Raw genomic sequence first — 121,896 nt, 5'->3', positions numbered from 1 at the left:
GAGTTTGGTTGCATTCGCGTAGACAGAAAGTAGTTATTAATGGTACCAGCTCTGCGTGTCACTAGTGGAGTCGCACAGGGTTCAGTGTTAGGGCTGTTGCACTTCACCATCTTAAATAATTAGATGAAGGCATTGGGGAACAATCCACAAGTTTGCAGATGACATGAAGATATGTGTGGGTATAAGGATCTTAGATGAAAAAAATTGCAGGTGGATCTAGTTGTCATGGGGGAATGGGCCCATGTCCAACAGATGTCTTCAATATAGACAAGTGCAGCATGTTGCATTTAGGCAGCAGCAATCCCAGGCATGTATACGCCATGCAGAGTTGCATGCTCAAGGCTACAGTGCAGAAGAGGAACTTAGGGGGGTGTTAAAGTTCCTGAATCATTGAGGGTTCATCACTAATGTCACAAGGCTGTTGCACAAGCAAATAGGGTGGTAGGATGTATAGCCACAATTGAATACGAGTCTAGAAGTGCAATTGTTTCTTTATACAGTACATGGTCTGGTTGCATCTAGAATACTCAGTCCAGGTTGGGTCACCTCACATCATAGGAATGTTGAAGCTCTAGAAAAGATTCAGAGGTGGGCCATTTGATTGATACCGAGTTTAAGGGTCCTTAGTTATCTGAACTGGCATGGAGAACAGGGGCTTTTTCCTTTGGGAAAAGTGTAGACTCAAGTGGCATGATTGAGATCTTTAAAATAATAAAGGGTTAGATTTTGTCCATGTAGATAAGGTTATTTCAACTAGATAGGCAGGGAGAACCAAGGAATATCAGTATAAGTTACAAAAGCACAGTAAGGTTTGATGCATGGAAGTAATTATTTTCAGAGTTGGTGACTTCTGAAAGAGGTTGCCACTATGTGTCATGAGGGTGGACTTGCTGCAGTTCCTCAAAAGGTAGTTGGATGGGTTCCTGTAGCTGGAAGATATCTCGAGCTATAGAAGTCAGATGAGCTAAGAGGGACTTGTGATATCAGTCACCATTGCCTACTGGAGCTTGCTTGATTGTCATGAGGGGGCTTGGAGAGGAATTGGCCTAAGATATTTCTCTTGCTTTTTGCCACTTAGGAGTTTGTATGACTGTGTGTACAGATGGAGGCGTGTGGATGGGATAGAATTGATGGTGCGTTGGACAAACTGATCTTTTCCTGTTCTCCTTCATATATTCATATGAAATGCTATCTGCATAACATGCCTCTCTTTGCTTTAAAATCTTCAAAAAGTTTTTTGTAAAAGTAAATGTAGAAAGCATGTTTTGAAAGCAGCAGGTAACTGCACATTTATAGGGTTGAATGGGTCTGAATGTCTGAGAAGGTTGGATTGATGCTGGAATAGTGTTATCATGATTCAATGATAGGTTGGGAGGAGACCTAAACTGATAAGACTGTGCATGTGTTGATCAATTAAAATACATAATTTTTTTATAAAGTAATCATAGAAAGTTATGGCAAAGAAGGAGGCCATTCGCCTCATCGGGTCCGTGCTGGCCGAAAAAGAACTATCCAGCTTAATCCCATTTTCCAGCACTTGGTCTGTAGCCCTGTAGGTTACAGTAGTTCAAGTGCGCATCCCAGTACTTTTTAAATGAGTTGAGGGTTTCTGCCTCTACCACCCTTACAGGCAGCGAGTTCCAAACCCCCACCACCCTCTGGGTGAAAAAATTTCTCCTCAGCTCCCCACTAATCCTTCTATCAATTACTTTAAATCTATGCCCCCTGGTCACTGACCCCTCTGCTAAGGGAAATAGGTCCTCCCTATCCACTCTATCCAGACCCGTCATAAATCTATATACATCAATTAAATCTCCCCTCAGCCTCCTTCGTTCCAAAGAAAACAACCCCAGCCTTTCCAATCTTTTCTTGTAGCTAAAATTCTCCAGCCCTGGCAACATCCTCGTAAATCTCCTCTGTACCCTCTCTAGTGCAATCACATCTTTCCTGTAATGTGGTGACCAGAACTATATGCAGTACTCTAGCTGTGGCCTAACCAATGTTTTATACAGTTCTAGCATAACCTTTCTGCTCTTATATTCGATGCCTCAGCTGTATGCCTTTTGAACCACCTTATCTACCTGTCCTGCTACCTTCAGGGATCTGTGGACATGCACTCCAAGGTCCCTTTATTCCGCTACACCTCTTAGTATTCTCCCATTTATTGCGTACTCCCTTGCCTTATTTTGTCCTCCTCAAATGCATTACCTTCTCTGGATTGAATTCCATTTGCCACTTTTCTGCCCACGTGACCAGTCCATTGATATCTTCCTGCAGTCTACAGCTTTCCTCCTCACCATCAAACACACGGCTGAATTGTAGCCACAGTATTTATATGGCTGGTCCAGTTACGTTTCTGGTCAATAGTGACCCCAGGATGTTGATGGTGGGGGATTCAGCGATGGTATTGCCTTTGAATGTCAAGGGGAGGTGGTCATTGCCTGGCATTTGTCTGGCGCGAATGTTACTTGCCACTTATGAGCCCAAGCCTGGATGTTGTCCAGGTCTTGTTGCATGCGGGCTCGGACTGCTTCATTATTTGAGGGGTTGCGAATGGAACTGAACACTGTGCAATCATCAGCCAACATCCCCATTTCTGACCTTATGATGGGGGGAAGGTCATTGATGAAGCAGCTGAAGATGGTTGGGCCTAGGACACTGCCCTGAGGAACTCCTGCAGCAATGTCCTGGGGCTGAGATGATTGGCCTCCAACAACCACTACCATCTTCCTTTGTGCTAGGTATGACTCCAGCCACTGGAGAGTTTTCCCCCTGATTCCCATTAACTTCAATTTTACTAGGGCTCCTTGGTGCCACACTCTGTCAAATGCTGCTTTGATGTCAAGGGCAGTCACTCTCACCTCATCTCTGGAATTCAGCTCTTTTGTCCATGTTTGGACCAAGGCTATAATGAGGTCTGGAGCTGAGTGGTCCTGGTGGAACCCAAACTGAGCATCGGTGAGCAGGTTATTGGTGAGTAAGTGCCGCTTGATAGCCCTGTCGACGACACCTTCCATCACTTTGCTGATGATTGAGAGTAGAGTGATGGGGCGATAATTGGCGGGATTGGATTTGTCCTGCTTTTTGTGGACAGGACATACCTGGGCAATTTTCCACATTGCGGGTAGATGCCAGTGTTGTTGCTGTACTGGAACAGCTTGGCTCGAGGCACAGCTAGTTCTGGAGCACAAGTCTTCAGCACTACAGCTGGGAAGTTGTCGGGGCCCATAGCCTTTGCTGTATCCAGTACACTCAGCCGTTTCTTGATGTCACGTGGAGTGAATCGAATTGGCTGAAGACTGGCTTCTGTGCTGGTGGGGATATCGGGAGGAGGCCGAGATGGATCATTCACTCGACACTTCTGGCTGAAGATGGTTGCAAACGCTTCAGCCTTGTCTTTTGCACTCACGTGCTGGACTCTGCCATCATTGAGGATGGGGATGTTTGCAGAGCCTCCTCCTCCTGTTAGTTGTTTAATTGTCCACCACCATTCACGACTGGATGTGGCAGGACTACAGAGCTTTGATCTGATCCGTTGGTTGTGGAATCGTTTAGCTCTGTCTATAGCGTGCTGCTTCCACTGTTTAGCATGCATGTAGTCCTGTGTTGCAGCTTCAGCAGGTTGGCACCTCATTTTTAGGTTCGCCTGATGCTGTTCCTGGCATGCTTTTCTACACTCCTCATTGAACCAGGGTTGATCCCCTGGCTTGTTGGTAATGGTAGAGTAAGGAATATGCCGGGCCATGAGGTTACAAATTATGCTGGAATACAATTCTGCTGCTGCTGATGGCCCACAGCGCCTCATGGATGCCCAGTTTTGAGCTGCTAGATCTGTTCTGAATCTATCCTATCTAAGGTTTCTCTGTCTGAACACTATTCAATTCATTTGATGGCCTTGATAATGGGCAGTAGGAAAGATTATCTGTAATCACCAGGCATTGTTCTATGACTATATATGCGGTAATTTTCAATGAATCTCGACACTCACCTGACGAAGGAGAAAGCCTCCGAAAGCTTGTGATTTTCAAATAAAACTGTTGGACTATAACCTGGTGTTGTAAGATTCCTTACATTTATCCTATTTAGCATGGTGGTAGTGCCACACAACACGTTGGATGGTGTCCTCAGTGCGAAGACGGGACTTCGTCTCCACGAGGACTGTGCGGTGGTCACTCCTACCAATACTGTCACGGACAGATGCATTTGCAACAAGTAGATTGGTGAGGACGAGGTCAAGTAAGTTTTTCCCTCGTGTTGGTTCGCTCACCACCTGCCGCAGGCCCAGTCTGGCAGCTATGTCCTTCAGGACTTGGCCAGCTCGGTCAGTAGTGGTGCTACCGAGCCACTCTTGGTGGTGGACATTGAAGTCCCCCACCCAGAGTATATTTTGTGCCCTTGCTACCCTCAGTGCTTCCTCCAAGTGGTGCTCAACATGGAGGAGGACTGATTCATCAGCTGAGGGAGGACGGTAGGTGATAATTAGTAGGAGGTTTCGTTGCCCATGTTTGACCTGAGGCCATGAGATTTCATTGGGTCCAGAGTCAATGTTGAGGACTCCCAGGGCCACTCCCTCCTGACTGTATATCACTGTACCGCCACCTCCGGTGGGTCTGTCCTGCCGGTGGGACAGGACATACCCAGGGATGGTGATGGAAGAGTCTGGGACGTTGGCTGAAAGGTATGATTCTGTGAGTATGGCTATGTCAGGCTGTTGCTTGACTAGTGTGTGGGACAGCTCTCCCAATATTGGCAGAAGTCCCCAGATGTTAGTGAGGAGGACTCTGCAGGGTCGACTTGGCTTGGTTTGCCTTTGTCATGTCCGGTGCCTAATGGTCCGATGCCGGGAGGTCCGTCCGGTTTTATTCTTATTATGACTTTTTTTTAGCGAGATTTTACAACTGAGTGGCTTGTTAGGCCATTTCAGAGGGCAATTAAGAATCAACCACATTGCTGTGGGTCTGGAGTCACATATAGGCCAGACCGAGTAAGGACGGCAGGTTTCCTCCCCTAAAGGACATTAGTGAACCAGATGGGTTTTTACGACAATCCGGTAGTTTCATGGCCACCATTACTGGTGCTGGTATTTTAATTCCAGATTTTTATTTAATTAATTGAATTTTGAGCAGGTCAGAGGCTGGGTATTCTGCGGCGAGTGACTCACCTCCTGACTCCCCAAAGCCTTTCCACCATCTACAAGGCACAAGTCAGGAGTGTGATGGAATACTCTTCACCACCTTCTCAAGGGCAATTAGGGATGGGCAATAAATGCCGGCCTCGCCAGCGACGTCCACATCCCATGAACGAATAATGAAAAAATATTGATTTCTAGCTAGCAGATGCACTAACGCACCTTATAGATATATTCAATCATTATATCAAGTAGCTGTGAAGGATTATTATTTTATTTTAAATTCTAATCCATTAATATAGGAAAATGAAGTGTTGCAGTGCAAGCTCGTACCTATCAGGAATTCTTATTTGCATTGGCAGCAATTGTATCAGAAAAAAACTGGAGCTTGGGCGGTTGTTGAGGAGTGAACCAGGGAAGAATAACTACAAATCAAGAGCAAAATACTGCGGATGCTGGAAATCCAAAATAAAAACAGAAAATGCTGGAAAAGCTCAGCAAGTGAGGCAGCATCTGTGGAGAAAGAAACAGAGTTAAAGTTTCAGGTCGAAGACCTTTCATCAGAACTGGCAGATGTTGAAGGACGTTAACATGTTCCAGTTCTGATGAAAGGTCTTCAACCTGAAACTTTAACTCTGTTTCTTTCTCCACAGATGCCGCCTCATTTTCCGAGCTTTTCCAAGAATAACAACAACTTGCATTTAGATAATGCCGTTAACATGGTAAAATGTCCCAAGGTGCTTCACAGGAGCAATTTTCAATCAAATTTTGACACTGAGCCACATGAGATATTAGGACAGGTGACTAGAGATAGGCTTTAAAGAGCGTCTTAATGGAGGGTAGAGAGGCGGAGAGGTTTAGGGAGGGAATTCCAGAGCTTAGGGCCTAGGCAGCGGAAGGCACAGCCGCCAATGGTGGAGCGATTAAAATCAGGGATGTGTAAGAGGCAAGAATTGGAGGAGTGCAGAGATCTCAGAGGGTTGTCAGGGTGGAGGAGGTTACAGAGATAGGCAGGGGCGAGGCCATGGAGGGATTTGAAAACGAGGATAAGAATTTTAAAATTGAGACGTTCCCGCACCAGGAGCCAACGTAGATCAGCGAGCACAGGGGTGATGGGTGAACAGAACTTGGTGCAAGTTGGAATATGAGCAGCAGAGTTTTGGATGAGCTCAAGTTTATGGAGGGTGGAAGATGGGAAGCTGGCCAGGAAAGCATTGGAATAGTCAAGTCTGGAGGTAACAAAGACATGGATGAGGGATGGAGGAGCAGATGAGCTGAGGCAGGGGCAGAGACGGGCGACGTCACGGAGGTGGAAGTAGGCAGTCTTGGTGATGGAGCAGATACATGGTCGGAAGCTCATCTCGGTCAAATAGGACACCTAGGTTGCAAATGGTCTGGTTCAATTTGCGATGGTGGCCAAGGAGTGGGATGGAGTCAAAAACTGTTCACCAAACTATAGTCTAGTTGGTCTGTTGAATATGGATATACCCAAATGTCACATTTCCTATACATTTTAGATTAAAATTATGTCCATTGTTAAATAAGTGTTCTAAAACTAACTAGATTTCACAGTTTTATTGTAAAATGCAAAAATTTCCAGCGAGCACGTTTCAAAGCTCTGTGAGAAATGTACAGGACTTGAGCAGCATAAGGAGTGTATATAATTCTGTATTTGCTGCCTACGCTATAGCCTGGTATTGCGCATGGGGATTTTTGCAGGATTTCACGGGAAGTGTCCTGCTCCTTGTTTGAAACACTGTAACAAAGTATACATTGTCTTAGTTAACACAAGTGCTTTTCAACCATGAGGCCATTCGGGGGGAGGTGCATATGCCAAAAGATAGAACCTACTCAAGGTAAACCCACCGAAAATGCACTTATTTGCAGGCAGTCGCTATGAGAAATGTAACTTCATTTCTATATCTCTCGCTGTTCAAAAGAAAACGCCATTCATTTGGAAGAGTTCTGAATCGACATTTCAGCGCAAATAAAACCTCAGTATCCGGGTTTTGGTCATACCAATACATCCATGGTCTCGCCCTGATCACTGTCTATTTATTGTACGTGCCCAGTGCCTCTCACACCCCCCCGCTGTGATTATGCTGCTGACCGACGGCACCTTTAATATTCAACAGGACCACGTAAGCGGGCCTGCTGCACGCAGCTTCCGTGCTGGGCTCTTCCTGCCCTCCCAGTGCAGCAACAGTTGGAGAGAGAGTTGAGTGCGAGAGATGGCGGGTTTATTGAAGATTGTGCCTTGTTCAGTCAGGAGCGGATCCCAGGGTCGCTGCGCCCTCCCAGCCGTCTGCAGTGTCCAGCGAAGAGACTGTGAGTCAGCTCGAATCTCTCTCTTAACGTGAACTTGGCGCAATTCTGCCTGAAAACAGAATCAAACACAGAAACCTCACCCCACAGTTTCTATCAGCCCGCGACGTGACTGCTTGCGCGTAAAGCTCTGGCTTGAGCTGGGATCCCGGCGTTTTGTTTGCGCGGCGGAATGAGTGTAGGATCAGATTTAATACCCGCCAGGCTCCAAAAAGCCGCTTCTTTTTTGTTGCTCGGCCTGGTTTAGGATCGTTCAAAATGATCTCTTTCTCCCCCCCCCCCCCCTCTTACCAATTCCATCGTGGATCGCTGAGGACAAAGCAAACAATTCAGTTCACAAAGATGCGTTTGCCAAGTCCTGTAATGATGCCAGCAGTAGCTAGATACCCTGCGGGCAAAGAATGGAGCTTTAGCAACTTGTTTGGTGTAATGATCCATTATGGTTTCTGTCGTTTAATACAAAACTGTTCGGTTGGAGAATGCACCACATCTTTTCTTTAAAGAAACGTAGTCTGTTGTGCACTTTCTGCCTGCTCCGTTTGATTTCCTACTGTCGCGTTTTTCTCCACATTTTTTCGTGTCTTCTTTTCACCATTATAAATTCCTATGTCTACATTTATAATACGTTTTACCTATGTAAAGTTGTCATGTGGTAAATACACACTTTGGCCACTGGGTGCTTTGCGCGCGGTCTGTGAATAGGGTTGCCAACTCTGGTTGAATGTATTCCTAGAAGTTTCATCACATGATCTGCCTCCAACTCCCAGGCTCCCGCCATTGGTCGCCCAACAGGTCCATCCTTGCTGGGCAACACCTTCCCACCTCAACTGGAAAGTGAAAATAACTCTTTATTACCCAGTGGAATGATTCTTAACTGTAGGTCAATCAGCCTTTTTTTCCATCTCCAAAATTTTTATAACTAATAAACAAGTGTTCAAAGAAAATGGAAAAAAAACACTTTTTTATACCACTATGATTTTTCTCCAGGGTTGCTCGCATCGGTGGCCTGGAGATTCATCTTCAATTCCTGGAGACTCCAGGCCAACCCTTGGAGGGTTGGCAACCCTATCTGTGAACAGTTCCACTGAGTTCCTCTCTGAAATTTTTCAGCTAGTCCGTCTGCCATCTCGTTTTCTGTTGAGGTGATTTTTCTCTAAAATTGTACTTTTTACAGTTTTTTTTTACGCTTGATTTTTTTACACTTCTGTAGCACCCCCCCCCCCCCCCCCTTTCCCCGCAGAGGGAATGCTAACTGACAAATTGAGGCCCACCCTGCCTTACTCTCCCGGCCAGCATTCCAAGCAAATGCTGTTCTGTGCCTGGAATGTCCAACTGTGGAATTAGCCCTAGTGTATTTGTTAAACCAGCCTAAAAATTAACTGCCAGACACAAGGAATTATGGTCTTTAGCGCCTTAGTCACACAGCTACAGTTTATGTGGTATAATCTGAGGAAGGATGTCCTTGCCATGGAGGGAGTGCAACGAAGGTTTACCAGACTGATTCCTGGGATGGCAGGACTGACGTATGAGGAGAGATTGGGTCGACTAGGCTTATATTCACTAGAGTTTAGAAGAATGAGAGGTGATCTCATCGAAACATACAAAATTCTAACAGAACTAGACAGACTAGATGCAGGGAGGATGTTCCAGATGGCTGGGGAGGTCCAGAACCAGGGGTCACAGCCTCGGGATACGGGGTATGCCATTTAGAACTGAGATGAGGAGAAATTTCTTCTCTGAGGGTGGTGAACCTCTGGAATTCTCTACCACAGAAGGCAGTGGAGGCCAAGTCATTAGATGTATTCAAGAAGGAGATAGATATATTTCTTAATGCTAAAGGGATATGGGGAAAAAGCGGGAACAGGATACTGAGTTAGACGATCAGCCATGATCATTTTGAATGGTGGAGCAGGCACGGAGGGCTGAATGGCCTACTCTTGCTCCTATTTTCTATGTTTGTATACTTGTAAAACAGTACACCTTCTGAATAGTGCCATGGGAGATTTCTTAGTTAGAAATAAAAGAATGCATTGCCATTGCTGAAAATCTAAACTAAAAGCAGGAAATGCACAGCAACTATGAAAAGAAAGGGGATAGATCCTACCTCCGAACTGGTAACTGAAAGGTCAGCGACCCTTAATGGAGCTGACCTGACAAAGGAGGAGGCCAATGGGTAAAAGTATCAAAGCTGCTGACTGCAGTCACAGAGGGGAGTTGATGGGTTGAATGGCCAGCAAATAGGCTTTGTGAAATGTGGTGGGTGACAGTAAAGATCATCTCAGTGAGCCAACGAAAAGCCATTAAAAGAACAAAAGACATCGAAAAGACATGGAGAAAATGCGCAGAAAAAATAGGGTAGAAGTGCTAATGCATGAAATACATGAAATAAAAAAGAAAATTGCTGGACACACAATAGAGTAGCCAGCATGCAAAGTAAGAAAAGAGAGGTGAGCATCTTGAATACATGCCCCCCTCCCCCCACCAGAAATACATTCTGACAGAGTCTACAACCAAATTGCTGACCAGCCTCCTCACCCCCAGAGGTTCACTGACCCATCATGCAACCCCAGCACCTTATGCTTCCAAGAGAATGAGAGCAATAGCTACTGTCTGAAGATGCTGAAGTCAGTATTCAGAGCAGAGAACTGTAGAGTACCCAGGAGAATGATGAAGTAATTTTTCCTGAAGCTTGGAACAGTGTAGGAGGCCAAAAACAGAGGGATCAGAGTGGGAATGGGAGGGCAATTAAAGTGGTGATTCACCGATAGGTAAAAATCACACTTGCAGACAGAATGGAGTTGTTATGCAAAGCAGTCACTCAATGCAAGTTTTAATGCAATTGTTAAAGTAACTAGCAATGTAATTTGGATAATGTGTATCAGAGTAAGAAAGTGACACTGAGACTCTGACGCATGTTAATTTTTCATGGATACTCTTGCAAATTTTGATCGGAGCTGACGGGTTATAGTGTGCATGTGATGTCATACCGAATCTGATTTTTTGTAACCAATCTAATTCCATAGTGTGTCTATGACTGCCATATCCAATCTGATTCTGAACTATAGTGTGCATGTGACAGTCATGCTGAATCAGATTCCAGCTGTAGTATGTATTTGACTTGTCTTAACCAACCCATTTAAATTTTGCTTCAACAATGTAATGAAGATGAGGCAGAATAGAAATATTGAAGTGGAAATAAGAGGAGATTGCAGCAAAGCTGCGACTGAGGATGTTTGCATTGGTACCTGGAATAAAATTGAAGTTGCTCAGAAACATAGCATTCGGTAAATACTCCGTCAACGTGGCTGAAGAATGAGCTCAAACTCCACCAGAATGTAACCTCCAGTAAGTAAATGAAGCCAATTTCCACAACTGAAAGAAGCACTGATAAAGTGGTTTACCCAAATGAGAAGAAGGAACAGCCCCATCAATGATGTTTTTGTTCAGCGAAAAGGCAAGGCAGTTTGCCTAACAGCTTAGGTTTGCTGAAGACAACTTCAGAGGCAGCGCTAGCTGGCTATACAATTTCAAGAAGTGGCATGTATGTAAATGTATTCTGAGCAATCGCTGAGGGAGATGAGTTTGGCCTGTTTTACCAAATCAAGCAAGCAAATTACTTTGCTTCAGTGCTCAAGTGGGAAAAACAGTACTTTATTCCTGGCATGTGCCAGGATCTCTGATCAGAAAAAGCCTCTGATGTGTATCCACAAATCTGAGTTCAAGAATATAAGCATGCTACTAATGGTCTGCCCAAGCAACATAAAAGGTTGGATTATTACTTCCAAGTTGGTCCAAAAATTCAATGGGAACATAGTAAGTTAAGACAGAAAGAGTAACTTAATCTTGGATAATTGCTCTGCACATCTGAAAGACATTTGGCTTCTTAGAGCAGCAACAATTGTCCACCTGGCCCCAAATATAATTCAAACCATACTCCACCTGTGGATCAAGGCGTAATAACACATTTTAAGTGTCTACTGATGCCTCCTTATGAGCAATGCGAATGCATGCATAGAGAGGGAGCCAACAAGCAACCTTTATATCTAGGAGGTTGATGCAGATTAGTCAGTGCGTATGGAATGAGATGTCTGAACGCACAGTAAGATGGTTGCCAACCCACGCAGCCCCAGGACAAAGCCACTGAAGTTCCTCAGAGTAGTATCCTTGCCTCAACCATTTTCAACTGCTTCATCAATCATATTTCCTCTGTCATAAGGTCAGGAGTGGGCTGATTACTGTCGATTCCACAGTGTTCAGTTCCATGCCAGCCTATATATTTTTTTATTCGTTCATGGGATGTGGGCTTTGCTGGCGAGGCCGGCATTTATTGCCCATCCCTAATTGCCCTTGAGAAGGTGGTGGTGAGCCGCCTTCTTGAACCGCTGCAGTCCGTGTGGTACTATAGAAGGACCTGGACAATATCCGAATTTGGGCTGACAAGTGGCAGACAGCATTCACACCAAATAGGTGTCAGACAATCACTTTTTAATTCATTCTCTAGATGTGGGCATCGCTGGAAAGGCTGGCATTTATTGCCCATCCCCTAGTTGACCTAAGACGTTTGAGTGGCTTTCGGAGGACAGTTAAGAGTCAACCATGTTGGTGTGGGACTGGAGTCACATATAGGCTGAATCTGATAAGGGAGGAAAGTTTTCTTCCTTAAAGCACACTAGTGAACCAACTGGGTTTTTATGATTATCCGAAAGCTTCGTGGTCACTTTTACTGATACCAGCTTTTTATATCCAAATTTGAATTCTCAAACTACCATGATGGGACTTGAACTCGCATTCCCTGGGTCATTAGTGAGGCATTATACCAGGACACTACTGTACCCAATCTTTTTTCCAACAAGAAATGACCCTTCTACCTCCCCAATATCTTCAACAGAACCACCAACAGCCTGGGGTTTGACATTGACCAGAAGATTAACTGGGCCAGCTGTATCAACACCACAGCAACAAGAGCAGGACAGGCATTGGGTACTCCTGTAACGAGTGCCTCATCTCTTGGCTGCTCAATGCCTCTCCACTATTTACAAGGCTCAAGTTAGGAATGTTCAAGTTAGAATACTCACCTTGATGAGTGCAGCTGCAAGTATACTAAAGAAACTCGACAGCACCCAGGACAAAGCATTTTGTTTGATCGGCATCCCTGCTACTGGACTTGATATCCACCCCTTCCACTGCCAGTGCATTGTGGCTGCAGAATATACTTACCTACAGGATACACTGCAGTAACCACCAAACCTGCTTCAACAGTACCCCCACCGCCCCTAGTCCTGCAACCTCTACCACCAGGATAGACAAGAGCAGCAACATGATGGGAACACCATCACCTCCATGTCTCACACCATCCTGACTTGGACATATACTGCTGTTCCTTCATCGCCACTGGATTAAAATCCCTGAATTCCTTGCTTAACACCATCGTGGAGCACCAACTGCACAAGGACTGCAGCACTCTAGAGAGAAGACCAACCACCACAACCTCCGGCAATTAGGGATGAGCAATAAATGTGGTCTTGCAAGCATTGTCAACATCCTGAGAAATTATATTTTTTTAAAAACTGTTGTACTTACGTTTTCTGAGTGAAGCATTCTCTAGTAGAGAATGTGAAAGCTCTATGTGCCGACATTGACTTTGACATGTACATTGAAAGTGGACAATGGTAAATTATTTCTGAGCTCATAGAAGCAGAAATGATGATTACTGTCGCTGCAGAAAAGTTTGAAAGTGAGAACGAAGGGAATGATGACAGTTTGCATGAACACTCGGGCGAGACATTGTCAATGTGAAGAAACTGTCCCGATTTTCTTACATTAAATAATGATGCCATGTGCAAGCATGCCTTAACGGATCACAAATTGTGCATACAGTAATTGGACAAGAAAGAATTTGTGCCAGAAGGCAAGTAAAGACAAATGACTTTTTTGATTACCTAGAATAATACAAATATGTTGTAAATATTTAAACCTGTTTAATATGTAACTGTATACTGTTAAACACTGTTTAAAGCAGTTGCTGTTTGTTCACTGTACAATACTGAATGTTACTATACTGTACACTCTTAAATAAACTAGTTTATTTTGTTATAGACGGTATAGTGAGATCTTAATACAAAATACAACTTCTAGTTTTTGGCGGCATGAAGATATGCGTACGATATAGGACAAGTGTTCCTATAAAAGTCTCCATGGTTTCAAAATTCCAAATTCAAGGTTTTTGATATGTCAACAATTTAATGTATTGACATTATTCCCTCAGTCCTTTCAACCATGTTATATGGAAACTGCACTGCACCTACCCTAGTGTTCTCTTCACAGAACAGCCATCAATGGTATCAGAAGCGAACTACAGAGACAGAATATTGGAACTCACACTAGCAACTTGTTCTTTATATCACAGACCTTATTGCATTTCTTCCTAGTGAGGATGCCTCAATTGTCTGAGGTGACAATTGAGTCAGTCCTCACTAGAAGCTGCACCATCAGAAAGTGCCATTGATCCCTTCACCGTTTCAATTTAACATTCTGAATGTTGACGGTCTGAGAACCTGACTTCGCACCGGTGCTGCTACCAGAAAGGGAGCACAGAGGACACCATTATAGATACGTGCTCACAGGAGAAGTACGTGGTTTGTACAGGAAGAGGCCACCACAATAGGAGCATATTTCACTCATGCAAAAAATGCAATGTTTTGTTTGTTTTGGTATGTTTGCTTATAGAATCATAGAATCATAGAAGTTACAACATGGAAACAGGCCCTTCGGCCCAACATGTCCATGTCGCCCAGTTTATACCACTAAGCTAGTCCCAATTGCCTGCACTTGGCCCATATCCCTCGATACCCATCTTCCCCATGTAACTGTCCAAATGCTTTTTAAAAGACAAAATTGTACCCGCCTCTACTACTGCCTCTGGCAGCTCGTTCCAGACACTCACCACCCTTTGAGTGAAAAAATTGCCCCTCTGGATCCTTTTGTATCTCTCCCCTCTCACCTTAAATCTGTGCCCCCTCGTTATAGACTCCCCTACCTTTGGGAAAAGATTTTGACTATCGACCTTATCTATGCCCCTCATTATTTTATAGACTTCTATAAGATCACCCCTTAACCTCCTACTCTCCAGGGAATAAAGTCCCAGTCTGTCTAACCTCTCCCTGTAAGTCAAACCATCAAGTCCCGGTAGCATCCTAGTAAATCTTTTCTGCACTCTTTCTAGTTTAATAATATCCTTTCTATAATAGGGTGACCAGAACTGTACACAGTACTCCAAGTGTGGCCTCACCAATGCCCTATACAACTTCAACAAGACATCCCAACTCCTGCATTCAATGTTCTGACCAATGAAACCAAGCATGCTGAATGCCTTCTTCACCACCCTATCCACCTGTGACTCCACTTTCAAGGAGCTATGAATCTGTACTCCTAGATCTCTTTGTTCGATAACTCTCCCCAACGCCCTACCATTAACGGAGTAGGTCCTGGCCCGATTCGATCTACCAAAATGCATCACCTCACATTTATCTAAATTAAACTCCATCTGCCATTCATCGGCCCACTGGCCCAATTTATCAAGATCCCGTTGCAATCCTAGATAACCTTCTTCACTGTCCACAATGCCACCAATCTTGGTGTCATCTGCAAACTTACTAACCATGCCTCCTAAATTCTCATCCAAATCATTAATATAAATAACAAATAACAGCGGACCCAGCACCGATCCCTGAGGCACACCGCTGGACACAGGCATCCAGTTTGAAAAACAACCCTCGACAACCACCCTCTGTCTTCTGTCGTCAAGCCAATTTTGTATCCAATTGGCTACCTCACCTTGGATCCCATGAGATTTAACCTTATGTAACAACCTACCATGCGGTACCTTGTCAAATGCTTTGCTGAAGTCCATGTAGACCACGTCTACTGCACAGCCCTCATCTATCTTCTTGGTTACCCCTTCAAAAAACTCAATCAAATTCGTGAGACATGATTTTCCTCTCACAAAACCATGCTGACTGTTCCTAATTAGTCCCTGCCTCTCCAAATGCCTGTAGATCCTGTCCCTCAGAATACCCTCTAACAACTTACCCACTACAGATGTCAGGCTCACTGGTCTGTAGTTCCCAGGCTTTTCCCTGCCGCCCTTCTTAAACAAAGGCACAACATTTGCTACCCTCCAATCTTCAGGCACCTCACCTGTAGCGGTGGATGATTCAAATATCTCTGCTAGGGGACCCGCAATTTCCTCCCTAACCTCCCATAACGTCCTGGGATACATTTCATCAGGTCCCGGAGATTTATCTACCTTGATGCGCGTTAAGACTTCCAGCACCTCCCTCTCTGTAATATGTACACTCCTCAAGACATCACTATTTATTTCCCCAAGTTCCCTAACATCCATGCCTTTCTCAACCGTAAATACCGATGTGAAATATTCATTCAGGATCTCACCCATCTCTTGTGGTTCCGCACATAGATGACCTTGTTGATCCTTAAGAGGCCCTACTCTCTCCCTAGTTACCCTTTTGCCCTTTATGTATTTGTAGAAGCTCTTTGGATTCACCTTTGCCTGATCTGCCAAAGCAATCTCATATCCCCTTTTTGCCCTCCTGATTTCTCTCTTAACTCTACTCCGGCAATCTCTATACTCTTCAAGGGATCCACTTGATCCCAGCTGCCTATGCATGTCATATGCCTCCTTCTTATTTTTGACTAGTGCCTCAATCTCCCGAGTCATCCAAGGTTCCCTACTTCTACCAGCCTTGCCCTTCACTTTATAAGGAATGTGCTTACCCTGAACCCTGGTTAACACACTTTTGAAAGCCTCCCACTTACCAGACGTCCCTTTGCCTGCCAACAGACTCTCCCAATCCTTTTGTAGTATGTGTTTTTAATTTAGGCACACGTAGAGCTATATGTTTTTCACAACCTGTGCGAGCTACAGAACCTGTGAAATTGGGAAACCAAAATGGCAACTACCAAAATCGCTGACCCACAATGTGGAGGATAGTAACAGACTTCAGGAGGACATTGACTGGTGAAATGGGCAGATGAAATTTAACGCAGAGAAATGTGAAGTAATGCATTTTGGTAGAAAGAATGAGGAGAGGCAATATAAACTAAATGGTACAATTTTAAAGGGAGTGCAGGAACAGAGAGACTTGGGGGTGCACATACACAAATTTTGAAGGTGGCAGGACAAGTTGAGAAGGCTGTTTTTAAAAAAAAAATGCATATGGGATCCTGGGCTTTATTAATAGGCATAGAGTACAAAAGCAAGGAAGTTATGCTAAATTTTTATAAAACACTGTTTGCGCATCAGCTGGAGTATTGTGTTCAATTCTGAGCACCACACTTTAGAAAGGATGTCAAGGCCTTAGAGAGGGTGCAGAAGAGTATCCTCTCTAAGGCCTGGAATGGTACCGGGGATGAGGGAATTCAGTTATGTGGAGAAGCTGGGGTTATTCTTCTTCGAACAGAGAAGGTTAAGGGGAGATTTGATAGAGGTGTTCAAAATCATGAAGAGTTTTGATAAAGTAAATAAGGAGAAACTATTTCCAGTGGCAGAAACGTCGGTAACCGGAGGACACAGATTTACGGTGATCGGCAAAAGAGCCAGAGGCAACATGAGGAAACATTTTTTTAAGCAGCGAGTTGTAATGATCTGGAATGCACTGCCTGAAAGGGTGGTGGAAACAGATTCAGTAGTAACTTTAAAAAGGGAATTGTATAAATACTTGAAGGGGAAAAAAATTACAGGGCTATAGGGAAAGAACAGGGAAATGGGACTAATTGGATAGCTCTTTCACAGAGCTGGCACAGGCACGATGGGCTGAATGGCCTCCTCCTGTGCTGTACCTACTATGATATTATGTAAAGAAAGTTCAAAAAGAACACAGCTCACTGAGGTGCAGACAAATTGCTGTTGTTGGTAGCACATACGGAAAAGCCAGAACTACGGTACAGACCTAACCACAAAACCCAGCATAAGTTTTCTCCACTAAATCTACGACAAAACTCCAGGACAGCAGTAAATTTATGTAAGGTGAATGATTACTGGTGGGACGAAAGAAGAAAGACATGACTTATCGCAGGTGTGATCAACCTTTCAAAGCTCGAGAGCCAACTCAAAAACAAGTATGTGTAAGAAATTATGAAACCTGATCCATCAGTATGATTTGACATGCCTTGGTCCCAGCTATTTACCTGAAATCTGGATTGTATTTCTTTCCCTCTTCTCTCTTTTACTTCCACTCAGTGCTGCTGCTCCTCTCTGTTCCCTCTTTCACCCCTGTCTCTTATTTCTTCACCCTTTAATTTAATCATTTCTTCACCCTTTAATTTAATCATTTCTTCACCCTTTAATTTAATCATTTCTTCTACGCGATGTTTCATTCCCTTTCCTTGTCTCATTCTATTGTTCCATCTTCTCTCCCTCCTTTCCTCTCATTTTCTATTTCCTTTCTTTCCCCCTCTTTCCTGTTTCTGTTATATTCTCCTGCCTGTCTCATTCCTTTTCTTCCACACATTACCAACAGCAGCTCTTTATCTTAGGAGTCCAAGTGGGGCATCCTCTAAAGGTATTACCTTCTAGCTTATTTTCTGCTGCAGAGGCTGATCTGATGAAGGTGTGTGCTTCTGGCAGCAGTCACAGTGTCAGTTGCAGTTTGCAACCTTGCTTGACATCAGACCAGTCATTGCTTAAGAGCTCTGTATGCATTGCAGCCACCTGCACCCCCCACCTTTTTAAAAATCTAATGAATGTACCAAATATTCATAGGATGTGGTTGGCTAAGAACTGCATGAAGTTTATATAGCCAGAAGATATGTTCATCGTAAAAAGAAAGGCTTTTTTAGAAGGTAAACTGCAATTTAGGATTCCTGTTTTCTGTTGATGGCACCTGTGCCGTGTTAATATGTTGCAATTAATTCAAAGTACATAGGTTAGCCAGATCAAAATGGAATGAAGTCTGTTCTGTTGCGGCTGATTCCAACGTTTGTTATGTTGCACCTTGCATTTGGGAGCGAGTGCTGGGTTAGAGCAGCTAAACAAAGCTTCCAAACAGCTGCAATTCAGCCACAGAAGAGCCACATGTGATTTGTGAGACACCGTTGGCCACCCTTGATTTATTGTGCCTATAATTGAAGTGTCTAAATCTGTGTAATGTTTCCATACACCTAACATTTGTAAGATAGACTGGATGGACCAGTGGACCTGTCTGTCACGGTTATATGTTCGTATGTGCTTCAACTCAGAAACCTACTATTGCATCCTGGGTATTTCTGTAAACTGTCTGCTCTGAATACATAAATATAGTTGCCAACTCCCTTCAACTATTCTGGGGTGGAATATACAATCAAGCTATGCTTTTAAGACAAGCTGAGGCTTTGAAGCAAAAATGTTAATTAAACTATTAAAAGACACAAGTCAATTCAGTGAATAAATGTAATTATTATTGTGAAATGTATTTTAAGAATGGTTTAAAACCTTATTTTGGACATTAGACATTTCAGCTATTAAAGAAAATGTCAGACAAATTGTTTTCAAAAAGTATTTTGAGTGATTGGATTGATTCACTTTATTATTTTTATAAAATATGTTGTAACTCCTGAGTGGGTTCTAATTGGCAATCTTCTAGTTTCTTTTTGATGTGTACCTCTTTGGTTCAAGCAGCAAATCTGAACTGATCAGCAAACTGTTACAGCAATGGTGTGACAATAGGAAGCATGTGTCAACTACAGGAGTGCATGCTAGACACAAAACTTAATATATCATAGATTCTACTTGATCTTGGTGTGCTATTGCACACAAGTGTAGTCTTCAGATGATGCGATTAGAGGGCGGGGGATAATTGGACTGGGTGTGCAGACGTATTTCAGTCCCCATTTAAATGTCATAGATTCTGTCCTATTTTCATATATATTATTTATAGACATGGCAAAACATGGTAATTTTGGAAGCAGAGAAGCAGAACTTGTTGGAACAGAGAAGTTTCTTTGCAGTGCAGGCTGACGAGCTGGGCGATGCAAAATTGCTCCACCACTGGCAGGAGGCTATAATTACAATGTGACAAGTTTACGTCGGCATCTTCCATTATAGATGTGGACATAGAAATTTATAAATTTAAGAAGTTGACATAGGAAGTTGGCAGATGTAATATGTTTTAATATATTACAGATATATGGGAATACAACTGAAATAATACTTTTAATGCAGAATGTGTAATATGGAATGTAGTAACTTTAAAAAAGGAGCAGTCAGTCCCATTATGTGTCTGTTATTGGATTGGGTTGGATTTTGTTGGGAAAGCTTTGCGTCTTAAATCCATAATCCCGGCTTGTAAAGTGATCAACTTAACCTCGCTCTACCTGGCTGGTGTGACAATTCCTCTTAAAATGGCAGCCTTGGATTGAAAATCTGGACTGTTGATCAAGATAATTCTCTGAGTGACCAAAAACCTACCTAATTACTGAGTTGTGAAATAAATCTACTGTATCATTCATTCACATCCCCTTCTCCCCTCCCCCCACCCCCTCACCATATATGTACACACAAAACCCCTCCAGCCTGCATGTATACACATACATGCCAGTTTGCCTTCCCCTGATTTTAAAGATTTCTGTAGATGATTGACAGATTTTTTTTATATATCTGCAGATGCCAAAAAACGAATCAAAGCAGAGAATCCTGTTGTAGAAATGGATGGAGATGAAATGACCAGAGTGATATGGGGCTTCATTAAAGAAAAGGTAATGGTTATGATGGATTGAGTTTAAATGAATGAAAGTCTTTTGTGTTCTGTGGCCTATGCCTTCTCAATAGATAATTTGTTCTCACTTCAAGGATTATTTAATGCTACATTTGATTATTTCCTGCTGTTTCAAAAATCACTGAGCAGCATTAACAATAAAAGAAAATAGGAAATCAGCAGGAGCTCTACTACTAAAAAAGATCTGTGCTTTTTCAATACTAAATGAGTTCTTTTAATGGAGGTGATGAGCACTGTATTGAACCAACCCATCCAATCAGTGTCTCTGTTATATTGCCCAGTCATTGATTTGTCGACCAATTGTTGAGTCGTTGACCAATTGTTGATCATGTACCTGTTCTACCCAGGACTAATGTTGTCAACCATTTGTTGATTTGGTGTCACTTGAAAAGTCAAGATGAAATAAAGTCCTTTTTGAAAGAACACTAAAAAAAATAGTGGTATTTGTTATGATGTTAGAGCATACAGAGATGTTTCATTATTTCACAATGTCTGTATTAACAAACATGATGTAAAAAGTTCCCTCAATGGTCTGAAGCGTAATGGCACATAGTCATACAGACTAGAAGGTCTTGGGTTTGGTTTTTGGTCCATCCTGAGCTAACTGATCTCAGGCAGGACACCAGTTGTGCGCTACAATTCAGCTCATTGTCTCTTGGATTGGGGAGGGGAAAAATCAGCCAAGGTTACCACTGCTAATTGCTACCCAGTGACTCCTGCTGGAAAGTGCATTGCCTGGACCTCGGGTGAGGACAGCATCAAACTTGACTTTGATGGCCTCCAAAGTCAAATAATCTATGCTCTTGGCTCTTACATAAAGAATGGCACTTGGATGAAGTACTTGGAGGGCTTCATGTGCCCTTGCAAGTGTTGGTATCTTCAGAAAAGGAGAGATAATAAAAATGAGAATGTTGTCAAAAAAGACCAAAATAGCTTGTCATTTTTTAATCAAAATCCAAGGTTTCACGTGTTAATTTATCAGTATTTATATATATATTCTATTTATTTTGTTGAGTTTATAAAGTATCTGTCATTCTGTGTGATTTTTGGCAATGATGTTCCTGTTCCAAAGTTAATGAAAACTTAATGTACAGGGAATTAGCTTTTAGCAGTGTTACATTTTGTATAAATTTTAGTTCTACTTTAGCACAACCATTTTAAAGGACTTGCCATCTGATAAACAATGGACAAATTCACAATGGTGTAATGTCATCTTAATCAACTGATCATGTCTGTTGTTGGAATCAGTTTTTTTTTTCATTTTAACTATTAAAATGAGGTAGCAAACATATTTGAAACACACACCACTGCAAGCAGATTAGCATCCACTGAATCACAATTTTCCCTTGGTGCCAATATGACTTGAGTGGATTTTTTTTCTTGATGATGCAATTGGTTCCTGTTCTAGAAGGTAAGCCTGCCCCAAAATTCTCCAATTAAGTAACACACTCCTAAAGCTTATCTGTTGGAACAGCTGAGTTTACTCAATTGGGCTGTGTCTGGCTCAAGGTTCTGCCAAAATGTGTACTCATTTGGCGACCCTCTTCTTGGACGCAGCTCTGCAGCTCAAACTGAGCTGGACTTGGTTACATCTATCTTATGACTAGGTCAATTTTCCAAGACACAGCTTCCAGTTGGCTGCAAAATTAGAGTTTAAAGCTGGTTTTCAGTGAGGGAAACCCTTTCTTTGAAAAATTTGCTCCCACCTCAAAATAAATGGTGGGCATCAGGAGGAATTAAAAAGAAGGCAAATAACAGATTTACAACTTTAACCTGTTTGGGAACAAAAAAGTTAGGACCGATAGGTTAGATTAGATTGGAGAAAAGTAAAATTGCAGTTAAGAAAATAAAAAGAGACAGATGGAGAATTGGAAAGATCAGAAATTGGGAAATCAGAACAATAAGATAAGCAGAATCAATGGCCCTGATACTGCTAGGGAGGCGGGATGACAGCGGGGGAGGGGGGGCGACTGGGCGCGTGGGTAACCTGGCCAGTGAAATCCGTCAGTTCCCCAGGCGATCGCGGGTAAATTGAAGCCACTTAACTTGGCTTCCGGGTTTCCCATCGGAAACCTGCGCAGCGGGCGAACTGCACACCCGCATCACAGTGGTAGCTGGAGGAGCTCTACTTAAAGGGGCAATCCTCCAATGCTGCTCCTGCAGCAAAGAACCAAAATTATAGAATGGAGCAGCCTAGGGGAAAAGCTGCTCCCAGATTTACCGATGCCTCACTCCAGGTCTTACTGGATGGGGGGAGGAGGAGGAGGAGGGATATTTTCTACATGGCGGACGGGAGGAAGTTGCCTGTCTATGCCACCAAGAAGGCCTGGCTCAAGGTGGCAGAGGAGGTCACCAGCAGCAGCGTCTCCCACACATGGATCCAGTGCAGGAAGCGCTTCAATGACCTAACTAGGTCAGCCAAAGTGAGTACACTTACTCATTCTCCTACACTCCGTCTTCCACATCACCGCCCCCCACCCCACAACTCCTTCGGCACTGCCAACACTACTCTATCACATCACTCCTCACACCCATTCAAACCTCATCCTCAATTTCCCTGCACTTTCTCACCTCCCCAGTACTCATCCCACCACTACCACTTAACCCAATCCTCATACAATGTCATGGCTCTGTCTCATACTCACCCTCTGATGCATCTCTTTCACGGTCAGTCACACCCAAACCAATGCATTCAGCGGTTGGCCACGTCACCATCCCTCACTCTCACCTCTCGACTTTCTCCCCTTATAGTAGAAAAGAGCCCAGAATGCATGGGAAAGGGCGAAGACCGGAGGGGGGCCGCAACATCAGCTCGTTCTCACGGACGCGGAGCAGGAGGCTCTTTAATTGAGCCGCACCCTCGAGTGCCTGTCCGTCGGGGACGCAGAGACTGCCACCCGTCAAACGGCTGGTGACAGAACTTTAACATTCAGTACTCAATAGCAGATGATGTTAACATGCCTTGCCATCTTCAGCACCTCAACGTCTGTCGTCATGTTTAATATTGCCTTCTGTTCTCTTACAGGGCCTTCAGCGACTGCCGTGACGGCGGAGGGCGATTCCTCAGAGGACCTGCCGGCCTCTGAGGGGGCACCGTCACATCTGAGTAAGCCATCCACTAGTGCAGATACACACACCTTGGTAGGTCCCCCTCCTCAGTTAGTTGGGGTCGCACATGGTGAGTTACCACACGCATGTGAGCACAAGCAGACACTGGTGGCAGGGGCTGTTGTGGAGAGTCCGCGTCGGTGGGAGCACTCTTCTCCAGGCTCTGCTCAGCTGGACACCCTGGGGGCCTTCCTTTAAAAGGAGAATGATCGAGGGGCAGCAGCACATTTGTGAAGTGCTGGAACAGGTGCCACGCGCACTCTCCTCAATCATGCAGGCATTGGACTCCTCCATCCTCTGCGCGAGTGGAATGGTGGCACAGGTACAGGAGGGGATCTCTGAGATACTGTCACAGGGACATGAGGACATCTCTGAGATAGTGTCACAGGTAAATGCGAGAATGTCTGGGATGGAGGGAAGGCTAGCCTCCATCGAGCTTCAAGCAGGGCTCAACAATGAGGCCATTGAGGCCCTGACAAAGGCCCTTCGGTCGTAGGGTGAACAGCTTTCAACCGCCTTAAATAGGCAGGCAGATACACTTGCACTGGCCTTACAAGGCTTCACACATGTCCTCCAAACAGTCGCCCAGCAGGGTGGTAGGAGTGATGTGGGTCTGGCCCAGGAGAGTAATGATGGTGAAAGGTGACATGGAAGTGAGGACACCAGTCAAAGTGCTCCCACATCTCACCCATTGCCCCCCTCTCAACCAGTACCCGCAATGCTGCCTCCTCTCCAGGTGGTCGAGTCTGCCCCTGCACAGGTGCAAGTGGAGCAGTCTTTGGAGGGGCCCTCACTGGCACCGAAACCCAGACGGCATAGGCCCAAAGCATCTAATCAGTCAGGGCATGAACAGAGCAACCTACCACTATCTCTGCTGCAGCCACAGGGGATGCACCACCTAGGAGTAGTCGGAAGTGTAAGGCAAAGGTTTTGTGAGCACAAAGGGGATGCACAAGGGTGTTTGACGGTTTGTCATGTTTTTTATATTTGATTTTTGTTAATGGCACATTAAATATTATTATTGTCGCTGCTACTGCCACGTCTTGGCCATTCTTGACTGGCTTGTGTAATAAGTCCCTTTCATGAGGTTCACCATGAACACCCACACTTGATGCCATCCATTGGGTCACCCTACAGTGGGTGTATGTGTAGTTGTACGACTATTTTGTACAGGTGCCTGTGGCGCAGCACTGTGTTGTGGAGCTCCACGTGGCGGAGGTGGACGGCGTGCCTGGCGAGACTGGTGATGTTGCTCGTCCTCGGATGAAGTGATGAATGCAACTATGGCGCCCCCCATCCTGACGGTGTGAGTTTGAGGGGGTCCCCAAAGTAGGTAAATGTGTTTGCACAGCAGAGTTTAGGGTATAAATTAATAATTGAGTGGAAAGACAAAGGTGTTGCAGCCAAAACTTTGAAGTGACAGAGTGCCCTGCTGCAATAAATGAGGTATTCCCCCCACCTGTCAAATAATCCTTTGCATCTCCCACTGGCTGCTGACTGAAACATGTCTGCTCCAACAGGGAGTGTTTCCCACAGCACAGGAAACACACTGAGGATCCTTCAAAATTGCACCCCTGCCAAAATCTCCAGTCAATGAGGTCTGTCAAATCTCTCCAGTAACTATGTAAAGTATCATCCCGCCGGCTTTAATTGCCAGTGGGAGTCCCGCATGCGGGAGCTGCACGCGCACCCAAACGCGTCACTGGGGAACCCGGAAGTCAGCGGGTTGGAGCCGGGCTCCGAACACGCTCTGGGACTCCACCATTTTAGGAGCCCCAACGCACCCGCTCGGACATCCGAAAATCAGCCCCAATATGTCCAAATTTGTCCATTAAAACAATTTAAATTATTTTGAATATTTTTATTTATATGTGTTGTATAGGGTCATTATTAGTGATAACTATTTCTTAAGTTTAAGTATTTTATTACTGTAAAACAAATAGAATTGGTTAGTCTAGGGAAATGGGAATTTCCCTGGATCTGTCACGGCTTTGGGATTGTTAATAGCTGATACACTATAATATTATTTTAGTTTGGCAATAGAAGGCTTAAGCTTTGAGTGTGCTCATTTTTTAATTTTATGTATAAAATGTAAATGTGATTCCCAGTGCCCCTTTAACATATGCTGCTTCGAAAGTCTTGGGGGGGGGGGGGGGGGAAAGAAACTGTTGTTTTCTAAATAGTACCGTTCTTCAATTTTACCAAACACATCACAAGATTAAAAACAAGATGCAAGAGGCCATTTGGACCATCTTAGTTTATTTTTCTAAAAAGACCTTGCAGTTCCTCCCTCCACCCCCCCCCCCCCCCCACGCCAAACCAAACCACTGCTTCCAATTCAACATTTACGAATAGGTTAGATAGGTGGTTGAAGGCAAGGGGGGATAAAGGAATATGGGAACAGGGCGGGCACATCAGATTTGGACTGCAACTCCTGTAGAGGATAAACACCAACATGGACTAGTTGGGTGGCACAGCCTGTTTCTGTGTTGTAATTTCTACGTAACATTTTAAAATAATTCGTGTTTTACCTCCACTACTTTATCCAGAAGTCCATTCTATATGTTGATCACTCAGTGTGAATAAAAACATCACGATGATAACAACAACAACTTGCATTTAATGTAGTAAAACATCCCAAGGTGCTTCACAGGAGCTTTATCAAACAAAATTTCACACTGAGCCACAAAAGGAGGTATTAGGACAGTTGACCAAAAGCTTGGTCAACGAGGTGGGTTTTAAGGAGTGTCTTAAAGGAGGAGAGAGAGGCGGAGAGATATAGGGATGGAAATACAGAGCTTTGGGCCTAGGCAGCTAAAGGCCGCCAATGGTGGAGCGATTAAAATCGGGGATGTGCAAGAGGCAAGAATTGGAGGAGCGCTGAGATCTCAGAGGTTTGTAGGGCTGCAGGAGGTTACAGAGATAGGGAGGGGCAAGGCCATGGAGGGATTTGAAAACAAGGATGCGAGCTTTAAAATAGAGGTTGTCCCAGACCAGGAGCCAATGTAGGTTAGCAAGCACAGGGATGATGAGAGAACAGGACTTGGTGCGAGTTAGAATACGGACAACAGAGTTTTGGATGAACTCAAGTTTATGGAGGGTGGAAGATAGGAGGCCTGCCATGAGAGCATTGGAATAGTCCAGTCTGGAGATAACAAAGGCATGGTGAGGATTTCAGCAGCAGATAAGCTGAGGCAGGGGCGGAGACTGACGATATTACGGAGGTGAAAGTAGGTGGCCTTGGTGATGGCCTGGATATGTGGTCGGAAGCTCATCTCAGGGTCAAATAGGACGCCAAGGTTGCGAACGGTCTGGTTCAGCCCCAGACAGTGTCCATGGAGAAGGATGGAATTGGTGGCTACGGAATGGAGTTTGCAGCAGGGATCAAAGACAGTGGCTTTGGTCTTCCCAATAATTAGTTGGATGAAATTTTATGTATCATTCTTATGTTTGCCTTTTACTTTAAACCATGCATTAAACCTGTGTCCTCTTGTCTGAACTAATTTTCTGGATCTACCTTTCTCATACCATTACTACCTGTGCACCTGAATTCCCGATATGCCATTCATAAAGTACTTATCTTTCCCTACGTGCAATATTTTGCACTTGTCCATATTAAATTTTCATTTGTCATTGTTCCGCTCACCTTATCTAGCTAATTTTGTCATTCCTGAGCTGTCTCTTCGGAATCAACTCCCATCTTGGATTGGTACATGCAGATTAGTCAAATTTACAGTCATTGATTTAAACTAGAGACAGTAGGAGTTCCAACACTAAGCTCTGGAGCACTCCACTCAACACTTCCCCACCGTCCTCCACTGGCATTATTCCTCCAACATATACTCGCTGCTTCCTACCCTTAAGCCAACTTCTTATTCATTCCCAGGTTTTACCTTGAATTGCCATCACTTTGAGTTTATATGGTAGCCTTTCATGTGAAGCTTTGTTAAATTCTTTTTTGGATGTGTGGGTACATCACTTTTATAGAGCTTCCTGCAGTCCCTTGGGATGATACTTTCTTTTTTAAAAAATCATAGAAGTTGGTGTGGCAGGATCTTTCCCTTCTGAATCCTTAATAAAAACTGAATGCTGGAAATGCACAGCAAGTCAGTTAGCATATGTAAAGAGGTAAAGAGAAAAGACAAGTCCTGTTTCAGGCGTATACCAGTCATCGGAACTGATGAAGGGTACATGCCTAAAATATTAACTTCTCTTTTCAAATGCAGAATGACCTGTGTATTTCCAGTATTTTCAGTTCTTTTTTATTTCTTCAGAATCCAGGTTGGCTGCATTTTACTAGATTCTTATCATATCTATAATTCTCAGTAGAAAAAGCTTTATACAGCTCACACCCAAATTATAATAGTGATTTTTAAGGAGGCGTAATTAAAATGTGTCATATTTGTAGCAACTTCCCATAAATAACCCACAGGAACATTTCAATAAACTCACATACTCTTACCTATAACTCAGTGAAATTGTGTTCTCTATAATTATTGAGGTTACTGCACTCCAGTTAGATTGTGTAGATAAGGCAGATAGTGGCAAAGCTGCTGTTGCGAAGTATATTGTAACTTCCAATTGGTGACCTTATCTTTGTTGTTAAGTCCAAAATATAAACTACAGAATGAATAGACTGTGAAAGCCTCTCTCTGTGTGCCTCAAACTCGGCAAGTTCCAATTTAAACACAATAACCATGACTTGAGCAAGAAACACAATCTTTCAAACTTGGATTCCGAGAGAGTGCGTGGAGAGAAGCCAACTGTTTTCTTGATGATGTACTTCTCATTCTTTTTCATTATTCTATTTCCTTCTGTTTTTTTTTGTCCCCGTGTATTATTGTCGGTATGTATGATAGCCATACGGGTTCTTTTTAGAGTTTTACATTCTTGCTTTTAGAACATTAGTTTTTTTAATTTATGTTCACTTTTTTTAAGATTGTTTTGCTAATTTTTTTTGTGTTGGTGTTTCCCTTTGTCCTCATCATTTTTCTTTATTGTTTACTACGTTCCTTTTGTTGCTATGTTTTCCGCAATTTTAACTTTACTCTTATTTTCAAACTTTATTTTCAAACATTATTGCTGAGTAGATGTCTTAGCAAGGAATATCTTTATTGCTAAGGTGTCTAGGAGCCTCTTTGAATTTATTTTTACAGCCATTATTAACTTCACAGTGGAATTAAGACAAATTCAACATATCAATTTTGAAAATTAAATTTTGTCTCTGAAATTTAAATTGTTTTCTGTGCAGATATCTAATCTGTGAACTATGGCATTTATCTTAACAGATAGTGACTCACAAGCAGGGCAGTGGATCATTGCAGTAATTACACTATCTTTAACAGGGTCTCAGAAGAATCATTTGTGCTTTTAATTTAAGAGTGTGAAATTTCATTATTTTCTCCCCCATCCCCTTGATCTCTCGAGGGAACGCAAACTCTTGCAATTGGGGAGGAAGGGTAGGGGAGTGGGCAGCTTGCTCTCAGACCCCTACTTTCGACTGGTAATTCCAAACAGTTTCTGATCTATGTCTAGTTACCAGAGGGCGGCACTGAGGTGCACCTGGTCTGCACCTGGGCAGGGCCGGGACCGCTGTCCTAGGAGGAGTGTTTGCTAGTGCTGTTGGGGAGGGTTTAAACTAAAGTGGCAGGGGGTTGGGAACCTGAGCAGGGAGAGAGAGGAAAGCGTAACAGGAAGGGACAGAAGGTATGGAGTAATAGGTAAAGTGTTAAAAAAGGAAAAAGCAGGAACTAAGTGTCACAAAACAGATTTGAAAGTTCTTTATCTGAATGCACGTAGCATTCGTAATAAAATGGACGAGTTAACGGCACAAATAACTACGTATGGGTATGATCTTGTGGCCATTACAGAAACATGGCTGCAGGGTGACAACGACTGGGAATTAAATATGCCAGGGTATTTAACAATCAGGAAGGACAGGCAGGAAGGAAGGGGAGGTGGGGTGGCTATGTTAATAAAGGAAGGAATCACTGTAATACAGAGAAATGATATTGGGACAAAGCATCAAGATAATGAAACAGTTTGGGTGGAGATAAGGAATAATAAGGGAAAAAAAACATTAGTGGGCGTAGTATATAGGCCTCCTAATAGTTGCAACTCTGCTGGAAGAAGTATTAATCAGGAGATAGTCGGGGCATGTAATAAGGGAACAGCCATAATTATGGGGGATTTTAATTATCATATTAACTGGACAAATCAAATTGGGCAGAGCAGCCTTGAGGACGAGTTCATTGAGTGCATCAGGGATTGATTTCTTGAGCAGTATGTAACTGATCCTACAAGGGGGCAGGCAACCTTGGACCTGGTCCTGTGTAATGAGTCAGGATTAATTAATAATGTCCTAGTTAAGGATCCCCTTGGAACGAGCGACCACAACATGGTTGAATTCCATATCCAATTAGAGGGTGAGAAGGTTGATTCTCAAACAAGCGTACTGAGCTTGAATAAAGGAGACTATGATGGTATGAGAGCGGAATTGATTAAAGTGGACTGGGAAAATAGATTAAAGGGTAAGACGGTACATGAGCAGTGGTGTTCATTTAGGGAGTTATTTTACAACTTTCAAAATAAATATATTCCACTGAGGAAAAAAGGGTGTTAAAGAAATGACAGCCATCCGTGGCTAAGTAAAGAAATCAAGGATAGTATCCGACTAAAAACAAGGACATATAAGGTAGCCAAACTTAGTGGGAGGATAGAAGATTGGGAATTCTTCAAAAGACAGCAAAAAGTAACTAAAGGATTGATTAAGAAAGGGAAGTTAGATTATGAAAAGAAATTAGCAAAAAATATAAAAACAGATAGCAAGAGTTTCTATAGTTATATAAAAAGAAAAAGGGTGGCTAAGGCAAACATAGGTCCCTTAGAGGATGAGACCGGGAAATTAATGGTGGGAAACATGGAGATGGCAAAAATGCTGAACAAATATTTTGTTTCAGTCTTTACAGTAGAGGACACTAAGAATATCCCAACACTGGACAAACAGGGGACTCGGGGGGGAGGAGCTAAATACGATTAAAATCACTCAGGAGATGGTACTCAGTAAAATAATGGGACTCAAGGCGGATAAATCCCCTGGACCTGATGGCTTCCATCCTAGGGTCTTGAGGGAAGTGGCAGTAGGGATTGTGGATGCTTTGGTGATAGTTTTCCAAAATTCCCTGGACTCAGGAGAGGTCCCGGCAGATTGGAAAACTGCTAATGTAACACCGTTATTTAAAAAGGGTAGTAGGCAGAAGGCTGGAAATTATAGGCCAGTTAGCTTAACATCTGTGGTGGGTAAAATTTTGGAGTCTATTATTAAGGAGACAGTAACGGAACATTTAGATAAGCATAATTTAATAGGACAAAGTCAGCATGGCTTTATGAAGGGGAAGTCATGTCTGACAAATTTGCTTGAGTTCTTCGAGGATATAACGTATAGGGTGGATAAAGGGGAACCAGTGGACATAGTGTATTTAGACTTCCAGAAGGCATTCGACAAGGTGCCACATAAAAGATTATTACTTAAGATAAAAAATCACGGGATTGGGGGTAGTATTCTGGCATGGGTGGAGGATTGGTTATCGAACAGGAAGCAGAGAGTTGGGATAAATGGTTCATTTTCGGACTGGCAACCAGTAACCAGTGGTGTTCCACAGGGGTCGGTGCTGGGTCCCCAACTCTTTACAATCTATATTAACGATTTGGAGGAGGGGACCGAGTGCAACATATCAAAATTTGCAGATGATACAAAGATGGGAGGGAAAGTAGAGAGTGAGGAGGACATAAAAAACCTGCAAGGGGATATAGACAGGCTGGGTGAGTGGGCGGAGATTTGGCAGATGCAATATAATATTGGAAAATGTGAGGTTATGCACTTTGGCAGGAAAAATCAGAGAGCAAGTTATTTTCTTAATGGCGAGAGACTGGAAAGTACTGCAGTACAAAGGGATCTGGGGGTCCTAGTGCAAGAAAATCAAAAAGTTGGTATGCAGGTGCAGCAGGTGATCAAGAAAGCCAACGGAATGTTGGCTTTTATTGCTAGGGGGATAGAATATAAAAACAAGGAGGTATTGCTGCAGTTATATAAGGTATTGGTGAGACCGCACCTGGAATACTGCATACAGTTTTGGTCTCCATACTTAAGAAAAGACATACTTGCTCTCGAGGCAGTACAAAGAAGGTTCACTCGGTTAATCCCGGGGATGAGGGGGCGGACATATGAGGAGAGGTTGAGTAGATTGGGACTCTACTCATTGGAGTTCAGAAGAATGAGAGGCGATCTTATTGAAACATATAAGATTGTGAAGGGTCTTGATCGGGTGGATGCAGTAAGGATGTTCCCAAAGATGGGTGAAACTAGAACTAGGGGGCATAATCTTAGAATAAGGGGCTGCTCTTTCAAAACTGAGATGAGGAGAAACTTCTTCACTCAGAGGGTGGTAGGTCTGTGGAATTTGCTGCCCCAGGAAGCTGTGGAAGCTACATCATTAGATAAATTTAAAACAGAAATAGACAGTTTCCTAGAAGTAAAGGGAATTAGGGGTTATGGGGAGCGGGCAGGAAATTGGACATGAAGCTGAGTTCGGATCGGTCAATGCCCTGTGGGTGGCGGAGAGGGCCCAGGGGCTATGTGGCCGGGTCCTGCTCCGACTTCTTGTGTTCTTTAGATTTGTGGTTGGGATCAGATCAGCCATGATCTTATTGAATGGCGGAGCAGGCTCGAGGGGCCGATTGGCCTACTCCTGCTCCAATTTCTTATGTTCTTATGTTCTTATGGTCAACTTGGAATTCTTATGGGCAGCTTTGTTCTGGACATTCACATCACAGAAATGAGTGAAATTAGTCAAACTTCATTTCACTTAGGACTGCTACAAGGCACCAGGGAGAAACTTTCATTCCATCTGTCTGGTCCTCGTCATCGGCTGAGTTTTGGGTAGAAAAATGTTGCCATTGGAAAAATGGAGTCTGGAGGTGACAAAATCACGAATAAGTAGGGTTTGCAGCTTAGCTCAGGGTCAAGCAGGAAAAATAGGCTGCACATGATCAGGTTGATCTTGAGCTGGCATTCAGGAAGTTTGATGAGATCGGGGCTAAGGTATGTTTCTGACAAGGGCTGACAGGATGGCTTTGGCCTTGTCAGTATTGGCTTCTGTAGCGAAAATGTAAAGATGGGTTTCACCAGATACCAGGGCTTAAAGGGTTAAATTATGAGGACAGATTCCATAAACCTAGTTTGTATTCCCTTTTGAGTTTAGAAGGTTGAGGGGTGATATAATTTAGGTGTTTAAAATCAAAGATATTCGATAGGGTAGATATAGAAAAACAGTATCCTCTGGTGGGGGAATCCAGAACAAGGGGCATAATCTTAAAATTAGAGCTAGGCCATTTAGGAGTGAAATCAGGAAGCACTTTTTCATACAATGGGTAGTGGAAATCTGGAACTCTTTCCCCCCCCCCCCCCCCAGAATGATGATGGGTCAAATGAAATTTTCAAGACTGAAGATTGATAGATTTTTTGTTAGGTAAGGGTATCAAGGGATATAGAGCAAAGGTGGGTAAATGGAGTTGAGGTACAGATCAGCCATGATCTAATAGAATGGCAGAACTGGCTGGAGGGGCTGAGCTGCCTACTCCTTGTTCCTATATATGTGAAAATTAACCCCATGCTTACAGACTGTCACTAAGGGATAGCATTTAGATGAGGAATAGGAGGGCCAAGGAGGGAACCATGGGGCACACTCAAGATGACTTTGCCGATATGGAAGGAGAAGTCATTGCAGGAGATGTGCTGGCTGCATTGGAACCTGTAGGAAAGGAACAGTGTGAGGCAATGCCACAGAGGTGGACCACATAGCCAAGATGGTGGTGGAGGAGGATGGTGTGATTGACTGTGTCAAAAGCCACAGAGAGGTCAAAGAGAATGAAGAAGGGTAATGCACCGCAACTGAGTAAATGCAACATAGATTGTTGACCCTGGGCTCAGTGTTGTGGGAGAGACAGAAGCCAGACAGAAGGGATTTAAATAAGGAACTGTGTCAGGTGGGAACATTTGCCACCATGAAGCATGTGTCCAACAGCTATTTGTAAGTTTGCCTTTTTTTTAGCCTAAAGTCCACCTGGATTCTCTGGTGCTGATAGGGCTGGAGGGGGACAGCTTGCTCCTTGAGTTCCCCTATTGACTGTCAGCTAGTCAGCAGAATACAGTCCAATCAACTTGTAGACTAAGGCATGTGTTTTAAGGTCCAGATGATGTATAATGCTAGACCTTAACTGCTGTTTTCTTTTCCACATTATCAAAATAAAAATTCATTTTTGGAAAAAAGGCACTTTTTTGTCACATTAACTCAATGGATTATGTTCGAATTTAAATGAATAATCGCGTTCTGAGTTATGCTAAATTATCCTCCTTCCCTGCATTTCTCCAGAGGAACCTAACTTCTGCATTTACTCAGTTGTAGTAGGACTTGTGAGGTACTGGTCAGAGAGAACTCCCCCTCTGATTTTACCTCTCTGTGGGGAGACACTGAAATAATCCTGCCCAAGTGGCTGAGAGCAGGAGCTAAGGGAACTGGGGTTGGAACATATTGATATAGTTCAAACTCTCATCCAATACTTCTGTCTTGTGTTCATGGCAAAAAAAAAGCAGTCTCCATAAGCAGACAGTCTTCTGTGATTGGAAATCTGTGCTCTTGTATGAAGTTGCATGTTGAGGATTAACAATATACTGGAGATCACATGGAATGCCCACCAAATTCCCGTTTCCTTGGAAATGCAGAATTAAGCATACAGGCTAAAACTAATAGAATTATTTACAGGTTGAATAATGCATAGAATCATAAAAAATAGGAGCAAGAGTAGGCCATTCGGCCCTTCGGGCCTGCTCCGCCATTCAAAATTATCATGGCTGATCGTCTAACTCAGTACCCTGTTCCTGCTTTTTCCCCATATCCCTTGATCCCTTTAGCATTAAGAAATATATCTATCTCCTTCTTGAATATATTTAATGACTTGGCCTCCACTGCCTTCTGTGGTAGAGAATTCCACAGGTTCACCACCCTCTGAGTGAAGAAATTTCTCCTTATCTCTGTTCTAAATGGCATACCCCGTATCCTGAGACTGTGACCCCCTGGTTATGGATTCCCCAGCCATCGGAAACATCCTCCCTGCATCTAGTCTGTCTAGTCCTGTTAGAATTTTATATGTTTCGATGAGATCACCTCTTCTAAACTCTAGTGAATATAGGCTTAGTCGACCCAATCTCTCCTCATATGTCAGTCCTGCCATCCCAGGAATCAATCTGGTAAACCTTTGTTGCACTCCCTCCACGGCAAGGACATCCTTCCTCAGATAAGGAGACCAAAATTGCACACAATACTCCAGATGTGGTCTCACCAAGGCCCTGTACAACTGCAGTAAGACATCCCTGCTCCTCTTGCAATGAACGCCAACATACCATTCGCCTTCCTAACTGCTTGCTGCACCTGAATGCTTGCTTTCAGCGACTGGTGTACAAGGACACCCAGGTCTCGTTGCACCTCCCCTTTTCCCAATCTATCACTATTCAAATAATCTGTCTTTCTGTTTTTGCAACTAAAGTGGATAACCTCACATTTATCCACGTTATACTGCATCTGCCATGTTCTTGCCCACTCACCCAACTTGTCTAAATCACATTGAAGCCTCTTTGCATCCTCCTCACAGCTCACATTCCACCTCAGCTTTGTGTCGTCTGCAGACTTGGAAATGTTGCATTTAGTTCCCTCATCCAAATCATTGATATATATTGTGAATAGCTGGGGCCCAAGCACTGATCCCTGCGGTACCCCACTAGTCACTGCCTGCCACCCGGAGAAAGACCTGTTTATTCCTACTCTCTGCTTCCTGTCTGTCAACCAATTCTCAATCCATGCCAGTATATTCCCCCCAATCCCATGTGCTTTAATTTTGCTCACTAACCTCTTTTGTGTGGGACCTTACCAAAAGCCTTCTGAAAATCCAAGTACACTTTATCCACTGGTTCTCCCCTATCTATTCTACCAGTTACCTCCTCAAAAAACTCCATAGATTTGTTAAGCATGATTTCCCTTTCATAAACCCATACTGACTTTGTCCAATCCCGTTAATGCCTTCCAAGTGTTCTGTTATCGCATCCCTTATAATAGACTCTAGCATTTTCCCCACCACTGATGTTAGGCTAATTGGTCTGTAATTCCCTATTTTTTTTCTCTCCCTCCTTTTTTAAATAGTGGCCACCCTCCAATCTGTAGGAACTGTTCCAGAGTCTATAGAATTTTGGAAGATGACCACCAATGCATCTACTATTTCCAGGGCCACTTCCTTTAGTACTCTGGGATGTAGATTATCAGGCTCTAGGGATTTGTCAGCCTTTAGCCCCATTAATTTCCCTTGCACTTTTTTTTTACTAATACTGATTTCCTTCAGTTCCTCCCTCTCACTAGACCCTTGGTTCCCTAACATTTCCGGGAGGTTATTTGTGTCCTCCTATGGTTCTGTCTTCAAAAAGTATGTGTTTAATTGTTCTGCCATTTCTTTGTTCCCCATTATAATTTCCCCCATTTCTGACTGTAAGGGACTTATATTTGTCTTCACTAATCTTTTTCTCTTGACATATTTATAGAAGCTTTTACAGTCAGTTTTTATGTTCCCTGCTAGTTTACTCCCATTCTCTCTTTTTCCCCTCTTAATCAATCTCTTTGTTCTCCTTTGCTGAATTCTGAACTGCTCCCAATCCTCAGGCTTGCCGCTTTTTCTGGCAATTTTATATGTCTCCTCTTTGGATCTAATACTATCCCTAAATTATTTTGTAAGCCACAGTTGAGCCACCTTTCCTGTTTTATTTTTGTGCCAGACAGGAATGAATAATTGTTGTAATTCCTGCATATGTTCTTTAAATATTAGCCATTGCCTATCCACCATCATCTCTTTTAGTAAAGTTCCCCAATCTATCCTAGCCAACTCACACCTCATACTTTCGTAATTTCCTTTATTTAGATTCAGGACCCTAGTTTCGGATTCAACTACTTCACTCTCCATCTTAATGAGGAATTCTATCATGTTATGGTCGCTCTTCCCTAAGGGACCCCGCACAACAAGATTGTTAATTAATCCTTTCTCATTGCACAATACCCAGTCTAGGATCACCTGTTCTCTAGTTGGTTCCTCAACATATTGGTCTAGAAATTCATCATGCACACACTCCAGGAATTCCTCCCCCACAGTATTATTGCTAATTTGGTTTGACCAATCTGTATGTAAATTAAAGTCACCATGATTATAGTTGTACCCTTCTTACATGTGTCTCTAATTTCCTGTTTAATGCCCTCCCCTACATCTCCACGACTGTTTGGGGGCCTTTGACAACCCCCACCAACGTTTTCTGCCCCTTGGTGTTTCTTAGCTCCACCCATACAGATTCCACATCATGATTTTCCGAGCCAATATCCTTCCTCACTATTGCATTGATTTCCTCCTTTACTAGCAACGCTACCCCACCTCCTTTCCCTTTTTGCCTGTCCTTCCTAAATACTGAATACCCCTGGATGTTCAGTTCCCATCATTGGTTACCCTGCAGCCATGTCTCTGTAATCGCAACTATATCATACCCGTTAATATCTATCTGCGCTGTTAATTCATCTACCTTATTGGGAATACTCCGCGCATTAAGACACAATGCCTTTAGACTTGTCTTTTTAAGATTGCTAGTCATCTTAGTATTATTTTGCACTATGGCCCGATTTGTTTTTTGCCCTTGTTTTCTCTGCCTTCCACTATTGCTTCTTACCTTTCTGTCTTTTGTTTCTATCCTTGTTTCCCCCTCCTCTGTCTCCCTGCTTAGGTTCCCTTCCCCAACAGCACTAGTAAACGCCCCCGCGAAGACATTGGTCCCGGTCCTGCTCGGATGTAACCTGTCCCGTTTGTACAGGTCCCACCTTCCCCAGAACCGGTCCCAATGTCCCAGGAATCCAAATCCCTCCCTCCTACACCATCCCTGCAGCCACGCATTCGTCTGGTCTATTCTCCTGGTCCTATATCACTAGCACGTGGCACTGGTAGTAATCCTGAGATCACTATCTTTGAGGTCCTGCTTTTTAATTTATCTCCTAACTCCTTAAATTCACCTTGCAGGACCTCATCCCTATTTTTACCTATGTCATTGGTACCGATATGGACCACGACTACTGGCTGTTCACCCTCCCCCTCCAGAATGCCCTGCAGCTGCTCCGTGACATCCTTGACCCTAGCACCAGGGAGGCAACATACCATCCTGGAGTCATGTTTGCGGCCGCAGAAACGCCTATCTGGTCCCCTTACAATTGAATCCCCTATCACTATAGCCCTGCATAGAAACAGTAAGACAGCAAAATATGAAAGTACAGTACACAAAAATCATATAGATTCAGTCCAGAAGCGGTTAAAGTATCCCCTTTTAGAATCTATTTCTTGCACAATTTGATAAGCAATGAGATTTTTGGATGAGGCAGTCTTCTGTAGACCTTTGTGATGTGATACTTTATGTGGATGTCATGAATTTCCAGTCCAGAATTTGGATCTCTAACCAGAACTAAAGACATGAAAACATTCTCCTTTGAACTGTTGAAGTACAGGCTCCTGAAGTCTGAGTTTGTTTGATCATCCTCAATTAAAGAAACAATGGTCCAAACTAATGCATAGGATGCTGATGGGCAGCTGTTTCCACATTGTCCCAATCTCATATCTGCTAATGTTTTGGCCATGTATAATTTAATTAGTATCCACACGTCTAGTGTCGTGACTAATCTCTCGATCAATCAATCTGGCCTGTTTCTTGTAAACAGCCTGACTAGGTCTAACTGGTTACGTGCATCAATCTCCACTGCCACAGAAATAATAGAATTCTTTCAGAGATACAGATGGCAGATGCCATTTTTATGTAAGACCTATCCTAAGCCACCTGACATTACATAAAATATAATACAATATAGAAATTCCTGAGTGCCAGAATACTGGTAGTAATATTTCCACTGAAAGACTGTTCTATGCATTTTTCCCAAAGGTATGTATCAAAGCCAGTGTGGCTTCTGAAACATGTACAAGCATGCCTTTTGTCACAGTACACAGATATTGACTTGTTATTTATTTTACAGCTTATTCTACCCAATGTTAATGTGGAGTTGAAATATTTTGATCTTGGTCTGCCAAATCGAGATAAAACAGATGACCGGGTCACCATTGAGTCCGCATTGGCAACACAAAAATATGGAGTTGCAGTGAAGTGTGCCACCATTACACCAGACGAAGCCCGTATGGAAGGTATATGATTGAGGCAAATTTATTTTAAAAATAATTGGTAGCTAGTTAGGCTACATAATCAGAATTAGTAGCCCACCAAAGTGTTTGTAGTCAAATTCAAACAAGGACATTCAATCTTGCTGTTTTCAATACCATAGATTGTTTTCCCTTTTGTGTGAAATGGATAAACACCATCTGTGTGTTTGGAAATGTGTGTCCTTGCCTTTCCAAGCACAAGTGTCATGTGTATGTTTTTACCTTGTGAAGTTTTCCATGTGTATGTCTGCACGTGGCTGTTTTGATGCCTATGAATGCAACAATTAATGGTGTAACCAGCCCATTTGCTCTTGTGCAATTTGCTTTGCAAACTTTGTTTGCAAATTTTGTGTGCTAATAAAAGGAGTTGGTATTTACATTCTGCAGCACTGAGTTTCGTCTCTGAACAGTTGCAGGGCAAGTTGGAGAATTATACATATTGCAGAATGTGTGCAATTTTGTTGTAATCATCTAGTTTGAATTGATTTGACAAATTTATTATTTTAAAAATGAATAGGTAGTTATTTATTTTTGACTTTGAGTTTATGCTGAGTTAGCTGATCTTGTTGGGATGGCAATAGGAGCTCTGTGGTTGCCTCATTCCTGGGTTAGGGAGAACAAAATCAACTGAGGTACCTACTCCTCATCACTGTCCAATGAGCACTGGTGAAAGTTGCATGTGTGTAGGTGAGGAGAAGATCATGCTTGATGTGGACATTCCTGTGGGGAAATAGCTTGCCCTCGCGCCCATAAATAATGAGCACTTGGGTAAGCTCCCAGAGGACAACTGATGCCTGTGGAACCATAACCCAGTAGGAGTCAGTCCTTCAGGAAAGGAGAGGAAAAAATGACAGGCCTACTCCTGTTCCTATGTGTTTACCATATTCTTTTGCAGAAATCAAAATCCTTTTTAATCTCATAATAGGTTTTGACTCCGGCTAAGGAGCATTCATGAAGGAAGTTACCATTTTGACCAATTGAACTTGGCTGGAATGAAGGCAGAAGTTTACATGCTTAGAATACTTTACATACATTGTGATTTTTATTTTTTGCATTGAAGGTCTTCAAGAGCAATTTAAACAGAGTTCCATCAAGACTATACAAACAGGCCATTCGGCCCAACTGGTCTATGCTGGCGTTTATGCTTCACACGAGCCTCCACCCTTCCTACTTCATCGAACCCTACTTCAACTAACCCTATCAGGATACCCTTCCATTTCTTTCTCCCTCATGCGCTTATCTAGCTTCCCTTTAAATGCATCTATGCTATTTGTCTCAACTACTCCTTGTGTAGCACACTTCACATTCTTACCATTCTTTAAGAAAAGAAGTTTCTCCTGAATTCCCTATTGGATTTATTAGTGACTGTTTTTTATATTTATGACCTCTAGTTTTGGACTCGCCCACAAGTGGAAACATTTTCTCTACATCTACCCTAACATTATCTTAAAGACCTCTATCAGGTCACCCCTCAGCCTTCCCTTTTCTATAGGAAAGAGCCCCAGCTTGTTTAGCCTTTCCTGATAAGGATATCCTCTCAGTTCTGGTGTCATCCTTGTGAATCTTTTTTGCACCTTCTCTATATCCTTTTTTTAAATGGAGACCAGAGTTGTGCACAGTACTCCAAATGTGGTCTAACCAAGGCTCTATACAAATTTAACATAACTTCTATGGTTTTCAATTGTATCCCTCCAGAAATGAACCCCAGTGCTTGGTTTGCCTTTTTTATGGCCTTATTAACCTGTGACGATACTTTTAGTGATTTGTGTATCTGTACCCTGAGTTCCCTTTGCTCCTCTACACCATTTAGACTCTTATTATCCAAGCAGTATTTGGCCTCCTTATTCTACCTACCAAAATGCACCACTCACACTTATCTATATTGAAATTCATTTGCCAATTACATGCCCATTCTGCAAGTTTATTAATGTCTTCTTGCTTTTTGATGCATTCTTCCTTTGTATTAACTAAACTCCCCAATTTCCTCAAATTTTGAAATTGTACTTCCGATTCCCGAGTCCAAATCGCTAGTGTAAATTGTGAACAACAGTGGTTCTAGCACTGATCCTTGTGGAACACCACTTCTCACTTTTTGCCAGTCTACCTCCCTTTTTAAATAACAACAACAACTTGCATTTATATAGCACCTTTAATGCAATAAAACGTCCCAAGGCACATCACAGGACTGTTATCAAACAAAATTTGATACTGAGCCACATAAGGAGATATTAGGTCAGGTGACCAAAAGCTTGGTCAAAGAGGTAGGTTTTAAGGAGCGTTTTAAAGGAGGGGAGAGAGAGAAAGAAAGGTAAAGAAGCAGAGAGGTTTAGGGAGGGAATTCCAGAGCTTAGGGTCTAGGCAGCTGAAGGCACGGCTGTCAATGGTGGGAGCGATTAAAATCGGGGCTGTGCAAGAGGCAAGAATTGGAGGAGCGCAGAGACCTCACAGGGTTGTGGGGCTGGAGGAGGTTACAGAGATAGGGAGGGGCGAGGCCATGGAGGGATTTGAAAACAAGTATAATTTTAAAATAGAGGTGTTCCCGGACTGGGAGCTGATGTAGGTCAGCGAGCACAGTGGTGATGGGTGAACAGGACTTGGAGCAAATTAGGATACGCTCAACTTTATGGAGGGTGGAAGATGGGAGGCCGGTCAGGAGAGCATTGGAATAGTCAAGTCTAGAGGTGACAAAGGCATGGATGAGGGTTTCAGCAGCAGATGAGCAGAGGCAGAGACGGGCGATGTTACGGAGGTGGAAGTGGGCAGTCTTGGTGATGGAGCAAATATGTGGTTGGAAGCTCATCTCAGGGTCAGATAGGATGCCAAGGTTGCGAACGGTCTGGTTCAGCCTCAGACAGCGTCCAGGGAGAGGGATGGAGTCAGTGGCTAGGTAATGGAATTTGTGGCGGGGTCCAAAGACAATGGCTTTGGTCTTCCCAATATTTATTTGGAGGAAATCTTTGCTTGTCAGACAAGCAGCGTGACAAACCAGAGACAGTGGAGGGGTCAAGAGCGGTGGTGGTGAGGTAGAGCTGGGTGTCGTCAGCGTACATGTGGAGCCTGATGTTGTGTTTCCGGATGATGTCGCCATAGTTGAGAAATAGGAGGGGGTCGAGGATAGAACATTGGGGGACTCCAGAGGTAATGGTGTGGGAACGGGAAGAGAAACCATTGCAGGTGATTCTCTGGCTACGACTGGATAGATAGGAATGGAACCAGGTGAGCGCAGTCCCACCCAGCTGGATGACGGAGAGGCATTGGAGGAGGATAGTGTGGTCAACCCTGTCAAAGGCTGCAGACAAGTCGAAAAGGATGAGGAATAGTTTACAACGGTCACAATCTCATAGGATGTCATTTGTTACTTTGATATAGGCCGTTTCAATCCTGTGGCAGGGGCGGAAACTTGATTGGAGGAATTCAAACATGGAGTTGCGGGAAAGATGGGCACGGATTTGGGAGGCGACAACACGTTCAAGGACTTTGGAGAGGAAAGGGATGTTGGAGATGGGGTGATAGTTTGCAAGGATAGAGGGGTCAAGGGTGGGTTTTTTGAGGAAGGGGGTGATGACGGCAGATTTGAAGGGGAAGGGGATAGTACCTGAGGAGAGGGAACCATTAACAATATCAGCGAACATGGAAGCCAGGAAAGGAAGTTGGGTGGTCAGTAGTTTGGTGAGAATAGGGCAGAGGGAGCAGGAGGTGGGTCTCGTGGTCAGTATGAGCTCGGAGAGGGCACATGGGGAGACAGAGAAACTAGAGAAAGATGCAGGTTCAGGGCAGAGGGGAACCTTAGGGGAAGTTTGGCTTGGTAGGTTAGGGGAAGTGGCAGAGGCAGCTTAACGGATGGTCTCAGTCTTAATGACAAAGAAGTCTATGAGCTCCTCGCACATTTCATGGGAGGTGAGGGTGGAGGGGGTGGGGAAGAGCGGTTTAAAAGATGGTTTGTAGTGAAGAGAAGCCAAGGGTTATCTTTTCATTTCAGGATGATCTGGAGAAGTTTTGGCAGAGGAGAGCAGGACCCGATGGTGCTTTATGGGATCCAGCTATATCTGGCAATGAATGGACAAACCAATTGTCCACCATAAACTTTCAAGTCTGCATCCCTTGGACTTAAGAGAGTGGGGATGAGTGCCGTACCAGGGGGAATGATCAGGGTGAGAGAGAGTAATGGTTTTAATGGGGACAAGGATATCAAAGGTGGAGATGAGGGTGTGATTGAGTAGATCTGTAGCTGCAGAAATCTCGTGGTGAATGGCGTGCCAAAGGCTAGACAGTTGAGAATTTGAAAGTGCCGTTGTAAGTGACTTGGGGGAGAGTTTTTTCCAAGGGCGGACACAGAAGTAAGTGGGGTGGGAGGGGGAAGAGGGATGTGGGTGGAGAGGGATACAAGGAAGTGATCAGAGTTGGCCTTACCTGTGATTGACACGATGGGAGTAGAGAGGCTATGTGAGATGGAAAAATCGAGGAATGGCCGTGAATATGGGTAGGGGAGTTCATATGGAGGGAGAGATTAAGGGAGGATCGGAGGGCAGTGAACTCAGAGGGGAGAGAGCATGATGAGTTGAGATGGTGGTTGAAATCACCGAGGAGGAGAAGTCGCTCGGTGCAGAGGCTGAGGGAGGAAAGCAGTGAAGATATCTCGATGAGAAACTTGGTGTGGTACTTGGATGGGCAGTAGAGAATGAAATTTAGGAATAACATTAGCTGTCTGCCAGTCCTCTGGCACTATTCCCTTTTGCAATGAATTTTTATATATATCTAATAGTGCTTCTGCTATCTCTTCCTGAACTTCTTTTAACATTCACGGATGCAATCCATCCAGACCAGGGGTTTTATGCTCTCTAAGTTTGTTTCATTTATCAATTATCTACCCCCCCCCCCCCCTGTTTTCTATCTTAAATGTCTTTATATCTTTTTTTGATCTCTTCTTCTGTCATACCCACCTTGTTAGTCTCTCTGGTAAAATACTAAAGCAAAGTAACTATTCAATATTTCTGCAATTTTGCTGTCATTACCTGTGAGTTTATCTTATGCATCCCTTAGTGGCCTTATCCCTATTCTGATTTTTCTTTTGTTATTTATATGTCTGTAGAATACTTTGCTTTTTCTTTTTATATTCCTTGATAATTTAATTTCGTTCCTTGATAATTTAATTTCGTAGTTCCTCTTTGCTCTGCTAATTTTTTTTTAAACTTCATTTCTAACCTCTTCATATTCCCTTTTGTCATCCTCCTTTTTTACCTATGTACTTAGTGTATGCCTTTTTCTTTAGTTTCAGTATTACCCTTATCTCTTTATTTCATTATTGGCTAGTTTGTTCTTGCTGTTTTATTTTATTAATTCATGGGATGTGGGCGTCACTGGCGAGGCCAGCATTTATTGCCCATCCCTAATCGCCCTTGAGAAGGTGGTGGTGAGCCGCCGCCTTGAACCGCTGCAGTCCGTGTGGTGAAGGTTCTCCCACAGTGCTGTTCGGTAGGGAGTTCCAGGATTTTGACCCAGCGACGATGAAGGAACGGCGTTCTATTTCCAAGTCGGGATGGTGTGTGACTTGGAGGGGAACGTGCAGGTGATGTTCCCATTGCCTGCTGCCCTTGTCCTTCTAGGTGGTAGAGGTCGCAGGTTTGGGAGGTGCTGTCGAAGAAGCCTTGGCGAGTTGCTGCAGTGCATCCTGTGGATGGTACACACTGTAGCCACTGTGCGCCGGTGGTGAAGGGAGTGAATGTTTAGGGTGATGGATGGGGTGCCAATCAAGCGGGCTGCTTTGTCCTGGATGGTGCCGAGCTTTAAAGGAATATATTTCTCGTGAACACCTTTGATCACTGTTTTAAATATTTCCCACTGCTGTTCTATCTCTGTCAATTTTTTTTCCAGTTTAGCTTCCCTAGTTCCATTCTCATCCCCTCAAAATTAGCTTTTCTATTACTTTGGTCTTTGTCTTACTTATATCTTTCTCAGTCATTATTTTAAACCGTATTATGTTATGATTGCTATTGCCTAGATGTTCCCCTAAGTTTACTTCTCTTATCTGCTCTGCTTCATTTCCCATTACTAGATCCAGCAGTGATTCCTCTCTTGTTGGGCTTCTCACATACTGGGTAAGAAAGGAATCCTGTACACATTGTTTTTAAAAACTCCATTCCCCTTTCCCTACTTCTTGCCACCTTACTTAGGGATAGTTGAAATCTCCCATAATTATTATTTGATGTTTTTTGCTCATTTCATAGATTTGCCTACATATTTCTTCCTCCACTCCCGTTTCATTGTTAGGTCATCTGTAGAATATACCTAGTAACGTGATCGATCCCTTCTTTTCCTTTGTCTCAATCCATATGGATTATGTTTCTATCTTAATATTACTTATGCCCCTTTTTTCTATTGCCATTATGTTGTCTCCAATTAGTACAGCTACCCCACATCCCCCTTCTTCCTTCCCTGTCCTTTCTAAATATGTTATATCCTGCAATATTTAACTGCCAGTCCTGTTTTAATGTAGCCACGTTTCAGTTATCTCTACTACATCTGGCAGCTCGCTATGAATTATTGTCTCCAGTTCCCTCGTTTTTTTTCGGATGCTGTGCACATTGCTGCACAGGCAATTTAATTTGTTTTTAATAATTCTTCCCCTCACTTTATTTCTCAGTCATTTTGTACTTATGTTCTATAACTGTATTTGTTCCCTGACCGTTTATGTTACCCTTATTCCTTACCTTAGTCTGACCTTTACTGTCACTTCCTATTTCTTTTATATTCAGACTAGTGTTATTTTCACCAGATCCCTCCGCCCCCACCCCATCTTACTAGTTTTACACAGCTCTATTTATCCTTTCCACAAGGATACTGCTCCCACTCCGGTTCAGGTGGAGCCCGTCCCAGCGGTACAGCTCCTTCCTATCCCAGTACTGGTGCCAATATCCCATGAAATGGAACCCCTCCTTCCCACACCAGTCTTTCAGCCATGCATTCACCTATCTGATCTGTCTATCCCTGTGCCAATTAGCACAGGGATAGTAATCTCGAGATTACCACCCGAATCCCGAGATTAAACATACGGCAAAATGGGGATTGATACAAGAGATGACTAATCAGTGGGACAAAACTAGAGGCAGATGAGGGATGAGAGAGAACAAAAAGGTCAGATGCTGAGAGAATGTAAAATAAAGGAGGTCAAAGATCTGCAGATAACAAATAGAGACAAAAAAAATTAAGAGCAGCTGACATGAAGATAAGGCATTAAAAAAATTATTTGATTCGGTTAAGCTGGTTGTAATGGGGCCCATCTGTTATCACGACTGCGTGAGGATGAATGCCATTTGGATTAGATATTCTGTCTGTGTGTGGGTTTCAATTTAAACTGTCAGTAGAATAAAAGACAACTCCATGCACTTCCCACAGTAAATGCTGTGATTAGCACTGGAGCAAATGGATTTTTAAAATATTAAGGATCTATTCGTAAGTGGTATAATGTGATCAATTTTATCGGGGCACTGAATTATTTTTAATTGGGGATTTAGTTTTTGACTAACCATGATGCTGTGAAGACTCTGAATAATTATGATCCTATTCACTAATGACTGTTGCTCTCAAACTGGCCAGTGTACAAAGGGAGCACTAGTCAGTTGGTCTTAAATAGGTGGAAACTGCCTGAAATTGATATTGATCATTGGGAAAAGAATGATAGCAGCTTGAGAACACTTCTTAAAAATGGTTTTAAACTATCTCTTCTTCCATTTTGTGAATTAAAACTAGCCTTCACTGCATTCTCTCACCGTAATTGTAATCTTAAATTAAAATCACTTTTTACTAAACTGCCACCTGGTGGTGCTAGTATACTTACAGTTAAGTATTGAATGATTTCACTGATCCAGGAGTAGAGAATCTGCTGTCTGAAAGTTTGACTGTTTCTAACAGTGACCGTTCTCCTCACACAGTTTTAGCAGAATGTTCGATCCAGCTTCTTGCAGTGCAAATACTGACAAAAGCCCAATTGATAATTTTTCAGAATTTGGACTAAAGAAAATGTGGAAAAGCCCAAATGGAACTATCCGAAATATTTTAGGTGGCACAGTTTTTCGAGATCCAATTATTTGCAAGAACATCCCGCGACTTGTTCCTGGTTGGGTGAAGCCAATCACAATAGGACGACACGCGTATGGAGATCAGGTACGACTGTTGTTTGATGAGATTTACTGCCTTGTAAAGAAATTGCTTTTCTGTTGAAGGTTAGTTTATGTGCAATGTTTTCTGCTTATAGCCACAAAACATGGCTATTAACAAGCCCAAAGCTTTCTGTTCCACTACTGTAGTGGTTTTACTGGCACTCAGCAGAGGTTGTCTCCTCCACACCAGAGTGTCAGTAAAATGGTTGTACTAATGGTAAGGAGAGGAGCAGGAGGCCTTTTTAGAGTCACTTAGGCTCAGTTAGTAGCACTCTTGCTGTTTAGTCAAGCCCCACTCGAGGCTTTAGCTCATAATCTAGGCTGACAATTCAGAAGAGTACTGAGGGAGTGCTGCACTGTTGGAGATATTCTCTTTTGGATAAGGTACTAAACCAAGGCCCTAACTATCTACTCAGATAGATGTATGGCCATGGCACTATTCAAAGAAGAGCAGGGCAGTTCTCCGGTGTCCTGGCCAACATTTATCCCTCAACCAGCTCCACCAAAAGAGATTGACTGGTAATTCATCTAATTTGCTGTTTGTGGGACCTTACTGTGTGCAAATTGGCTGTCATATTTGCCTACAGAATAACACTGACTACACTTCAAAAGTAATACATTGGCTTTGGAGAGCATTGCTATGTCCTGAAGATGTAAAAGATGCTATATAAATACAAGTCCTTTTTTATTCTAGTGCTGGCAACATGTTTTTTGGCCACAGCAGATTTCTCTCTCATCATTGACACTGTTTACAGTGGTGGGAAGGTGAAGCTTGAAGGCGAATTGACAACAACCTGAGTTTATATAGCGCCTTTATTGTAGAAAAATGTCCCAAGTATTAGGGAATAGATGTTCTTACTTTAAGTTTATAAGTTATTCCACAAGTTAATAGGGTTCAATGGCATTTGTTGTCTTTCATAGGAATTAAGCATGCAATGATAACCAACATTACACATCTACAATGATAACCATTACTGATAATAATTACACATATACTCAGGTTCACACTTACGGTACCACGTACCAGAGAATTCAGACCTTATAGTTCTCGAGCTCGAGGGGATCGATTGGCCAAGCGTTGTCGAATTCTAAAGTATCTATTCTAGCACCTCCCTTTATATACTTTTCTTTCACTCTAGTTACAGGTGAAACCATCTGTTTCTACTTTAACTCATCCAATTAGCTGCCATTTTAGTTTTAACAAGACGACCTCCCATACACCTTATCAAGGCTTTATCTTGACTGAGTTGTCAATCAAATCATTCAACTGATACCAGTTATGGAAGTCCAAGACTCTTTTACAGATAAGTTATCGTTTGCCGTACACAGATGTGTCCTTGGAGGAGTTAATCCCTAGGAGGACAGCTCGGACAAAGAAAGCTTGTAGCTGAATGCTTATCAGCTAAAGTCTCTGTCTGGAAAACAAAACTGACTTTTCCACTGAACGTTTCACCGGAAACTAAACTGATATTTCCAGCCTTCCAACAGAAACTGACTTAGCAGACAAAAGCTAAAAGCTAATGGGCTTAGATGAAGAAGGGTGGGAGGAGGCTCATGTGGGAGCATAAACACAGACATGAACCTGTTGGGCCGAATGGCCTGTTTCTATGCTGCAGATTCTATGTAACTCTATGTTAAGAATTAACCATTTTCTTACACAGGGTCCTTCACAGAAGCGTAATCAAAAAAAAAATGGACCCCAAGGCAAAGAAGATGATATTAGGAGGATGGAGTGAATTTTTAAGGAGGACCTTTAAAGGAGGAGAGGGAGGTGGAGAGGCAGAGGGAATTGCAGAGCATGGCGTGAAGAGAAAGGGGTTTGCTTGAGAGGCCAGAGTCAGAGGAACGGAAAGTTTGGGGATGTTGTAAAGTCAGAGGAGGAGGCTTCGGAGATAGAGGAGCACAACTATGAAGGGATTTAGGATGAGAATTTTAAATTTGAGGTGTTGGGAGACCAGAAGTCACTGTAGGGCAGTGATGATGGATGAGGGGGCTTGGTGTGGTTTAGGATATGGGGAGCAGAGTTTTGGATGAACTGAAATTTATGGAGGATGAGAAGCCGGCCAGGACAGCATTGAAATAGTCGTGTCTGAAGATGACATTGGCTCGGTTGATGGTTTCATCAGCTGATGGGCTGAGGTAGGGGTAGAGGCTGACAGTGCTAGAGGTGGAAATAAGCGGTCTTTGTGATGGAAAGCATATGGGATTAGAAACTTTCAACCAAAAGGTTGCCAACTGAAAAGTCAAAATCATACATGAGCAGGAGTTGAAAGTTGGCTCCCACTTTCTACTATAAACAGAGAAATGGAAGATGATCTGACACCAGATAATATTGATATCGGCAGCATTGTTTAATTTAATACCCATGTGCTGCTCTGTACAAGTTTGAGTAAAAGGGTCTTTTTTTCTATCAAGAATGATGGGTTTAATAACAAAAATGAACAAAATTTTTCTCATTTAAAATACACACTGCACAAGGTGATATACTGGCTGTGTATTTTCCCATTACTGTGGGATTTTCTCTTCAGAAACAAAACTAGTTGATTAGCTGTTTATAAGCTGCTCCAGATAGTTGCAGAGAACTGCACCAATTAGACATAGCAACAACAAATAACTGATAAAACCAAGGACTTGAGAATGCTATTAAAAAGCATTGGGAGTCAGGTCTTGAACATTAAATTGAAAGGTATTTTTAAACTTTGTGTGTGGTTTATTTTTTATGTGAATCTCAAACCTCTAATGTGTAACAACTACTTGCATTCCAGTATCGAGCCATAGATTTTGTCATGGACCAACCGGGTAATTTTAAACTTGTCTTCGTACCCAAGGATGGGAGCAAATCCCTGGAATGGAATGTGTTTGACTTCCCTGGTAGAGGGGTAGGAATGGGAATGTACAATACAGATGAGGTAAGATACTTCTAGCTGTCTGAATTTAGTTTTACTTAAGTATATACTCTGGGCTTTAACAGTAACATTTTGTTAATTAGTCATCAATATTTATGAACATTTATCAATCTTGTGCACTGTAATTTCTTTCCATATCGTACCATTCATGTTCAAAATATTTTCCTTTGTCCAAATAACACAATATATAAATTAAATATAATTTATATTTTTTTTCTTTGTAATTAACAAAACTAAGATACATTTTTGCTCTTCAAGATGATATCAGCATTGGGAGTGGTGCATCTTTTCCTTTTTAAAATTTTTTTCTTTTTGCCAATTTTTTCTGTCAATTCCCCTTTTTGGGGTACAGTACCACAAATGCCAGTTTCCGTCTGATACTTCACTCTGCTAGCCATTATTTGTGAACCTCAATGATGAATATTGGATGGATAATCGACCATGGGGGCATCTTCTTCTAGCCTAATCGTGTGCTTACCCTATATCAACACATTCACTCTCACAGCAGGAGTCACTGAATAGCAATCTAGAATGTGAATTCCTGAACAATTCCCTTTCCCTGACCTAAAGAAAGAAAACTTGCATTTATATAGTGCCTTTCATGAATTTTAGGCCATCCTAAAGCACTTTCCAGTCAGTTAACTACTTTTGAAGTTTTTTTTTATTCGTTCATGGGATGTGGGCGTCGCTGACGAGGCCGGCATTTATTCCTCTTCCCTAATTGTCCTTGAGAAGGTGGTGGTGAGCCGCCTTCTTGAACCGCTGCAGTCCGTGTGGTTAAGGTTCTCCCACAGTGCTGTTAGGAAGGGAGTTCCAGGATTTTGACCCAGCAACGATGAAGGAACGGCGATATATTTCCAAGTCGAGATGGTATGTGACTTGGAGGGGAACGTGCAGGTGGTGGTGTTCCCATGAACCTGCTGCTCTTGTGTAGTTAGTGTTGTAAGGTAGGGAAATGCGACGGCCAATTTGTGCACAGCAAGGTCCTGGAGTTGTGCCTTAGGATCTTTTACATCTACCTGAGAGAGAAGATAGGGCCTTCGTTTAATGGTTTAATTTCTCATCCAAAAGGCAGTGTCCTAGGCCCAACAATCTTCAGCTGCTTCATCAATGACCTTCCCTCCATCATAAGGTCAGAAATGGGGATGTTCGCAGATGATTGCACAGTGTTCAGTTCCATTCGCAACCCCTCAGATAATGAAGCAGTCCGAGCCCGCATGCAGCAAGACCTGGACAACATCCAGGCTTGGGCTGATAAGTGGCAAGTAACATTCGCGCCAGACAAGTGCCAGGCAATGACTATCTCCAACAAGAGAGTGTCTAACCTCCTCCCCATGACATTCAACGGCATTACCATCGCCGAATCCCCCACCATCAACATCCTGGGGGTCACCATTGACCAGAAACTTAACTGGACCAGCCATGTAAATACTGTGGCTACAAGAGCAGGTCAGAGGCTGGGTATTCTGTGGCGAGTGACTCACCTCCTGACTCCCCAAAGCCTTTCCACCAGCTACAAGGCACAAGTCAGGAGTGTAATGGAATACTCTCCACTTGCCTGGATGAGTGCAGCTCCAACAACACTCAAGAAGCTCGACACCATCCAGGACAAAGCAGCCCGCTTGATTGGCACCCCATCCACCACCCTAAACATTCACTCCCTTCACCACCGGCGCACAGTGGCTGCAGTGTGTACCGTCCACAGGATGCACTGCAGCAACTTGCCAAGACTTCTTCGACAGCACCTCCCAAACCCACGACCTCCACCACCTAGAAGGACAAGAGCAGCAGGCACATGGGAACAACACCACCTGCACGTTCCCCTCCAAGTCACACACCATCCCGACTTGGAAATATATCGCTGTTCCTTCATCGTCGCTGGGTCAAAATCCTGGAACACCCTTCCTAACAGCACTGCGGGAGAACCTTCACCACATGGACTGCAGCGGTTCAAGAAGGCGACTCACCACCACCTTCTCAAGGGCAATTAGGGATGGGCAATAAATGCTGGCCTTGCCAGCGACGCCCACATCCCATGAACGAATAATAAAAAAAGACTATACCTCTAGTGTCAGCCTAGATATGGTGCTCAGGTTTCTGGAGTGGGGCTTGAACCCACAACCTTCTGACTTGGAAACAAGAGTGCTACCACTGAGCCAACCAGACTACATTTGCTGAAGTCAGTTGTGAATGAGGTCAACAACTTAGCACCGATTAAGAATCCAACCGCAGAGCTTCTTGGCCCAGATAATCATTGGACAAATGCTGAGCCATTGCGAGAGCCAAACACTTTTAAAATTTTGATTCTGGTGTCTGCATTAAGCACCCCCCAGTCAAGTATACCATAGCCAGCTGCAGTGCAAATCCTCTTGCCCCAATAATATGCCAATGCTTTCGCTCCAACATCGGAAGAACACCCAATACCATGTTATTGTAATTTTTTCCACTTTCTACACCAGTAATCCTTTGAGAGAGATTTTCAGTTTGGTGTTGTAAGCTCATGAGATTGTCCAAACTCATTTCACATAGAACTCTTTCAGGCAATAGAGAGAAGAAACTTTATTTGAACCCAGATCTCCGAGGTAACAAGCCAGTATGTTAACCCACTGCACCACCCAGTCCCGTGGTGAAACCAATTTTGGTTTCAAAAAGTCGAATTAAAATGTCACATGACCTAAATAGTATTTTAGCATTCTTTGGCTTTTTAAATATGACTTGTCAAGAAGATTGAACACTCCACAGTTAGATATTGGCAAAGGAGTTTTGTTAAAGGAGCATTGTGCTTTAATTTCTATATTGTTGACAAAATCAACAATATGTACATAAAATGGGTATTAAATTGTATATAGTTTTGATTTTACAGAAATACAAGGCTAATTGGTACACTGGGTAATCCCACAGTCTTTCCTCACCTCTGGGACTTGGACTTAAATCCAGCCCAGTTAGATGGGAAGAATGTTTTCTCCCTTAACCAGCTGCACAGTTTCCATGTGAAATGGATTTGGGCAGTCTCAACCCAGTTCCTAGTTAGGTACAAGCACAGGACCACCCACAATTTGACACATTAGCCAGAAGGTTGGCTGTTGTGGAAAATGAGCCTGTTAACAGCCATGTAGTAGTGGGTGCTTCTCTGAGGCAAGCAATAAGACATGTCATGGAAGAAGAGTAGCGGGAGCTTTACTTTGTATCTAAGTCATGGTATACGTGAACCAGGAATGCCTGATGCTGCTGTGGGATGCCACAGTGAAGCTGCACTGACATCTCCATCTGGATGAGCACAAAATATACTAATCTAAACAGCTAGTATACACCTGTAGCCGTAGTATTTTGAATGTGAGCAGACTGGATCAGCTCAAACAGACTTTGTCTCCTAGATAGACAATAGTGCACCGAACATTACAGCATTTCACTGTCATGTCACACAGTCTGACCTTTTTATATAGCATTACGTAGAATGTGCAGCATAGAAACAGGCCTTTTGGCCTAACAGGTCCATGCCAGTGTTTAAACTCCACACAAGCCTCCTCCCTCCCTACTTCATCTAATCTCATCAGTGTAACCTTCTATTCCTTTCTCCTTTGTGTGTTTATCTAGCTTCCCCTTAAATGCATAAGAGAGGAAGCAATCAGATGGGTTAGGAGTACAGTTGCACAATTACCCTTCAATTTACTAGCGTGGAGTATACTATACTTCAATTAGGTTTTTTAAAATTAGATTTTTTAATGGCACTTGACATCTTCATTCATTACTCTAAGATGGAACTTGATAGTAAAAAAATCAAGTATCAGTTTGAAGCCAATGGGAGACTCAAACACATGGAGCATTGAACCAATATTACGAACCTTACATTTTTTGCCAGAAGATTTTAACAATCCAACACTGAATAATCTTTGACCTGTTCTGTTTTTTTTTATACCTAGTCTATTACAGGATTTGCACACAGCTGCTTCCAGTATGCACTAGCTAAGAAATGGCCCCTTTACATGAGTACCAAGAACACCATTATGAAGGCTTATGATGGACGGTTTAAGGACATTTTCCAGGAGATTTTTGAGCTGTAAGTTTTCCCCTATAATCCTGATAAAAGAAATGTTATCCTGCAATCTAGCTAGTTAAATGCAAGCTGTTGTATGTCTTTTGTTGGATTATGGTTGTTGGTGGTGGTGCTGGTTGTTGTTAGGTGATGGTGGTGTTGATGGTTGGTTGTTACTTTTTGTTTAGTCTAACCTTTAAGTACTTTACTTTTTCCCCACTCTCCCTTACCAAATAATAATATGGAGAATAAGGTGTTGGATTAATTTCCGCACCACACACAATGCAACCTTCTAGATCTCCATCAAGTTGTACACGCTCACTAGAGGGCAAGCAGCTTTCCTTTTGTTCAAGGCTCTGATTTTAAAATGACGTAACTTCAGCATCCCTCAAGGTAACCTGTGGTATTTTAATGGGAACAATCTGTGCTACTGTACTTACAAGGATATTTCTGCTCAATTGTTACCATAATGGTTAGAGACATGAAAAGCAACAAGAGCTGGCACAAATTAATATATTTAATCATTTATAAAGAAGATGGATGTGTAGATCTCGGGCAAGTTTCCTGCGGATAATCTTTGTCCTGTTGAAGCTGTGTTTGATCTGATAAGTCGACATGGTATTTAAAATATCACAATGTCTGCTTGCTACTTTTGAATAAACAAATAAATAAATGGCGTACCTTCTATGATTCACATTTTATTGCTGACTTACCAGTTTTAAAAACTAATATTTTGCCTTGTGCCAGTTCTCGTTGTATTCATATCACAAGACTATGTGGATGAGGAAAGCTATTCAGCCTATCTTAATTAATCCACCCTGAAAGATCTCAAAGCCCTCTTCCCTCTTCCCCCCCCCCCCCCCCCCCACTGTAGCATCCAATTATTTCTGAAGTGATTGCAGGGATTTCACCTCCATTACTCTTATCTGGAAGTCTATTCCACATGTTGATCACTATTGTGTATAAATGAAAATTCCTGATATCAGTCCTAAAATTATCTTTTACAGTTTGGACCTGGTTCCCTTTGTTCTATTCTCTCAATTTAATTTAAAATGATTTCTTCATTCCCTTAAATATCATAGATGCCACTATAAGGTCACCTCTGATGCCTCCTTTCCAGGTTGAAATGCCCAAGTTTCTCATAACTCAAAGGTTTGACCCATCATAGTTTAACTCTTCATAGAATCATAGAAAATTTACGGCACATCTGCGCCGGCTGAAAATGAGCCGCCCAGCCTAATCCCACTTTCCTGCACTTGGTCCGTAGCCTTGTAAGTCACGGCACTTCAGGTGTACATCCAGGTACTTTTTAAATGAGTTGAGGGTTTCTGCCTCTACCACCCTCTCAGTCAGTGAGTTCCAAACCCCTAGCTTTCTCTGGATGAAAAACATTTTCCTCAGCTCCCCTCTAATCCTTCTACCAATCACTTTAAATCTGTGCCCCTGGTTATTGACCTCTCTGCTAAGGGAAATAGGTCCTTCCTATCCACTCTATCTAGGCCCCCTCATAATTTTGTACACCTCAATTAAATCACCCCTCAGCCTCCTCTGTTCCAAAGAGAACAACCCCAGCCTATTCAATCTTTCCTCATAGCTAAAATTCACCAATCCTGACAACAGAGAGTTGGGATAAATGGTTCATTTTCGGACTGGCAACCAGTAACCAGTGGTGTTCCACAGGGGTCGGTGCTGGGTCCCCAACTCTTTACAATCTATATTAACGATTTGGAGGAGGGGACCGAGTGCAACATATCAAAATTTGCAGATGATACAAAGATGGGAGGGAAAGTAGAGAGTGAGGAGGACATAAAAAACCTGCAAGGGGATATAGACAGGCTGGGTGAGTGGGCGGAGATTTGGCAGATGCAATATAATATTGGAAAATGTGAGGTTATGCACTTTGGCAGGAAAAATCAGAGAGCAAGTTATTTTCTTAATGGCGAGAGACTGGAAAGTACTGCAGTACAAAGGGATCTGGGGGTCCTAGTGCAAGAAAATCAAAAAGTTGGTATGCAGGTGCAGCAGGTGATCAAGAAAGCCAACGGAATGTTGGCTTTTATTGCTAGGGGGATAGAATATAAAAACATGGAGGTATTGCTGCAGTTATATAAGGTATTGGTGAGACCGCACCTGGAATACTGCATACAGTTTTGGTCTCCATACTTAAGAAAAGACATACTTGCTCTCGAGGCAGTACAAAGAAGGTTCACTCGGTTAATCCCGGGGATGAGGGGGCGGACATATGAGGAGAGGTTGAGTAGATTGGGACTCTACTCATTGGAGTTCAGAAGAATGAGAGGCGATCTTATTGAAACATATAAGATTGTGAAGGGTCTTGATCGGGTGGATGCAGTAAGGATGTTCCCAAAGATGGGTGAAACTAGAACTAGGGGGCATAATCTTAGAATAAGGGGCTGCTCTTTCAAAACTGAGATGAGGAGAAACTTCTTCACTCAGAGGGTGGTAGGTCTGTGGAATTTGCTGCCCCAGGAAGCTGTGGAAGCTACATCATTAGATAAATTTAAAACAGAAATAGACAGTTTCCTAGAAGTAAAGGGAATTAGGGGTTATGGGGAGCGGGCAGGAAATTGGACATGAAGCTGAGTTCGGATCGGTCAATGCCCTGTGGGTGGCGGAGAGGGCCCAGGGGCTATGTGGCCGGGTCCTGCTCCGACTTCTTGTGTTCTTTAGATTTGTGGTTGGGATCAGATCAGCCATGATCTTATTGAATGGCGGAGCAGGCTCGAGGGGCCGATTGGCCTACTCCTGCTCCAATTTCTTATGTTCTTATGTTCTTATGTTCTAACATCCTTGTAAACCTCCACTGTACCCTCTCTAGTGCAGTTACATCCTTCCTGTAATGTGGTGACCAGAACTGTAAACAGTTCTCAAGCTGTGGCCTAACCAGTAATTTATACAGTTTCTACATAACCTCCCTGCTCTTACATTCTATACCTCGGCTAATAAAGGAAAGTATTCCATATGCCTTCTTAATCACCTTATCTACCTGTCCTGCTACCTTCAAGGATCTGTGGACATGCACTCCAAGGTCCCTCACTTCCTCTACACCTTTCAGTATCCTCCCATTTATTGTGTACTCCCTTGCCTTGTTTGCCCTCCCCAAATACATTACCTCACACTTCTCCAGTTTGAATTCCATTTGCCACTTTTCTGCCCACCTGACCAGTCTATTGATCTCTTTCTGCAGTCTACAGCTTTCCTCCTCACTATCAACCAATTTTTGTATCATCTCCAAACTTCTTAATCACGCCCCCTACATTTAAGTACAAATCATTAATATATATCACAAAAAGCAAGGGACCAAGTACTGAGCCCTGCGGCACCCCACTGGAAACAGCGTTCCAGCCACAAAAACATCCGTCGACCATTACCCTTTGCTTCTTGCCACTGAGCCAATTTTGGATCCAATTTGCCACTCTCCCTTGTACTTTTTTGACCATTCTGCCATGTGGGACCTTGTCAAAAGCCTTGCTAAAATCCATGTAGACTACATCAAATGCACTATCCTCATCAACCCTTCTTGCTACCTGCTCAAAAATTCGATCAAGTTTGTCAGACTCGACCTTCCCTTAACAAATCCATGCTGAATGTCCTTGATTACTCCATGCCTTTCTAAGTGACAGTTTATTCTGTCGCTCAGAATTGATTCCAATAATTTGCCCACCACCGAGGCGGGACTGACCGGCCTGTAATTACTCGGCCTATCCTTCTCTCCCTTTTTAAACATTGGTATAACGTTAGCAGTCCTCCAATCCTCCGGCACCATGCCTGTATCCAGTGAGGATTGGAAAATGATGGTCAGAGCCTCCGCTATTTCCTCCCTTGCTTCTTTTAACAGCCTGGGATACATTTCATCCGGCCCTGGTGATTTATCTAATTTCAAAGATGCTAATCCCCTTATTACTTCCTCTCTCACTATGTTTATCCCATCCAATATTTCTCACTCCTCCTCCTTAACTACAATGTCTGCACCGTCCCTCTCTTTGACAGATGCAAAGTATTTGTTAAGAACCATACCAACATCTTCCGCCTCCACACATAGGTTACCTTTTTGGTCTCTAATAGGCCCTACTCTTTCCTTAGTTATCCTCTTGCTCTTAATGTATTTATAAAACATCTTTGGGTTTTCCTTGATTTTTACTTGTCAATATTTTTTCATGCCCTCTCTTTGCTTTCCTAATTTCCTCTTGGGATCAGACATGTGGCTCTTATCTGCACTGCTTCAAGCACTTGAATGTCTCCCTTGCGTCTTGGATGTCTAAATATTAGAATAATAAAAGCAATTTAAATACAGTGGTGAGGATGAGTACACTGCAGTTCTTTAAGAAGGGACTTGACAAGTTCCTGAGGGAGAAGAACACTGGGACATATTGAGAGCAGAGTGGGTTAGTTAGGTTAACCTGGTGAAGCGTCATACCACCCACAGTCCTCTGAAACTTATTTGATTGCATTACAGAATAGGGAAGGAATTTCCCAGAGTATTACCTCCAATTGTCCCTGTTTTGTTTGTCTCCTCCAGGAATTAGCATTACTAGTTCTTGGAGACCTTGGTGCTTGCCAGTGCACTGCTTCATAGGCAGGGTGAGCATTTATATTGCATATAAATAAAATATTGTTGGAGAGTGTGTGGCAACATGAAGCTTTGTTGCTCTGAGAAAGGGGAGAGAATCTGTGGTGGTGATGGCTCCCTTGTACCGTATTTTCAGTCTAAACAATGTTCTCTCCTCTATTTGTAGCTGATACTGTATTGTAGCTGTAGGCATGTTGCTAAAAGGTCAATTAGCCACTGATGGGGTTGATATCTGTCCAGTTTTGGTCTGGACAAGCTAGTTTTTCGGTTAGCTGTTCACAAATTTCTAAAATCTAAATTGGAAACCAAAAAACTGGTTAAGAACATAAGAAAAAGTAATGGACAAGAAAAGTCCACTCAGCCCATTGAACTCGTCTCTTGTATTACAACTCACCCAGGCTGGTATCCCAACTGCATCTTTATCTTTAACTCCCCAAACATCTTTGATTGCACTGTCAACTGTATATTTTGTCTTTGAACCAGATGGCCTTGTACATTTCCATGTACCTTACATGCTAGATCTTTGGAAGCGTTTATCATCCTTTGAGTAAGAATTTCTTTGAGATCTTTTTTGAATTTAATTTTCACTAACTTAATTTTATATCCTTTTTTTCTACTGGCCTGACTGACCTGCAAATAATATTCACCTTATCTATGCCATTTAACACTTTTTATTATACCTCAGTGAGATTGTTCCTTAACTATGTTCCCTGGACTGTAGAGCTTAAACTTCTCATGTTTTTTTGTAGCTCACCCCCTTTACACTTTGGATAATTCTTATTGCTCTTCTGTGTATCCTTTCCAATGCATGTATGTCCTTTTGGTGGCTAGAATTGCAGACAGTGTTCCAAGTGGGGTGTGACCATTATAAAGCCTCAGCATTATCTCTCTAGATTTATCCTGCACTGTTCTGGCTGTGCCCCAACATTCCATTTGCTTGAAAAGATTTTCTTTCTTCCTTGTTTACTTCTATATTCTTTGATGTAGGGGCAACAATTATCTTAGGTTTTCAACGAGTTGTTAAAGCAAGTATCAACTCCACCCTTTTAATTCATTCTCAGGATATGGGCATTCATCCCCAGTTGCCCTGAGAAGGTGGTGGTGGGCCTTCCTCACAACTGAGTGGCTTTCTGGGCCACTTTAGAGGGAAGTTAAGTGTCAACCATGGGACTAGTGCCGGACTAGTCACATACAGGCCAGACAGGATAAGAATGGCAGGTTTCCTTCCCTGTAGGACATTAGTTGAACCAGTTGGATTTTTATGACAATCCGACAGCTTCATGGTCACTTTTACTGATAATAGCTTTTTATTTCGAGATTTTTTTTAAACTGAAGTCAAATTTTCAAAATGCCATCGGATTTGAACTCACGTTCTCACGCATTATTAGTCCAGTAACAAAACCACTATGCTACCATACCCTTGCCCTACTTCATGGTTTTGGACCTAGCAAAAGGAAGCACTATACCCACAGGCCGTAAGTCAACACAAGGATTTTTTCTGCTTTTCCAAATATATTAATTCGCTCCTTCCCCAATATTTCTCACTATTACAGCCAGTTCAGTTGATGCAATGAACGTTGTTTTGAATTGGATTATTGTACTGTGGTTCTGGTCCCCACATCAGATAGGTAATGCCCATTGGCTGTGACTTCTCCCTTTGTTATATTTGCATACTAAATATGGAGAGTGAAAGTACAGCCCCCTAGTTGAGGGCCCTCCCTCCTACACGTTGTATTGAAACCCAGACCATCATACCCAACAGCATCCTCGAACAATTGCACCACTTTTTTTAAAATTGAGATTTTCTGGTAATCAACTGCACAGTATAGTTAGAACAGAGAATAGTGGTGGCCGGTTGTTTTTCAGACTGGAGGAACGTATACAGAGGTGCTCCCCAGGGGGCGATACCAGGACCACTGCTTTTTTGATATATGTTAATAAGTTGGACTTGGGCGTACAGGGCAAAATTTCAAAATTTGCAGATGACACAAAACTTGGAATTGTGGTAAACAGTGCAGAGGATAGTAATAGACTTCAAGAGGACATAGACAGGCTGGTGGAATGGGCAGACATATGGCAGATGAAATTTAACGCAGAGAAGAGCGAAGTGATACGTTTTGGCAGGAAGAACGAGGAGAGGCAATGTAAACTAAATGGCACAGTTCTAAAGGGGGTGCAGGAACAGAGAGACCTGGGGGTATATGTGCACAAACCTTTGAATGTGGCAAGATAGGTTGAGAAAGCGGTTTAAAAAGCATGCGGGACCCTGGGCTTTATGGATAGAGGCATAGAGTACAAAAGCAATGAAGTTATATTGAACCTTTATAAAACACTGGTTTGGCCACAACTGGAGTATTTTGTCCAATTCTGGGCACCGGACTTTAGGAAGGATGTGAACGCCTTAGAGAGGGTGCAGAAAAGATTTACTGGAATGGTTCCAGGGATGAGGGACTTCAGGACTGGAGAAGCTGGGATTGTTCTCCTTAGAGCAGGAAAAGTTAAGAGGGGATTTGATTGAAGTGTTCAAAATCATGAAGGGTTTAGATAAAGTAACTAAAGAAAAACTGTTCCCATTGGTGGAAGGGTCAAGCACCAGAGGACACAGATTTAAGGTGATTTGCAAAAGAACCAAAGGCGACACGAGGAAAAAGCTTTTTATGTAGCGAGTAGTTATGATCTGGAATGCGCTGCCTGAAAGGATGGTAGAAGCAGATTCAATCGCGGCTTTCAAAAAGGAATTGGATAAATACTTGAAGAGAAAAAATTTGCAGGGCTACGGGGAAAGAGGGGGGAATGGGACTAACTGGATTGCTCTTACAAAGAGCTGGCACGGGCTCGATGGGCCGAATGGTCTCCTTCTGTGCTGTAACCATTCTATGATTCTAATAAATGTGCAGAGGTTACTTTACAATCACTGGTCCTTCAGTGTTGCTCGTTAACTATGTACAGTGTCCTGGTCCTTTACACAGGAGTGACTTGCAGGCATATCTCAATAGTTCAGATAGCAATTTTAAGTTGCTCAAGCTTCATTATTGTAAACAATTTTACAACACCAAGTTATAGTCCAGCAATTTTATTTTAAATTCACAAGCTTTCGGAGATTTTCTCCTTCCTCAGGCAAATGTTTCAAGAGCTCCTTGAAGCCTACGCATTTATACATATTGAACAATACATGGTGTTTACAGACTGCCCCTGCAACTGCCCGTTGCCAAGGCAATCACCGTGTTCAGACAGAGAGGTGTCATCTGCAGAACCCCCGAATACACATTCAACAAAAAAACAAACAGGGAAAAAAAACAGAGAAAAAAAAACAGAGAGAGGCAGAAACATCCGGAAGGCAGAGAGAGCCAGCAAATGACCCATTATATTAAAAACAGATAACATTTGTTCGCTGGTGGGGTAACGTGTAGCGTGACATGAACCCAAGATCCCGGTTGAGGCCGTCCTCATGGGTGCGGAACTTGGCTATCAATTTCTGCTCGACGATTTTGCGTTGTCGTGTGTCTCGAAGGCCGCCTTGGAGTACGCTTACCCGAAGGTCGGTGGATGAATGTCCATGACTGCTGAAGTGTTCCCCGACTGGGAGGGAACCCTCCTGTTTGGCGATTGTTGCGCGGTGTCCGTTCATCCGTTGTCGCAGCGTCTGCATGGTCTCGCCAATGTACCATGCTCTGGGGCATCCTTTCCTGCAACGTATGAGGTAGACAACGTTGGCCGAGTCACAGGAGTATGAACCATGCACCTGGTGGGTGGTGTCATCTCGTGTGATGGTGGTATCTGTGTCGATGATCTGGCATGTCTTGCAGAGGTTACCGTGGCAGGGTTGTGTGGCGTCGTGGACGCTGTTCTCTTGAAAGCTAGGTAGTTTGCTGCGAACGATGGTCTGTTTGAGGTTGGGTGGCTGTTTAAAGGCGAGTAGTGGAGGTGTGGGGATGGCCATAGCGAGGTGTTTGTCCTCATTGATGACATGTTGAAGGCTGCGGAGAACATGGCGTAGTTTCTCCGCTCCGGGGAAGTACTGGACGACAAAGGGTACTCTGTTGGTTGCGTCCCGTGTTAGTCTCCTGAGGAGGTCTATGCGATTTTTTGCTGTGGCCCGTCGGAACTGTCGATCGATGAGTCGAGCGTCATATCCCGTTCTTACTAGGGCGTCTTTCAGCGTCTGTAGGTGTCCATCGCGTTCCTCCTCGTCTGAGCAGACCCTGTGTATTCGCAGGGCCTGTCCATAGGGGATGGCCTCTTTGACGTGGTTAGGGTGGAAGCTGGAAAAGTGGAGCATCGTGAGGTTGTCCGTGGGCTTGCGGTAGAGTGAGGTGCTGAGGTGCCCGTCTTTGATGGAGATTCGTGTGTCCAAGAAAGAAACTGATTCTGAGGAGTAGTCCATGGTGAGCTTGATGGTGGGATGGAACTTGTTGATGTTATCGTGTAGTCTCTTTAGTGATTCCTTGCCGTGGGTCCATAGAAAGAAAATGTCGTCGATGTATCTGGTGTATAGTGTTGGTTGGAGGTCTTGTGCAGTGAAGAAGTCCTGCTCGAACTTGTGCATGAAAATGTTGGCGTATTGGGGTGCGAATTTGGTCCCCATGGCTGTTCCGTGTGTTTGGGTAAAGAACTGGTTATCGAAGGTGAAGACATTGTGATCCAGGATGAAGCGGATGAGTTGTAGGATGGCTTCCGGAGATTGGCTGTTGTTGGTGTTGAGTATTGATGCTGTCGCAGCGATGCCGTCATCGTGGGGGATACTGGTGTATAGTGCCGAGACGTCCATCGTGGTGAGAAGTGTTCCTGGTTCAACTGGTCCGTGGGTACTGAGTTTTTGTAGGAAGTCTGTAGTGTCACGACAGAAGCTGGGGGTTCCCTGTACGATGGGTTTCAGGATGCCCTCGATGTATCCAGAGAGGTTCTCACACAGGGTTCCGTTGCCTGATACGATGGGACGTCCGGGTGTGTTGGCTTTGTGTATCTTTGGGAGGCAGTAGAAGTCTCCCACGCGGGGATTACGTGGATGAGAATGCCTCCCAAAGATACACAAAGCCAACACACCCGGACGTCCCATCGTATCAGGCAACGGAACCCTGTGTGAGAACCTCTCTGGATACATCGAGGGCATCCTGAAACCCATCGTACAGGGAACCCCCAGCTTCTGTCGTGACACTACAGACTTCCTACAAAAACTCAGTACCCACGGACCAGTTGAACCAGGAACACTTCTCACCACGATGGACGTCTCGGCACTATACACCAGTATCCCCCACGATGACGGCATCGCTGCGACAGCATCAATACTCAACACCAACAACAGCCAATCTCCGGAAGCCATCCTACAACTCATCCGCTTCATCCTGGATCACAATGTCTTCACCTTCGATAACCAGTTCTTTACCCAAACACACGGAACAGCCATGGGGACCAAATTCGCACCCCAATACGCCAACATTTTCATGCACAAGTTCGAGCAGGACTTCTTCACTGCACAAGACCTCCAACCAACACTATACACCAGATACATCGACGACATTTTCTTTCTATGGACCCACGGCAAGGAATCACTAAAGAGACTACACGATAACATCAACAAGTTCCATCCCACCATCAAGCTCACCATGGACTACTCCTCAGAATCAGTTTCTTTCTTGGACACACGAATCTCCATCAAAGACGGGCACCTCAGCACCTCACTCTACCGCAAGCCCACGGACAACCTCACGATGCTCCACTTTTCCAGCTTCCACCCTAACCACGTCAAAGAGGCCATCCCCTATGGACAGGCCCTGCGAATACACAGGGTCTGCTCAGACGAGGAGGAACGCGATGGACACCTACAGACGCTGAAAGACGCCCTAGTAAGAACGGGATATGACGCTCGACTCATCGATCGACAGTTCCGACGGGCCACAGCAAAAAATCGCATAGACCTCCTCAGGAGACTAACACGGGACGCAACCAACAGAGTACCCTTTGTCGTCCAGTACTTCCCCGGAGCGGAGAAACTACGCCATGTTCTCCGCAGCCTTCAACATGTCATCAATGAGGACAAACACCTCGCTATGGCCATCCCCACACCTCCACTACTCGCCTTTAAACAGCCACCCAACCTCAAACAGACCATCGTTCGCAGCAAACTACCTAGCTTTCAAGAGAACAGCGTCCACGACGCCACACAACCCTGCCACGGTAACCTCTGCAAGACATGCCAGATCATCGACACAGATACCACCATCACACGAGATGACACCACCCACCAGGTGCATGGTTCATACTCCTGTGACTCGGCCAACGTTGTCTACCTCATACGTTGCAGGAAAGGATGCCCCAGAGCATGGTACATTGGCGAGACCATGCAGACGCTGCGACAACGGATGAACGGACACCGCGCAACAATCGCCAAACAGGAGGGTTCCCTCCCAGTCGGGGAACACTTCAGCAGTCATGGACATTCATCCACCGACCTTCGGGTAAGCGTACTCCAAGGCGGCCTTCGAGACACACGACAACGCAAAATCGTCGAGCAGAAATTGATAGCCAAGTTCCGCACCCATGAGGACGGCCTCAACCGGGATCTTGGGTTCATGTCACGCTACACGTTACCCCACCAGCGAACAAATGTTATCTGTTTTTAATATAATGGGTCATTTGCTGGCTCTCTCTGCCTTCCGGATGTTTCTGCCTCTCTCTGTTTTTTTTTCTCTGTTTTTTTTCCCTGTTTGTTTTTTTGTTGAATGTGTATTCGGGGGTTCTGCAGATGACACCTCTCTGTCTGAACACGGTGATTGCCTTGGCAACGGGCAGTTGCAGGGGCAGTCTGTAAACACCATGTATTGTTCAATATGTATAAATGCGTAGGCTTCAAGGAGCTCTTGAAACATTTGCCTGAGGAAGGAGAAAATCTCCGAAAGCTTGTGAATTTAAAATAAAATTGCTGGACTATAACTTGGTGTTGTAAAATTGTTTACAATTGTCAACCCCAGTCCATCACCGGCATCTCCACATCAAGCTTCATTAGATGCTGCCTGGTAATCACTCCTGGGCATCTATTAATCTGTTAAATTTCTCTCTCTCTCTCTATCTCTCTCTCTCTCTCTTTCCCCTCTCTTTTTCCTTTTTTTTTCCTTTCTTAGTGCAATCTTGATCTTTCCACCCCCCCCTCCCCCCTCCCCCCAGCGTCTGTCATAGACACCAAGCCACCACCAGGATTCATTACTGCAAAGACTCCAGATTCCTAATTGATAGCAGTTTATTCAACTGATGTGGGAAAAACAGGATGTTCAAAGAAAAGGGAAACATTTTGGAGGATTTGGGCAGATGAATCGCAAATGGCATTTACTATTGATGATTATAAGGTATCTGTATTATATTAAAATTGATAAATATGATTGCAGAATGAAGGAGGCATTATTCTAATTGCTGAAATAACAAGGGGAATATGCATATGGAGAGCTATTTTGGGCAAAATTAGAATTGAAGATCCAGAAGACATGATTATAAACTTTGCTTAAGGATCAATGCGATGTATTTTTCTCTGTTCACTAATGTTAGTGAAAAATTCAATGTGAGTGTTACAAATTCTAGTCTGCCTAAGATTTCTTCTCTGCTTCAGTGGTGTTAGTGACCCCCGCAAGCAGACTGAACATCTTATCTTTATGGGAGTTAACTCACGTAGATCTATATCGACTTGTACGACAGCATGATCTGGGTGTGTAACAACGATACCCCTTGTGATCTGAATGGCTATCCATCTTTTGCATGTATATGTTTTCAATTTCTCTGAAGGCAGACCAAGTTAGATGAAGCAAGTCTTAGCTGGAATTGGTAAACTATTACTCCACAGGAGGTTTTATTTTTTTTATTCGTTCACGGGATGTGGGCGTCGCTGGCGAGGCCAGCATTTATTGCCCATCCCTAATTGCCCTCGAGAAGGTGGTGGTGAGCCGCCTTCTTGAACCGCTGCAGTCCGTGTGGTGACGGTTCTCCCACAGTGCTGTTAGGAAGGGAGTTCCAGGATTTTGACCCAGCGACGATGAAGGAACGGCGATATATTTCCAAGTCGGGATGGTGTGTGACTTGGAGGAGAACGTGCAGGCGGTGTTGTTCCCATGTGGCTGCTGCCCTTGTCCTTCTAGGTGGTAGAGGTCGTGGGTTTGGGAGGTGCTGTCGAAGAAGCCTTGGCGAGTTGCTGCAGTGCATCCTGTGGATGGAACACACTGCAGCCACGGTGCGCCGGTGGTGAAGGGAGTGAATGTTTAGGGTGGTGGATGGGGTGCCAATCAAGCGGGCTGCTTTGTCCTGGATTGTGTCGAGCTTCTTGAGTGTTGTTGGCACTGCACTCATCCAGGCAAGTGGAGAGTATTCCATCACACTCCTGACTTAGATGATGGAAAGGCTTTGGGGAGTCAGGAGGTGAGTCACTCGCCACAGAATACGCAGCTTCTGACCTGCTCTTGTAGCCACAGTATTTATGTGGCTGGTCCAGTTAAGTTTCTGGTCAACGGTGACCCCCTGGATGTTGATGGTGAGGGATTCGGCGATGCCATTGAATGTCATGGGGAGGTGGTTAGACTCTCTCTTGTTGGAGATGGTCATTGCCTGGCACTTGTCTGGCGCTAATGTTGCTTGCCACTTATGAGCCCAAGCCTGGATGTTGTCCAGGTCTTGCTGCATGTGGGCACGGACTGCTTTATTATCTGAGGGGTTGCGAATGGAACTGAACACTGTGCAATCATCAGCGAACATCGCCATTTCTGACCTTATGATGGAGGGAAGGTCATTGATGAAGCAGCTGAAGATGGTTGGGCCTCGGACACTGACCTGAGGAACTCCTGCAGCAATGTCCTGGGGCTGAGATGATTGGCCTCCAACATCCACTACCATCTTCCTTTTGTGCTAGGTATGACTCCAGCCACTGGAGAGTTTTCCCCCTGATTTCCATTGACTTCAATCTATTAGGGCTCCTTGGTGCCACACTCGGTCAAATGCTGCCTTGATGTCAAGGGCAGTCACTCTCGCATCACCTCTGGAATTCAGCTCTTTTGTCCATGTTTGGACCAAGGCTGTAATGAGGTCTGGAACCGAGTGGTCCTGGCGGAACCCAAATTTGTTTTATTATTCCAGTTCACAAAATATTACATACCTCAAGTATCTCAGTGAGGTTTTAGGTATCGGCCTGCCGGATTTAAGTCGGGGCAGAACGTCCTGGTGTCTGCTCTCCACCTGCCTGGGTTAAACCCAGAAGTGGGTGTGTTGGAGCCGGGATGCGGTCCGGCTCCAAAACCTGTTATTTTAAGCTCCCACCCTCCCCCAACCCACTCGTTTTTGGGGTTTAAAATTTACCCCCTTTTCTCGGTATAATAACAGAAAAATAATGAACACGCTACGCTACTCCACTTCAGTGTTATTGACTTAGAATCATAGAATTATACAGTACAGAGGCCATTCAGCCCATCATTCTTGTGCCAGCTCTTTGAAAGAGCTATCCAAGTAGTCCCACTCTCCTGCTCTTTCCCCACAGCCCTGAAAATTTTTCCATTTTAAGTATATATCCAGTTCCGTTTTGAAAGCTACTATTGAATCTGCTTTCATCACCTTTTCAGGCAATACATTCCAGATCATAACAACTTGCTGTGTGGAAAAAAATTCTCCTCACCTCCCCTCTGATTCTTTTGCCAATTATTTTAAATTTGTGTCCTCTGTTTACTGACCCACCTGCCAGTGGAAACAGTTCCACAATTCATAATTTTGAACCCCTCTTTAAATTGCCTCTTAACCTTCTCTTCTCTCAGGAGAATGATCTAGCTTCTCCAGTTTCTCATTATAACTGAAATCCCTCATACCTGTTATCAATCTGCTAAATCTCCTCTGCACCCTCCCCAAGGCCTTAACATCCTTCCTAAAGTGTGATGCCCAGGATTGGACACAATACTTCAGCTGAGGCCTAACCAGTGATTTATAAATGTTTAGCATAACTTCCTTGTTTTTGTACTCTATGCTTCTATTTATAAAGCCAAGGATCCAGTATGCTTTTTTAACAGCCTTATCAACTTGTCCTGCCACCTTCAACAATTTGTGTGTGTGAACCTCCAGGTCTCTCTGTTCCTGCACCTCCTTTTAAAATTGTACCATTTAGTTTATATTGTTTCTCATCATTCTTCCTTCCAAAATGCATCACTTTACACTTCACTGCATTAAAATTCATCTGTCATGTGCCCGCCCATTTCACCAGTCTCTCTATGTTCTCCTGATGTCTGCTACTGTCATCCTTGCTATTTGCAACATTTCCAAGTTTTGTGTCATCTGCAAACTTTGAAATGGTGCCCCCTACACCCAAATCCAGGTCATTAATATATATCAAAAAGTGCAGTGGTCCCGATACTGACCTTGGGGGCCACCACTGAATACTCCCCTCCAGTATGAGAAACAACTGTTCCCCTACTCTGCTTCTTGCCTTTTAGCCAATTTTGTATCCACGCAGCCACTGCCCCTTTAATCTCATGGGCTTCAATTTTGCTAACAAGTCTATTATGTGGCATTTTATCAAACACCTTTTGAAAGTCCATATACAGAACATCAACTGCACTACCTTCATTGACCCTCTCCATTATTTCATCGAAGAATGTAATCAAGTTTGTCAGACACGATTTGTCTTTAACAAATCCTTATTGGCTGTCATTTATTATCCCAGGTTTTTCCAAGTGACACTTAATTTTCTCCCAAATGATGGTCTTTAAAAGTTTCCCCATCTCCGACGATAGGCTGACTGGCCTGTAGTTACCGGGTTTAGCCCTCTCCCCTTCTTTGAACAGGGATTTAACATGTGCAACCCTCTTCCTCTGGCACCACTCATATCCGAAAAGGATTGAAAGATTGTGGCCAGAGCCTCTGCTATTTCTACCCTCAGCAACCTAGGATGCATCCCATCCGGACCAGGTTAATTTTCTATTTTTTTTCAATTTATTGTATGTGGGCGTCGCTGGCAGAGCCAGCATTTATTGCCCACCCCTAATTACCCTTGAGAAGGTGGTGGTGAGCCGCCTTCTTGAACCGCTGCAGTCTGTGTGGCTTTTTGTAGCGGGATTGTCTAACTGAGTGGCTTGCTAGGCCATTTTAGAGGGCAGTTAAGAATCATCCACATTGCTGTGGGTCTGGAGTCACATACAGGCCAGACCAGGTAAGGACGGCAGGTTTCCTTCCCTAAAGGACATTAGTGAACCAGATTGGTTTTTACAACAATCCAGTAGTTACATAGTTACCATTACTGATTTTTTTTTTATTATTTAATTAACTGAATTTAAATTCCCCAGCTGCCGTGGCGGGATTTGAACTCATCTCCGATTATTAGTCCAGGCCTCTGGATTACTAGTCCAGAAACATATGCTACCGTACCCTTTGAGCGCTGCCAACATTTTAAGTACCTCCTCTTTATCTATTTTTATCCTATCAAATTTCTCTCTCCCATTCTCCTTTACTGTGACATTGGCAGCATTCTCTTTAGTGAAGACAGATGCATTGTACTCATTTAGTACCTCAGCCATGCCCTCTGCCATCACAAGAAGGTTTCCTTTTTGGTCCCTAATCGGCCCCACCCTTCCTTTGACTACCCTTTTACTCTTTATATGCTTATAAAAGACTTTAATGTTCCCTTTTATGATAACTGTTTAATTTTTGCTCATACTCTTTGCCCCTCTTATTTCCTTTTTCAGTTCTTCTCTTCACTTTCTGTATTCTGCTTAACAGACTAACTTCTCTATATTTTGAGTTCGCCTTTTCTTGGATCTTTTTGCCTCAGCAGCTTCTCTCTTGGAAAAGCTACAATCCTTTTTAGGTGTCTGTTACTCTGCTTTATTCTTGACAGCTGTCAGAACAAGATCAGAAACCTTACAACACAATGCGTGTGAGATGTTTATCAGTTACAGAGACAAGCTACCGAATTGCTAATTATTTACAGTCCAGGAAGAAGCAACATTGAAGCTAGACCATTAGCATCCTAACTACCTACCATCTCACTAAACTCAGGAAAACAAGTGAAAGTATAAGTCAGTTTAACAGTTGAGAGCAGATGCACTAAGCATAAAACATTAATTTAATCTTTTCACTGATTTCCTCCTCTGACAGTGTTGACTTCTTACTGGGATACGGTTTCACAGGTACTGGTACCTCATCCAAATGTGTTTTTTTATTCACGTGAGCCTTGACAGTAAATGTCGGCAGACTATCAGATCACGGAGGTGTTGCAACCGAGTGTAATCCCGTCCTCACCCAAACCCCATAATGTAAACTTCCAGCAGCAGTCATTGGAGAGGAGCATTATCCATGGCTTAAATTTTTCTTCGCTCCCTAACCCAAAGACACTGAAGACAAAAATAAAGGCCCCTATCACTTGCTATAACTCTCAGGCCATTAGCTTTCCATATGGCAACTCATCAGAAAGACTTATAAAGGAGGAAGCCCAGGCACCCTTAATCCTAAAAGGTCAGTTTTGTCATTCCATTCTTTTTTTTCTTGCCTTCCAACAGTGGTCATTTCAGATTTGAAATTGCACAGATTAGTGCATCTCTGCTTGGCAATCTGATGAGCATTTGTACCCTGCCTACAGTTTAACTGTGCAGGCACAGGATCCCCAGCAGGGGTCATGCTAGGCAACCATGTGTGAAAATTCGTAATGTTCCTGAGGGTAACCTAGAAGAGCCAATAATTTAACACTAGCTGGCTGGATCTTTTACCATTGAATACCAAATGTAAATTGTGCTTTCAGGTGGGCATATGTTGTAATCAAATCCTGAGGATTAACTACAGAAGCTCCCATCGTTAAAGTGCTCTGGTGATGCAAATTATATATAGCTCCCTCAGTGTAGAGAAGCCATATCAAACCTTACTAGAACGCTCTTCAATACATGTCCCAAAGGTAGGTATTAAACTTGAGTCAGTTGTATTTAACCAGGACACTACTGTGCAAATTCAGTTCCGTTTTGAGCTTGGTCTGATATACTAGCATTTTAATGAACTGTGAATAGTTTAGTCTTTTACTGTAAAGACGGAGGATCTTATTAGAATTTGGCACTCATTTATTACATGGGTGAAGAGATTGCAGTTATTAAATGTTTATGCCTACATCTCATCATTTATTGGCTGGTCTTTTTGCTCCAACAGACATTACAAAGCAGAGTTTGATAAGCTGGGTATCTGGTATGAACATCGGTTAATCGATGATATGGTGGCTCAGATGCTGAAGTCCTCAGGAGGTTTTGTCTGGGCTTGTAAGAACTACGACGGAGATGTTCAGTCTGACATTCTGGCACAAGGTAATTCTCATTTAAAGAGAGACAACTGATATTTGGCTCAGCTTACCTTAAAGCGTTTGCCATTAACAGCACTTTATTCACAAAGCTTTTGCCAAATACTTTATTTTGTAAATGGCTACTATATATAGGGTTATCTGCAGAAAAGTACAGACATTTGCAAAAAAAAGTATTTTGGTAAATGCATTGTGAATAGTGATTATGCTGATGAGCAGATAATGTGTGTGTATATGCATAATATAAGAAAAAGAAAACTGTAAATTAAAGTGTAAATACTTTCCTGGTTCCAGAGACATCAATCGCTCCCGTCAGCAGTCTAAGTATCTTATTTCATGCTACCCTACATCTATTTGTATGATAGCATAACCTGGAGATATAACAGTAATTCCCTCTTGTGACCTGAACCAGATTTTTGTGCCTTTTGCAGTTACTTCTTCAGTCATTCTGCAGATGGACCAAGCAAACATTTGGTGAGATGAGGCTTGATGTGCTTTATTTCACAGCACATGAACATACAGTTAAAGTCAAAACTCATTTATTCCATTCAACTTCACTTTGTTTCCTGTACATAAAGAAAATAATGAACTTGACACACTATTTCTCACAGGAGGACTGTCTTGCTTGTATTTTCAGAATGATCTTCTGTACAACTGCCATCCACAAGAAACTGAACTGTTGCATTTTGGCCCTAAGCCCAGGGCAGAACTTCCTCTCCCTGCAATCTGCTGCTTATTCTCCAGTCTACCTGACTCCCATATCAGCTTTCAGTCAAACTGACTAGCCCTATTCCACACCCAAGGGCAGAAATCATCAACCTAACTTGACAATGACCCCTTCTGAGTTCAAATAAATAGAGTTGTCACAGCAGCAATAATTATGAATGAGCAGTAGAACGTTAAAAACTTTATTTCATTGTCTGCAACACATTGGTTCAGGCACCCTGTCAGAATTTTGATCCTGAAACCAGACTGCGGTAAATCTGAAATAAAACAGAAAATGCTGGTCCACCATTGGCGGCAATGTGTTCAGCTGCCCAGGCCCTAAGCTCTGGAACTCCTCCTCTAAACCTCTCTGCCTCTTTACCTCTCTCTCCTCCTTTAAGATGGTCCTAGAAATTACTTCTTTAGCCAAGCTTTTGGTCACCTGTCCTAATATCTCCTTATGTGGCTCAGTGTCAAATTTTTTTTTTATTCGTTCATGGGATGCGGGCGTCACTGGCGAGGCCAACATTTATTGCCCATCCCTAATTGCCCTTGAGAAGGTGGTGTGATCTGCCTTCTTGAACCGCTGCAGTCCGTGTGGTGACGGTTCTCCCACAGTGCTGTTAGGAAGGGAGTTCCAGGATTTTTAACCAGCAACGATGAAGGAACGGCGATATATTTCCAAGTCGGGATGGTGCGTGACTTGGAGGGGAACATGCAGGTGGTGTTGTTCCCATGTGCCTGCTGCTCTTGTCCTTCTAGGTGGTAAAGGTCGAGGGTTTGGGAGGTGCTGTCGAAGAAGCCTTGGCGAGTTGCTGCAGTGCATCCTGTGGATGGAACACACTGCAGCCACAGTGCGCCGGTGGTGAAGAGAGTGAATGTTTAGGGTGGTGGATGGGGTGCCAATCAAGCGGGCTGCTTTGTCCTGGATTGTGTCGAGCTTCTTGAGTGTTGTTGGAGCTGCACTCATCCAGGCAAGTGGAGAGTATTCCATCACACTCCTGACTTGTGCCTTGTAGATGGTGGAAAGGCTTTGGGGAGTCAGGAGGTGAGTCACTCACCGCAGAATACCCAGCCTCTGACCTGCTCTTGTAGCCACAGTATTTATATGACTGGTCCAGTTAAGTTTCTGGTCAATGGTGACCCCCAGGATGTTGATGGTGTGGGATTCGGCGATGGTAATGCCATTGAATGTCAAGGGGAGGTGGTTAGACTCTCTCTTGGAGATTGTCATTGTCTGGCACGAATGTTACTTGCCACTTATGAGCCCAAGCCTGAATGTTGTCCAGGTCTTGCTGCATGTGGGCACGGACTGCTTCATTACCTGAGGGGTTGCGAATGGAACTGAACACTGTGCAATCATCAACGAACATTCCCATTTCTGACATTATGATGGACAGAAGGTCATTGATAAAGCAGCTGAAGATGGTTGGGCCTAGGACACTGCCCTGAGGAACTCCTGCAGCAATGTTCTAGGGCTGAGATGATTGGCCTCCAACAATCACTACCATCTTCCTTTGTGCTAGGTATGACTCCAGCCACTGGAGAGTTTTCCCCCGATTCCCATTGACTTCAATTTTACCAGGGCTCCTTGGTGCCACACTCGGTCAAATGCTGCCTTGATGTCAAGGGCAGTCACTCTCACCACACCTCTGGAATTCAGCTCTTTTGTCCATGTTTGGACCAAGGCTGTAATGAGGTCTGGAGCCGAGTGGTCCTGGTGGAACCCAAACTGAGCATCGGTGAGCAGGTTATTGGTGAGTAAGTGCCGCTTGATAGCACTGTTTGATAACACTACTGTGAAGCACCTTGGGATGTTTTACTACGTTAAAGGCGCTATATAAATGTAAGTTGTTGGTGTTGTTGTTGTCATTGTTGATGTTGAAATACACAGCAGGTCTGACAGCATCTGAAAAGGCAGATAATATTTCAAGTGGAGACCCCTCATCACAACTTCTGACCAAGAGTTTCCTCCTGAAACATTAACCTGTCTTTTCACTTGTTAAAAGCTCTGACCTGTTGTGTTATCAGTGTTTCCTGTTCTGCATTTTTCTGCAGTTTGTATTATTACATTTGGTTGGTAGTCATATTGAACTGAATCAAATTGAATTGTCCCATTTTATCAAAATGGTCCTAATTAAAGTCATAAAAGACATCGCCTGTGACTGTGACAGCGGTACATTATCCTATCCTTTCAGGAGCGAGATTAGAAAACATTTCTACACACAAAGGGTGGTAGAAGTTTGGAACTCTCTTCCGCAAACGGCAATTGATACTAGCTCAATTGCTAAATTTAAATCTGAGATAGATAGCTTTTTGGCAATCAAAGGTATTAAGGGATATGGGCCAAAGGCCCATCACAGATCACAGATCAGCCATGATCTTATCAAATGGCTGAGCAGGCACGAGGGGCTGAATGGCCTACTCCTGTTCCTATGTTCCTATGTAAATGCAAGTTGCTATAGTTAATGCTGTATTCATCTGCAAATAATTTTCAAAACCTTGTGTGGTAGTTGATGTTTCGAAGTAGTCCATACTTCTCCGTTAGTCTATTTGTTACTCATCAGCAGGGATGAGCTAGAGGGTTTTCATTCCTTCACATGAAAGGAAGTCACTTTCATGAAGAAGAAGTGAAATTATAATAAGGATCCCTTAATCTAAAATAGTGTTACTTCTGTATGTGTGGATATCAACAGGAAACATGGTTTTGAGAATCTGTTGACATTAAATGCACTTGTTTATAATGAGGAATAAAGCTGAGCTTCATCCTCCTACTACTCACAATTGTTTCTTATGGAGCTTTGTGGTACTCATTTTTCTGCTTTATTATTAATGAACAAGTTTATGGTCATGGCTACTACTCTCAGCAAATGTGGCAAATATGTGCCCTGCAAGAATTTCCAGTCAGCCAAGTCCAAGCTCTTGTAATAAGCAGAAACCTAGGGCATGATTTTTGCATGGAGCCAGGAACTGAGTGGATGGGTAGATTATCGCATGGGAAACCTGGAAGTTGAGTTAGCGTGCTGGATTCTGCGATCGCAATTCAATTAAAGGCAATTGATTTCACTTCCGGGTTTCCCTTGCGCCAGATTGACAAACTGGCTGTCTGTCAGGAGGGAAAGCAGTTTGGAATCGGAGAGGAGGGCGGGATAGATTGTGGACCATGGAGGACACAGTGGGGGTGGGGTCTGATGCCATAGGCCATTGGCAGGGGGTCTCAACAATTGGTGTGGGTGGGATCTCGACTGTTGAGCGAGGCCTCGGAATGCTGGTTTAATATCCTAATCAGCAATTTCTGAGATGGGGGTGGTTGAAGGTTAATGAGAGTTTGTGATCCTATGCCAGAATTTCTGCTAAGTGGTGGGGAGGAGAAGGTTTGTTGTTGTCCTAACCTGGAATTTCTGCTCTGTGTTTGTGGTCATATGCTGTGGGGATGCGTTTGACCTTATGGTCTTTTTTTGGGGGGTTGTTTCTGGATATGTACTCATTGGCTTGGTTCCCAATCTTTGCTCAGTGGGGTGGGGGGCCACGTTTATTATTCTACCGGGGGATGTAGAAAGTGATGCAATGGTGGTGCTGCTAGGGAGATGCTTCTTTTCATTGGTTGCAGTTCTTGCTTGTTGATCTCCCATGGCATCGCACATGGGGAGTCAAAACCAATGCAACTTTTCACGTCAATCAAGGGAGATTTGAACCAAGACAGGGAGTGGAGGGTGGAGAGAAAAGGGAGACTGTAAGAACAGAGAACGCAAACTGAATGAGGGGGAGAGGAAGGGTAGGGAAGGGAGAGGCAGTGAGGGGGAGGAATGGGGAGGGAAGAGAGGACAGATAGAGAGTGAGGACAGGGAAGGGGTGGGGTGAGGGAGAGATGAGGGGAGAGAAAGATGGTAAGGGAGAGGAGAGTGGGAAAATGAAAGAGTAGGGGAGGAATATAGAGGGAGCAGGAGGAAGGGAGAGGGAGAGAAGGAGAGGAGCAATTTCATGATCAGTGCAATATAAGTTAAATTCATTTTTTGAACTTCCTAACAGCACCAGCACTAGCATTAAAAGATGAAAACCATAACTGATGTCCCTGGCAGTTATTTACTGCTTCATGTGGGAAATGTGGCGGATTCAATCAAAGGGCCTATCAACCATTGCTGAGGGAAGACTCAGCTGAGGAAAAAGGAGCTTCAGGAACTCTGGTATTGAAAATAGATTTATTAGAGCAGATATGATGGAGAAGGAGAAAGTTAGAGAAAGGGATGAGGTATTTACTGGAAGTGGGATGGGAAGAAACACAAATAGTTGTGGGAGTTCGAGCTTGTAATAAATATCTACGGAAAACCTATTGCCAAAGATGGAGAGAGAGAGAAAGCCAGAAAAAGAAGGGAAGAGATGGACCACACAAAGGCAAATAATGGATGAGAATTGGAAACACATTTGGAATTCTATGATTTTTATTAGCACAGCAGCCAAGTTCTTATTAAATGTTATGATTCTTTCAAGTAACTTGACTGCAGATCTTGTCACCATTCTTAAAAATATAAGCTTGTGCACACACTTCACATTGATTCAGGATGTTAACAATTGATTATTTTCAGTTTATTTAATTGAGTGATGGCTGGAAGAGTGAATAGGGACCCAACACAAACAACTCTCAGCCAAATGTTTGCCTGAGAGACCAGCTGCAATCCCCGAGCTTTTCTTGAGATGTGTCAATCACAGGTTTAAAGGGCCAAATCAATTTCTGCATGAATCTCGCCTCCGTTTCACTGGCGAGTTTGAGAAGCCATGGGAAACCCATGCAAGCAAGGTCAAATTCATTTCTGGTTCAGAATGCACAAAAAATTACCTACCGTAAGTAGGTAAATTGCCCCTTTAATGATCCGCCCGGTGGCATTAATAGGGGATGCGACTTCCAGGTTACGGATGCGCAGGCACATCCAAATGCACCTGGGTTCAACCCAGAAGTGGGCATGTTAGAGCCGGGTTGCAGTCCCGCTGATGAAATCAACAGTTTTTACTACCCACCCCCCCCTCCCCTGTCTACCTCTTGAGGGTTAAAATGACGCCCCTAGTCTCTGCGGTAGATGTGAATGAGTGTGGCAGTCAGTCACTGCTGAGCCCTTATTGCTGAGCTTACTTTCCTAAAATATATTTTGTAGCAGACGTTGGAGGGGGGAAGGGAGAGAAGAACTGGAAGCTCTAAATTTGTGAAGATTTTATTTTTAGCAGTAAGGACAAACAAAAATCCATAAGCTGTTCGAACACTGTCAGTAAATGCATTGATATGGAAAGCATGGGCATTTTTCTCTCATTTAATGAGGTCAGCAGAAAATGTCACTGGACCTGAGGATAATATGATGCAGTGGGTTAAACACCAGTCTTTCACCTTTTTGGACCCAGATCCAAATCTAGCTCAAGACTGATTTGGGTGAATGTATCATCTTTCTGATTATAAGGGTTCTGTCCCAATTTGGTCCCTAGTGGTCATTGAACCACAGCGCAAAACTGCACCTAATTCTGCATTAATTAACTATCTCCTGAATGCCACAGGATGATTGGTAGGGGAAGTGGAAAAATGCTACACGGGTACAATATGAGGTGTTCTTCTTGAGCCTGAGACATATTGCTGGAGCAGAGTGGAAAAAGTATTGCATTGTAACCATTCTATTTTAGGCCTGGAAGTGCTTGATACTGAGGGTAAATTTTGTGAGGCTCCGTTGGTGGTGAGGAGCTTTTGCTGGAGATGGGCATGGGACATAAAATTGGGCATGTGGCTGATTCACTGTGCACTACATTCTGCAATGCACAATTTCAGAGGGCTGAATGAGGCAGCACTGCAGGCATGTATGCACGAGTCTCCTTCAAACAGCTGTTTATTAAAATTGGATCCCGCACTGAATCTCCTGACTTTGGGCAAGGCTTCAGCTGCTGCACACAACTTGCCCATATTAAATGGGCACATAAAGAGTCCTAGGACCTTAAGTAGGCTTAAAGGGAGATCACAGCTGGAGTTGTTGGTAAAAGTATTTGTTTATTTTGAATTTCGAATTACATTTAGCGGCATTTTGCCCAATGCATTATTTGCTGGGTAGCCTGCCATTTTTGCTTTTTTTTTCTGCCAATACTTCCTTCATTATTCTTGGTTCCTGCTGCCATTTAAATAGCACCGTAAAAAGTGGTGAGGATTGGAATTCCTTGGGATTTAGATGAGAATGCCAAGTTCATGAGGGGCCAACAAATGCAGGCACATTAACAATCATCTCTAGCGCCTGAAATGGCACGTTCCTGCAGTAATATCCGTCGCCTTGATGAGCATGAAAATGTACAAAAAAAAGAAACTGCCTAGAATTGCTACAAATCCTTGAGTTGGTGGTAATTTATTTTAAGCAAGCGTTTAGCCGAGTGCTGTGTGAAAACTACTTTTGAGTTTAATTTATGTTGGCAGTAACGTATTTTGAAGCTGTTTTGGGGAGAGGCCCACTAATACTAGGCTGTGTAGACTAATGTTCTGTCTAGTCTGTCACATTGAAATTGTTTGTCTGCAGGTTTTGGTTCTCTTGGGCTGATGACGTCGGTACTGATTTGTCCAGATGGGAAAACAATTGAAGCTGAGGCAGCTCATGGAACAGTTACTCGCCATTACAGAGAGCACCAGAAGGTCAGTGACCCTGCCTATGATAGCTAGAAGATAATGCAGTATGGAATGTTTTATCCATTCGTCTCCCCTGACAGCTGAAACTAGGCATCTGACCTTGTAGATGTAGTAAAAAGGGCGACCTGATTGAGAGGTCACCACCTCATGGCGTTTGTGTTTTTGTTTTAATTTCTAAATTCTGTTATTTTTAAATTACTCAAATCTTACTTCAACTGATACTTAAGGCTAAGACCTAATGCTGGTTGATTCTTTTAACTGGAGCCAATTGTAATTGAAATTAAAGTGAGTATCAGCGTGTCACAAGTGACTGCTATGATTGTGACATTGAATAATGTCATAAACCACTGCAGCAATGCTATGAGATATATACAAAGTCATTGAAATCAGTTCGGTTTGTTTGTTTACATTTTAAAACTTTCTTCTTATGGAAATATTATAAGTTCTTCCCTCTAAATTTTTGACTTGTTGTGATACCTCTATATGTGAGAAAACAGGCACATAGCCTGCTTCCAGACTGCTGCTGGTACCCCTGTAGATGACCGCCCAAAGACACTAGAGTCTCAGCATTTCACTGCTTGGAGTGGCTCAGATCAGGAGTTAAGCAGAGCAGGGCTGAACCTATGTCTCTACCCACTCTGCAGCTGTGCCCTTGCCCTGCTCTACTTGTGTTAGTCTTCTATACAAAATCCTTATGTGAAGGACAGCCCTGTAAACAGCATGTCTTATGGCAGAATATGTTTATTATTTCTAACCCAGATGTCCATTATTATACCTGTGAGGTTGCACATTTTTTCAATACTCCTGTCTCACCTGTATAGGCTTTCAGTCTGTCATTTTACTGCCCTTTTTACACAAGCATTAGTTGGATTTGGAGGTACTCTGAGGTATGTGCTCATGTGTAGCATAGCTGCGTGGTTCATCCAGTGACTATAATTATTTTTCTGGACGAATATATGGAATTTCATTCACACCTTGTATACTGGAGTCATTACAGTGATTTCACATAACAAGAATGACAATAATGGTGTGAAGATTTGCACTGGGACTGCATTGTACGAGAAGAAAAGTCGATTCTGGATTCAGTCTTCCCCAGTCGTTTTTATTAAATTGTTTGTTTTGTTTCTTGCTGGTTTGGAATCCTCCTCCTGCCCCCACCTCCCACCCACCCCGTCCCAACAATGCTTGATGTGGCCCATATATTCCAAGGCCCTTTTTTATGCTGATTCAGTCATCCGGGCAATTGTTTCCTGCCAATGGGATGAAAGCCCAGGGATTTGAAGGCTCAGAACCCAAGGAGCTGCACTTCCCTCCCTCATCCCTTTGTCCCTCCACCATTTCTCCCTCCCTTCACCCCATTATCTCTCCCTCCATACCCACTTTCTCTCTCCCTTCCTCCCACCTCTCTTTCGCCCTGCCTCTCTCCTCCCATTCCACATACCTCATATCCTTTGCCCATCCTCTTCTTCACCCCCCGACCCTGTTCTACCTTCCCCCTCTCGTCAACCACCTTCTAACTTTGCTGTACCTTCTACTACTGCCCTCCTGTGACATCCAGTATCACTGTCTTCTCTCATCCCTGGTCCAGTTATTCTTCACCCTCTAACCCCACTCACCTGAAGACTGCAATTCATCTGACCCTGTCCCTTCCATGTGCAATGTTACATGGGAGCAACTGGTAATATATTAAAAATCTAATGTCTGCTCACAAACCCAATCACCAGGCAATGACCATCTCCAACAAGAGAGTGTCCAACCACCTCCCCTTGACATTCAATGGCATTACCGTCGCTGAATCCCCCACCAACATCATCCTGGGGGTCACCATTGACCAGAAACTTAACTGGACCAGCCACATAAATATTGTGGTTACAAGAGCAGGTCAGAGGCTGGGTATTCTGTGGCGAGTGACTCGCCTCCTGACTCCCCAAAGCCTTTCCACCATCCATGAGGCACAAGTCAGGAGTGTGATGGAATACTCTCCACTTGCCTGGATGAGTGCAGCTCTAACAACACTCAAGAAGCTCAACACCATCCAGGACAAAGCAGCCCGCTTGATTGGCACCCCATCCACCACCCTAAACATTCACTCCCTTCACCACTGGCGCACCGTGGCTGCAATGTGTACCATCCACAGGATGCACTGCAGCAACTTGCCACGGCTTCTTTGACAGCATCTCCCAAACCCACGACCTCTACCACCTAGAAGGACAAGGGCAACAGGCACATGGGAACAACACTACCTGCACGTTCTCCTCCAAGTCACACACCATCCCAACTTGGAAATATATCGCCGCTCCTTCATCGTCGCTGGGTAAAAATCCTGGAACTCCCTACCTAACAGCACTGTGGGAGAACCTTCACCAAACGGACTGCAGCAGTTCAAGAAGGCGGCTCACCACCACCTTCTCGAGGGCAATTAGGGATGGGCAATAAATGCTGGCCTTGCCAGCGATGCCCACATCCCATGAATGAATAATAAAAAAAAATCCTATTGTCTTCTCCATTATAAATTCCACATTTATAATGGAAACTTGTCGCACTGTAATTATACTCTTCTTCCAGTGGAGATGCTGCAGCATCACCATTGGCTGGAGGGTATAATTATAGTGTGACATGTTTACATAGGCAGTATCCATTATAAATGTGGACATAGGAATTTATAATGGGATATATAAAATTAAGGATAGAATGTATGACTTTAAAATGGGGCTGTAGCAACATCTGTGCACCCTGGTCCTGATTTACCTTGGTCTTGTCCCCATGTGCAATGCCTGTGCGTGTGAATGGTGCGCGAACATTTTGCGAATCATAGTTTTGTTTTGAAGTACTAACCCAGGCTATGGTCAGCACTCCATAATGTGACTGTAAGCTGTTCTTTTTGTCTTGTTCTAACACCAGGGCAAAGCCACTAGCACAAACCCAATCGCCAGTATCTTTGCCTGGTCTCGGGGGCTAGAGCACAGAGCGAAACTCGATGGCAGTCAGCAACTTAAACAGTGAGTCTTTTGTATTTCTTGAAGGACACAATGAGTTGAGAATATCCACTAGTTTACAGTGAAAACATGACTGCACAGAATATTACACTGACAAGACTGGAATTTTTCACCTAGTGAGCAGTAGTGGGAAAACTCTGCTCTTGTATCTGACACTGAGGGAGCCTTTGTCCAGCATTAACTCTCACAAGGCTGGATTTTATGGTAATTCCAAGTGCCGCTACTGCTTTTCTTTCAGTCTTTTTAACGGATTAAAGTAGAGCTACTGTCTTAGGAGCCTGAGCACTTCTGGGCTAAGGTTCCGGTTTCTGACCAGTCCAGTGACCCCTGCTGGAAAGTGCATGTGTGTGGGCATCGTGTGACGGTGGATTCGGACTCAGCTGTGGCGCCTCCCCATATTTGTCAAAATCGCTGACTAGGCTCACACCTGTCCAGGGTGTCCTGCGCAAGTCGAGCTGCTTTCCCATCAGAGATCAATGCCTTCAGGAGAGGAGAAGGAAAAGGAATAACATTTGTCAAAAAAAACCACCCTATTAAAACCAATGAAAATCAAATTACATTTTTTAATTTTCTTTTGAATAAATCTTACATGTTTCTGCTGTCACTCTGGGCATTCACTATGTCCTCTCTTTTTTCCGTTTCCCTCCCTTTTGAAAGGGTCTGAATTTTCTGCACCTTCTACAGTGGCACATTTGAGCTGGAGAATTGGAGATATAATGCCAATTTCTACCAATGTGTAACATCAAGCCAACCACTTGTTTTAAAAAACCTTTAACCGTCATTTTATACTAGATCTATTATAGTATAATATTTCTTTATCCCAATCCTTACTACTTACACCATCAAGCCCCCCTCGTTATTTGCTGTGGTTTTGGGTAACAGGTATTTTGGACTTGAATGCAAATAATCACAAAATAATTTAGTGCAAACAGTACTTTAGGACACTTCAGGCCCAATGACCAGCTTTGACCAAGATAGCCAGGTCTTTGCCAGCACAGCAACTGAGCTGAGTCGTGCAGTGTGATTGCCTTACCAGTTGCCTCTTCCTGTATGCAAGAAAGCACCTGGTCTGGCTCATAGCATTTCCCAGAGTACGCTGCTGAAATCGGGCATTCCATCTAAGAATCATGCCCACAAACTCATTTGCTCCCACTCTGTGACATGATGCATTGAAGGATCATGTTGCCGTTGCATTGTGATACAACTGTCTGTCATTTATACTACATTACATTCTCCTAGGTTTGCTGACAAACTGGAGCAGGTGTGTGTAGAAACTGTGGAGAGTGGTATCATGACAAAGGACTTAGCAGCTTGCATTCATGGGCTGCAGAAGTAAGTTACTAATTTTTAAAAATAAAATAAAAATGCAGTTAATGCTGAATCTACAAATCAATTTAAAAGGCCTCTATCTAAACTAGAAGCAGAGGAATCCAAATTAAGATATGTGATTAGATAAGAAACAGGTTTAGAGCAGGCATGAGGGAATGCTCGTGAGAGGTGCATAAGGGTCCATAAGGTCAGTGATTTAACCCTTATTGTTTTTAATCTACATTAATGATCTGAGTACTGAAACTAATTGGAAACTGATCAAATTTACTAATGACACAAAAATAGAGGGAGAAGTAGAGGCAATTGGAGAAACACAAAGAAAATTAAATTTATCACCGATAAATGAAATGATTATACATAGGTTAAAAAATGTGGGACATGGAACACAATGAATGGAATTGAATTAGCACAGGTATAGTTAATCTGCTCTTACATTGATCTTAGAGGGTTCCAACTGAAAGATAAAGCAGGTTTTCCCGCAGCAAATCTTGGTGAAACTGCCAATCTACATGGGAATGTCTGCATGCACCGGACCTGTGTGTCAGGAACTGGTAGCAAAAGCACCCCGATAAGGGCAGTGTAACAGCATCTATGGAAAGGAGTGGGGTCTGGGAGTAATGGTTGCTACATCACTTTCAATGTCTGAACAGTGTGACAAATTTTTTTTTTAAAAGCTAATAAAATGCTAGGCTATGTATCCTAAAAGTAGAATATAAGACTAGAAATTATGATGTTTTACAATGCATTGGTCAGACCACACTTAAAATAATGTAATTTTGGGCACTGCACTACAAAAAGATAGACGGGCATTAGAAAGAGTTCAGAAAAAGGCGACAAGAGCAATCCCAAGAACGATGAGCTATGAGAAGAGTTGAGAGACTCTTGAGCCTTATAGAAGGCAGTTAATTAGGGAATGCATCAAAATATCTTGAAGTATTAGATGGTATATAGATACGGTAAACACATATCGGTGGGGCAAAAGATCTTGATTAGCTCAAATATCACTTATCTGTTAGTAACCAATTGACTAAATGTGAGCGAATCAAAAGTAGCAAAAAGTACCAATGAAGAATGAATAACCAATAGCAACAGAGAAAGGTAGGTTTCAAAATCCATCTGCATCATACAGTCAAAGAAATCAGACATAGACAGCAAAGGAGTTGGACAGAAATCAAGTATTTTTTTTAAAAGTCGCTTACTCCTTTCAACAAGCAGCTTGGCATATGTTCAAAAATCATGTAACACATGCAGGGCAGTGACAAACCAAAATTGTGTGTGTGTTTTTCTTTTGAGGAATAATCTAAATTAGGCCTAAATGCAATTTGCTCCACTCCTTCATTTCAATCTCTTGGTTTAGAATTGCTGGAGTATTCATGCCTGCCAGAGGGAGTAGTCGGTTGTAATAGTTATGTTACAGAACAATGGGCACCAGTTCAAACTGGATATGGTTGTAAAGGTCAAATTCTGTTGTTTGTGCCTGAGTCGAAAAGGATCTGAATGCTCAAAACTTGCTGCTGAAAGTTTCTATTAACATGCTGTAATTTCCTCCATTGCTAGTGTAAAACCCCGGCAGCACTACGTATACACTGAAGAATTTCTTGATGCCATCAAGGAAAACTTAGACAAGAAGTTGAGTCATTGAAACGGACTAAGAACAATGAAGCATCTTCAGGATTCATTCCAAGATGATTGTTACCCAGTGTTTTTTTGTGATGAAGATTTACGGCACTGAGGTTGACAATCGTTTAGACAGGATTTGCTTTGGTTTGAGGTGAAGTTGCATTCATTATGTGTATTTGAACATGGGGTTTTTTTAATAAAAAATATTCAGTTTCATCTGCTGCCCTTAATTCCTTCCTTTGCAGCAGCAGTTTTGGTACAAAACAACTAATAGGTTCTGACACTGCACGAAACTGTTACCTGTGACAGCAGAAGTGAGCCAATTACAACTTCTCTTTATGCCAATTCAAACTGTTCAGTAACCATTGAAACTTTGTTCTTATATTGATTTTTTTTTAAATAAAAGGAGCAGTGTGTTTTTATAATGAAAATATGTTTTTTTAAATGTGCTGCTCTAATACCACTTTAATTCTTGCAGGTTCAGATCAGCTAGAGTCACAGACCAGAATGTCTGTGAAAGAGGTGCAATTGGGTGGGAACCTGCTGTCAGCATGGCCAACCTATATTTAAAATGGCAGCCTTGACAGTAAGAATTCTAAAACTCTGAGTGTGGGTGGGGGGATTAAAATTAAACGGATTTATAGGTAATTATGTCACAATCTTTACACCTTATTTATTGATATCACCATTCATTAACTACACAGCGTCCTAGATAACAAAGAAGGACTGAAAATGAAATTAAACTACTAACAATTCCACATTATTATGGATTATAGAAAATAGTGGATGCATGGCAGAGATATCAAAGTTGTTACCTTATCTACCTGCCTGCCCCTCTAGTCAAATCTACCTCTTAGATGACAGCACAGTCCTGCTCTCAAAGTCAGGAAAAGCTACTGGGAGATCAAGCTTATCCTCGCCTACCTTACAATGTAAACTTAGTCTATTCCGTATGGCAAGGATGGACTGATTTTACATTACAGGAAGGTTTGGTACAACTTTGCCTCCCACTAGCATTCCCTGACTCCAGCTATGATCAAGAACAGGATCTAAAGAAACTTTACAGAGGCATGGCAGAAAGGACAGACACAGGCAGGCACATCAGGTTGGGAGAATGTGGAAGCAGAGGGACAGACATACATGGGGACATTGGGACTTGCATGTATTGAACAAGAAAGAGGAAATCAGATGTAGATCTGTGGATAAACTGAACTAAGTGGAATTATCTTCAGTTTCGGAAGTGAGAAAATGTAAAGCTGAAGAATTCAGTGGTGTGATGCACAGAGAAACAAGAAACAAAAGCAGTGTAAAATAGAGTCAATAATGAAGAACAGCAAGATTGGGAAATGGCAAGCAATTAGGGAGTAAACAGCAGTTCTAGATATTGTGGTAAAATATTTGATCACAGGGGAGGGATGGATTAAAAACCCACTTGACAATTCATTTTAACAGGATTCCTGTTTTGTACCCATGCTGACTTTTTCTCACTAAAATTGTCAACTTGAGGAATTTCACCACAGTGGTTCCTGCTTTTATGTAAATACACATCCTGAAAGCCGTGGAAGCACCTTTTTTTTTGGTGTAATCACAATTGAGTGTATATAGATAAAAGCAAATAGAAATACAGAAGATTGAAAGGTGTGGTCCACAAACAGTGTCTGATCAAGATATGGGAGCTCTCGTTGAATCTTGTGATCAGGTTATGACCTGTCCATTATCCATGGGTATCTATTATTTTCTATTCCATGCAATTTTAATAAAATAGATACTTGTCTTTGAAAATCAATTATGGTAGAATCACTAATTTCAATTTTGTCAATGACGCTAATTAAGGAATAAATATCCTTTTAGTATTTTTATTATAATTCTGAAAACTGGAGCTGTACCATATAAACTTGCTTTGGAAAGTGCCAGAAGCTTTCCCTACATTTATTGCAATACTGTTAGTCTCAATGGTACACGATTCCTGAATGATAGGGTTCTGCAAACACTAAAGGTTTAGAAAGAATGTACAGCACAGAAACAGGCCATTCAGCCGAACAAGTCCATGCCTGTGTTTATGCCCCATGTGAGCCTCCTCCCACCCTTCTTCATCTAACCCTATCAACATATCCTTCTATTCCTTTCACTCTCATGTGTTTATCTAGCTTCCCCTTAAATGGATCTATGCTAGTCGCCTCAACTACCCCTTGTGGTAGCAAGTTCCACATTCTTACCACTCTCTGGGTGAAGAAGCTTCTCCTGAATTCTGTATTGGATTTGTCAGTGACTATCTTATATTTATGGCCCCTAGTTCTGGACTCTCCCGCAAGTGGAAACATCTTCTCTATGTCTACCCTATCGAACCCTTTCGTAATCTTGAAGACCTCTATCAGGTCACCCCTCAGTCTTCTCTTTTCTAGAGAAAAGAGCCCCTGATAGGTATAACCTCTCATTTCTGGTATTATCCTAGTAAATATTTTTTGCACCTTCTCCAGTGCCTTTATATCCTTTTTATAGTGTGGAGACCAGAACTGTTTGCAGTGCTCCAAGGTTCTGTACAAGTTTAGCATAACTTCTCTGCTTTTCAATTCTATCCCTGTGCTTGGTTTCCTTTTTAATGGTCTTATTAACCAGCATTACTACTTTGTGATTTGTGTATCTGTGCTCCTAAATCAGTCTGCTCCTCTACCCTGTTTAAACTCTTACTTTCCATCTTCATTTTAATTTTTCCCATAGTCTTCTGCCCTCTTCTGACATTTGCTGGGATACAGGTCTACATGTGCTAATAGCCCTCCTCAATGCCCTCAAATGAGGCATTTTGAATAGTAGTGCAGAAATACTTAATGCAGTTGTCTGGAATCCTTTTATACTATCAAAGTAGGTACAGCACAAGAGGAGGCTCTGTGAAAGAGCTATCCCATCAGTCCCATTCCCCTGCTCTTTCCCCATAGCCCTGTAATTTTTTTCCCTTCGAGTATTTATCCAATTCCCTTTTGAAAGTTACAATTGAATCTGCTTCCACCACCCTTTCAGGCAGTGCATTCCAGACCATTACAACTCACTGCGTAAAAAAATGTTTCCTCATGTCGTCTCTGACTCTTTCGCTGATCGTCTTGATCCCCAGGACCTGATGGCCTACATCCAAGGGTTCTAAAAGAGGTGGCTGCAGAGGTAGTGGATACATTGGTTTTGATCTTCCAAAATTCCCTAGATTCTAGAATAGTCCCAGCAGATTGGAAGGTAGCAAATGTAACCCCGCTATTCAAGAAAGGAGTGGAAAGAGAAAACGGGGAACTACGGGCCAGTTAGCCTGACATCAGTCATTGGGAAGATGCTGGAATTCATCATTAAGGAAGTAGTAGCAGGGCACTTAGAAAATCATAATATGATTAGGCAGAGTCAACATGGTTTTGTGAAAGGGAAATTGTGTTTAACAAATTTATTAGAGTTTTTTGAGGATGTAACTAGCAGGGCAGATAAAGGGGAATCAGTGAATGTAGTATATTTGGATTTCCAAAAGGCATTTGATAAGGTGCCACATAAAAGGTTGCTACGCAAGATAAGCGCTCACAGGGTTGGGGTTGATAGCATGGATAGAGGATTGGTTAATGGACAGAAAACAGAAAGTAGGGATAAACAGGTCATTTTCAGGTTGACAGGCTGTAACTAGTGGGGTGCCGCAAGGATCGGTGGTTGGGGCCTCAGCTATTTCCGATCTATATTAATGACTTAGATGAAGGGATCGAGTATAATGTATCCAAGTTTGCTGACGATACAAAGCTAGGTGGGCAAGTTAAGCTGTGAGGAAGTCAAAGAGTTTGCAAAGGGATATAGACAGGTTAAGTGAGTGGGCAAGAAGGTAGCAGAAGGAGTATGATGTGGGGTAAGTGAGGTTATTCACTTTGGTAGGAAGAATAGAAAAGCAGAATATTTTTTGAATGGTGAGAAACTATTAAATGTTGGTTTTCAGAGAGATTTGGTGTCCTTGTACAAGAAACACAGAACATTAGCATGCAGGTACAGCAAGCAATTAGGAAGGCAAATGGCATGTTGGCCTTTATTGCAAGGGGGTTGGAGTACAAGAGTAAGGAAGTCTTGCTACAATTATATAGGGGTTTGGTGAGACCACACCTGGAGTACTGCGTACAGTTTTGGTTTCCTTATCTAAGGAAGGATATACTTGCCTTAGAGGCAGTGCAACAAAGGTTCACTTGATTAATTCCTGGGATATGAGGAGAGATTAAGTACAACGGGCCTATACTCTGGAGTTTAGAAGAATGAGAGGTGATCTCATTGAAACATGTAAGATTCTGAGGGGGCTTGGCAGGGTAGATGCTGAGAGGTTGTTTCTCCTGGCTGGAGAGTCTAGAACTAGGGGGCATAGTCGCAGGATAAGGGGTCAGCCATTTAAGACTGAGAGGAGAAGAAGTTTCTTCAAACAGAGGGTCGTCAATATTTAGAATTCTCTACCCCACGGGGTTATGGATGCTGAGTCATTGAGTATATTCAAGGCTGAGATAGATAAATTTTTGGACTCTAGGGGAATCAAGGGATATAGGGATAGGGCTGGAAGGTTTAGTTGAGGCCAAAGATCAGTCATGATCTTTTTGAATGGTGGAGCAGGCTCGAGGGGCTATATGGCCTACAGCTGCTCCTATTTCTTGTGTTCTTGTTTGATTTTGAACACTTCTATCAAACCTTCCCCTAACCTCTGTTCGAAGGAGAACAACCCCAGCTTCTCCAGTCTCTCCACATAACTGAAGTCCCTCATCCCTGGTACCATTCTAGTAAATCTCTTCTGCACCCGCTGTAAGGCTTTGACATCCTTCCTAAAGTGTGGTGCCCAGAATTGAACACTACTTCAGCTGAGGCCCAACCAGAGTTTTATAAAGGTTTAGCATAACTTCCTTGCTTTTGTACTCAATGCCTCTATTAACAAAGCCCAGGATCCCATATGCTTTTTTAATAGCCTTCTCAATGTGTCCTGCCATTTTCAAAGATTTGTGTATGTGCACCCCCAGATCTCTGTTCCCGCACCCCCTTCAAAATTGTACCATTTAGTTTATATTGCCTCTCCTCATTCTTCCTACCAAAATGTATCACTTCATACTTCTCTGCGTTAAATTTCATCTGCCGTGTGTCTCCATTTCACCAGTCTGTCTATGTCCTCCTGAAGTCTGTTAATATCCACCACATTGTTTACTACATTTCCACGTTTCATGTCATCTGCAAACTTTGAAATTATACCCTCTATACCCAAGTCCAGGTCATTAATATATATCAAAAAGAGCAGTGGTCCTAATACTGATCCTGGAGAACACCACTGTATAGTTCCTCCAGTCTGAAAAACAACCGTTCACCACTACTCTCTGCTTTCTGACCCATCCAATTTTGTATCCACGTTGCCACTGTCCCTTTAAACCCATGGGCTTTAATTTTGCTAACAAGTCTATTATGTGGTACTTTACCAAGTGCCTTTTGAAAATCCATATACACAACTTCAACTGCACTACCCTCATTAACCCTTTCCAATACTCCATCAAAGTAACTTATTCTAAAGGAGATGCTAAAGATTCCCTATTCTAAAGGAGACGCTAATAGGTTAGCACTTTTAAAATGGCAGGCAAAGGAAGTTCATACCAATGTGTTGAGCACTTGTAGCGAATATGCAAAGTCTAATTTTCTCTACACAAGTGGCCTTCTTCATAGATGATCCTGGACTGAGTGGCAGCAGATTATTTGACTATGGGGGCATCACAGCTGAGCCTGATCCTGTCCTTGCCCAAGGTGACACTTACCCAAATATTTGTTGTTACCTCAATGACTATAGATTGTTAAATATAATTAATTGAATGTTTCTTAATTGATACTTTTCTAAATGTTTTATTTTAATGCGTGATTCTATGCCTACACACGTCCACATATCTCAATGGAGCCAAAAATCCGCAGGGGCGTTACCCCTGCATAAATACTGGGATGCGCTTTTGCGGGTACTCTGGCACTGACCCTACCAACGTTTCCAGAGTTGTGAAGAGGTCTCTTCATTTAAATGGCTTGGGTGAATGCCTCTGCCACTAGGGGCTCACCTGGCATGCCTGTCTGTGAAAGAAGGCTGTATACTATGGCAGGTGTTTGCTGGGTCAGGGGTTTGTCAAGGGCTCCCCTGGAAAGCAACCTCCATTGTGCCCTTGGCCCCCTTTTGTAAGGAGGCTGAAACAAAAAAAATAATAGTTTTGTCTTTGGGATCAAGGCCTGGACCCCCTTTTGGTGGTCCGCTACGCCTGGTCTCACCTGGAGTACCAGCCACCAACGATCATCTTGTCAGATTGCGAGATTGTCATGCGGGAACTCCCAGCGTTAGTGATGGCCTTGTTTGGGCTGGCCAAAGGCTGCTCCCCTCACAGGGCCATCAGGAAACTTACATACAACATTCGTACTGGGTTAAGCCGGAAGGGCTGTGGATTTTCTGCTATGCTTTTCGATATTGTTATAGTATTTTAAATTTTTGTGGCTCTGGAGGTGGGTATAAACCTGCTTCATAATGAGAATGTCGTCCACTGAGAAACAAAGTGCTGTAAAGAAGGGAGTTGTCTTTCTGATTGCCCACCCAGATCAATCAAAAGAGTCACTAGCTGGTGCTGCTAGAATAATATCAAATCTATATACAATTCCCTTCAATAACTCATAACTCTTAAAAAGCTCAAATCCATTCAAGATTTGAATACTGCTCCCATATCCGGGGAAGCTCTTCTAATCCCACTCTCATCTCTAGCCTTTAACCTTTATTTCTGTCATGAGATTCCTTGTCTGTTCTTATTTTATTGATTATATAATGACAATGGCTAATGCTCTTCTTGGCTGTATATTTTAAAAATTCTTTTGAAGCTCTAAATACACTGTCCTACCCACTGTTCCTCCTCCCTACATTGCAGTCTCCTGCAGCAACTTATTCTTTGGCAGAGTGTCCTTGAAATTCTGTTTCCATCGGCTCCCTGCGAACTGAAAGATGACCTTATACAGTAACACAGAGCGAGCAATTAATACTTTTAACCATTAAGTGATGCAGTAGAAAGGGTACAGGATCTTGCTGTATATTCCTGATCTTTCTGGCTGACATAATATTCTGACAGACCACATAACTCAGGTTAAAAACTACAAATCAAATTTATTAAGAAATAAGATTAACAGATGCAGGAATAAAGAAAGCAGTGAATGGCAAGTTTACAATATCACACTTTTACTCATAAAGGCAGACTTTCTAAGTATGCATTGCCAGCAGGGACCCCTGACTTCCTGATGTACCTTAAGGCTCCCCGCCTGAAGCATGTACTCGGAAAATAAGCTAAATAGGGGTCGATTTTGATTTTGCGTGTTCATCGGACTTGTGGTGGGCAGAGCGATCTTTGGGTTTTTGTGAGACCAAGGGGAGCATTAATTAGAAAAAGGTTTCGAGAAAGATTTTTGGAGCAGCCTGCTGCAGTACATTTAAAGACCGCTGGTTTGGCTCCCCATTTCCACTAGGCAGAGCATGCATTCTGCCCAGTGAAAGACCAAAGTGCAACGGGATCCTAAGTAGGCCGTAGGACCCCGATTTAAATATTTTAACAAGGCTCCTTCCTGTTTCGGGCAGGACTGCTGACCACCTATTCCGAGGCTTGCCTGAAAACTGAGTTACAGCAAGCCTTGGGTAGCAAGTGAGCAGTGGGGCTGCCAACCCTCCAGGATTGTCCTGGAGTCTCCAGGAATTAAAGATTAATCTCCAGGACAGTGGATTCCAGCGACCCTGGAGAAAAATTATTGGGGCATTAAAAAAAATGGGTTTTTTTTTCATTTTCTTTGAATACTTTCATTTATTAGATATGAAAATATTGGAGATGGGACAATAGGCTGTTTGACGGACCATCAAGAATCATCTAATCAGGCAATGAACAGTCTGCTCACTTTCCAATTGGCAGGGAAGACAACGTGCTATGAGGATGGTTGTGTCTGGCGACCAGTGGTGGGAAATATAAAATATCACAAAGCTCTAGCAGTTCTCAGTAATAACACTTGTAGCTTGGACTAAACGTATAATTTTAACCTAAACTTCCGTGTGGGAAACTGGCGGGTTCGGGTAGGACGCCCATTTTACACGTCGCCTGAATTTACTCTCTTGCCTTCAATGGAGAATAAAATCGGGCAGGGTGTAAAGCGGGTGGCCGAACAGAACCTGCCCGTTTCCCGCCAGCGGGTTAGGTTAAAATGATCCCCTAGGGGTCTGCAATGAGTAGTTTCATATGAGACTGAACCCTTAAGGGGTTCTTCATTAACCTTGGCCCAAATATCAATACAGCAAGAAGTAGACAGGTGAACAAATAAAAGCATACTACACTTATATCAACTTTCAGGCAGCTTCTGGCTACAAAATTGCCAAAGCAGACTTTAAAAGGTACCTCGGTGCCTCCCTCCACACAACTCAGAAGCATATCTCCACCCATTCATCCGCATCCAGGAAAAGCCTCGTAAACACAGCCCTAGTCTCTTTGAAGGCTTGGTATAATAGCAAATAAAATAGTCTATAAATATGGGAGGATCACAGTTTAGGTGGGCTGTGAGTCTTCTCTCTTACTTTTTGAATAACAGGACAAGAGAATTTCCATCCCACATAGCTGACCCCCTTCTTGCATATTTCCTCAAATCTAATTAAAGCTATCAGAGGAGAAAGGGAACTCACACTATTTAAGTGGTTATGAGTCATTGATGCCAGAGTCTTATAATTCATATTTCCATCCAGACCAGCTGCTCCCAACCAATTTGAAGTGGCGACAGGAGTGGCACAGCTACAACCTTGAAAGGCCTCCCACCCCCCCCTCCAAAAAAAAGTACATAGAATCTTATGATATTAAACAGGATGGATATGTAATCTGTCAATCTTTACCTCTCAATCTTTCCTTCTTCCTGCAATTTTCAGGCTTTTAAAACCAAAGCCTAGAGTTATTTAATCACTATTTGATTTACAACATTTTATTTTCTTGATGCTGTACCATGGGCTTTGGCATTTAGCTTTGCTTTCTCAGCAATAAAATAAATCCTGGGAGTTATGGAGAGAGGCAACATGTGCAGTGCTCTGCTGCCAGTTAACCAAGCCACATGAAAGTTATTGGGTAGGTCACATGGAAGGGTCATCTGGGAAATTTTCCCTCCGTTCTCCGGCCTGATAATTTCTCTGCTGGTTGATAACAGGGGGCCAAGTTTCCTGGCCCCCCACCGAGACACCGGACAGGCAGAGCACACCAAAACAGTCACCTCTCTGTTCAGGCCTCAGAGCACTAGAATTTGGTATGCCAGGTCATTAATAGGAACAAGAGTAGGTCATTCAGCCCCATGAGCCTGTTCCGCCATTCAATCAGATCATGGCGAATCAGTACTTCAACTCCATTCACCCACCTTTGATGCGTATCCATTGATACCCTTATGTAACAAAAATCAATCAATCTGAGTCTTGAAAATTTCAATTAACCCAGCATCTGCTGCCTACTGGGGGAGAGAGTTCTAAATTTCCACTACACTTTGTGTAAAAAAGTGTTTCCTGATTTCACTCCTAAATGGTCTAACTTTAATTTTAAGATTGTGCAACTATGTTCTGGATTCTCCTACCAGAGGAAATTGTTTCTCTGTATCTACCCTATCAAATCCCTTTATCACCCTTCAACCTTCTAAACTCAAAGGAATACAAAGCAAGTTTATGAAACTGTCCTCATACCTGCCTTTTAAGCCCCGGTATCATTCTGGTGAATTTGTGCTGTACCCCCTCCAAGGTCAATATATCCTTCCTGAGGTGCAGTGCCCAAAACTACACAGTGCTCCAGGTGGGGTCTGACCTAAAGTTCTGTACAACTGAAGCATCACTTCCTCTCCTTTGTATTCCAGCCCCCTTGAGATAAAGGCCAATATTCCATTAGCCTTTTTGATTACTTTTTCTAACAGTGCATTAGCTTTTAGTGATTTGTGTACTTGGACACCGACATCCCATTGCTCCTCCACAGTTCCTAGTCTCTCGCCATTAAGAAAATAATCTGATTTGTCTTTCTTGGATCCAAAGTGGATGACTCACACTTCCCCATATTAAACTCAATCTACCATAGTTTTGTCCACTCACTGAATCTGTCTATGTCCCTTTGTAACTTCCTGGGAAGAGTGGGAAGAAACATGGAGAAAATAAAGGTTAAAAAATGGAACAAACACATTGTTCTTTTGAAAACTCTTGTAATTCCCCTTACCACCAGAGAAAATCTGCTGGGGTTTCTGTTCCTGATTGCTATCCAGTGTCCTGTGCTAGAAGTGTGTGTGTGTGTGAGAAGACATTGGGCTCAACTTTCAAAGGGCGGCAGGATGGCAGTGGGGGGGGGGGTCAATGGACGCACGGCAAACCCGGATAATAAAAACTTACCGTTTCCCATGCGATCGTGACTTAATTGGTCGCCCTTAACGTGGCTTCCGCGTTTGCCGTCCAAAAGCTGCGCAGTGGGTGGACTGCGCACCCGCATGACAGGCTGTCAGCTGGAACGTCTAGATTTAAAGGGCCATTGCTCCAATGGCTTTTGCAGGAACAAAGACCAAGAACACACAATGGACCAGCACAGGAGCAAGGCTGATCCAAGATTTAATGATGCCTCAGTCCAGGTGCTACTGGCCGGGGTGAGGAGAAGAGGAGAATTGTTTTACCCGACTGACAAGAGGAAGTGCCCTGCCTCTGCCACCAAGAAGGCCTGGCTGGAGGTGACAGGGGAGGTCACCAGCAGCAGCAACATCACCCGCGTCTGGGCCCAGTGCAGGAAGCGTTTCAATGACCTAACTAGGTCAGCAAAAGTGAGTACACTTACTGATTCTCCTGCATTCCATGTTGCACATCACCACTGCCCACCCCCCAAATCATTCTGCACTGCCAAGACTATTCCATCACATCACTCCTCACACCCACTTAAGGCTCATCCTCAACTTACCTGCACTTCCTCACCTCCCCATTTGTTAACCCACCACTGCCACTCACCACAATCCTCATCCAATGTGATGTCTCTCTCTCATACTCATCATCTGATGCATCTCTTTTACAGTCAGCCTCACCTGAAGCAATGCATTCATCGGCTGACCACTTCACCATCTCTCACTCACACGTCTGTACTTTCTCCCCTTCTAGGAGAAGGGAGATCAGAATGCACGTGAGAGGGCGAGGACTGGAGGAGGGCCTCCACAAATAGTGGTCCTCACAGACGCAAAGGAGGAGACCCTGCAGAGCAGCCGGACCCTCGAGTGCCTGTCCATCGGGGACGCCGAGACTGGCACCCCACAAACGTCTGGTGACACAACTTTAACATTCATCACACACGACATGAATTGATGTTAACAATGATTGGCATTTTGAACACCTCAGTACGCTCATCACATTACACATCTGTGATTATGTTTAATATTGCCTTCTATTCTCTTACAGGCCCTTCAATGACCGCAGTGATGGCAGAGGGCGATTCCTCAGAGAAGCTCCTGGCCTCTGAGGGCACACCGTCACAACTTAGCGAGCCATCTACCAGCGCAGATACTCACACTCGTTGGGTCATAGAGTCAGAGTTATACAGCACGGATAGAGGCCCTTCGACCCATCGTGTCCGCGCCGGCCATCAGCCCTGTCTACTCTAATCCCACATTCCAGCATTTGGTCCGTAGCCTTGTATGCTATGGCATTTCAAGTGCTCATCCAAATGCTTCTTGAATGTTGTGAGGGTTCCTGCCTCCACAACCCTTTCAGGCAGTGAGTTCCAGACTCCAACCACCCTCTGGGTGAAAAAGTTCTTTCTCAAATCCCCTCTAAACCTCCCGCCTTTTACCTTGAATCTATGTCCCCTTGTTATAGAACCCTCAACGAAGGGAAAAAGCTCCTTAGTATCCATCCTATCTATGCCCCTCATAATTTTGTACACCTCAATCATGTCCCCCCTCAGCCTCCTCTGCTCCAAGGAAAACAAACCCAATCTTCCCAGTCTCTCTTCATAGCTGAAGCGCTCCAGCCCTGGTAACATCCTGGTGAATCTCCTCTGCACCCTCTCCAAAGCGATCACATCCTTCCTGTAGTGTGGCGACCAGAACTGCACACAGTACTCCAGCTGTGGCCTAACCAGTGTTTTATACAGCTCCATCATAACCTCCTTGCTCTTATATTCTATGCCTCGGCTAATAAAGGCAAGTATCCCATATGCCTTCTTTACCACCTTATCTACCTGTTCCGCCGCCTTCAGGGATCTGTGAACTTGCACACCAAGATCCCTCTGACCCTCTGTCTTGCCTAGGGTCCTCCCATTCATTGTGTATTCCCTTGCCTTGTTAGTCCCTCCAAAGTGCATCACCTCGCACTTTTCCGGGTTAAATTCCATTTGCCACTGTTCAGCCCATCTGACCAACCCATCTATATCGTCCTGCAGACTGAGGCTATCCTCCTCGCTATTTAGCAACCTACCAATTTTTGTATCATCAGCGAACTTACTGATCATACCTTTTACATTCATATCCAAGTCATTAATGTAGACCACAAACAGCAAGGGACCCAGCACCGATCCCTGTGGTACCCCACTGGCCACAGGCTTCCAGTCACAAAAACAACCTTCGACCATCACCCTCTGCCTTCTGCCACTAAGCCAGTTTTGTATCCAAAGTGCCAAGGCACCCTGGATTCCATGGGCTCGTACCTTCTTGACCAGTCTCCTGTGGGGGACTTTATCAAAGGCCTTACTGAAATCCATGTATACCACATCCACTGCGTTACCCTCATCCACACGCCTAGTCACCCCCTCAAAAAATTCAATCAAATTAGTCAGACATGATCTTCCCTTGACAAAGCCATGTTGACTATCCCTGATTAATCCTTGCTTCTCCAAGTGGAGACTAATTTTGTCCTTCAGAATTTTTTCCAATAATTTTCCTACCACTGATGTTAGGCTCACTGGCCTGTCGTTCCCCGGTTTTTCCCTACTCCCCTTCTTGAATAATGGTACTACATTAGCGGTTCATCAGTCCTCTGGCACATCCCCTGTGGCCAGAGAGGTTCTGAATATATGTGTCAGAGCCCCCGCAATCTCCTCCTTTGCCTCACACAGTAGCCTGGGATACATTTCGTCCGGGCCTGGGGATTTATCCATTTTTAGGCCTGCTCCTCCCGCTCGATGTTAATATGTTCGAGTATATCACAGTCCCCCTGCCGTATTTCTATGTCTACATCGTCCTTCTCCATAGTGAAAACAGATGCAAAAAATTCATTTAGAACCCCATCTACATCTGCTGGCTCCACACACAGATTGCCATTTTTGTCCCGAATGGGCCCTATTTTTTCCCTAGTCATCCTCTTACCCTTAATATACTTATAAAACATCTTAGGATTTTCCTTTATTTTGCTCGCCAGTGTTATTTCATGGCCCCTCCTTGATCACCTAATTTCTTTTTTAAGTATCCCCCTGCACTTTTTGTACTCCTCTAGGGCTTCCCCCGTCTTTAGCCTTTTGTATCTGCCAAAAGCCCTCCTTTTTTTCCTAATCCATTCTCGTATATCCCCTGACATCCAAGGTTCCCTGGAGTTCTTGGAACCACCCTTGACCTTTACGGGAACATGTTGCCATTGTATGGTCTCAATCTCCCTTCTGAAAGACTCCCATTGCTCCGATGCGGATTTTCCTACAAGCAGCTGATCCCAGTCCATTTTGGCCAGATCCTGCCTTATCCTATTAAAATCGGCCTTCCCCCAATTTGGAACCTTTATTTCCGACCCCTCCCTGTCCTTTTCCATGACCACCTTAAATCTCACCGAATTATGGTCACTGTCACCAAAGTGCTCACCTACTAGCACTTCTTCCACTTGGCCGGCCACATTCCCTAGAATTAGGTCCAGTACCGCCCCCTCTCTTGTAGGACTTTCTACATGCTGGCTCAAAAAGCTCTCCTGGATGCACGTTAAGAATTTTGTACCCTCTAAGCCTTTTACACTGAGTATCCCAGTTAATATTGGGGAAGTTGAAATCCCCCACTATTATTACCCTATTATTTGCACAATTTTCTGAGATTTGCCTACATATCTGTTCCTCTATCTCCCCCTGACTGTTTGGGGGCCTATAGTACACTCCCATCAAAGTGCTTGCCCCCTTTTTGTTTTTAAGCTCCACCCATATGGCCTCATTAGAGGAACCTGCTAATATATCATCCCTCCTTATGGCAGTAATTGATTCTTTAATTAATATTGCGACCCCCCCCCCTCCTCTTGTACCTCCCCCTCTGTCTCGCCTGAAGATTCTGTACCCCGGAATATTGAGCTGCCAGTCTTGCCCCTCCCTCAACCATGTCTCTGTGACAGCAACAATATCATACTCCCATGTGTTTATCAACACCTTCAGTTCATCCACCTTATTCGCAAGACTCCTTGCATTAAAATAGATGCCATCCAGCCTTGCCCTCACATATTTGCCCTGTCTTCCAAGCGGACTTGTTTTTTTCTCTATATTTGGCTGCACATCACCCCCTATTGTAGCTCCACTCTGTATCCCATCCCCCTGCCAAGTTAGTTTAAACCCCCCCCAACAGTGCTAGCAAACCTCTCCGCAAGGATATTTGTCCCGCTCTGGTTCAGGTGCAACCCGTCCGACTTGTACAAGTCCCACCTTCCCCAGAAGCAGGCCCAGTGATCCAGGAAACTGAAACCCTCCCTCCTGCACCAACTCTTTAGCCACGCATTCATCTGTTCTATCCTCCTATTTCTATACTCACTAGCCCGTGGCACTGGGAGTAATCCAGAGATTACAACCTTTGAGGTCCTGCTCTTTAATCTGCTACCTAGCTCCCTAAATTCTTGATGCAGGACCTTATCTCCCTTCCTACCCATGTCGTTGGTCCCAATGTGGACCACGACCTCTGCCTGCTCACCCTCCCCCTTGAGAATGCCCTGTAGCCGCTCAGTGACATCCATGACCCTGGCACCAGGGAGGCAACAAACCATCCTGGAGTCACGATTACGGCCACAGAAACGCATGTCTGTTCCCCTTACGATAGAATCCCCTACCACTATAGCTCTTCCACTCTTTTTCCTCCCAGCCTGTGCAGCAGAGCAACCCCTGGTGCCAGGAAGTTGGCTGCTGCTGCCTTCCCCTGATAAGTCATCCCCCTCAACAATATCCAAAGCGGTATATTTGTTTGAGAGGGGGACGGCCACAGGGGACCCCTGCACTGCCTGCCTGCTCTTCTTACTCTGCCTGGTGGTCACCCAATTACTTCCTGCCTGTACAACCTTTACCTGCGGTGTGACCATCTCAGTAAACGTGCTATCCACGACGTTTTCAGCATCGCGAATGCTCCTTAATGAATCCATCCGCAGCTCCAGTGCCGCAATGCGGTTTGTCAGTAGCTGCAGCTGGATACATTTCCCGCACACATGGTCGTCAGGGACACCGGAAGGGTCCCTGATTTCCCACATAGAGCAGGAAGAGCATAACACAGGGCTGGGCTGTCCTGACATGACTTACCCTTTAACTAATTAATTCAAATTAAATGAATCCCACCAATTTCACTTCAATTAAAAAGGTATACTCAAGGGCCCTTGCTGAACAGCAGTCCCCCACTACACAACAGAGACCAGAGAATCCACAAACTCTAACCTTAGACAAATTCAGCAGGAAAATACTCACCAGCCAATCACTTACCTCTTCCTTGGTGACGTCCCACTTGGATTACTTTTTGCTTCTTATTTATCTTAGGTCCAGGAGTTAAGTCCCTGTGATGTCGCACAGTAGTTGTCTCTTGGTGCAGGTCTGCTGCTGCTTTTATTCCACAATCTCAGTCTTCTACTCTCAGGTCCACTACCGCTCTGCAGGAAAAGTTTGGAAAAGCAAGGCAAAGCAGCACCTCCTTCCCCCACTTCACCAAACTCCCACACTTACCGAACTCTCAGCACACTGTGTAATATCCGCACACCGTGCAGTCCGCACTGACAGGCCCCTGTATTTCTACAGTTGAGACTCAGATGAGTCAGGCCTGCCCCACCTTCAGGTACCAATTGAATCTAGCTAACCAATTAACTTGCTACAGCAGCTCTCTGCTGAAGCCTGACAGAAACTTAGAAATTGAAACTTTTAAATTGACCTTAAACAGTTGAAGCAATATGCACTAGATTTAAAGAGATTAACCCTTCAACTCCCACACTTACCGAACTCTCAGCACACTGTGTAATATCCGCACACCGTGCAGTCCGCACTGACAGGCCCCTGTATTTCTACAGTTGAGACTCAGATGAGTCAGGCCTGCCCCACCTTCAGGTACCAATTGAATCTAGCTAACCAATTAACTTGCTACAGCAGCTCTCTGCTGAAGCCTGACAGAAACTTAGAAATTGAAACTTTTAAATTGACCTTAAACAGTTGAAGCAATATGCACTAGATTTAAAGAGATTAACCCTTCAACTCCCACACTTACCGAACTCTCAGCACACTGTGTAATATCCGCACACCGTGCAGTCCGCACTGACAGGCCCCTGTATTTCTACAGTTGAGACTCAGATGAGTCAGGCCTGCCCCACCTTCAGGTACCAATTGAATCTAGCTAACCAATTAACTTGCTACAGCAGCTCTCTGCTGAAGCCTGACAGAAACTTAGAAATTGAAACTTTTAAATTGACCTTAAACAGTTGAAGCAATATGCACTAGATTTAAAGAGATTAACCCTTCAACTCCCACACTTACCGAACTCTCAGCACACTGTGTAATATCCGCACACCGTGCAGTCCGCACTGACAGGCCCCTGTATTTCTACAGTTGAGACTCAGATGAGTCAGGCCTGCCCCACCTTCAGGTACCAATTGAATCTAGCTAACCAATTAACTTGCTACAGCAGCTCTCTGCTGAAGCCTGACAGAAACTTAGAAATTGAAACTTTTAAATTGACCTTAAACAGTTGAAGCAATATGCACTAGATTTAAAGAGATTAACCCTTCAACTCCCACACTTACCGAACTCTCAGCACACTGTGTAATATCCGCACACCGTGCAGTCCGCACTGACAGGCCCCTGTATTTCTACAGTTGAGACTCAGATGAGTCAGGCCTGCCCCACCTTCAGGTACCAATTGAATCTAGCTAACCAATTAACTTGCTAAAGCAGCTCTCTGCTGAAGCCTGACAGAAACTTAGAAATTGAAACTTTTAAATTGACCTTAAACAGTTGAAGCAATATGCACTAGATTTAAAGAGATTAACCCTTCAACTCCCACACTTACCGAACTCTCAGCACACTGTGTAATATCCGCACACCGTGCAGTCCGCACTGACAGGCCCCTGTATTTCTACAGTTGAGACTCAGATGAGTCAGGCCTGCCCCACCTTCAGGTACCAATTGAATCTAGCTAACCAATTAACTTGCTACAGCAGCTCTCTGCTGAAGCCTGACAGAAACTTAGAAATTGAAACTTTTAAATTGACCTTAAACAGTTGAAGCAATATGCACTAGATTTAAAGAGATTAACCCTTCAACTCCCACACTTACCAAACTCTCAGCACACTGTGTAATATCCGCACACCGTGCAGTCCGCACTGACAGGCCCCTGTATTTCTACAGTTGAGACTCAGATGAGTCAGGCCTGCCCCACCTTCAGGTACCAATTGAATCTAGCTAACCAATTAACTTGCTACAGCAGCTCTCTGCTGAAGCCTGACAGAAACTTAGAAATTGAAACTTTTAAATTGACCTTAAACAGTTGAAGCAATATGCACTAGATTTAAAGAGATTAACCCTTCAACTCCCACACTTACCAAACTCTCAGCACACTGTGTAATATCCGCACACCGTGCAGTCCGCACTGACAGGCCCCTGTATTTCTACAGTTGAGACTCAGATGAGTCAGGCCTGCCCCACCTTCAGGTACCAATTGAATCTAGCTAACCAATTAACTTGCTACAGCAGCTCTCTGCTGAAGCCTGACAGAAACTTAGAAATTGAAACTTTTAAATTGACCTTAAACAGTTGAAGCAATATGCACTAGATTTAAAGAGATTAACCCTTCAACTCCCACACTTACCAAACTCTCAGCACACTGTGTAATATCCGCACACCTAGTAGTCAGTTAGTTGGGTTGGCGCCTGGTGAGTCACCACACACAAGTGAGCACGAGCAGACACTGGTGGCAGGGGCAGCTGTGGAGAGTCCGCGTCGGTGGGAGCACTCCTCTCCAGGCTCTGCTCAGCTGGACGCAGATGCTGAACCCTGGGGGCCATCCTTTAAAAGGAGAATGAGCGAGTGACAGCAGCACATTTGCGAGGTGCTGGAACAGGTGCCACGCGCACTCTCCACAATAACGCAGGGGATGGAGGAGTCCAACTCCTGCATGAGTGAAATGGTGGCACAAATACAGGAGCCATCGTGCCCCCCCCCCACTTCCTGATGGTGTCAGTTTGAGGGGGTCTGGAAAGTTGTTCAATATCTGTAAACAGAACAATTATGAGTGGAAACCATGAATTCTCAGTCTAAACACAAAGATCTCCCAGCCAAAAGTTTGTCTGAGAGAATTGAGTGCCCTGCTACAATAACTCACCTTTTATCCCCATCTGCCAAACAGGGATTTAAAAGCCAAACGGCTGCTGGCTGAAACACGACTCCTTCACCATGGAGTGTTTCACACAGCACGGGAAACACGCTGAGGCAGAATTAAAATCCTTTCCCTGTCTCAATCACCATAAAATTAAGTATTTTAACAACTTTAACTATCTTAATGACTGCTTTAAGTATTAGCCCACCAGCTTTAATTGCTGGCGGGACTTCAGGATTCCTGAAGTGCACGCACACAGTTGCGTCTGTGTGAAACGCGGAAGTGGGCGGGTTGGAGCCGGCTTCCTTTCCCGCTCCGGATTTTCACGATTTTCGTTGCCCACCCACCCCCAGTACACCCGGACTTCCACATGAAAATTGAGCCCATTGGATGAGGACAAGATCATTCTCAGCTGGGATGCTTCACTAAAATTGAGTAGTCTGCGAGCACTCACTGTCTAAGCTCATCCATGAAAATGACCATTCAGACAAGGTATCAGCGTGCAACTGGCATTTTTAAAACAGAAGCCCATTGTGGAGTCAAAAGCTCCAAGAGAGGAAAAGGAAAGGAGAGAAGAAATTATAGTAATGGAGCATGCTGGTAAATGTTTCTTTTTAATCATTATTCTTTCTTTCTCAACTATATCAATAACTGCAGGATTTTTTTTGTTGCAATACAGACATCCTTATTAATATTTGAAATGTTTGCTGTATAAAAATAGATTTTACATTTTTTTTAAGTGAAATTCAATCCATTTCATTTTCTGACCACATGGGAACAAGTGCTGTAAATGAATGTGAAAGGGGATGTGCTCCCTGAAGCAGTTGAGTAAGAGCACGTGTCCTTAAAACGGAACTGTTCTCAACCCAGAAGAGTTGAGGTGAAACTGTTTCTATTTGATTAAGAGAGCACCGAATTCCATGTTACGTGAGACTGCTCATTTACAACAATCTTGTTATGTGCTGTGTTTACTTTCCATGCAGTGTGAGTTCTGAGTCCTCCAGGGCAGGGAGGAGCACCATTCCTTAATACAAAGAAACATAGGAACAGGAGTAGACCATTCAGCCCCTTGAGCCTGTTCCGTCATTCAGTGAGATCATGGCTGATCTGTACCCTAACTCCATCATAAGACCATAAGAGATAGGAGCTGGAGTAGGCCATTCAGCCCCTCGAGCCTGCTCCGCCATTCAATGAGATCATGGCTGATCTGATTTTTACCTCAACTCCACTTTCCCGCCTTTTCCCCATATCCTTTGACTCCTTTGCTGATCAAAAATTTGTCTAACTCAGCCTTGAATGTATTCAATGACTCAGCCTCCACAGCTTTTTGCGGTAAAGAATTCCAAAGATTCACGACCCTCTGGGAGAAGAAATTCCTCCTCATTTCTGTCTTAAATGGGCGACCCCTTATTCTAAGACTATGCCCCCTAGTTTTAGATTCCCCCATGAGGGGTAACCACCCACCTTGGCTCCATATCCTTTAATACCCTTGGCTAGCAAAAATCTATTGATCTCAGATTTAAAATTATTAATTGAGTTAGCAGCTATTGTTTTTTGTGAGAGAGAGCTCCACACTTCTTCCATCCTTTGCGGAAGAGGTGTTTCCTAACTTCTCTCTGGAATGGCCCAGCTCTGATTGTAGGGTTATGTCCCCTTGTCCTAGACTCCTCCATCAGTGGAAAAGGTTTCTCTCTATCTACCCTATCAATTCCTTTCAAAATCTTAAAAATTTCAATCAAATCACCCTATAACCTTCTATATTCCAGAGAATACAAGCCTAGTTGATGTAACCTCTTCTCATAATCTAACCCTTGGAGCCCTGGTAACATTCTGGTGAATCTGCGCTGCACTCCTTCCAAGGCCAATATATCTTTTCTAAGGTGTGGTGCCCAGAACTGTACACAGTACTCCAGATGTGGCCTAATCAGGGCTTCATATAGCTGTTGCAAAACTTCCTCCCCTTTATATTCTAGCCCTCAAGTTATAAAGGCTAACATTCAATTAGCATTATTGATTATTTTTTGTACCTGACTACTATATTTTAATGATCTGTGTACATGACCCCTAAATCTCTTTGGGCCTCCACTGTTCCTCGCTTTTCACCATTTAAAAAATACTTGGATCTATCTTTTTTGGTGGAAAATGGATGACCTCACTCTTACCTGCTTTGAAATCCATCTGCCACAGTTTTGGCCACTCACTTAATCTATCAGTGTCTCTTTGTAATTTTATGTTCCCATCTGCACTACTTACTATGCCACCAATCTTTGTGTCATCAGCAAACTCTATATTGTGTTACCCAAGTCATTAATAAATATAGTGAATAGTTGAGGCACCAGCATCGACCCTTGTGGGACACCATTAGTCACTTCCTTCCAGTTCGAGTACATGCCTATTATCCCTACTCTCTGTCTTCTACTGCCTAACCAATCTCCTAACCAGATCAATAATTTACCTTCAATTCCATGAGCTTTAATTTTAGCTAACAGTCTCTTATGTGGAACCTTATCGAATGCCTTCAGAAAGTCCATGTAAACTTTATCCAGAGACATTCCCCAACTACTCTTTAGTTACTTCCTCAAAAAACTCAATTAGGTTCATTAGACATGACCTACCCTTTACAAATCCATGTTGGCTCTCTCTAATCAGCTCAAATTTCTCCAAGTACTCAGTCACACTTTCCTTAATTATAGATTCCAATAACTTCCCCACAACAGATCTATAACTTCCTGGTTTCTCTGTCTCACCTTTCTTAAATAATGGAGTTATGCTTAAGTTGTGCCACACAAGTTAAACCGCCTGCACACCCTGGGTACTCCAACTTCCTCTGGAATTCAAAGTATCACCACAACAGGAAGATGAGTATCTGCTGCAGTTAGAAGTTTGTAGCCCATTATGGACTTGAGGGAATGGTGTACTGTTGGAGGTGTCGTCTTTCAAATGAGACATTAAACCAAGGCCCCATCCGCCTACTCAGGTGAATGTAAAAGATCCCATGACACTATTTAAAGAAGAGTAGGGTGTTTTCCTATCCTAGCCAACTTTCCTTCCACAACCAATACCATCAAAATGGATCAACAGGTCATTCATTCATTTGTTGTTTGTAGGATGTTGTTGTGCACAAACTAACTGTTGGCATATGACACCAGTGACTGCACTTCCAAGATAATCTATTGGTGGTTGTAAAGCATTCTTGGACAGCTTAACAACAACAACTTGCATTTATATAGTGTCTTTAACATAGTAAAACATCCCAAGGCACTTCACAGGAGCGTTATAAACAAAATTTGACATCGAGCCACTTAAGGATATATTAGGACAGGTGACCAAAAGCTTGGTCAAAGAGGTAGGTTTTAAGGACATGATAAGGCGCAGTATAAATGCAAGTGTGTTCATTTTCTATAAACAAAGAAGTTTTCAACCTTTTCAATGTGTGGGAATTGGCTCAGACCTGAAGACCTCCTGCAAACATTGAATCACTCACAAGGACCTCCTGGAAATATTGACACACTCCCAAGGACCCTCTGAGATAACTACCAAACGATAATTGTGAGTAATTTCCGTGGGGGTTCTCACAATTTCCTGCCCTAACTTCAGCGGGAGATCGGCAAACCCCGGCAGAAATTCTAATCCAATGTCACCTATCTAAATTATTACAGAAACATTTTTTAATTAGTATCTGGCAGCAGAAATAACTTGCTAGCAAGTCAATAAATGTAGAACTATACAGCAATCTGATAAGATGCACAACAACCTGATGAACTCACAAAACCACTAAGATAAAGAAGGGTTTTAAGGGATACGGAACCAAGGCAGGTAAATGGATTTACGATACAGATCAGCCATGATCTAATTGAATGGTGGAATATGCTCGAAGGACTGCATGACCTACTCCTGTTCCTACGTTCCTATCCCATCATGGGCACCCTAAGCTCCAAAGATTCCAGTTTGAAAATTAACAGATGATGCACTAGATGTTATGTTATGTACTTAGGAAAAGAAAATGACCATCAGACCCATATGTACTTGCCCCACTTCTTACTGGACTCATTCCCATATTTCCACCCTCTCTTCCCTCCCCACCAGCTCTTGGGAGAGGCAAACAAAACAAAGACCTAAAGTCAATTCAGGTAACCTCAGTCAAAACTTTATCTCCAACCTCTCAAAGATCAGGCAAATTCCGAGAGTCTCCAAACCATTGGTTATTAGCCAAAATCTTCCATCTGCCATGATCTTATAGTTTTCCAAAATTGCATCTAACACCTTGAAATACTGCAAGGAGTCAGACCTCCCTACCACCTCCAGAATGCTGTTCCACAGGCTGATCAGCATCTGAGAGAAGTAAAAGTTCTGCACAAAATGATGGACCGGTAAAAAAAACAGCTGGTCCCACACCTTCATGGTGCAAATAAGCATCATGACCCCCATCACCTCTCTCCCGTTCCCACTTAGCATGCAGGGTTGAAATCAACCCTATTGTTTCCAGTTTTCATCCACTCTCATGGTGATAAAGGGGCCCTGGAAAAGGTTCAGAGCGGGGCCACTAGATTGATACCTAGCTTAAAGGTATTGAAAATTCAAGGCCTGATGACGCCATTGGCACCGCAACCCCATTTTAACTTGAAATCGTGTGAGGACCACACAGCTCCAAACCCATCAGTGAAACCTGTCGGGAGGCAGCGGAGTGGCTAGGAGTGGCCAGGGTCAGTTTTATTTGTAAAACTTTTGTGAGGATTCCTAGCAGGCCAGGAGGAGCCCTGTCCATGTGCATAACACTATATCTATATTAAATGACATCTGTCAGACGCAGACCCATTCACCTATTATATCTAAATTTGATTGCAGCTCCTCCAGGCCCTGCAAGGAATCCTTGGGTCTACCCAGCCCTGGCCTTCTCTCTCCTTCCCCTCACCAGAAGCACTTTGGAAACCCCCACCTTTCAGTACCCACTCCTCATTCCTTTGGGTCCCCAGCAGCATCGTCCCCCTGCCCGATTTCCCAATCCTGCCTGCTGGCTCTTAGGTCATTCCCGCTGGCTTCGGGTGGGAGTCAGTGCAGGCAAATTTAAATGAGGCCTGGGTGTTAAAAAGGCCCAAGCCTCATGCCGAGAAGTCTGTGGGGGCTCCTGCCCACTCCGCCCCCAATGCCCCCACCTGCCCTGCCCCCCGAGTTAAAATCGACTATTATTTTAGATAACTGCACACTTATCTACACTGAAGGACATTTTCCAATTTTTGTCCTAATTCCTCACTGCACAATTTTGTATCATCTGCAAATTTAATAAACCTAATAAACAAGAGAGGACCCAGCACCACCACTGGGGGTATCCCACTAATGACTGAACACCAGTGAGAAGCAGCCCCACTTAAAGCCCCCCTTTGCCCACAGTCCTTTAGCCATCTTGCGATATCCCCCTTGACACCATGAGGCTTCATTTTAGCACAGAGTCTTTCATGTGGCACTTTATAAAAAGCTTTTTGGAAATCTAAGTTGATGATGTTTACTAGATCTTCCCAATCAACTGTTCTAGTAATTTATTCAACAAACTGGATCAGTTGTGTCAAACATGAACTCGAGTAACATCTAGCAAGCCCAAGCATTCCAGATGATCATTTATGGCATCCCTAATGATGCTTTCCATTCATTTTCCCACTATTGAGGTTACATTCACTAATCTATGGTTATCAAATTGTAATTTTAACCCTATTTTAAATAAGGGCACCACATGTGCCTCCTTCCAATCATCTAGCACTTCTCCAATTGTCATTGAACTATTGAAAATGTTTACTAGAGCATCACAGCTTTCGTCATTTCCTTCAGTATCCTAGGATAAATTAAATCTGGCCTTGGTGCATTTTCCATCTTGAGCCCATTTAATCTAGCCCACATCATTTCCCTTGAGATGTATAAGCAACCCATTTTAGTTTTATCCTCTATACAAGGGGCAGATCCAACTCTACTACAGTTAAAGTCGGACACAGCTATCTGTTCAACTCTAAACAGCGGCGCAGCATCTTCTAACACACATTGATTTCTGTGATAATGTGTCAACACTCGCTGTTACACTGTGCCTGATGCCATCATGAGATCACCAGCTTGGGTAAGCCTCACTTTTGCTGGCACAGTTGAGATTGTCTCAGTGTCACATTGACTGTTAGAATGGTGTGATGGCAGTCAAGTGAAATCCGGTCTGTCTTATTTGTAACATAGTAACAGTTTCAGGCAGAAGACGACCTTCGGTCCATCTAGCCCACCTATCCACAGTATTCCCTTGGTGCATTTCTAATGAGCCTGAATCCCATTTGTTGATAAGAACCTATCTAGTTCCTTCTTGAAACCCAGTAAGGTTCCTTGTTCCACCAACTGTGTCAGTAATCAGTTCCACATACTTACCACCCTTTTAGTAAAAAAAACATTTTTTTGCAGGGCTAAGCAATACACAGTGTTCCAGGAATTGTTAATAGACCCTAGAGCTGCACAGCTGTGGACCTTAGAACACACTGTACATTTCAGATCATTACTGTACACAGGAGACTGCTTTTAAAATTCAATCTTTCAGAGGCTTTTTTAATATACATTTTCTCTAACAATTTTCTCCTCTCTTCTGAAGGTATTGACTTCTTGGGGGTTAAATTCGATAACCCCCCAAATCCGGGGGGGGGGGGATTACCCCACACCCAGTAGTTTGGATGCAGGCAGCACGTGAAATTCGAGTTGTCTGGTCATTTACCTGAATTGCAAGCAGCCGGGCCCAGCTGCACTGTTGAGTGGCTGCTCACCAGCAGGGGGGCCCCGATATCCCGAATGGCTAGCACCTCTTAAAGGCAGCCTGCAACTCTTATTTGCAAAATATAAGATACAGACCTGCACAGAGTCTGAATGGAGATCAGACATCGCACACGTAAAATACAGATGCAGGTCCCGTCCCTATATTTACAAACTGTTGAGTTATGTTAAAACATTGAATAAAGGTTGCACACTACTAAATCCCACATCCTCCAATCTGCACACCAGACCTCACCAATCTGCCAATCTGAGTTTGTACCAGGCCTGGGAGAGTGTGTGCACCAAGGTTCTCTGATGATGCACTAGAGGCCTTGGTGCAAGAGATGGACAGAAGGAGGGGCATCCTATATCCGCAGGGGGAAAGAAGCACTCCAGACATATGGTCCCGAGGCAGCGGAAGGCAGTAGGGGACAACGTCAATGCCAGGCGCGCAGCACCACGAACATGGATGCAGTGCAGGAAGAAGTTTAATGGTTTGACACGAGTGGTCAAGGTAAGTGAAGTCAACTGTCAAGTGGCATCTCCTACTAACTGCACCATTAGCCGCATCCACTGCTCCACACACAACACCCCCCATCACCCACATACCAACAGACTCTTTCAATCAGTACTCAACTCTTCAAATCAAATGCTTCCTCTCACATTACCAATGTTGCAAGCCGAACACCCACAACTCACAGGTCACACACACTGGCAGCTATTCAACCATGACAGGCACATCACCCAAACATCTTGCACGACACTCACTGACACACGTCCCACTTTCTTGCAGGAGTAGGTGGCACGTAACAGGAGGCAGGAAGTGGCAGTAGCTCCATGGAACATGAACCTGCTGTCCTCTTTCAGGATGACAGCATTCCTGCCCCACCCCTGCCACTCTGCCAGTGCCTTTGCCATTTCCTGACAGCTAGCCCACTCCCTGTAGAGTGTTGAAACTTTATTATAGGGACATAGGAAGATAGGAACAGGAGTAGGCCATTTAGACCCTCAAACCTGTTCCGCCATTCAATGAGATCATGGTTGATCTGCGACCTAACTCCACATACCCGCCTTAGCCCCATATCCCTTAATACCTTTGGTTAACAAGAATCTATCAATCTCAGATTTAAAATTAACAATTGAGTTAGCATCAACTGCCATTTGCAGAAGAGCGTTCTAAACTTCTACCACCCTTTGCGCATAGAAACGTTTTCTAACGTCACTCCTGCAGGTCCTGGCTCTAATTTTTAGGCGATGTCCCCTAGTCCTAGTATTCAAGTATGGGAGACCTCCAAAAACAGGTACAAACGCGTCATCAGTCAGAAGCAATAATCCAGCGACTAACCTGTAACTCCTGCATGATCCCTTTAAATAGCGCTGGTGGGGGGGGGTCCTCCATGTTGTTTACCACCTGGTCAGCTGTGCGAGGTTAAGACAGTGTGTTGGCTGGAGCGTTGAGTTCCAAAATCGTGTCTGTCCTTTTAAAATCAGCGTTGCACACTGATCTAATGCATGTTCTCCTTACTTTACATGCTGCTGGCGTTCATTATCCGCGTGTGTGCAAACGCCTTTAGCAAGATGGCGTCCGGCGCACGTCACGCTAGAAGCTTGCACGCTCATTCCGAACACCATTTTGGGTCTTTAGGAGGCCGCAAAGCGCCTACAAAAAGGGCACTACACAGTCTAATTTATAGTCCTGTGTTTTGGTATGGTTCTACTGGAGCTGCACATCCTCTGGTACCTCTCCTGGATGACCATTTTCCATTTGAGAATCTTAACAATGTTGCCAAGCTGTTTGGCAAAGGGGAGACACCACAAGCAAACCCAATCCTGTCCTCACCCAATGTTCACTGGATAGTGATCAGGAGCAGAAACCATGGCCAATCTTTTTGCTGCCCTAACTCAAGGGTGCTGAGGCCCTTACTCGCCAGCCCAGCTGAGATCAGCTAATTCAGCACCGACCAGCAATCAGGCATGGGACCTTCCTGCTCTGCATGGTTCACTTGCTCACTGGCTAAACTCACCGTGTAATCAAAAGAACTGGAATCTGTTGTGTGTTAAACTAATAGCGTGTTCCAAGGGAGTATTAATACACATTCTCTATTACTGAAGCAGCATTAACAGGTTGTATTTTATTGGAGAGCCTTATAAAGAAGGAGCATACTGGAATAAAATGTATAAATGTTTCTGTTTGAGAATAAAGATGTTTGCTTATTCTTGGATTAGTGAGAATAATATTTAACAGAATGAAGTACTGACAGTTGTCACACACTGGAATCTAGAGGGGCACCATGAAGAGGATGTGAGTACCTCACTACATTCTGGTTTCAGTCTCATGTCTCTGTCCACACAAAGTGGGAGAAACAGAAAGAAGTTATGGGAATTTAGAAAAAAATTCTTGACAAGATTTACAGTAATACTGTATACAAACTGAGAACCTTCACATGAGAAAAAGTTAACCACTTGGTTATAGAAGAGAAATTAATCATTTGGAAAACCCTTTAAAGTGATGTGTGGTTTAACCCTTCCAAGTTGTGTAGTAAATATTCTTTTACGACAACAGTATGATTTTTTTTAAACAACCACAGGTTTTATTTATTGAAATCATTATTTACTGAATGCAGTGAATTATGGTCTGGGCTTTAAAGACGCCACTGTCATCATCAAACACTATTTGGCCAACATTTCTTTATTTGGAGAGGGAAAATATTTCGAAGTACCGTGGAACATCTTTGACTCAATGACATTGCAGTGACTGAATGATATATTTTGATGAGGCTTACATTATACCATTTAGTGGCAAACAATGATAAAAACTTTTAACACTATTCGTGAAGACAGTGCCCTTATAATGTTTCCTTCACTGGTGGTAATCATCATTAGAGCCCCGATTTTAACCCCCTACACCCGTGGGACGTGCAGAGAGTTACAATTTTTGCAGCGACTTACTCACCCGATCCTTGCTGTCCATGCATCATTTTAACAGGCGCGTTCTGGCCAGCCAGCGAGGCCCTAACATGCGGCAAGCGAGGGCCTCATTGAAATTCAAAAGTCAGGGTGTGATGATGTCATTCAGACCCCAACTATATTTTAACTCTGGAGAGTTGCATTCAATGCCCAGTGCCAGGCACAAAGGAGCAGCAGGCCCAGGAGAGGGATGAAAAGATAAGTAAGGAGGAGCAGCAGTGGGGCTTCCCTTCCCCCCACCATCCCTCCACGACTGTGTGATAGCCAGGGATTATTCTCGCGGGTTCCCGGCCGTGGCCTCTTGCCGCACTCGCCCACTCCCGCCTGCCAGATACACGTCATTGGACACGGGTTCGGGCAGGAGTCAGGTCTAACATATTGAAATGAAGCCCTGCCAGCCCCACACTAACCCCACAGGCCCCACACTAATCCCACCGGCCCCACATTAATCCCACCGGCCCCACACTAACCCCACCGGCCCCACACTAATCCCACCGGCCCCACACTAATCCCACCGGCCCCACACTAACCCCACCGGCCCCACACTAATCCCACCGGCCCCACATTAATCCCACCGGCCCCACACTAACCCCACCGGCCCCACACTAAACCCACCGGCCCCACACTAACCCCACAGGCCCCACATTAATCCCACCGGCCCCACACTAACCCCACAGGCCCCACACTAACCCCACTGGCCCCACATTAATCCCACCGGCCCCACACTAATCCCACCGGCCCCACACTAACCCCACCGGCCCCACACTAACCCCACCGGCCCCACACTAAACCCACCGGCCCCACACTAATCCCACCGGCCCCACACTAACCCCACCGGCCCCACACTAACCCCACCGGCCCCACACTAACCCCACCGGCCCCACACTAACCCCACCGGCCCCACACTAACCCCACCGGCCCCACACTAACCCCACAGGCCCCACATTAATCCCACCGGCCCCACACTAACCCCACCGGCCCCACACTAAACCCACCGGCCCCACACTAACCCCACCGGCCCCACACTAATCCCACCGGCCCCACACTAACCCCACCGGCCCCACACTAACCCCACCGGCCCCACACTAACCCCACCGGCCCCACACTAATCCCACCGGCCCCACACTAACCCCACCGGCCCCACACTAATCCCACCGGCCCCACACTAATCCCACCGGCCCCACACTAACCCCACCGGCCCCACACTAATCCCACCGGCCCCACACTAACCCCACCGGCCCCACACTAACCCCACCGGCCCCACACTAACCCCACCGGCCCCACACTAATCCCACCGGCCCCACACTAATCCCACCGGCCCCACACTAACCCCACCGGCCCCACACTAACCCCACCGGCCCCACACTAACCCCACCGGCCCCACACTAACCCCACCGGCCCCACACTAATCCCACCGGCCCCACACTAACCCCACCGGCCCCACACTAATCCCACCGGCCCCACACTAACCCCACCGGCCCCACACTAATCCCACCGGCCCCACACTAACCCCACCGGCCCCACATTAATCCCACCGGCCCCACACTAATCCCACCGGCCCCACACTAATCCCACCGGCCCCACACTAATCCCACCGGCCCCACACGAATCCCACCGGCCCCACACTAACCCCACCGGCCCCACACTAATCCCACCGGCCCCACACTAACCCCACCGGCCCCACACTAACCCCACCGGCCCCACACTAATCCCACCGGCCCCACACTAATCCCACCGGCCCCACACTAAACCCACAGGCCCCACACTAACCCCACCGGCCCCACACTAATCCCACCGGCCCCACACTAATCCCACCGGCCCCACACTAATCCCACCGGCCCCACACTAATCCCACCGGCCCCACACTAATCCCACCGGCCCCACACTAATCCCACCGGCCCCACACTAATCCCACCGGCCCCACACTAATCCCACCGGCCCCACACTAAACCCACAGGCCCCACACTAACCCCACCGGCCCCACACTAATCCCACCGGCCCCACACTAAACCCACCGGCCCCACACTAATCCCACCGGCCCCACACTAATCCCACCGGCCCCACACTAACCCCACCGGCCCCACACTAACCCCACCGGCCCCACACTAATCCCACCGGCCCCACACTAACCCCACCGGCCCCACACTAATCCCACCGGCCCCACACTAATCCCACCGGCCCCACACTAACCCCACCAGCCCCACACTAATCCCACCGGCCCCACACTAATCCCACCGGCCCCACACTAACCCCACAGGCCCCACACTAACCCCACCGGCCCCACACTAACCCCACCGGCCTCACACTAACCCCACCGGCCCCACACTAACCCCACCGGCCCCACACTAACCCCACCGGCCCCACACTAATCCCACCGGCCCCACACTAATCCCACCGGCCCCACACTAATCCCACCGGCCCCACACTAATCCCACCGGCCCCACACTAACCCCACCGGCCCCACACTAATCCCACCGGCCCCACACTAACCCCACCGGCCCCACACTAATCCCACCGGCCCCACACTAATCCCACCGGCCCCACACTAACCCCACCGGCCCCACACTAACCCCACCGGCCCCACACTAATCCCACCGGCCCCACATTAATCCCACCGGCCCCACACTAACCCCACCGGCCCCACACTAATCCCACCGGCCCCACACTAACCCCACCGGCCCCACACTAATCCCACCGGCCCCACACTAATCCCACCGGCCCCACACTAACCCCACCGGCCCCACACTAACCCCACCGGCCCCACACTAATCCCACCGGCCCCACATTAATCCCACCGGCCCCACACTAATCCCACCGGCCCCACACTAACCCCACCGGCCCCACACTAATCCCACCGGCCCCACACTAATCCCACCAGCCCCACACTAACCCCGTCGGCCCCACACTAATCCCACCGGCCCCACACTAACCCCACCGGCCCCACACTAATCCCACCGGCCCCACACTAACCCCACCGGCCCCACACTAATCCCACCGGCCCCACACTAATCCCACCGGCCCCACACTAACCCCACCGGCCCCACACTAACCCCACCGGCCCCACACTAATCCCACCGGCCCCACACTAACCCCACCGGCCCCACACTAACCCCGTCGGCCCCACACTAATCCCACCGGCCCCACACTAACCCCACCGGCCCCACACTAATCCCACCGGCCCCACACTAACCCCACCGGCCCCACACTAATCCCACCGGCCCCACACTAATCCCACCGGCCCCACACTAACCCCACCGGCCCCACACTAAACCCACCGGCCCCACACTAACCCCACAGGCCCCACACTAATCCCACAGGCCCCACACTAATCCCACCGGCCCCACACTAACCCCACAGGCCCCACACTAATCCCACCGGCCCCACACTAACCCCACCGGCCCCACACTAATCCCACCGGCCCCACACTAATCCCACCGGCCCCACACTAATCCCACCGGCCCCACACTAATCCCACCGGCCCCACACTAACCCCACCGGCCCCACACTAATCCCACCGGCCCCACACTAAACCCACAGGCCCCACACTAACCCCACCGGCCCCACACTAATCCCACAGGCCCCACACTAACCCCACAGGCCCCACACTAACCCCACCGGCCCCACACTAATCCCACCGGCCCCACACTAACCCCACCGGCCCCACACTAATCCCACCGGCCCCACACTAATCCCACCGGCCCCACACTAACCCCACCGGCCCCACACTAATCCCACAGGCCCCACACTAATCCCACCGGCCCCACACTAACCCCACCGGCCCCACACTAATCCCACCGGCCCCACACTAACCCCACCGGCCCCACATTAATCCCACCGGCCCCACACTAACCCCACAGGCCCCACACTAATCCCACCGGCCCCACACTAATCCCACCGGCCCCACACTAACCCCACCGGCCCCACACTAACCCCACCGGCCCCACACTAACCCCACAGGCCCCACATTAATCCCACCGGCCCCACACTAATCCCACCGGCCCCACACTAACCCCACCGGCCCCACACTAACCCCACCGGCCCCACACTAATCCCACCGGCCCCACACTAACCCCACAGGCCCCACATTAATCCCACCGGCCCCACACTAATCCCACCGGCCCCACACTAACCCCACCGGCCCCACATTAATCCCACCGGCCCCACACTAACCCCACCGGCCCCACATTAATCCCACCGGCCCCACATTAATCCCACCGGCCCCACACTAATCCCACCGGCCCCACACTAACCCCACCGGCCCCACACTAACCCCACCGGCCCCACACTAATCCCACCGGCCCCACACTAACCCCACCGGCCCCACACTAACCCCACAGGCCCCACATTAATCCCACCGGCCCCACACTAACCCCACCGGCCCCACACTAATCCCACCGGCCCCACATTAATCCCACCGGCCCCACACTAATCCCACCGGCCCCACACTAATCCCACCGGCCCCACACTAATCCCACCGGCCCCACACTAATCCCACCGGCCCCACACTAATCCCACCGGCCCCACACTAACCCCACCGGCCCCACACTAACCCCACAGGCCCCACACTAACCCCACCGGCCCCACACTAACCCCACCGGCAAACTAACCCCACCGGCCCCACACTAACCCCACAGGCCCCACACTAACCCCACCGGCCCCACACTAATCCCACCGGCCCCACACTAACCCCACCGGCCCCACACTAACCCCACCGGCCCCACACTAACCCCACCGGCCCCACACTAACCCCACCGGCCCCACACTAACCCCATCGGCCCCACACTAATCCCACCGGCCCCACACTAACCCCACCGGCCCCACACTAACCCCACCGGCCCCACACTAATCCCACCGGCCCCACACTAACCCCACCGGCCCCACACTAATCCCACCGGCCCCACACTAACCCCACAGGCCCCACACTAATCCCACCGGCCCCACACTAACCCCACCGGCCCCACACTAATCCCACCGGCCCCACACTAATCCCACCGGCCCCACACTAACCCCACCGGCCCCACACTAACCCCACCGGCCCCACACTAACCCCACCGGCCCCACACTAACCGCACCGGCCCCACAGTAACCCCACAGGCCCCACACTAATCCCACCGGCCCCACACTAATCCCACCGGCCCCACACTAATCCCACCGGCCCCACACTAACCCCACCGGCCCCACACTAACCCCACCGGCCCCACAGTAACCCCACAGGCCCCACACTAATCCCACCGGCCCCACACTAATCCCACCGGCCCCACACTAATCCCACCGGCCCCACACTAACCCCACCGGCCCCACACTAACCCCACCGGCCCCACACTAACCCCACCGGCCCCACACTAATCCCACCGGCCCCACACTAATCCCACCGGCCCCACACTAACCCCACAGGCCCCACACTAATCCCACCGGCCCCACACTAATCCCACCGGCCCCACACTAATCCCACCGGCCCCACACTAATCCCACCGGCCCCACACTAACCCCACCGGCCCCACACTAACCCCACAGGCCCCACACTAATCCCACCGGCCCCACACTAACCCCACCGGCCCCACACTAATCCCACCGGCCCCACACTAACCCCACCGGCCCCACACGAACCCCACCGGCATCACACTAACCCCACAGGCCCCACATTAATCCCACCGGCCCCACACTAATCCCACCGGCCCCACACTAACCCCACCGGCCCCACACTAACCCCACCGGCCCCACACTAATCCCACCGGCCCCACACTAACCCCACCGGCCCCACACTAACCCCACCGGCCCCACACTAACCCCACCGGCCCCACACTAACCCCACAGGCCCCACATTAATCCCACCGGCCCCACACTAATCCCACCGGCCCCACACTAATCCCACCGGCCCCACACTAACCCCACCGGCCCCACACTAATCCCACCGGCCCCACACTAATCCCACCGGCCCCACACTAAACCCACCGGCCCCACACTAACCCCACCGGCCCCACACTAATCCCACCGGCCCCACACTAATCCCACCGGCCCCACACTAATCCCACCGGCCCCACACTAATCCCACCAGCCCCACACTAACCCCACAGGCCCCACATTAATCCCACCGGCCCCACACTAATCCCACCGGCCCCACACTAATCCCACCGGCCCCACACTAATCCCACCGGCCCCACACTAATCCCACCAGCCCCACACTAAACCCACCGGCCCCACACTAATCCCACCAGCCCCACACTAATCCCACCAGCCCCACACTAACCCCACAGGCCCCACACTAATCCCACCAGCCCCACACTAATCCCACCGGCCCCACACTAATCCCACCAGCCCCACACTAATCCCACCAGCCCCACACTAACCCCACAGGCCCCACACTAATCCCACCAGCCCCACACTAATCCCACCGGCCCCACACTAATCCCACCAGCCCCACACTAATCCCACCAGCCCCACACTAACCCCACAGGCCCCACACTAATCCCACCGGCCCCACACTAATCCCACCGGCCCCACACTAATCCCACAGGCCCCACATTAATCCCACCGGCCCCACACTAATCCCACCGGCCCCACACTAATCCCACCGGCCCCACACTAATCCCACAGGCCCCACATTAATCCCACCGGCCCCACACTAATCCCACCGGCCCCACACTAACCCCACAGGCCCCACACTAATCCCACCGGCCCCACACTAATCCCACCGGCCCCACACTAATCCCACAGGCCCCACACTAATCCCACCGGCCCCACACTAATCCCACAGGCCCCACACTAATCCCACCGGCCCCACACTAACCCCACCGGCCCCACACTAATCCCACCGGCCCCACACTAATCCCACCGGCCCCACACTAATCCCACAGGCCCCACACTAATCCCACCGGCCCCACACTAACCCCACCGGCCCCACACTAATCCCACAGGCCCCACATTAATCCCACCGGCCCCACTCTAACCCCACCGGCCCCACACTAATCCCACCGGCCCCACACTAATCCCACCGGCCCCACACTAATCCCACCGGCCCCACACTAATCCCACCGGCCCCACACTAACCCCACCGGCCCCACACTAACCCCACCGGCCCCACACTAATCCCACAGGCCCCACACTAATCCCACCGGCCCCACACTAATCCCACAGGCCCCACACTAATCCCACAGGCCCCACACTAATCCCACCGGCCCCACACTAACCCCACAGGCCCCACACTAATCCCACAGGCCCCACACTAACCCCACAGGCCCCACACTAATCCCACCAGCCCCACACTAACCCCACCGGCCCCACACTAACCCCACAGGCCCCACACTAATCCCACAGGCCCCACACTAATCCCACCGGCCCCACACTAACCCCACAGGCCCCACACTAATCCCACAGGCCCCACACTAATCCCACCAGCCCCACACTAACCCCACCGGCCCCACACTAACCCCACAGGCCCCACACTAATCCCACAGGCCCCACACTAATCCCACCAGCCCCACACTAACCCCACCAGCCCCACATTAATCCCACCGGCCCCACACTAATCCCACCGGCCCCACACTAACCCCACCGGCCCCACACTAACCCCACCGGCCCCACACTAATCCCACCGGCCCCACACTAACCCCACCGGCCCCACACTAATCCCACAGGCCCCACACTAACCCCACCGGCCCCACACTAACCCCACCGGCCCCACACTAATCCCACAGGCCCCACACTAACCCCACCGGCCCCACACTAATCCCACCGGCCCCACACTAATCCCACCGGCCCCACACTAATCCCACCGGCCCCACACTAACCCCACCGGCCCCACATTAATCCCACCGGCCCCACATTAACCCCACCGGCCCCACACTAATCCCACAGGCCCCACACTAACCCCACAGGCCCCACACTAACCCCACCGGCCCCACACTAATCCCACCGGCCCCACACTAATCCCACCGGCCCCACACTAATCCCACCGGCCCCACACTAATCCCACCGGCCCCACATTAACCCCACCGGCCCCACACTAACCCCACCGGCCCCACACTAATCCCACCGGCCCCACACTAACCCCACAGGCCCCACACTAATCCCACCAGCCCCACACTAATCCCACCGGCCCCACACTAACCCCACAGGCCCCACACTAACCCCACAGGCCCCACATTAACCCCACCGGCCCCACACTAACCCCACCGGCCCCACACTAATCCCACCGGCCCCACACTAATCCCACCGGCCCCACACTAATCCCACAGGCCCCACACTAACCCCACAGGCCCCACACTAATCCCACCAGCCCCACACTAATCCCACCGGCCCCACACTAACCCCACCGGCCCCACACTAATCCCACCGGCCCCACACTAACCCCACCGGCCCCACACTAACCCCACAGGCCCCACACTAATCCCACCAGCCCCACACTAATCCCACCGGCCCCACACTAACCCCACCGGCCCCACACTAACCCCACAGGCCCCACACTAATCCCACAGGCCCCACACTAATCCCACCGGCCCCACATTAACCCCACCGGCCCCACACTAATCCCACCGGCCCCACACTAATCCCACCGGCCCCACACTAATCCCACCGGCCCCACACTAACCCCACCGGCCCCACACTAACCCCACAGGCCCCACACTAATCCCACCAGCCCCACACTAATCCCACCGGCCCCACACTAATCCCACCGGCCCCAC

At 45.0% G+C, this 121,896-nt stretch overlaps 1 protein-coding gene across 1 annotated transcript; it reads left to right on the top strand.

Moving 5' to 3' along the window:
• The first annotated feature begins 7,267 nt into the window (after positions 1-7,267).
• Positions 7,268-86,708, top strand: LOC137320846 (isocitrate dehydrogenase [NADP], mitochondrial-like). Its single transcript, XM_067982741.1, has 11 exons — positions 7,268-7,456; positions 20,112-20,203; positions 38,481-38,646; positions 46,661-46,821; positions 49,583-49,726; positions 53,644-53,780; positions 71,488-71,639; positions 78,871-78,983; positions 81,879-81,976; positions 83,213-83,305; positions 84,860-86,708. The coding sequence occupies exons 1-11, from the start codon at positions 7,360-7,362 to the stop codon at positions 84,942-84,944; spliced, it is 1,338 nt and encodes a 445-aa protein (XP_067838842.1). The 5' UTR covers positions 7,268-7,359; the 3' UTR covers positions 84,945-86,708.
• The last annotated feature ends 35,188 nt before the right edge of the window (positions 86,709-121,896 follow it).

The sequence above is a fragment of the Heptranchias perlo genome, chromosome 4, assembly GCF_035084215.1.
Source record: "Heptranchias perlo isolate sHepPer1 chromosome 4, sHepPer1.hap1, whole genome shotgun sequence".
Classification (NCBI taxonomy): Eukaryota; Metazoa; Chordata; class Chondrichthyes; order Hexanchiformes; family Hexanchidae; genus Heptranchias; species Heptranchias perlo.
This window is presented reverse-complemented; position numbering and strand designations above follow the sequence as displayed.

What these genes read in the sequence shown, in the direction of transcription:
- LOC137320846 (XM_067982741.1), top strand. Translation starts at nt 7,360, where the DNA reads ATGGCGGGTTTATTGAAGATTGTGCCTTGTTCAGTCAGGAGCGGATCC. An exon ending in GAATGTACAATACAGATGAG is followed by an intron (nt 49,727 to 53,643) that starts GTAAGATACTTC and finishes TTTTATACCTAG; the next exon opens with TCTATTACAGGATTTGCACA. An exon ending in GGCAGTCAGCAACTTAAACA is followed by an intron (nt 81,977 to 83,212) that starts GTGAGTCTTTTG and finishes ACATTCTCCTAG; the next exon opens with GTTTGCTGACAAACTGGAGC.